This window comes from Mixophyes fleayi, chromosome 6 (assembly GCF_038048845.1).
Source record: "Mixophyes fleayi isolate aMixFle1 chromosome 6, aMixFle1.hap1, whole genome shotgun sequence".
Classification (NCBI taxonomy): domain Eukaryota; kingdom Metazoa; phylum Chordata; class Amphibia; order Anura; family Limnodynastidae; genus Mixophyes; species Mixophyes fleayi.
Genome location: NC_134407.1, coordinates 49,412,373 through 49,556,551, shown reverse-complemented (window position 1 = coordinate 49,556,551; position 144,179 = coordinate 49,412,373). Strand labels below are relative to the sequence as shown.

The 144,179-nt window shown below is 39.1% G+C and overlaps 3 protein-coding genes across 5 annotated transcripts in view; 1 reads left to right on the top strand and 2 right to left on the bottom strand.

Annotated features, from left to right (window-relative positions):
* PLCE1 (phospholipase C epsilon 1) overlaps nt 1–3,720 on the top strand; it is a 238,935-nt gene extending 235,215 nt beyond the window's left edge. For both annotated transcript variants that reach the window (XM_075216434.1, XM_075216435.1), the window contains one exon: nt 99–3,720. In XM_075216434.1, coding sequence (XP_075072535.1) covers nt 99–250 — 152 coding nt within the window. In that variant the 3' untranslated portion in view covers nt 251–3,720. The remainder of the gene's footprint in view (nt 1–98) is intronic.
* A 61-nt stretch (nt 3,721–3,781) lies between these two features.
* NOC3L (NOC3 like DNA replication regulator) lies at nt 3,782–44,670 on the bottom strand. Its single transcript, XM_075216433.1, has 21 exons — nt 44,571–44,670; nt 42,882–43,089; nt 42,143–42,266; nt 41,518–41,675; nt 41,357–41,413; nt 39,228–39,358; nt 38,194–38,355; nt 34,598–34,691; nt 32,689–32,864; nt 27,498–27,626; nt 26,431–26,562; nt 24,312–24,392; nt 23,889–23,989; nt 21,683–21,755; nt 19,010–19,073; nt 17,292–17,363; nt 11,329–11,510; nt 10,415–10,543; nt 7,977–8,074; nt 4,532–4,616; nt 3,782–4,058 (listed from the first exon to the last, which is right to left on the bottom strand). Exons 1-21 carry the CDS (start codon nt 44,577–44,579, stop codon nt 3,939–3,941), a joined length of 2,385 nt encoding a protein of 794 aa, XP_075072534.1. The 5' UTR covers nt 44,580–44,670; the 3' UTR covers nt 3,782–3,938.
* A 10,184-nt stretch (nt 44,671–54,854) lies between these two features.
* TBC1D12 (TBC1 domain family member 12) lies at nt 54,855–134,505 on the bottom strand. 2 transcript variants are annotated; one of them, XM_075216431.1, is made up of 14 exons: nt 133,755–134,505; nt 110,821–110,944; nt 101,092–101,148; nt 80,662–80,777; nt 79,382–79,464; nt 70,718–70,835; nt 70,112–70,218; nt 69,926–70,006; nt 67,680–67,774; nt 66,020–66,091; nt 64,023–64,151; nt 62,469–62,578; nt 61,728–61,986; nt 54,855–58,240 (listed from the first exon to the last, which is right to left on the bottom strand). In XM_075216431.1, the coding sequence occupies exons 1-14, from the start codon at nt 134,327–134,329 to the stop codon at nt 58,175–58,177; spliced, it is 1,992 nt and encodes a 663-aa protein (XP_075072532.1). In that variant the 5' UTR covers nt 134,330–134,505; the 3' UTR covers nt 54,855–58,174. The 2 variants fall into 2 exon arrangements, with proteins under 2 accessions (XP_075072532.1, XP_075072533.1); XM_075216432.1 differs by lacking the exon at nt 101,092–101,148.
* Between the last annotated feature and the right edge of the window lie 9,674 nt (nt 134,506–144,179).

Genomic DNA, 144,179 nt, shown 5'->3' with positions numbered 1-144,179 from the left:
GTATTTTAATCTTTTTGTTTAGTGGAATGTACAAAGAATTGTGAAACAGTGCTAAAATGTAAAGGGGAAAACTGATTATTTCTGATATTCTATTACAGGTGGCTGTATATGCTCGGACATGGTGGAAAGCAAAGCAAAAGTAAAGTCTTCGGCGGATAACAGACATGTAATCGTGCATCCCTCCTGCTGTAAGAGGATAACTGCAGCCTGGTACTTTCACTTACTCAAAAATTGGAAACTGCCAAAATGATCCTAGTGATACAATTCTACTAGAATTCACATGAAGATATTGCCTCTATCGGTGATCACAATGGATTTCCTGTGGCACTCAACGAGGAGCAGCTGCTTTTTTGTTGAACCTGTGTAAAGGTTCATAAACCATAAATCAGGGGGCTTGGTAGCCTGAATCTGAAGCATGGTGGAAGAGAAAGACGAGAAGCTTATAGACTATGTCAGAGAAACGAGGAGAGATCTAATGTCAGGGATGGGCATTGCAAAAGAGAATAGTTTTGGGGACTTGCATTAACCCCAGTGTATAACCCCACGACATATTGCGGAGAAGCTTAGTAGGTGACCCATAGTCTTATATGTATGCACAGTAGGACAATTACAAGGTATAAAGTACCATTAAGTCATGGTGAGGTTTTATAGTGAATCCTACAGTTCTTATACCCATATGGTAGATTTGGGTTCTTTGAAGGAGTTCTCTGGTGGATTATTATTTGCTTGTTATATATAATTTCAGAACTATTGACACTCTAAAATGTATTTTTTCTGGCTTTGTTTGACTTATGATTTTAGCGTTTTTACACATTTAAGGGCTTGTTCATCCTTAAAATTGGGATAAATGGCTTCTTATGGATTCCCACCATTGCTCTCTAAAATTGTAATGCTGTGTTTAAAGTTTTATATAGTGGCACTGCCTACTCGTGTGTCTTAACGTGCTACCGGTACAATAGGTTGTACTGGTAAAAGCACAGCACATGGAAGTATGCATGCATCTAAAGTACGTTTTATACTTCTGCCCAGCACGTGTGAGAGAACAGGTTCTTAGTGTGATTTCAGACAGTGCAGGTTAGTGCATATTTTTGTATTTAAAATTGTTAATTTGTGATGAAATGTATCTTAACTTTCATCTTTTCTATTTAAGTAGCACCTTATGAATTTAGTACTTGGCAGTGTCAAACACTATGTTTTTGTTTTGTTTTTAAGATGCACCATTTATACTTTTTGTTTACATAGAATTTATTTTTAATTGTTTTTTTTGCTTCAAAAATTAGACAATATCTGTTGCTGCATATGGCATGTTCTTACCTGAAAGGGCGTAATGTGCAGAAAACCACTTACATAGTACACTCAACAATGGCTGTATTGTCCTCAAACCCTGCTTGTTCCCCTATATTAAGCCATACCATGCAGACCAGCCTCTTTTTATCTACTAACTGCGCACACAGTACTAAGATAGAAGTCACCAAATAACTTATTTATACAGAATATCCCCCATTGGATACTGGATATTTTAAGGAAGGAAGACAATGTATGAGTATTTCACTGAATGAAATCTGTCTCCCCAAATCACAGACCATAGAACAGTCTAAGTGACCATTTATCTTTAGCACATTTGAATCTCACCAGAAAACAGACTCAAATCACTGCTTTCATGCTGACTTTTAATCACTTAATTCTTTTGTATAGTTTTATTTAAGCCATATTGCTGGGAGAGACAAGTCATGTGTGTATATTTTGTTTTGTTATATGGTTGTTAAAGGGAAATTATGTCTATGCAGTAAGTACAAGTCTAAATTATTTTTCTTTGCTTATTTACCTCATAATATCATTATTTGTAATCGTACCCGAAGTAAGGTAGCTGTGATCATAACTCGGTCCTTGCAAAGATGCAATTTTATAGACCAGCAGCATCACTTCCAGACTGTTTTCAGCAACGACAATACTTGAAAAGTTTGACTGGGGTTAAATTACACACACAGAACTACACTGGGCAAGGTTAGAGAAATGCTAAACACAATTCAGCTTGTGCTGGATATATTCTAAATCAATTAACATTTTAAAGAGAAGCAAGAGTGGCTGAGGACGATCGCTGCACTTACTAGAATTATATGAGGCAAAGCTATATATAAATGAAGGCTGTTATTTTAAAAAACTAATACAATGCTTGTATACATTTTAGCGGTCAGCAAGTTTTAGAATTTTTTTTTTATTTTTTTTTAATATATAGGTCATAAAATAGGGTATATCTGCCTCCAATATAACTAAACACTTCAAGCAATGTTATACAGTATGCCATGTGATACACTATGTGTAGAGCTGAATGTTACAATTGAAGTGGATACTACTTTAGCTGGACTGCCCTGCACCTAATTTCTTTCGCTCAGTAGCCAGGAAGTGAAAGTGATTGGGCAGAGCAGGCACATTAGTGGGGAAGTTGTATTTTATCATGGACTATGAGAGGACGTGCTATCACATCTTGACATGTAAAATGTTTTGCCTAATGATTATATAATGAGTATAATAATTAAATATTGCATATTCAGAACTGTGGACTGAAACTGTTACAGGGATTGCAGAAGTAATTGTATTTACAATTGTTGTGGGAAGCTGGCGTGTGGCACTAGTACCAATTACTGGGCAGACAATGTACTATAGTTTCAGGTTTAAGCAGAATTAACTTAATTGCCGATTTCTGCCGTTGCCTTGTTACTTTTAAAGTCACCCAAGAAAACGTGCTCATTTTAAGAGGTGGGCAGGGATAAAAAAAAATTAATTTAAGACTGAGGTCACAGGACTAAATTCACTAACAAGTGATGCACCTTAAATCCGACAGCTCTTTGGTATATCATATGACACCAGGGCAGGATGTTTAGGCTTTCACTTTTGTGGTTGTAGTCTTTTCATTTGATTACATTTATTATGTTAAAAATGTTCACATTGTAGAAAACAGATGTTGTGGTAATTATTAGGTTGAAAAAAAACTAAATAAGTTTTTGAGCTTGATCATAAAAACAGGAAAACTTGTGTACTGTAGATGTTTTCCAGTAAAGGTGGATACACAGAAGAGGCGCACTACAATTTACATTTTTGTGTTGGGATATTAATCGATGTTGAACAATTGTTTTGTTTTTTTTCCTTTTTAACCCGATACATCAGGTCAGTGTGCCATTCTGATATTGGGACAGCCAGGGTCCCACAGCTCTTAAATAAACCTTTTAATTGGCCTTGCATCTTCCAGTTACTCCCTCGTCACATTTCCTTCCCAGCATCTTCCTCTTTGCCCCAAGTGAAAGTGTTATTACGTGGAGCTGATGGACAGGAGTAGCCACTGGTGTACTGAACATTATCAGTAATTGTAACGTGCCGAGTTCTGCAGAAGCTTTAGTGACTTTGGGTTGACTGGTGGCCCAGTGCCCACAACTTATAATATTAGCCCAATGGGGCAACTAAATATCCACATGAGCACTGTTTAAACACAAAATGAAGTCTTTTAATGTTAATAGTAATTGTGCTTTTCTGGGATCTTGTCTTGATTGTGCCTAATTTATGCATGTCATGAAGTATTTGACAGTATCTTGACTTTTTGTGCCAGTTTCAAAATGTGTTGGTTTTGTAAAATTACTTTTCCATCTGGACTACTTAATAATATATACAGACTTGAAACACTGCTGTATTTGTATATGTTGAAAATAAAGATGGTTTGCTTCATGAGCATGTGTGAAATCTCTTGATGGCGCAGTACAGACAAAACAACCATGTGTGAGGTTTTTAGTTTATTTATTTTTTTAAGAACAAATCATTTAATACAAGTTTGCTTCGATATTTCATACTTATGTACAAAGGCCAGTACAGCAAAACCTGACAGTAGGCAACAAGTCCTTAAGATGCTAATTATGAATCATCCTTTATCCTTTGTATTTCCACCAACATCAGGTGCTCCAAGCTTTCACTTGTGATGTAAAGTCCAGTTCTGCTGACTGTACCTTGTTGAGATGTTTCTCAGTTATCTCCTGTAAGTCCTCACTAAGCGCATACATTCTGCCTTTACCCTGCAACATAAAACCACAGAAATTAGACATTTCCTTCCCCTCAACAACGATGAGCATTTCTCAGCAGTTAGCTCATAGCTAATTCAAACAAGTTTCCATCGCTCAAGGCACTCATAAAAAATAAGCAGCGGTGAGTTCCATTAAGGACATCTGCAGATCCATCCAATGATTTACTCTAGAAAACTGGATTTCTTGTAATGTTTTAGAAAGGGTAATATGTGCCCTTACAGTTTCATCGCCAAGGAAAAAGCAATTCTGTGATCTTTAAAACAGTAAAGACTGCAAACAACAAAGTAAGATGACTGAATATTGTGCAGTGATGTATTTTATCACAGAAAGTTTAATTTACTATCATCTAGCCAAATGTTGCTAAACTACAAATACCAGCATGTGTTACCATGGACAGCCAGTGGCTGTTTGACATGTTTTTTTTTATTCAATCCAGTTCAAACTCACTGTGCTTGGTACAATACCTTAATCTTGGGAACAATTTCAGAAACTGGTGGGTTAAAGGTCATTCCATTTATAGAGTAATCACTAAATAATTCCACGGGGGACCTGCAAAATATAAAATATAACAAATGGTCATTATAGAGCTTTTATAAAGCATCAGCCTATCTATATATAAACTAACAATAACTGTGAAATGTGTACATTTGTTATCTTAGGCAAATCATTGAAGGGCTTAATAGGATTGGATGGTTTATTCCTACACATGGAGAAAATATTTGACCTATCATTGTCTTATCCCGGCATTTCCACTTTAGGAAATGCACCCTTATCGACCTATTAGAAGGGGAACCCTCTTCATTTGTGCAGGGAAGGACCCATTAAGAAAAAGTGCACCGCACACAAAGCGTTCCGCTGCCGCTTTAAATTTAAGCTGTCATCTCGCCGATTTCCGGCGACTTGTACAACCCGCACTATGATACATTTACCCCCTGGTCTTGGAGACAAGCGCCATGCTGGGCCCTCTTCTATGCTTAAAATGTTTTGTGCTCAAAGACCTCCTGGACCAGTCCAGCTCTACCAGAATCACCCTCTTATTTTACCCTTTTAAGCATCCGCAGAAGCATACGATCAGAGGGAAAAGTTAGATCAGATGGAAACTCCAATGACACAACATGGTGTCAACCAGAGATGCCTGTATATCCCTTGTCCTGGAGCACTCCACTTAGTGGTTCAACAAAGATGTCATGTCAATATCTGTTCATCCCCACCTGTCTAAAATCTGCTGTGAACCTTCTGCATAAAAGGACCAGTCCTTGCGGTGAAAGGTCTGTCTACTGAGAAAATCTGCTTTTCAGTTTTGAACCCCCAGGATGAAAACTGTTTTGATGGGCAGAACGTTTTGCCCTGTCCATCGCATACTCCTGTTGGTTTCTCTAATGGCCTGAGCACTCTTGGTGACCCCCTGTTTATTTAGGTAAGCCACCGCCATGGCATTGTCCAACTGGGTCTTGATGGCCTTTCCTCTGACTAAAGCTTTGAGAACCTCTCTGGGCTCCAGCATATTTATTGGAATCTTAGACTCTCTTCGGGGTCCAAAAGACCCTGGATCTGGTACTGAAGCATGGAGACCCCTCATCCTCGAAGGCTGGTATCCGCTGTCACCATAGTCTAGGCGTAGAATGGACAACGTCTGGCGAAGTTGTCTCTCTCAGGGGATATTGGCACTTCATTAAAGACAGGCTGACGGTCTGATTGGTCAAATGATGGTGAGACTTGTTCCATTTTCAAAAAAAGTTTTAATTGGAACACAATTGAATAGAACTGTGCAAATTGCACCACCTCAAAGGTGGAAACAATCATTCCAAGGATTTTCATGCATAGGTGAACAAACACCTGTCTGTGAGCTAACAGGGACTTTACAAGTCCCTGTAGTAAAAGAATGTTGTCCTCTGGTATGAACAGCTTCTGCTGATGGGTGTTGAACAGAAGTCCCATGAAAATCATCCACTGGGAAGGCGTCCGGTTGGATTTCTTGTAACTAATAAAGTCCGGCTTCCAAAATCTAGGCAGTCTTTAGAACATGAGCTTGAAGCAAGACCAGGGAGTATGCCTTGATCAGCAGCATGTCCAGATAAGGGATAACCAAGTACACAACCTTGAGGTCAACGGACACCATGAAGACGTCCCGTTCCATGTTGTGTACGCCAAAACTGAAATCTCTAGCCCCATATCAAATGATGGCTGCCCCCAGATATTCATAGGCCTTATGGATATGCTTCACCAGATTAAGCATATCAAACTTCTATCTGTGCTATCCTGTAAGTTTGCAATGTTCAGAAATTGGCTTGGTGGCTGTCTTATGACAGCATTCACCTTAATTCAGCAGGGATTCTTTGTCATATTCTCGTTAGGGAGAGGATAAAGCGACTGTAATCTGCTATGAGGCTTAGTCCATGCTAAGCAGATCCTCCTACTGAGCAGAAGAGGTGAAAGAAACAGTTTGTGTTTCTGTTGAACAGCAAACTGTCCTGAATCTCCGGTTTCTTGGTGGGCTTACCTCTAGTGTATGCTCCTTAACGTTTCTGTAAAATGTCTTCTAGCAACCTCACCATCCTCTTGGAAAGAAAACTCAGAATCAGACCCTTCAGTCTAGAGAATCACTAGAAGTTGATGCTCCTGTTTTGTCAGAATCCTCTAAGGCAGGGGTAGGCAACCTGCGGCTCTCCAGGTGTTGTGAAACTACAAGTCCCAGCATGCTTTGCCAGTAGATAACCAGCAGATAGTTGACAAGGCATGCTGGGATTTGTAGTTCCACAACACATGGAGAGCCGCAGGTTGCCTACCCCTGCTCTAAGGAAAAGGATACCTTTTCCTTAGAGAGCTAGGCCCTGAGCCATGCTGCAGAGAAAAAAACGAAAGGGTTTACGGTGTAGAGGCTATGGGGAAGACATGACATTCCACATGGCCACCGTGCGAAAGGCAGAGGAGGGAGGATTGTGTGATCTCCGCAATAGCCTAGTCATAGACCTAGCCGAACCAGGCCACTGGTGCTCTGCCTCACATGCTGCGCATAAGGCAACTGAGTGACATCTGGAACAGGGAAAAACTTTTGCCAATGTCCCTCCTCAAGGACTGGCCTTTCCCAGACATAGAAAAGACATCTGCAGTTACACGATCAGGGATCATGTGGAGCTGGAGAAGAAAAAGACTAGAAAAAAGGAAGAACCCTAAAAACTCTGCACCCCAATACGACTATTTTCCTGCAAATGAGGGCAGTCAAGGAGGAGGAGAAGCAGCTGCTGCTGCTGGTTGCTCCCAAGATGCCCACTGTGTCCCTGCTGGTGGGCTTGCCTAACTGGGACGCCAAACTAGGTAGGAAGTGCTGAAGGGACGTCGGCACTCCCCCCAGCGCCCACCATGGAGGGATGGCTGCCGAGCCCTTAGCCTCCCTGTGCCTAGTGGGAGGCTGCTTAGACATACACATACACTTTTGCAGTTCATAAATTATATGTATTTGCAATAATAATCAATACAGGTATAGTATCAGAATGAACCCCCCGGCCCCGATGAAAACTACATATGATAAAACTGAGTGGTGCAAACTTCTCATATCATATCCTATTAATGCTGGGTACATGGAGAGAGCTGTCCTATGCTCAATAGTGTACAGCGCTTCCAATAACTAGCACGGTGGGTAAGAGCAGCCAATAGTTCAATCAAACCAAAATGTAGCTAATACAATCCTCCTATGATCAGTACACTTTTCCCTTAAAGTTTACCTGCTGCCTCCACAAAGTTGACAAAGCCGTTTTATAGGTTTAAACAAATCTATGAGTTCACTAGCAATACAACTGAAACTTGAAGACTTCCTAATACTTTAAGCTTTACTCCTGATTTGAAAAGCTATATCATCGATACAGTAATTTCCTATGGTAAAGTGGCAAGTTCTCCATGTAACAGCCATACCTTCTGCTTAACGACGCCCGGAGAGCGGCTGAGCCTTCAGACGGTGCCCCAACACAGAGGTGAGTAGCAAAAATCCGCACTACAGGATGGTAATGTCTCTGAAACAAGAAAAACATATATCTGTTTATTAAGGCGGACTTGTCACGTACACATTTTACTGCATACATAAGAGCAGCATAGTGCCTTCTCTAGTCAACTTTCTACAAACAAGAATAAATTTATGAATATTTATACTAGGATAACCAAGTAGTGACAATGGGAACATCCCCTGTACTGGCAGTAGCTGCTCACTGTGCTTCTGACAATCTTTCTAGCTTTCAAGACAGGCTCCTGATTGGCACTGAGAGCTCACATGGCTCTAGTACCCACAATGACATTATCACAGGAGGTAACAGGCAGACATGTAGGGCACAGTGTTATAGTTTATTTTATCAAGAAAGCAATATGTATAAATAACTTTACATTGTACTATTAGTTTTATTTTTATTTAACTGCACACAGGCCTACTTTAATTCATTGTAAAGTATATCTGTCCAATTTGATAATGTACTGTTCAGTTATATAGAAAGCTGCTGGATCTGGTTAAGCACATCCCATTCCCAGATTGTAAAGTCTTGTTATCTGGGTGTTTTATCAAAATACATTTGCAACTTAATATGAACTGGTGTACAAGAGATACAAACGGACTTCATAGTAATTACTTTACAGATCTCCAAAATTAATCTTTACAGGATCATAATTTTCACACAACAGTGACAGCTCCATATACTATTCTCATTTTACTTACTGATCAGCCACAACATTAAAACCACGGACAAGTGAAGGGAATAACATTGATTATCTCGTTACAATGGTACCTGTCAAATACACTGGGCAGTAAGCGAAAAGTCAGTTCTTGAAGTTGATGTGTTGGAAGCAGGAAATATGGGCATGTACAAGGATCGGAGCGACTTTGCAAGGCCCAATTTGTGATGGCTAGAGGACTGGGTAAAAGCATCTCAGAAAGGGCAGGTCTAGTGGGGTGTTCAGTGGTTAGTATCTACCAAAAGTTGTCCAAGGAAGGACAAACTGGCTACAGGGTCACTGATTAGCATGGGAAGCACAGACTAGCCATTCCCACAGAAGAGCTACTGGAGCACAAATTGCTGAAACAATTAAATGCTGTGGCTAATTGGTGTATACTTAAATTAGTTTTGTTAAGCAAAACATGTGCACTTTATTGGGAGCATGCACACTAGCAGAGGAAGCTAAACATATACATTGTACAGCATTTTAATATAATAACAATTCTATACACTGTACATCAAAATTAATCAGCACATTATATAAAACATATGTCCATAAATATTATATACCAGGTTGTGTTGCACACATATATTACATGGACAAAAGTATGTGGACGTCCCTTCTAATTAGTGTGCTTGGACATTTCTATGAAACGTCTGGGGGGCAACAATAGCTCTGAATGGGACTTCCGCATGCTAAAGTGTGTAGCACTTAAAAATCATCTGTCCTCGGTTTCAACTCACTAAAGAGTTCCGAACTGACTTTGGAAGAAACGTCAGCATAAGAACTGTTTGTCGGGAGCTTCATGGATTAAGTTTCCATGGCAAAGCAGCATCACACAAGTCTCAGATCACCATGCGCAATCCCAAATGTCGACTAGTGGTGTAAATTAACATGCCACATTTGACTCTGGGGTGTGAAAATGCGTTTTCAGGAGTGACAAATCATGATCGCCCACTTCACTCATCCCAAAATGCCCTTGTATTCTCCAATATTACATAACATACCACTAAGACCTCCTGCATGCTCCAAAATAGCCCCACTTGACACACAGTCCCCCACAGCATGCATCCTGCCCCACCATGACATGTATCCTGTGGCGGAAGGAAGAGGAGAACACAGCACTCTATCCTCAGATGACCACGTGACCTCCCACGTGTAGTGGAGCTCACGATTCAGTCTTATTATATAGATTTATAACAAAGCAGAACGTAAATTAGATTGGAAGCAGCTGCTTCGGCCCATAGGTGACTCCTTGCCTGGCTGTCTATAGACCACTGGCTTAATTGCTTTCTTTGGATAAAAAGAGGCTAAACCTGTTAGCTGTCAAGAGCAACAATAGTGGCAGTTGCAGCTTATTTAAAAAAATAAAATAAAAAACAAAACCTATCCAATATACTAGTACCTTTGTTACAAAATATTGTACATTTTATCTATTTTAATCAAGTAAACGAAAAAATATATTAACTTTACATATAGAAAAAAAATATATAATAGCATTTTGATAATTTTTATCTATCTATAATACACTGGAGGCAACCATCGTGTAGGTGGAATGAATATTCATGGGGATGTAGCTAGCAGTGAGGCACAACTCCAAATGAGAAAGCAATCGGTGCTAATCTAACACTGCATAGAATACAGACAATTACCTGTAACGAGTGCAGCTCCCACAGCGCAGTGTTCTGTGCGTTGCAGTATTCCGGCTCATCGAGTTCTGGGAGATAGAGCCCACTGCCTTGAGATTCATTGTCCAGTAGAATGTCAGTCTTTGGGAATGTCTGAAACCAAATGAAGACCATATAAAAGGACAAGAAAGGCTGAAATAATTATTCTAGTGGAATACTTGTGTACACATACCCGGAATAGACCAATTGGTATACTGAATATCAGCAGAGCAAGTCTACAAGCTCGTCACACAAGTATGAGCATAAACTTTTTCTCTACAGGGAGTGGGACGGCGAAAAACCCACGAAGACTCCCCTAAATCTCACTCATTCAATACAACAGACATTGACTGGCAAACAGTCTGATGAAGTGTCAGAGTACAGATATCATTTTTGAAAATGTTGATGCTTAGTGGCCTTAAAGTCTAAATGTTGTTTGTCCGCACAACATACATAAAACACACACGTTACGTTCTCTTGCTTTGCAAATAAGTCACATGCTTAACAATCTTCTATGGAGTAGATTAAATTAAGCATTTGCACTGCTCATCACACAATACTGTGCTTAGATGAAATAACAATCACTAACACTTGCAATATACAGGCCAATTCCAGGCAGGTAACATATCTACTGCTTAAGCATGTCTGCAGGTAACTCTGCCTGAAGGTTGGAAATAATGTGGGAAATCTCTGGAACAATGGCATAATTTACAGTCTCTCATTCATGAAAGAACATAATGTACTGTGCTACTTTAGCTGTAGTTAAACAAAATCTGAAGATTTACAGGTTGTCAAGATCCACTGTAAAACTAGACCAGCAAAGTCCTTCTCTACTCCTGTGCATATCGGGAAGCTAATGACCTGGGAATAACATTCTCTCCCTGCTCAGATTTCCTTACCTGCAGGAGTCCTCGGTTGGTGGACAGGATACCAATGCATGAATTGGGGAGGACATGCAGTGCCAGAGTAGAAAGTCGCTTTATAAATGCCAGAGCTCTCTGTGGGGAGACTTGTTTCCTACGCTTGGTGAGCATCAGTTCCAGACATTGAAGAGCGATCAGTGTATCGTCATTTGTAGAGCCTGTAAACATACACCATCAATTCACCCAGAGGAATACACAACTTAAAGTCAAAATTAGTTTTTTCAATGGAAGTTTGTACCCACAGCCAGTTAGGTAAGATGGTGGTCTATGCTCTAACACACCTACAATCTGAATATGTCTTTCCTGGAGCTCCTGTTAGTACATAGCTGGCCTGATGGCTGCCATTATTGGACATTCATACAGACTTGTAAAATGTGATGAAAGTTAGGCCTGATCCAACAGTTACTTACATAGGGTACAGTGTTAGTGCATTCGTAAGGGTCCCCCCAACACCTGTAAAGCACCCTGCAACGGCTGTCACTGCAGTTGTCGATGGAAAACATGCTGAGGGTTTATGGGGAGACCAACATCAGTATTCTTGCCAACCTGGTATTTTCTTCATACTAGCAGACCAAGAACAATATGCTGCCCGTGGGAGATGGAGCAGAGTAGTGCCAGACGTTTGGGTGCCCACTGGAACGCATGAACGCTGGACCCCACATATGTAGAGGTCGGGGGGGTAAATGTATGAACCTCCGATTTTTTTCAACTCGACGGAAATTGGCGACTTTGCAGTGAAAATTTAAAGTGGAGATGGCTTGTTAAGGCAAACTTGCCTTTACAAGCCATCACCGCTTTAAATTTTACCTGCAAAGTCGCCAATTTCCGGCAAGTTGAAAAAAATCGGAGGTTCATACATTTACCCCCTGGTATAAAATAGGATAATCCATCCAATACTGAACTTTCAGTTTTAAATGGGTACAAGCAACAGGTTTACTTTAAGGGAGATCAAAACTAATAAATATCAAGCTGTCAATTAGAATACATTTTGTCATATTAAAAGAAACTAAATAGCTTTCTAGAAATACAATTCTCAAAGTGAAAATATACCCAAGAAATAAAGACTTTTTTCTCCATGTCAGAGGCTCCGGGTATATTTAGAAGTCGGCAGTTCTACAATCTCAACTTGTACAGATCTCTCTCAAAGTAGGTGGAACTGTGCTGTGTATGCCGATAGCAAAGCCAAACTAACGTGTATTGTACCATATATTGCTGTTACCGGGGATGTTTAGTCCCTGACAATAATCAACAGACATTTGTCAGGAAAGTGGCACCATGCAGTGAGCAGCAGCAAGTTCAGCTTCCAAGGGAAGGAAACCTGTTACTCTCCTCTCCCTTTATACTACTTGCTGGGGTTGTCTTTCCCTTCAAGGCGAGTTCTCTAAACTTCCTATGTATGTTGTAACCTTAAGATATAGTGAGTGGAGCTGGCATTATAATATACATCCCTGAATGTCATTTATAGGAATCTCTGCAGAGGTTTTACAGCCTGTGTCACACAAACCTGATTTATAGCTGTTCTTCCCTAACTGGAAGTGATCAGCAGCAGATCCTAATCCTTTGTCGCTATATGGTGGGTGGTATTTCCAGCAACCGATGGCATAATCTTTATTTACGTACAGTCCAGGTAAGGACTTATAACAATACAATCCATTCTACACATTTAAAATAAAGATTCCCATCTTCCCAAACTTTAAAGCGACTCAATTATGTCACAAAACAAGACGTAGTCATCAGTGCCACAAAGCACCATAATCTAGCTCTTTCCTATGAATATTCATAATAACTTACATCTATATAGAACACTTATAGAAAAAATATCAGAAATAAAAACTGCATGTTAATGTTTTTTTTATATATATCAGAATTTTTGTATAATCCTTGAGGGTCCCTAGCGCTCATCTAGCAGAAAGCTGCTACCCAATAAGTGAACAGAAGTGCTGCACTTTTAATAAATCTATTCTTAAAACTGTTTGGATGGTGTATTAATATAGTACAACTGCAAACAGATAAAAAAGCACAATGAAAAAATGAAATACTAAGTTTAGACAACATACAAGAAAATAAACCAAAAATAAAAGTCAGTTTGCTCAGACTTTCCCTTCAACTAACATTAATCAGAGAAGTTTTGCTACTTAGTTTCACAGAAGTTCCATAATGTTATGTATTCTGTGTCTCGTGTATGTAAACACAGAGCGCATTCTGTTCTGGAGGATTACGACAAGCAGTGTTTTCTTGGGCACACTATTATACAACTTTTACAATTCACAAAAACCAGTGAGGGATGGAAATGTTCATGTACACGTCCCTCCTCCTTTACAGTCTCTTATCGCCGTGCAGTCATGTAACGTACACAATACTCTGGGGCACCAGGACTAGTTTCACAGCATTAATTGTGTGACCTGCAGGCAAGAAGAAAGTATGGAGAAGGATATAGCAATGACTTGTGGGATCTTGCTGAAGTGAAAGGTCATGAGAAATGGCTCGGGTTTATTCCTCTGGCGTCCAAGGGATCTTGAGTTGAAGTAACCAGACTGAGCAAATGGGAAATCCCAGATAAATTTGCCAAGAAATTGTGTGTAGTGGAGGAAATCAGTCCAGAAGGATGGGATAGTGCTCTAGAAAACATCCTATGCACAATACATGAGGTTTGTGTGTTTAAGGAACTATATTAACAAGGCATTAAAGAGCCACAAAACCTTAAATAAAAGTAGTTGCAAAGTGTCTGAGAAAACAAAACAATGAAACACACAAACATCCATAGAGTTCACTCCTCTAACAATCTGTAGGTTACAATTAGCTCTGTACTTTCTGTTTTGTTACAAAGACACCCGATCGTTTTTCACTCTACAATGTCTGTAAACACCAGTTCTCCTGAGAGTACAAACCACAATTCCACTGCTCTTTATGAAAAGAACCCTTTCACAGCTCTGGCTTACTGTCAAGACTTGATACTAAACACGTTGCCAGCAAGTTTTCACATTTGAGCCGTAAACAGGGTTTCCGAAAAGGAAAGGAGAGAGTAGAAAAGGTACCCAGGTCCCAGCATGTGATGGAGGCCCACAGTAGTGGCGGATTATATACTACAGCCCAGAAAAGTAGGAGGGGTCCCCACAGTAGTGGCGGATTATATACTACAGCCCAGAAAAGTAGGAGGGGTCCCCACAGTAGTGGCGGATTATATACTACAGCCCAGAAAAGTAGGAGGGGTCCCCACAGTAGTGGCGGATTATATACTGCAGCCCAGAAAAGTAGGAGGGGTCCAGGCTCTGGCCCCACCCACCCCACATAGATCAGGGTCTAACAAAAAGGAGGCAAGTGACTGTACAGACCAATATGGGAGCTTACTGCTTCCTAACGGTCACACTACCCTCGGTTGTGCAAGTATCTAGCTGGGCGAGGGGGGTGAAAGGTGGCAGCTACACCAAGGCCAATGCTCCCTCTTGGTGGCCCTGGTCATAAATGCATTTAAACAAAACTACCATTTTATTATATGAAAGAGCCAGCAATAAAATTTACAGGGCAGCCGACATGCTATCACTGTCATTGTGCACAGCGATTGTAGCAGTAAAACACAACACTTGTTATCCATTGGATAATTCATTAACAGCAACAAATATCAGCATTCAAACTAAACAGTATCATTCCACAGGAGGCCAGACATTATGGCATCTTTTAAAATAAAGCTAATACTTACCATCTTGTATTGTAAAATATATATATTTAAGCCTAAGAGATCTAAATGGAAAAAGTGCATCTGAAAGTGAAAGTCATTTAAGAGACTAAATACTTGTGGACAACCCTGGAATCTCAACAACTCAGATGTATTTGATTTTTAATTAAAATAATTTATGAGCTATTAACAATGCTGCCTTTACATGTCGTAAAATGAAGCAGAAACCTACAATAACTTTCTTTCTTTCTTGTCCATGTCTGGCTGCTTGATGACATATTAATTAAGCTACTGCATTTTTTCAGATATAAAATATTACAGACTGTTGCTAACATATTAACCGCAGTAAAAGTAGGCTTGGAAATTCCACAGGTCTAGCTTTGCAATTTGTTCTCTAAGGCAAATGGCAAAACAACTCTAGTCATATTCTTACCATCAGGACAGTTTATATAAATAATACACCATATCTAAATTAACTGTATCATAGAAATCACTGCCTTTGTATGCAATGGCAATTATATATAAGCACATTCTGGCCCATCCTGCAGACCTCTGTAATCAGCTGTGGTATAGAGGGGCTGTGGAAAGAGATTAATGAAATACTACAGGCTCAGACACCCATAACCTGATTGCTAAATCATTCTCTAATACATAGCGCAGCTACAACTCTCACATTGCATAACCCGCCTACTAGGTGCTATGGCTTCTTTTTTCTTAATTAATCCTAAATAAAAAAATTAAAGAGAGAGCAATAATTGATTACAGAAATATTTGCCCACCTTGATTTAATACTTGGGGAAATTGTCTATAGCGGTAATTACACCCGAGAGTCTTTTTGGATGAGTCTCTACGAGTTTTGTAATTCTGAACACTGAGGTGAAGGGGAAATTCAGTTACCCGCGATAAACAGCCAGCCATCACGCATGTCTGCCTGCCCGGGGAGCAAGGAGAAATTTATAATGTCACATGGCACAACTCGTGGAAATTAATCCCCCCCCCCCAAACTTCACCCTTCTTCTTTGCAGTAACTCTTGAGTTCCATCAGGTTGGATAGTGGCAGTTTGTGAACATAGATTTTCAAGTCCTTCTGCAAAGTCTAAATGGGACGACTGTCTGGTCTAACAGACTGGAACATGATTTTCTCCAACATTTGTAACTATCTTGCCGCATTCATTCTACTGTCTATTTTGACAAATTTTCCTGGCCCTGAAGAAAACCCCACCATGCTTCACAGCAATGATCGTGTTCTTGGGATGATGAATGTGCGATGCTTGCATAATTCATAGAACCTAATGTTAGAGCCAAAATGGTTAATCTTCGTCTCACCAGACCATGGAATCTCTCTCCGCTTGGTATACTGGTCTTCCTCGTGCTTACTAGTAAACTCTAGGTAAGATTCCAGGTGACATTACTTTTTGACACCCTCCCATGAAGTGCATATTTGTGAAGTGGATGGGCCATTGTCTGGATCTCTGCTCGGAAGACTAACGGTCAGATGCAAAGTGTCCTACTAGCAAGGATACCTTGTTTAGGAGAACGGCCAGTTCTAGACAATACAACGTTCTGCGAAGTTCTCTGTACGTCATATTGTTGGACTACACAGTGCTCTAGGGGAAATATTCCTCCTTTCCCTGACTGGTGCTTTTCAATAAACGTTTCTAGGATTTGCTGTAATGTTCTTTGATAGTCATCTTAAGAGGCCCTATGTTTGGTTAGTACATTGCCAGATAGTGGTATTTGTTTTAAAATAAAATACTAATTGTACACAGGTAGAAACTAATCAATGAATTGTGTGACCTGTGGATACAACGGATTGTCACAGGGTTTTATTTTGGTTTATCTCTTACAAAAGGAATGAATTCATATGTACAGATAATCAATTATTGTCTTTTTTATTTGTCATTCAGAAAAACGTTTGTTTTTCTGTTTCTTTTTTTTATACCATTTAGTACTGTTATTATAGGCTTACTATATTACACTATTTTGTGACGATCAGTGGTAAAGAGATCATGAATAAAAATCAATTTTTATACGATAATATAAAAAAATAAAATGTGAAGGAAAGGGGATTAGTAGTGAAAATATGAGAATATCACAAAATCACAAACTCTACCCGGCTTCATAAAAGATTTTCACAATTGATACTTTCCCTCTTTATTATGTTTTAAATAGTATAATAACGAAGGCTGTAAGACCTCTGAAAAACAAGCATTTTTTTTTTCTTACAAAACTGAAGAAAATACTTAAATAAAACAACCCTGGTTACCTGCATTGAGTCCATATAAGGTCTTGTAAAGGTGAGTATAGAATTTCAAAGGGTCGATATTGAGGACATCACCTGTTAAGAAGAAATGCTTAGAATACTGGTACATGAGGGACTTGGCTTTACCCAAGTGATGGAGAAGAGCAATCAGGACAAATAAACATCCAATCATAGTAACACTATTCACATTATCTCACACAGGATAAACCAGACAAGACTGGGTCAGCAGGTTTGTTAAAGGTAAAGGATATGTAAAGACTCTCTATAAAGGTATGACATGTCATCAGCAATGCAGGCATTAAACATTACCTTATATAGAACACTAACGAGCTCACTACATTACCCACCTACTACTTGTGACAGCTATTAGTTGCAAAGAACAAACCTCCTCTCTAACCGGCCACTTATAGCCGTCAACAGCAGCATTGGGAAGCTGTACTTCAGTGTACTTATGTCTGCAGACACATTGTTTACTAGGAAGTTACCAGACTGGCAGCATAGGAATAAACATTGGTCTAGCCTGTAAATTGGCTGCGTCCACTATGTGTAGGGTCTAGGTGCACTTCTAAGGATAACCACCCCAGACTTAACTCCATTACTTTGTACATATTCCATCTAAAGTGACACTAATTTTAAAACATTACTCATTTTAAAAGCAATTGCTACAACCATATACGAGACATCACATTTAACAAAGTCATTACTAGGTAACGTAAAGAAGGATTGATTATATATATATATATATATATATATATATATATATATATATATATATATATATATATATATATATATATATATAATATATTTTTTTTATTAAATGACATAGATCCGGAGATCACAGCCTCAGGCTTGCTGCTCAGTTCAGTTCTCCTAAGCCCCAGCCATATGACCTGCTGCATTGTCCTGTGAGAGCAGGACGACAATGGGTGAAAGAACAGTGCAATAGTAAGGACCAGTGGGGTCTAGGCCTCCTGACAACTTGACAGATACCATGGTCTACCCTCTGGCCACTAGTCTAGGCCTAATGCCTACATGAAGAACTGTGGCTCTCCAGTCAGTTCCTATTAATTTATGAATTGGGTCATCAGCTAGGTGAACGATACTAGCAAGAAGGGCTTTCGGACATCACTCCCTTTGTATGGGATCGCATGGACTGCCACTTCCGCTCTTCCTGGCTGGGAACTACACTGGAACGTTCTACTCTGTGTCTCTTTCCATATATGCACAGGATATATTTCCCTCTAACAAAGAGAATATTGACTAAGTTTACGTAAAAACAGAAATAATATGTCATACTGCAAGTTTATCCCCAATATGTAGCCTTGTATAAACCGCTGTTTAGCTTAAGTATTACTCTACTTTGGTCCACATTTGAAGCTGCAACACCACCTGTAGAAATGATCTTACCCCCCCCCCCCCCCCCCTTTTCCCTAGCCGAGGCCCCTGGGCTGCTACATGCAGCTGCTTTTACGGGGTTCCCCTGTTCTGGTCACAGTCCTGGGCAACAACCAGGGTGGGCCAAGAGACCGAGTCTTGTTATTGGTGTTCCCCAATCAAACAGTCCCCACGGAATTGATTTGCCAGCTCTTTACTTTAGCTCCGGCTAGAAGGGGCAGTAAGTTGGTGTAATCTTTCCACAGCTGATAACGCAGCATTAAGAAGAACTCTATACATTTTTAACATTGTGTGTTTTTGGAGTGTGATAAAAGAAATCTTACCTTGCCCAGAAAGTATATTGAATGCTGTCTGAACACAGTGCAGGCTCTCTCTGTAGCTGAGATCCTGAAGGAAAGCCACAGACAATTCATTATAGTAAGCCCCAGTAAGTCATAGGGCGTGCTGAACTGTACACTGCATGCGTTTTAGGATGTGCTCAGCATTGTATCGTTGGCAGAGCTGTAAAACTCAAGTTGTACTTTGTAATTGTGAAAGCTGTTTTCCTACTGCTGAACAATGAGGCATTTGCCAAAGTCTACTCTGACCCGGTCACAACAATCTGATTTATTCATGTTCTGACCTCTGGTTATATAATCAATTTAACAATCTTAAATACATCTCAGCCTTCATAAAGTGTCTCATTAGGAATCTTCTCACTGCCATCCGGTGGGTTAATACAAAACCCTGGAAGTACAATGACATCTTCCCTGTTAAAGAATAGATATTGGAAATATGTTCTATCATTCACATGAAGGGTTAATTGTCTTCACATGACAAACTTACTAACTACATGACCTATTTATATGGATCATTCTGCCACTTCCTGGCAATTCAAAGCAACATCACTTCATGAAATATGTGTTGGGCAACATGTTGCGCGTTAGACCAGTGATGGGATACAGCCAGCTGGGCCTTCACCTGCCATCATCAGCTCCCTCCATAACTCCAATCAGCGTTGACTCATTCTGTGCTTTATGCGCCTTCACCTGGCTAACCACCGCATCACATGACCTCCGACGCACAAGGCAGGGAGGTCACAGCACAACTAAGGTCAAAGGATTCCCATTCATCCGCTTCATTCCTTCATCAATGCCAAAGTAACTTTTGAATGTTTGTAAACCCAGGGCGAATTAGTTATCAGATTAGTAGTGTATGGTGACTGGTACTCCCCAGTGTGGGGTGAGTGGGGGCATTTGGGGTTTAGTCACATGTGGGGCTATTAAGGCACGATTAAATGTATTGTTTTAAGTTATTGCTGGTGTTAAGGGTCTATTGAAGGTTAGATGAATGCACATGCAGCCCTTGAAGTGTATCAGGCTGCCCATCATTTCGTTAATGTCAGAGAGTAATGAGGACGCACTTCCTTTATAGATCATTGACACCAGATATTGAGGATCAACATTTTTAAGTGTGCACACCTACAAGCACTGAAGACTTTATGGGCTCGACTGATTTTCCTGATAATGTGACACACAGACTCAGAGTGAATGACTGCCTTCATGAGATCACTAGTTCCTATTGGATCTATGGATAGTTCAATATTGGTTCAGGACACAAAACAGTTGCTTCCACTGTGCATTAGTTATGCAGGTTATAAACTCACCTGCTCAGCATTAGAGAATAATCAGTATATTGACAAAACAATCCAGTCAAATACAATTTTGAACTGGAAAAATACAAACGTCCTAAATATTACATTCTATGCACATATGGAAATCACCAATAAAACAGAATTTATTCTCATAGTAAACCCCTATACCATGCATAGGAAACCTGAAGAATGTGGGGGAACCCCAGGCTTTAATACAGTGGCGCTATATAAATAAATGTTGATGATGAATACAGACTTGGATTAAATGTGAACAGTCCCTCTGATAGAGACAAACAAAAAATAAAGGAGTGTGACACCAAACTGCTATCACCACCCAGCAAGTACCATAAAAGGCAGACATCATCTGGCTGTATGTGCTCCCTTGGGTGATTAATCATATTAACAGTCTGCATCTCACACCAGGACCAGAAATGAAACAAATACTCCTGAACGTAAACATAAAATATAAAATATGTTGGGTAATAAACTCAATGAAGCAATAGAGCACTACTCAATGGAAATTCAATTGTAACAGATAAGCAGTAAATTCACATGGGAAATAGGAGCTCAATATAAATTAATGGAGCACTATGCTACAAATAGGATCTAATTACTTTTATAGAACTGTAAAAGCAGAATTTATGTGCACTCATGATCTTTAGTGAAAACACCGTATCTGCTTCTTTCCTCAGACCAGCCACGCTATAGATGAAGTACCATACACAAGGATTTATGATGCACACAATTGGGTCTAATTCCACATGTCAACGTATTCCATTATAACAAAGTAGTTTTACTAAGTTTGAGATGATGCCCCTACACCTTACTATAAGCTGGACATGGGGGGAATGCTCTATGTGGATGGCAATTAGAAGGTGCTGCACACAGTTGAGGCAGACGTTTTATGGACAGAACCAATTAAGTTGACTTAATCTGTCTTATACAAAAAAACCTATGTGTAACATGCACAAATGCACAATCAAAGATATCCAAGGTAAACTCATATTATAGGGCAATATTTAAGAATGCACATTAGATATCCAGTTTCTAACCTTATCATTGTATGTATATTTATTGATGATTCCAATTAAAAGCTACCCAGCAGAAGATTGCGAACGCATGAATACCAGAAATAATAATTATGAGTCTAAAAGAAGTTGTAGACATATCTGTAGTTAATGCTGCCCATTGGTTCTTTTTAAAAGGACGGCTAAGGAAAGTCCTTGGTAACTCAGAACCGGGACCACAGAGAACACTTTACTGGAGAAATCACTGAAGGAAATCATTTTAGAAAGTCGAACAGCTCTTTATTGGGAAGCTACCTATGAGTAATGTAACCTGTACATACAGCTGTGATACGTACCCCAGAATCAATGAGTTTATGAAGCACCACAAGGAGGTCATCGAAAAATTCCACATTTATAAGATGAGCAAACCTGAAGACAATGGGTAAAAAGAAGAAGCAAGACAAGTTATTTACATGCATTAATAAAGCTCCAGCAAACCGTGCAGCGTATGGAAACAAGACTGTGCATTAACAGACAAATAGCTTAGAGGACCTTGCTTACAATCTGGTGGGGTTATGAAAGCAAATACACAATTTAGATATACAGATTTAGTAATGAAATAAAAACTAGAGATGCTCACTGACCCCCATGAACTGGTTTTGGATCTGGATTAGCTTTGTGTTTTGGTTTTGGCAAAACTACCCTCGTGTGTTTAAAATATGCTAAAATCACATAATTTTGCTCCTTTTTTGTTCCTACATTATTATTAACTACAATAACACGAATTTCAAGTAATTTGCAATCAATTTAGACCACCTCACAGGTCACAATATTATTTTCATACACTTTCGGACAAATACTGCAGCGACCTGGTTGGATGGTAAGCGACAGAGCAATGACACAAACACACGGCAGTTCATAGCACATCTAGGACACATTGGCAAACAGCAGTGGCAGAAAAGAAAAAAGGGGGGCCGCAACCTCCCTCCCACCCCCCCTGATGTTGGATCTTAAAATGGAATTCAAAACTCGCGAGATCCGACGACGTCACAATGCCTCGTTTTCAATTCCGAGGACGGGCGACAGTACAGAGTCGGTACTCGGATCCCCTAAGTTCAGTTGTGTTCGGTTCTCGAGGAACCGAGCCTGAGCATCTCTAATAAAAACTTATTTTACTGCAAGAGCATCTAGCAGACAGCCAGAAACAAACAGTGAATGAATGTAAGTCTGCTTGGTCTAAAAATGGAGATCTGTCTAATAACCCAATAGTCACTGAAACGGGACCATTACTGGTCTGTTAGGACAGATGGTTCAGTCATTATCCTTCACCAACCTGTCAAACACAGATCAAAGGGAGAATCTTCATATAATTTACACACTTTAGAAGTAATGAAGAAAGAAGAAAAATGGAGGCAGCACCTGCAAGTGCTAAACACCATGACCCCATCATCATAAAGGTCTGTGACCCATAGCATAGTGTATGTCCAGTAACAAATGTCACCTTATCAGAGACCTTGTCCTTATTGGGGATTATTAGAGAATGGAGCTGTCTACGCATTGGCTAATCAAGAAGTCAAATTGTATTGTAATTAAAGGCTGGTTTCAGTAAAGTACAGATTTCTAAAGAGCATATCGGTCACATTTCAATAAACAGAGATTAACCAACATCCTGGGGCATTAGAAATAAAATTATGTATTTTATATGCAACCATGCCAAGCAAACCAATATTATTTTAGGTCTTGAATATGGTTTGGTAAAAAGTTAGTAGTTGTCAATTTCACAATAACTTATCCTCTAGATGGCCCCGTTTCATGGTGCTGTACAGATTACATTCAATTCTACCATTAGAGCACATAGCGGACATCTATACCTAAAAATGCAAATACACATGAAAGAGGCCTCTCACTCATAATGCTTGCAGACTATCAGAAGAATAAATAAATGAAAAGCCAACTACTAAAATAAACAAACAAAAACATATATTTATGTTTCTAGGATACAATCAACAATGCGTACTATTAAGATACAGTTTTCAGACTTGCAACTGATCTATTTTTAAAAAACAATAACAAAAGTTATTTTCCTAAAACCACAGAATTCACTTTAAAACACAAATGTTCTACTGTAACATTTAAATAATAACAACCTTCTACTACTGTACTTGTAGTAGCAAAACCATCCACATAACCTTGGAGGGAGCATTACCCTTTTCACGTGTCAGAGAACACAATATCTAGCAGGCTGGAGTTATTTGTAATATGTGGTATAAACAAATAATACTCTGCCTTATGCCTGTTTACACACCAATAACAAGAGGCCTCTTACGTCTGTTTACACAACAATATACACAATCATGAAAACAAAATTGTTTACACAAAAAACAAAAAAGATCAGTAACAGGCAGTAAAAGCACACATCAGCCACTCGTACATTATGCCCCTATTGGCACTTTGAAGCTAGAATATTTTTAGTTTGGGGTTTTTATGCCTATTGAAGTCCTTAAAAATGGCATTTCTCCTGCTCATATCCCATTGGACCCTCCACAAAATACACACACTCACTTCGCTAGGCCTTCCAAGACAGCAGGAAGGAGCTCAGATTTCTGCACTCTTTTCAGTATTCTGAAGTAGGTTAAAAAAACAATGTTCAGTATTTCCATGTGCTGTGGGAAAAGAGGAGAAAAAAACAGTCAATTATTTTAAGGTCCGGCGGCCTTTATCTTGCAACAGGGAGATTAACTCCCTCATAGCCAACGCTGGCAGCAAGTAGCCAACTAAACCCAAATCCTCTCACTCATGTTTCCAGAATAATTCAGATCACTGGTGTAAGAAACAAAAAACCAGAGGCGCACACTGAGGGCTAAAGTATGCAATAGAAATCTTGAATAGACATTTTAGGAAATATAAACAAATATTGCATAGTGGTGTATATATTATTATATGCAAGTAAGGGAATGCCAATCAAGCAGTTGATCATGGTCTCACCAGTTTTAACTTCTTCTCTTTGCTCTCAGAGGCTTCAGTTTCCAGGAGTTCTCTCTCCAATTTCTCCTCAGCTTTCTTCCACTGCAAGCACAATGATCAGCAATCATGAGTATGGAGACAGATATAACAACAAACAGATAACTTTGAGGACTATGGGGGTGTCAAAGAGCTGCATTCTCTCAAAGTGTTTTCCACGGCTTATGATTTGGCCACAAGGGGCACTGTGGCACTACTAACCAGCAGCCCTTCTATATTACCTCAGCAGTCACTTGCAATCAAAGCCGATTGTTTCAGGAATTTTTATCACTGAGGATTCTTTTTATGTAGCTTCAAATATAAAAATGGATTGCATAAGTATTCATATCCATCCAACAAACAAATAAATACACCTGTCTGTGAGTGGTCACATAGTTGGCTAGTGCATTTTTAAGCAACAGCTTTATCATAGGACATCAATTCAAAGCAAATCTGATAAATGGTTATTGAAAAGCAACCAGGGGAAGAACATTTGGAGATCGTCAAGAAATGCAGATAATATGGTGTAACTGGGTAAGTTTATGCATTATAAAAACAGAGTCTTAGCTGTCCTTACCCATGGAGCACTGATTGAGGCTCTTGATAACTCCATTCCTACATCTACCATCTACAGACCCCGAGTGCTACACTGCTCCGTTTACCCAGATCATCAATGAAGGCCTCCATGGCTACAGACAGCTAGCTAGTCTTCCATCACAGAGATGGACAAAAGCCGAGGAACTTGGCTTTATCATAGGGTGGCTTAAAATAAGGAAAACACATTGTTGAAGTAAACTTATGAAATATCTCCTAGTTTGCCAGCCAACAGCTGGGAATCCCATACCAAGCGGAGGAAGCTGCATCCTCCCAAGGACGCTATGGAAGCTATTCAATTAGCCACAAGGCATTCTAGTAGTGTTGCACCCTATTTTTCTGTGCTAATTATGCCAATTAAGTTAAAGATAAGATCCCCTATGAGGTGTGAGCAAAAAATTAGCAATGAGCATTGCCTAGACATCAATCAGAAACATATCATGTTGGGCTAATATGGAACTTGGCGGCTAATGGAATCTCCTTATAGAACTATAATGAAGCATGGTGGTATTAACATAACGCTACTGGGAGGCTTCAGGGATGGGAAAACTTTTCAAAATAAGAGCAAAATGGAAGAACCAAGATATAGGTAAAGGAAAACCTGCTGCAGTCTACAAGAAACCTAAGATTTGTCAGAAGAGTCATATTTCAGCAGGACAAAGACCCAACATAATGTAAAAGCCATATTAGAGCGGTTCAAATATAAAATAATATACAAAGCGGCCATCCCAAAGGCCAGATCATCAAAAATCCAAGGAATGATCTGAAAGTCTCACTAAGAGATCCCAACCAGTCCACTGGAAGCTCAGCCATACTGCAAAGAACAGGTGAACACTGCAAGGTCCAGATGTGCAAAGCTGATAACAAACCTACCCATATAATAAAACAAGGGGCGGGGGTTATTATGTTATCAATTATTAGCGGTTTATGTGCAATTAATTAAAAAACACCGTTACAATTCTTTTTCTATGAAATATTGGGCAATTTGCGTTTGTCAGGGGTACGCATTAACAAATAATATCATGATACATCATGAAATCAAAATATTTAAGAAAGAAAAGCTCAGTGTATAATCATTTATATAGCCCCATTAGTTCCGCAGCGCAGTACAGAGAACTCACTCACACCTGCCCCATTGGAGCTTATAGTCTAAAATGTGTACACACACACACACACACAACGGTCAATTTAATAGCCGCCAATTAACCTACCAGTAGGTTTTTTTGGGAGTGTGGGAGGAGACCGGAGTACCCGGAGGAAACCCACGCAAAACAGGGAGAACATACAAACTACGCACAGATAAGGCCATGGTCGGGAATCTAACTCATGACCCAAATTTAAGCCACTGTGCTGCCCAGTGTATTTATTAAGTCATAATGTTCTCTTGCACTAGCTATTTAGTGGTGTTATCCCTTCTAGTGCTACCGAGACTGGAGAGGTATTACTATAACCAAAATGTCACAAAGTCAGTAAATGGAGGCTCATTTCCCTCCAGAGACACAGCCTTTACCTTTCTCTGCATCCTAGACAGATTCTTCCTCTTATCTTTGTAGGACATTAACTTTTGCTTAGGAGCAATGTCTTCTACGTCTCTCTTCACATCTACCTCTTTAATTCTTAGATGGAGCAAGATGTTCAGCACCTGGAATAAAGATGAATGATGTATAGCAGCATAGTGGGACACATACACAGCCCTCAAGATACAGCGCACACTGAACAACATAGCAGGATCAATACCAGTCCCTCGGTCATATCGCACCGAGATCCAGTATACTTCTCAACAAGTCTCAACAATAGCCCTGACTGCATGGAAGCAATACTGCCTGTGACCAACAATTACAGAACTTACTTCATGCAGAAAAGTTTTAACCACATGTAATGGTTTTCATCTTAATATTCTGGGGGGGATGAAATGACAGTGTAGAAATTAATACATAAATGCACCTCTTGCCAAAATTCTATTTAAAGTTGCAGCCCCATTTAAGTAACATGCCCCCTCCCACTAACAAGAGCCCCAGGAAAAACAGGATGGGGGAGAAGAGATGGCATTAGTAAAATGTTTTCCTAACTAGTAGTTCAGATTTAATTGGACGGATTTTTGTTGATTAGTGTGGAGACTTAAAGATTGATGCAAGTGCATTTCCTCTGCGTAGATATGCGTCTCACTTACAATTTATGGCACTGAGCATGCACACAACTTGCGCCGATATTTTGAATTTCGCATATTTGCCACTTGCGGCCTATTACCGTTTGCAGAAGAAAATCAGGGGTGTTCCCATGTAAAAGCAGTAAAGGAAGGGAGTGCATAAAATATTCACACCCGAGGTATCTCATTTTGGGATATACGTACATTGAAATGCGTTCTTTGCCAAGAACAAATTTTGCTCCTACACAGGATGGGTGCAGTTTTGAGGATGATAATGGCCACATATTTGCTCCAGATGCATTGATACACTAAATTAAGGTTACACGTATCCACGCAAATGGGAAATTTTAATGTTCAACTCTAAATCACACCTTAAATGTTTAGTGCTGGGAGAAGACATAGTGAGGAGATAATAAGGAGTGGTAGATTACCTCTGTACGGACGTTGTAATTTCTGCTCTTCACCAATCCGGAGATTACCTTTACGGCTGCCAGAGAGGCCTGGCCAAGCTTATCCTGCCTGAAAAGCTTCTTCACTGCCTCTGTGGACATTTCAGCAATCTGTGTAATGAGTATACGGAAATAATTACTAGAAGAGTGTAATGTAGAGCTACTGAATGCTAACAAAAAAAAAAAAAAAAAGTTTTGTATTATCCTTATGTTATTTATTAAGAGAATTCCAATGAACAATTCAACATCGCCCAGAACTCCCTTGGAGGGGTCTCCGAGTACAAAATAAAAAAAAACCAAAGTATGAATATGTTTAAGTGTTATTTGAGGAATACATTTATTTTGTCAGAATAAATATGCAAATTGTGTAATTCACTATACAAGTGATTTCCAATACTGCTTCTTAACCTGTAGATGGTGCTATACCTATATGGCATCTAAGAGGAGTCTACAGGCAGAAAAAGAAAAAATACATAGCACCACCCAGAGGCTATCATAAGCATTACACCTGTATGCTACTACACAAAATAAAAATAAAGGTGTACCTTCCAATCATGTGATGCGACATGCGGACATTGGCTGAGGTGATTATAGCAGATCCTGAGCAGGAGATGATATGAGGGTAATTAAGCATTACTATCTGGTGGTTTATTACGGAGGTCATCATGTAACACTACTACTAACAACATATTCTAAGAATATAAATGTTGATATACACATTTATTTTCATCTTATTTTTTCAATAAAACATTTTTCCCCTGAGCCACTGAAGCATCCTGTACACAAGTGAACACAGAGCGCCATCCTTCTGTCTGTCTCATAAACCCCCGATCATCTACTACAGTCCAGCTATCAGGATTAACCACATATAAGATTCTCTAAATGCAACATATCAGGAGAATGACTTAAGGTGAAACTAATGACAGAGCAGACAAAGTGGTGGAAGAGTCAGCACGTAGTTTCTCCTCAATTCTCTACACTAAGTGTTGTAGAACAAGCACATGAGAAGACGGTTTATTACTTGTTTGTACAAGGAAGGACATCTCTCTCTTGCATAGGGAAGTACCCGGCTTCACCAACCTAGTGTGAGTGTTTGCATTGGTGGATCGAGCACTTCCTACTTATAAGCCCACTTAGATGAGTAGATGTTCTCCTGTTAAACGCTTTCAGGTCTGGGACCCCTGGAATAGTTTGCTCATATTCTGCACAGATCATTATGATCTCTATAGAGTCTGATGGCAAGATCTCCTGGTTTTATCCAACTCCGAGCACTCTGATCAATGTGCAGCTTACTGGTTGCTAAGAAACTGTACAAATGCATCACACAGTGTGTCATTACAAATGAGCAAATCACACATAATCACATCCACAAGTACTGAAACTACTTCATAACAGAGGCCATTAGGTTGTTTACTGGTTGCCAAGCAGCCAGGCGTACATGTCATCATAGCTTACCAATGTGCAATTTAAACAGGTCACAGCAAAATACAGTCATTTTAACAGAATTTCTTCATGAGCAGCTCCAATGTGTGTTTCTGACCCCGAGTACACAAAGGAAGTTGGCAAAACATGACCTAAATAGTCACAAATACAGATTTTGTGGCCCGTTCTGTCTAAAACAGCCTATTTGGCCATAACTGTGTTATGTAGGGTTACCAAAAAATCTGTTCCATTTATGGAAACATGTCACAGCAAGTTGGCATAATGAAGTATTATAAAGACAACTGTATAATGTGATGTGCTAATATCTGCAGATACTTCTTCCATCTATACACAAGCTAGCAGTATCCTCCTTTATAGTAGATATTTTTAAATGCTGCACTACCCCCCTTGATCCACTTTAAATGGAATGAACGAGAGCCCCCAGGTACATGTTTCTCTCACGGCACTACACACCAGTAGGCCACAATCTGAGTCCAATGTAAACTCTGCCCCTGGTCTGGTCATTGTGCCGCATCAGGAATATGAGGTTTGAGATGACAAAACGAATGTCACCTGCTTGGACTGGTGGCAACAGGGGTGCAGGGCTGAACTTGGGCTTGGTTTGCTGCCTATTCGTAGATCAAACCCTCCATTCTGGAGAACCTGATAGTAGATTTGCAACAATTTTCGAAAACAGAGCTTGCTGGAACATATTTTATGGTCCTATTTTGTCAGTACCAAACAGCTGTAACAAAAATATTTGCAATAATTTGTGGAGCAAAATAATTATAATATGTTCTATACATTATAGTAGAGAATAAACTGCACTATCCACATTTCCCTAGATGACAGAAAAGCTTTGTTCATGGAACTTTATAGTTGTGTCACATGAATAATGTATTCCAGAAAAAGTTCCTCTTGCGTCTTAAGTCACTGACCTTGGTGAATAACTATCCCTATTAGCAGCAATGTTGGAGAGGGAGTAGTATAGCTACAAATGTATCTAGGTCTTTGAGGTTTTTATACCAGTGATGGACAATATGATTTGTGAAGGAGAGAGGAGCAGCCGATAGGGAAGGTTCTAGTCTTATATTAACCCAAGATTACATTATAACAATAGTGTAATTCATTTATAAAATGATAAAACCTTCAGTTTCACATATCAATGGGAAATAATTACCTACATTTTGGATATTGATCGCCGTTACCTCTATGTAAATGATTCATCTCTTGAACCTGTCCCTATTCCTAGATTGCTCAGATCACTGTTTCACCACCTTGCCACAGTAAACATGTTCAAAACCAGGTTTGCTGTTCCACATACCCTGTGTATATGCATCTATTGGATGCCTGGATACTAGGGTCGAGGGTCACAGTGTTTGGTGGGGGTGGGAGGGGATGCTGTTTGGGCCAAAAGTTACGTTGGACATTTACTTGAACTGTATGTTGCTTATATGCTCAACATTTTATATGCATTTTTTGTGCAGGACACAACAGAAATGGAACTGTGTGCCAAGTTATTTTGTACGGTCTGAAAATCTGAATAAAAATATTTGATTTTAAAAAAACACATGTGCAAAATTACTATAGGGCATGTCAGTGCATAGAGCTCTGAGTGGGTATTTGGTAATGGACGTTCAATACAAGCTTACCTACCTTTAATAAGGTATCACCCATTAGTGGTTCAGAGACAAAAATAAAGACTTATTTCTAAATGACTAGGCTCGAAGTCTTTAAATATTGTGATACTGCAAGTTACTCGTTTTAACAGGGAAACTATCTGAGTGATGTGTAGCAAAACAAAAATAATGCATTTAACCCTCAGCTTCTGAAAAGTGACTATCACTAGGAAGTCCATGTCCGTCTGAGAGACCACATTCCTGATCAGTGTCGTACATATGTTTCTTCTCAAGAGCTAATCCTCTCACAGCCATCTCCCACACTGAGCGAGAAGGCTGGAGCTCTGACTCCCTCTAGCAGTCAACAACATGAAATACATGTACCGACACAAAACACACTAATGGGCAGATTCAATTCGGCCACGTTAGTCTAGGATTAACGTGGTGTTAGTAATTTTACCTTTAATACGGTAATTATAACCCGGATTTTTACTCGCGGCCCCAAGAGGTGCAAGCAAAAATCAGCGTTAAAATTACTGTACTACGGTAACACTGCGCACTTGTACTGTACTAACAGTAATAGTGTGCAGGCCGAATTGAATTGACCCAAGTCTGTTTCTGACCAGAAAACCTGGCATGGCAGCCTTATGTCTGTGTACCAATCATTTTTAGACAAATGACAGACTTTTATACATCTAAACTATATAAAATATATGGTCCAGAAATATTCAGCATATCCATACTGCGGCATTACAGGAAACCACCCATTCAAACAGTATTTTACGATACACAATAAAAGCTAGTAAAACTAGACATTTATAGGTGAAATATTAATGCACAAGTTACAGTGTCCAGCGTCCCGTCCTACTGGATGTGGGTACAGAATACAATAGTGAACATTATATATATTTGCATTGTGTGTATTGTAATTGACTTGGGATGCTCCAATGCATTCAGGTCGAGTTTACTGTGTATTGTAAAACCTGATACTACAGGTGTGTACAATATAACCTCAGAAATTACATGAAGTGACTCTTAGGGGTAAATGAATATAACATTAAGTGATCACATAAAAATAAAATACATATCTATGAATTTACCTATGGACAGTCTTCGTTCTGTAACAGGAAATATTTAACAAACTGCTGCCAAGGAATTGGACAGATCTGAACCAAATGATTGTTGTATCAATCCATCACAACTAATGTTGTATATGGTACACAAACAGCGTATGGTCCTTTTTTTTTTGTGAGAGACTGGATACATTTCAGTTTTCAGTTATTAATCCTATAAACAGAGCACTAGAACTGTATGGTTCTAGTGCTAACTGTAATGCTACACTGACTGGAGGAGGGAGGGAATAGATTGAACTCAGGCTGGGACTGATAGAAATCTTACAGCACTACAGATTGCATAATATGAACCCTGTACACCCAAAGAAGACAAAACTCTTTTTTCAGAGTAATTACCTTTCCAAAAAATAGAAAATACATCTAAATACACTCGTCAATTAAATAGATATCAGAGCATACAACATATAACTAAACCTGTTACTTTCACTGTGTTACAGCTGCAGCATGTCTTCTACATTCACCGTGTTATATGTCTGCATGAATACTCACAGGTGTTGAACAGTTAACAGCCCATGTACTGGCAGGAGCACGCTCAGTGTGCTCCCTAAGGAACATCCTTGGACATAAAGCTGCCAGCTTTCAGCTGATAGGCTCTAAATGACCACATGCGATCAGTACCACACCGAGAGCTGCCTAAGGCAGAAAGGGCACAGTTTTATAGCTGAAAACTGGATGCATTAATATCTTTACAGTGTAATTAGGATTTTACCCAGGGTGTATTATTAGGGAAGATGTATATTGCCACATGTGTTGCTGTTAATTCGATCACATCATCGGCCATGTTGGTAAATGCACTATAGAACAATGTGCACCAGGAGAGATCTGGTCACTTGGCCTACACTCTGAATGGCTAGATCTTGACCAACTTGGTGTGTGACCACATTAGACACTGATCCCATCCTCAGGATAAGTGCATCAGGCTGTGTGTCCGGCATTACTCATAAACCACTTGAAGATCAGAATATAAAAGCTCATTAGCTCGGAGAAGTGACTGCTGACCTTTTTGCACTGGTCATTGACGAGTGGTACCACAAGGACGATGATGTTGTTGTGGAAGTTGAAGTGGGAGAGCGAGACCATGAGCTCACACAAGCACATCACTGACACCTCGGCCAGCCCTTTGTACGCCTTCAGCGACACCACCTCACTCTTCTTGCTCTTCATTTGTTTCCAATCTGTGTGCAATATACATTGTGAGACAGAGTTTATAGGAGGATTAAATGACCAAAATAAAATTGATAGACATTAATAAATATTTTGTAGATTTCCCCTGCACCAGTCACACCTATGTAGTCAGAACCAGCTGCTTGGGATCCAGGTGCCACTGCCAGCAGCTGGACAGATGATATATTTGGCTTACAAGCTGATGGGTGAACAGCTGGGATCTACAAATGACTACACTTTGTTACTACTATTTATTAAAAAAAGATAACAAAACACACAATATGTTTTATATACAGGGTCCACCAATATATATGTATATTCATAAAAATATAAGCAAAAATATATTGAAGGTTTGATCATGGGGAGATATAGGTTACTAAGCCAGGCCAGTGAAGAGTACAATAGGTTTTCACAGTGAATAGAATTGGTGGCTTCGCAGAGATGAATAACTCTGCAGATCATGTAGGATGGAGATCACCAGGGTCACCCTGCAGAGAGCTACTCAATGTACAGAAAACACCACAGGGAACTTACTTTCAGCTCTAACTGGAGTGGATACTTCAGCTCCACTTAGAACAAACAGGTGGCATAAAAATGAAACCATATGAGTAGTCCCCCCCTTTCTGGCCTGCTGGGGGATATAGCAATAAAGTACTACAGATCTTACATTTGTTTTTTTCATTATTTCAGATCTGAAATAACCAACAAACCCTCACTTCTGAATCCTTTGACCTTTCCTACATTTGAGAACACTACACATTAGATATTAAAATAAAAGCAAGAAACGCAGTAATGGAATACATATAAAGGTTACATTTTTGGGGGATCACTAGTTGATTGAAAATAACGTGCACTTGTCCACATGATGAGGACGATACATGGGACCCTGTTACCTCATTCTAGGGCTGAGTAGTCTATTGCCTGAGCTCACAAACATGCACTGCAATCACACTGTGATATTCAGCTCTCTTTAGCCCTTGTCCGACATGTTTTAATGAAACTGGCTGCTCATGCAACCGGTTGAAATCTGCAGTTGCTCGTTTAGGTTTCAAATAAATGCTTAGTGTACGTTCCTGCCTACTGTTCCCCTTTGCTGATATTTCCCCCTCTGAGCTCCATGCAGACATCCCCTTACATACCACTGCTTGTGAGACATTGGCAAGTTAAGCTGTATTTGTCATTGAAGCTTCTGTCAAATGCACCCGAACAACCACCTCTCTTTCAAACTCACTGAGGTCCCTCCTCTTGCAGCCATGTTACATTATGTACAGGCAACAAAGACAGCTTTATGCATGACCCTGATAATACTATATGCTTAATTAGCATATGAGACACAGGTGTGTGGAAGCATATATATATATATATATATATATATATATATATATATATATATGGTTGGCACTTCTACCTCACAGCACTGGGGTCGTGGGTTCGATTCCCAACCATGGCCTTATCTGTGAGGAGTTTGTATGTTCTCCCCGTGTTTGCGTGGGTTTCCTCCAGGTGCTCCGGTTTCCTCCCACACTCCAAAAACATAATGGTGTGTGTGTGTGGGTCTGATGTGAGTGTGTTCTCTGTACAGCGCTGCGGAATTAGTGGCGCTATATAAATGGTAATAATATTATACACACACATATATAATTTGCCAACTTAAAAAACAAAACTATATTATACACGCATCATAACTGTTTAAGATTAGCAAAGATTTTGACACATTATATACATGTTACACATATGACATTACCCTTTATTGATTGCTCCAGATTTTCCAGGTAAAACTTGTATTGACTGACTAGACCTTCTTCAAATTCTCTCACTCTCTGAGTTTCTTTCTTGACCTGTTTTCCAAAATAAAATTAGAGGTATCAATAATAGCACGGAAAATATGTCTGAATGGTGTGCCAGTAAAATATACAGCTACATAATCCACGTGTCCATGTATGGGGTCAGCTACAAGAAGTCATCTGGTGCACGTGTGTTGCTTGCTGTGCACGAAGGGTCACACACACCCCTCCCCCCACACGCACAGGAAAAGGTCTGCTGTATTTTCAATAGATTGCATTTTGCCCTTAGGAGAACTAATACATTTCTAGGCACTTTATCCAATTTTAAAGAAACCTTCAAACACACAAAAGTTCCCCATGTAATTACCAGTCCCAATGTCCCCGCAAGATTAAATTATGCAGTCAGTGTAGCTAAACCGAACGCAGCCGCCTCTCCAGATTTTCCCATGTCTCTGTACACCTAGGCACACTAGTCTGCGGAGGGGGCTCCTGAGAGAGGACAGGGAGCACCAATCTTCATGAGAATCCAGTCTAGGAACTCACCAGTGAAATAAGTAACACATTGCTTCCCGCTAAAGTGACAGTCTCTATTTCATGAATATCTGGGGCTACCATAATTATTAGATACAAAAACCGGAATACTCATGTGACTGGATGTCTGCTTAGGACATTGAATCCATCCCTTATTTCCTACTGGAACCCAATTAAGGTAAAACAGTTATAGGAACGTATTATCTCCAGGTTAATTTGGGTGCAGTCTAACTAATTTGAAAGCAATCATGGCGCTTTAAGACGATAGTGAAAATAGGCCACTGACCGTCCAGGAAAACCCAGGATACATGGGAGGCCTGTGAATATTGGTTCAGGTCACACCATGGCTGCCTCTATTGTGTGTGAATGGCAGGGACACTTTCAATCAGGCCTGGCCAACCTGTGGCTCTCCAGGCTGGCTATCTGCTGGCCAAGTATGCTGGGACTTGTAGTTTCACAGCACTTGGAAAGCCACAGGTTGGCCAGGCCTGCTCTAAATTATCCCTCAGACCAAAAAATAGTATTGGTGTTTAGGAGAGGCCATTTGGTTTTGCGCTGATTACTTACTGGCTAGTGGGTAAGTGGTTTATAGTATTGTTTATATTTATTTCCACTTAAAGGGGGTTTTTCACTTTTATATATAGCAACCGGCTTTTATCTTCCACTGCTCTGGTTTTCTCCGGCTTTGGAGCTGCATGAATGTAGATGAGCGGACCAGCAGAGGTCTAAGCCATAAGTACTGTAACCCTGCTCGATACAAAGAGGGACCCCCACCAAATATAAGGGGGAATGAGGATATATCAAGAATATTTTATATCTTGTTGGTTTTCCTCTCTTAGCTCCATTTGTTTATTTCCCCCCTTCCTTGTGGTCACACCATTCTGTCTTCCTGTAGTTTTCCAACTATGTGCCCCACCTGTGGTTTTTCCCACTCAATGAACATCCAATTTCAACAGCAGCTTGACGTTAGAAACAGTCAATGCATAGTTAATATAATGAATATGCAGCAGCTGGTTTTATATTTTGTGTGCTCAGATGATAGATGCACAGAGATGGCACTTCCATACATCAAGCACAAAATCACAGCGGCATGTTGAGGTTACAATTAGCCACTGAACAGTTAGATGCTGAAGTGGATTCTACGCTATTCCTGAGAAGCCTTATCCGAGAACAGATCGCAAGTTACTTTCTGCTATGATCAGAAAAAATATATTATATAAAACTGGAAAACCATTTTAACTAATTCCAAAATGACAGCTCGCACAATACCTGTATACATATGTATAATAAAACACAGTGCTGTTGTAAGCTGCCCAGTCTAATTGTCACTGAAGCCGGGAGATGAGAAGCCATGACTCCTTTGTGTCTATATAGGGTGGGGACGTTCCCACCATCCCTGGTCGCTGCACTATAGCCCTGCATAAAACTCTCTACAGTGATGTTTAATATAACGGAAATACAATTATGTATTCATTCCAAATGATGGATTCGGCAACCTAAAGCCATCTTTCAATAGGGAACAAATAGTTCATGGAATATTCTATGAGCAGCACGGTGGCTCAGTGGTTAGCACGTCTGCCTCACAGCACTGGGGTCATGAGTTCAATTCCCAACCATGGCCTTATCTGTGAGGAGTTTGTATGTTCTCCCTGTGTTTGCGCGAGTTTCCTCCGGGTACTCTGGTTTCCTCCCACACTCCAAAAACATACTGGTAGGTTAATTGGCTTCTAACAAATTGACCCGTGTGCGTGTGTGTTAGGGAATTTAGACTGTAAGCTCCAATGGGGCAGGGACTGATGTGAGCAAGTTCTCTGTACAGCGCTGCAGAAATAGTGGCGCTATATAAATAATGGTGATGATGATAATATTCTGAGGGAAAGAGCTATATACTATCTACATACAGCAATATGTTACAGCCCCAAGTCCTGAAGATGATTCACACAAATATTTAAATCAAGCAAATAATTTTGGCCCGAGAAGTGAAAGTTATACATGAGTAGATTGTTCTCTAAATGCAGCTGATAAGCGTTATCTGGGAAGGCTCCACAGTTGCCACAACCCATTTATCCACACACCCCCCCCCCCCCCCACCCAATACCAGAACATAACTAACATTCCATCCCACACACATCTTTCTCATAGAATTCAATACAGTCTTAGTCACCAAACAACACTTTAAATCACTGCTATGAGACTACCCAGAGCATAGAGCCCCATCTTCGTTCCACTCGCAGAGGAAAAGAAAATCTATAATTTTGGCTCCAGTGGCCGCACAATGAAAACCTATATCATTGTATGGAAGCACACTGTACATAATGGTTAGCAGATAGCTGCTCAGCAGAAGTGTAATGTTCTGCCAGCTGACGAGGACTCATCAGAGAGCGTACGGCCGCTGCACACTACTCCCCCAGAGATAACATTACAAATATGCAGTGAGGCATTGTTTAAAAAGTACATGAAGTAATGTCCTTGGCCTGTTACTGGAACAGAAGGGCATAGACTTCCCAAACCTGCCCAGCCCTCCAGGACAAAAAAGAAAGCATATAAAACATGTAGTTTTGCTTGGTTATAGTTTTTTCATGTCACCCTGATTGTATTAGCTCTCTACAAGGGGAAACTTATCTGTTACCCACAAAAAGAAAAGACAATGAATACAAAGTAAGATTTTAAAAAAAAAAAGTACATGCAGTCTGGTACGGTCATGTGAAAAAGGAAGTACAGCCTCTTTTGAACCTGTGTTTTTATATATTTATATATTGACCACTACTCGATCATGGGGTGTACTTCTCAGACATGGCTTTATCGTGTTGGCTTATTTTGTGTTAAATAATGACAAATTAATATCTGTTATATGTTATTGGTCACATGAAATTACATTTATCACATTTTAGGACTAGATGATTTTAAATTGTGTCCGGTTATGTAAAATCCCCCTTTTGAGAAAGGGAATACGTTCTTTTTCACATCATTGCATAGTCACAGCCATACAGAGGGTTAAATAGACAGAAACTCAAACTCGTCTCACCCTAGAATTCTTTTCTTCATCTGTAAGTGGCCGAATTTTAAAGGAAGGAGCAATGTCCTTGAATATTTCCATCAGTGAAATTAACACCAGCTTCCGGACTGTCACCGCCACCGTAGAGTCCTGTTCCATCAACATAGCGCGCAGCTCCTTCAGCTTTCTAATCTGTTCAGGCAAAGATACCATACAACAGGAAAAAAAATGTTATTATGGAATACAAATAGACCTATAAATACTGTTAGTTCTTAATACTAATTAGTAATAACTATATGAGACTGGAGTCATGGTCTATGTATTAAAAAAATTAATTAAATAAACTATAAACTTCCACAGTTAATGCTTTAGCTGTCTGGTTTCGTTTCCCCCCCATTCCCCAATAAGAATGAGACATTTCTCTGTATGGATATAACAGACAGAAAGGGGTTTCTCTTGGTAGCAAATCACAATAAGTTGCTCATTTTATTTTGAGCTGGGATGCATGATTATCACCTCCGCTGCCATCAGTGTTAGATCACTTGTAACAGTGATATAATTGTCATGAGAGACATGATTCCAGTCTCCCCGACCATAAGGAGGAAGATTCAGTGATGTAACTGTGATGTCACCATGTTTCCTTGGCAACCCCAATGCAGAACCATTGCTTCTACACTGGGAATGAAAGCGTTCAGTCGGATTACTGTGTTTTAGTGATCAGATGCCCAGAAACTGAAGCAAGAGGGATAGCCTGGTTAAAGCCAGAATGGTTCATGATCTGAGCTACACCCTGCCAAAATAGTGGCTTAAGATAGAGGTTCAATCGTAAAAGGAGATCTTGTAACATACAAAGGCTTGAAAGCTAATTTTTAAAGAAGGCTTAAAGAAAAATAATAAAAGAGAAAATATATAATGCACATATTGCCTTGCCCTAGTCTTTGTTGTCAGAACATGGAGAGGAATGTATAATCCTCTGTTCCTGTTCATAATAAACCAGAAGAGAAAAACCAGAGAAAAGCAGCAAATCAAAGCTTTCAATCGACTAAGATATACAAACCACACACACTGTTCTCTGGATCTGCAAGTATAGCTGAGGCCAAGGCTGCAATGTGTACTTTCTTCTCCTCCAGCTTGGCTGTCCTATGCTGTATCAGCTCCTCTGTGCTAAGGACACACAGTGGCTCTTCCGGCACAACTGGGGGGGGAAAATGTAAATAAAGGTTTTTAAAAATGGACTATTAATACCCAACATCAGCATTTTACACATCCTAGTTGAGCTACGGAATTACCCGGGCACTTTGGATCTGAAAGCGAGACAGAACTTCATTTTTACATGATGGCGGAATTTTGTGAACTTTGCCATTGCCTGTTTATATTGTCGAAGTTGTATAATTGGATGAACGAAAGCATATTGGTTAATATTGTTTTATCGTGCGATTGCACTCAGTATGCCACGCTACACGTGGCATTGCGCGATCACGCGGTAAAATACGCACGCACACACTCGCACTACAACATTTAGTTATTTATAAATTTCATATTTATATTGATTCCAATCCACAGTGATTTGTGAGCAGATAGTATTTAGTTTATTATTTGTTTATATATTATGATTATATGTACACTTTAGTAAATGTTTTGCTGAATTACAAACCAACAGCCCGGTTTTGTACTGGAAATGCTTTCAAATTCAGACTGCATTTTATGTTCTTGTTTCTCGTCCATTGAGCTGAGGGATCACCTTTTCTTTGTATTACCAAGTGAGAAGGAATTTGAGGGCCTTCAGGTTGCCCTTTTGGCTGCAACTAGGACAGAATTTACAACACAGTATGGGGTAAGGGCCAATTCAAGATTGTTACCCTTTTTCTTTATTATTAAACCAAATATAGGGTCCGGTACTCATTTGCAATACATATAGATTACAGATTTCAGTTGACATGTATCATCAATTGAGTTTGTCGCCCTCCCTACATTCCCTATTCTTTGCAATAAAACATGACAGGGAAAAATAAGTTAAAACAAAGCCAACGTGCTGCAGAGACACTGACAATTTTACATCTTGTTTTCAGCCACAAAGGTTTGTACAAACAGATATTTAATAACAAACAAAACCTTATACTTTTGTCCTCACTTATATTATCAGCAGAGGGCTCTCAAAGTTTCCCTGCAGCATAGTGCACAATGTACTTGTGACCATTCCCATAGAACTCCATTGTACTGTAATGAGCATTCACACTTTTTTAATATATATATATATATAGTGATCAGGTGGGGACGGATTGTGGGCAGGGCAGAGTGCTGCACAAACCAATCACTGTCTATTGGTCTGTGAGATCACAACACAAGCATTGCAGAACCTGTGGCTAGGACTGTTGAAACAGACACCAAATAGAACACATACCTCCCAAATGTGCCGATTTTGATGGGACATCTCGATTTGTGCCTTGCAAAAGAGGTGTGACTTAAAAGTGGGTAGAGTCTTAACCAAAGTCACCCGATTGTGGGCAGAGTTTTCATTTTGTCCCGATTTCGTGACTCTAAATGTCGATAGGTGTACAGGTCCAGTTGATGAAATTGACGCCCTTATGTCCAAAGCCAAAGGCAGCAGGAAAATGTACCAAATTTTGGCTGATAATGCATTTTAAGTTGCAAGTTTTGGCTCTTAATGTAGAGTGGAACGTTTAACCTGCACTCTTCCAGTCAAACATAAAAGCACCTTCTGTTATGACCCTCAAGGCTAGATAGTAACTTGTAATTGATGGCACCAAAGTCACAGCACCGAGCATATATAATTTAACTAATTCTCAACTAAAATACATCTAGTAAGGTTCTTTATGTTTTCAATAGACCTGTAAATCTGTAATTAATTTGTTTCACTAGATAAAGTGTAATTGCCCAGAAAGAGGTTTACCTAGCCACTACATCTGTGCAGGACCTCTGTAGGACTGGGGGAGGGAGGTGGAATTTAAAACAAGTGGCATCTGCAAGCGGTAGACGGAGGAAATAGGCTAAAAATATTTGTTGAGATTTACATACTGAATGTTGTCTGAGAACTATACAAATAAATGGTAACTTACTTTAATATACATTTTAACTCTATCAATTTCAGATAAATAGAAAACACCACTAATGTGACAAATATGCAGCCTAAGTGGATTACATACAAGACAACCATGATGAAGTCTATAGTTACCTCCAGTGTCTTCCACGTCCATTTCCTCTTCCATGTCCTGTTCCTCAGTAGGGGCAACTGCAGAAGACAACAGGGTGCATTAGATTGGGTGATAACAGAACCCACCAATCCACGGTCTCATACAATGCTAGACATAAAAGCTCTAGGTGTAACTGTATTACCTGGCTTTTCCATGCTCTGGGGAATAATGCCACGTTTGTCTTTGATGGGCAGTAGATGAATGACCTCTTTCTGTGGTTCCACTTTCATACGTCTTGGTATTTTCTCATATGCCTCAACCACATTGTCCTGCTTCCTTTTTGTGGCATGAACCGGTTCACTGAAAGGAGGAGAGTTGGACTTACAAGTTACATTATGAGATGCTAGGGATCAATGACCATTCCCTCAGGATAAGCTCTCCAATTTCATTTTGTATAGAAAATATTGATACGCCTTCAAAACAACAGTGCTCAGAAATATTACACATACTTTGTTTTGAAAGCCATGATATGTACACAAATACCATTATATATTGTTACTAATCCTGTTCATCAGCAGTTTACTTTAAGGGACAATATACATTGTAAGTTACATATTCCCAGTGGTGAAAACCAGGATATGTAAAACAACATCCGTGATGCATGCTGCAAGACTTCAATAACTACATCTAAGGGAACTGCTGAAATACTCTAAAGTTTTGGCAATAGTATTCCTTCAGTATGAAAGCTTAACCTTTAGTTCTATGTTATAGTATGTATTGTAATGTCACAATGAATTGGACACCGTCACAGAACCCTTTGTCCATACCTGGAGGAGAGGTCCCTGGTTAGGAAGGAGGCTCTCTGAGCCATTTCTCGCATAAGTTGCAGATCATCCTCATCTATCATGTCCAGTGGAAGGAATTCCTCTTCCAGCTCATGTTCTTCATTAACTGCAGTAAGGAAGATATTTTTTTTTTAAATAATGTGTATTTAACACACCAATCATCCCGGATCAGACTGCCAGAAGACCTCCATAACTGTTCTACGCTACTGAGGAACCCACTAGTTATGGGTAATGTCATATTGCACACCAAGTAGAAAAGAGCAGTCACATTGAAGAGGAAAAGCTTCTCCTGTCACTGCCTGAGACACCAAAATAGGAAAAGCAGATTGTTCTAGCATTGATATGTCTGGTTTACCACTTATTGCCCTAACCAAATCATTATACTGCCCATCACATGCAGCCCTCCTCTCACTTACAGAATCACACAAGGAATAGGTCACTGCCTTTCCCAAGGTAAGTACATTAAATAACCAGTGCTATTGTGTAAATACGGATTTAGTTAGATTGATAGTTTAGCTGAACTCATCAGTTGTTGAAGACCAACAAAAAAATGTTTCTCTGACCATAATAGCAAACAAAGGTTAGATTTTACTGACCTGTGTGCGCTAGAAAACTGACAGCTTTGATCTGATTGGCTGCTATGAGTTACAGTACATTTGTGAACATTGCACAATGTTATTGAAATATGACTTTCATTCACTGAACATAGTACTGACTGTACCTGGCTGTTTCTTCTGGACTCTCTCCAGGGGTATTGGGGCTCTGGACCCAACATCACGCACAGCTTCCCGGAGCTGCTTCTGCTCTTTTCTGTGCTTTTTTGCAGAGCTCTCCTGCTTATATTGCTTGTTCCTTAACTTGTTATCAAGTTTTATCTTGCTAGTCTTCAACAGCTTGCGGAAGCTGGGAGCTTGCTTGCGATTTCTTTTCTGGATAGACAAAAATCAACAAGTTACAAGAGGAGATCAATATATTGAAGAGCGGATAATACAGACAATAACCAGCACCCTACCCACCCTATCAACTGCATTACGGGAACATTAGCCACAAATAGGCAAACCCTTTATATGATGGCACACCATCTACAACACAAGACATTATAATTAAATGAGGACATGCAAAGAAAATAAACCAGGAAGCTCCAGAAACTTAGATCCCTCCAAGTTCAACACCATGTGGACTGGACGAGTATCCATGAGAATGCAGTCTATAAACTTCATTATGTTTTAGTCACATAAGATTTTGTCATGGGACTTTGTGTAACACACTCACAATATCAGTAAAATGAGGTGCATGAATAAAGAGGGTTCTCTTATTCTCAGTCACTTTTCATTACCAACAAACTACAGAAACTGCACGTGTCAGCATACAGATTATACATCAGGGCATGAAATTATTTCTACTCCCAGTTATGTCAGGCAGATTTACATTTTTGGCCTTACAAAATGTAAACTTCATAATTTCGCTCCATCTACCAATCCACCCATGTGTGACAATACACCGAGGCTAATGTCAGAAGTGCAACTATTGTTGATATTAGACTGATAATGTCAGCTTTAGACAACTTCTGGCATTAGCCATAACATTAATATGTACTGTACATTTCTCTTCACCGCCCTGCACTCATCCTTCTCACCTAAACTCTTATACAAGTGGTGGGCATAGAAAACTTCCCTCAGTGTTATGTATCAGTTATTTCCCAAACATCTTAAGCTATAAACTCATCGTTACCTTCTGTTTCATTATATGTATTTTATTTCCATTAAGAATCCCTCAATGCATAACATTGCATAATTTGTTGGTGCATTATAAAGGATAACACAATGAAAGGATAACACAATGAACAGCACATGGTAATCATGGTAAGAAAGCATCACAAAAATGCATCAAGCTTTCATGTGTTTTTGCTCATTTTCCAAGCACTTCTGTATGAACAAAACATAAGGGTTCATATGCACCTATCCACTTTTAAATGAGCTTTTTGCACATTAATAATTTGTGCAAAAAGTGCAAGAAAAATAGGACAAAATAAAAATAAGAGTCAATGGTGGCGTTCCTAACATTGCATTCTAAAATGTTAATGCTGCTGTTAAAATTTTAGAACATGTCTCAGACGTAATCAGCAGATAACATTTAGGTAATCATACATTTGCAAACCTATGGGGAGTGAGAACAGACAATATAAATCAGTATATATATATATATATATATATATATGGAATACTGATTTATATTGTATAAACACACACGTTAGTGTCTTCATCAGTATTGGAATGAAATATATCCCACACAGTCCAGTAATCTGCAGAATCACATTAAATGTAACTGACAGCTCGGTGGGATAGTATTAACCACTACAGCCCCAGACATATGGTTATAACAACAGAATGTCAGACAACTAGCTACTCACTGGCTTCATGTTATACTCCGGAGGATGGGCAGCTCAGCCACACACGTGTGCATACAGGAAGTGCCCGTCCTACTGATAGACGCTGAACACAGACTAGAGCGACCCGGCAAACTACAACATGAGGCGCCTGAAAGTGCGCCATCTGCCGGCGACATAAGGGTTATACTTTCAATATGTTGCACGGTGCGCGAGTTGTATAATCATAAAAGTCGGGATATAATGGGTCTTCATGAAAATGTTTAAAGTACCTTCATAAAGCCTAAGGCGAAACGCGCGTTGGCATATTTGCTGTAAACATTTACACATGGCCATCAATGTTAATGTTTTAGCAATTGGTCACATTCATTTGGAAACGCATTAGAAATGAGTGAATATAGATAGAAGCCGCTTATTGTAGCAGGGGAGATAAAAATAGGTGTAACTATCGTTGTGTAGACTGTTGTAGTTCTGCCAAATAAGACACTAGCGAAAGCAGCCTCAATTTCTCTTGTATAATGTGTGACTCGTCAACATCAAAATTTATTTATTAACCATTTACTTGTCAAGCATTTAAAATTTCAAGGAAAACATTTTTGCTGCATTATATTTATACACAATCTATTGGAACTTCTGAACAACTAACTACTATAAATACACTTAGATGTTGCTTGAGAGCACCTCTGCCAAACAAAGGATAACAATTTAAACGTTATTACATAAAAATAATGCAAAATGAATGTTTTTTGTGAGCAACATTTCCAAATAAAGGTTTAAATAATGCCAGTATATTCTGTAATGTTTTACAACTGGGAACAAACACAGTAATAAAACAATACAGGGTAATACAGACATAAAGAGGTAAGAGGGCCCTGCTCATACGCTTACAATCTACAGTGCAAGTATTGATACATGAGGTTAAATGCTACATGTTGCATATTGGTCCAGCCAGATTGCACAGGTAGAGTGTGCTTAGTGGGCTATATGATCCTGTCACACAACAATGTTGGTCTGGGGGTCACACAGTGGCGGATCCAAGGGGGGCGATCGGGTCGATCACCCCCCCCTAGCAGACACTTGCTGCCGACGGCTGCACAGTATGTGCAGGTCCGTCCAGCCGTGACAGGCAGGAACAGTGTTCTGCCCGGCTGCTCTGATTACACAATCAGAGCAGCCGGACAGCACACTGTCCCTGCCTGTCACGGCTGGACGGACCTGTACATACTGTGCAGCCGTCGGCAGCCTAAACTGTTAGAAAGGGGCGGGGCCTAAATTGCCCCCCCTAAACCGCCCCGGGTACAGTCGTTTTCTAGATCCGCCCCTGGGGTCACAGGATTGGTGTCTTATGTGAAATGTGTAAAGGGTGGTAGTAGGCTACCATAAGAAGGTTGAGAGGGTGGTTGAGGAACTTTAAAATTATAAGAAGGTTGTTGAGAGGGTGGTTGAGGAACTTTAAAATTCTAGAATAAAGGATAATTAGCTTATTTAGGTGAATAGGATTTTTTTTCACTATAGACACATTGGATGACATAATGTGGCCAGTATATAACGAATTAGAATGTGAAACAAGTGTAAATATCCTTAAAATTAATAAGACCATAGTAGTTAGTAGTATGCATGGGGGAAAAGCAATTTAAGAACAATATCATTCACTTTACCATACATGGATTTTATATATATATATATATATATATATATATACACACACACACACACATACGACATTTGAATATCTTCATAATAACCAAGCACATAAGTTTTGTTTATCGTTATTATTGAATAAAGGAGGCATCTGAATTATAAATGTATTAAATAGAAACAGCAATATACAAAAATCTAAAAATAGATACAAAGCTTGTCCATCATATATTTTAATACACTCGATTATTTTTCATAGAACTGATCTATTTCTGATTTTGCTGTTTTCAATATTAATCATGCAGGAATCAATAGATTTTTGATCCAATGCGCACTATAATTTACAAACCTCTTGTTTTCTTGTCCCTTACCTGAAATCTGCCTCTGGATGTGTGTAGCCAATTTGCCCTTAACTTCCATGAACATGTTCTTTAGACAAAAAATTTAATTTTCGTTATTGTTAGATCTACCAGCAAACAAGACACTTATAATTAACTTTTACATCAAGAAACTGGTCTTTTTTAAATTAAAAAAAATTATACATTATCCACATTATACACACAGGTGTTTGACCTTCCTGTCAATTACAGATTGGAATAACCAGCTAGATATTGTGCCACAGAGTACACAACCATCATAAAATCATTTCCTACCTCTATAAAACTATCCACATTCCTTAGGTACTAAAAATCTGGCATTTCCCAATGGCAGCTACCCTATTTCCACACCTTCATGAGGCTACAATTATATCGGCATTGTCATACACAATTAAACCCTAGCAACTAGTATATCTAGAGAAAGACATTACAGGATATTTTATATAAATAAATTCTGCTCATGCTTGATAACAATTGTATAGTATATGCCTTTTTATTGTGATTTATAGATTGTATAAGTAATTGTAACTTTGCAATTTATTCACTAATTGATCAAACAAACCATTTTTTTAAATTAATAAATTGCCTTAATTTTGCCCAGCACTTACTGCTTACCACAGATGTGCGAGGTTGGGTTCCCACGTGTCCAGTTTTGAACCAGGCAGTCTGAATTTCCGCTGTCCTCTGGTTTTCAAAGCAATGTTTGAGTTTCAGCAGAGCTGAGGACTGGACAGGGCCACATTAGACAAAAGCGTCATTCATTTTTTTTAACTCCCCACTAGTGTTCGGAAAAACAGTCTGTACTAGATGCAGCCAGAGGCTTATTAAGTGACAGCTGGTCTAGTCCACAACCTCTTGTGATGTCTTTTCATCTCCTTCTCTTCTGTATCGCCAGTCCAGCTGGCATTGGAGTAGAACTGTACTGTCTGACCCGGTGCTGATGTAAAGGAGATGAGAAGTTTAAACAACAAGTTTCCTAAGCACACCATATGTGAATGAATGGTAATTATGGTTGAGCGCTCACCTTCAAGCAGCCTGGAGTAACAGTAACATCAACATAGGAAAGACAAGAGGCTCCATAGCTTCACATCGGGTTATTCACCACTTTATTTCACAAAATCAGGGTGTCAACCAACATATGAAGGAATGAAACATTGTGTGATAGGGACACCCTGGTACTGCTTGTTAAATAAAGGGGCGACTATCCCATTGTGCAGCCACGGAGCCTTCTGCTTATCCACTCTTGTTAGAAGATGATGACATTGGAGCCACGCTGATGTAATAAGGGATATTTAATTACCAAGTCACACTTTAACCTCTGTCTGGCGTCTATGTCAGTTGTAAAAGAAAAATATGAATAAAGCAGGACACCATGCCCCTTTACCTGCACTGTACATCACCTCCTTCTCAAAGCCCCATTACCACCAGCCTCTCCTCCAGGACTGCAATCTCTGGGACCTCACACCATCAGTAATATTCAGCAGAGTGAGTCATAGTGCCTGATATGCAAATATGTGGGCAACTCTGCTGGCTGGTATGTAATCATATGTCCTCTTCTAGCTGGTATATATTTATATGGGCTCCTCTGCTGGCTGTTGATGGTCATCATGTGTGCGAGCACTCGTATTATAAATGTATGTTGCATTGCCGTTAGAGTTATAAACAGGGCACTGTTGGGATAGTAGGTCATTGCCCTAATACTGCTACCCTGGGTGCTATGTGCCATTTATATATTGACTCTCAGTAGAAAGCAGCCATGTAGTGTTAGGCATTAAACTCACATTAAGATACTAATTCTATTTCTGATCTTTATTTATAAATATATGGAATACTATTATTTAGGATATAGTATGCTAGTTATATTGTCACATGGCAAAGCAAATAGCAAACAAGGGACACTTAGGACCAGGAGAAGAACAGTGCATTTCTGGGCCCCATAGCAAAATTTGGGTAGAGACCCGGAAGTACAGTCCTCGTCTCCTGGGCACCCCTCAATAGAGCAGAACAGGGGGCCTCTTCCAAGCATGCCTGATCCAGTACATGTGTGGACTGACACATGATCAGAAGAGGCCTCTGAGCAGGGGTATCAGCTGGGGTGTCTGGAAGGAATGGGGCGACCCAGCATTGTAGGCCCCTCCTCATTTCTGTGCCCCATAGTCATTGCACCCCCTGCACCCAGAAGTTACTCCCCTTTTGAGGAATGTAGACCTCAGAACATCTATATACTGTACATACAATATTGCCACTGCTCTGTATACATTACTGACAGTAATGAAACAGTTCCATATACATTACAAGCACAGGAAGCACTTTACACATACAGTAGTGCATATGTACCTTTCCCTTCTCAAACTAAATCAATAGTCAATTCAAAATTACAGCTTATTGTAGGAGTAAACAATCATGTTAAGAAAAAACAAAGCAGATGTGTAATTCAGTAAACATATACAGGGGCACTTACCATAAATGCACTTGTTAATAGGAGGTAACCATTATGGTCATACCATCAGATGCCACCCTAATGTATACATGTCCATCAAACATATTTCTCTTGGCCATGGTCCTGGTGAGAATCCCAGCGACAGGTACGAGGTAAGAGTAGAATGACCATAGCTGGACTTCCCCTTTAACATTGCAGTTATGTGACCAATATAAAAAGCATTGGACCTGTGGCCATGTGCCTTCTAATAGGCTTATAATGTACAGTAGCAAGTGCATTAGTCCCATTGTATATCCCTGCACAGATGAAAATTTGGAGGCCAAATTGTAAAGTCCCCAGTGCCTGGGCTGAGCTGCAATATCGGCTCATGTATGGCCGGCTTTACTGATGGCTGACAACCATGACATTTGCCAGAAACAAATAAGTGCATAAAAGAGCAAACACATCACTCAGCATCACACAGCACAAGAGATCAGATCCTTCTTATTTGATGACATGATGTGAGGAGCAATGATGTAATACAACCCATCGAAACCCAGTAGCTTTCAGCAGTCCAGTGGTTTTTTTTTATGAATACCTCTAGAGCAGTGTTTCCTAACTCCAGTCCACAAGCAGCTCCAACAGGTCATGTTTTCAGGATTTATTTTATCATTCCACAGACAGAATTCTTAAAAACATGAGCTGTGGGGTTTTGTGAGGACCAGAGAAACACTGGTCTAGAGCAGTGATGGCTAACCTGTGACACTCCAGGTCTTGTGAAACTACAAGTCCCAGCATGCTCTGCCAGCTATCAGCTAGTTATCTACTGGCAAAGCATGCTGGGGCTTGTAGCTTACCAACACATGGAGTGTCACAGGTTAGCCATCACTGCTCTAGAGCACACCACTTTCCATACCTTGTATAGAGAAGGTATAAATAGTAGAGGTGGACGCAGTTTGATGATGCCATTCGCAATATTAAGTGGGTGGGGAGTTAGGTGTATTGTTTACTACATTAACACATGCTGCTACTCCCTTAGTGTTCACCAAGGTTGTTGGTGCGTGATGAAGTGATTTACATCCTCATGGTATGTCCGTGCTTACTTGCAGACTGGTAAACGCCCCTGCGGTAGATTTAACTGTGCTTTCAGAAGTTCACCCCCTTAATTTTAGTTTCCCTGATAAACTGGGAGAAAGAGCAATTATGATCTAGAGAATTCCATATGGATAGTTGCTGTATAATTTCTGAAGCCCACAGTTCATTTATTAAGTTATATAAATCTAAAAATGACAGAGATTAAATACATTTTTTATTAAAAGTATATCTCACACCGTGCAAAGCAAATCTTTATACCGGCTGGATATGTGGAAATTAAAGTCTTCCTTCTCTTTCCTGAACAGAAGAGGATAAGGACTATTAAGCACAAAATTATTACAGATGCAGAGAGTTTGCAGCCACAATGCAATTTGCATATGCAACACATAATTGGCTTCTTTGCAAACCAAAGGGAGTTCATTAAGAGATCCCTGTGGCTTATTTTAATTAGCAAGTGTGTGTAATGGCTGACTGCTGAGACATTAAATGTATTTTAAGAACAGAAGTAGCGACTTCACATCTTTGCAATAAAAACTGCAGGTATGTAGAAATATACCACTCAAATCCGTGCAAGAGTGGTAAAAAAAAGAAAAGAAAAATACACACAAAGAACGTAGAGCAGCAGGAATTAAATGTAGCTCACAAAGTTCATTATTGGTGGTTCTACACTCCTGACAAAATCGATTTGTGGGAGGGAATGTGGCCAGAGAGAGGGGCACATTTTACCACATTTGGTGGTCATGCCAAGAAATGGCAGCCTTTTGGGACAAAAGATGGTACCTCCTCATCTCACTCCTGACCTGTCATTTAAGACCCCTGGACCTGTCTACTTTGCTTTATGCTACAAAGCAGAAACAAGCACTCTGCCAAACTTTCCTCCCAGGTCCTGGCGGAAACCATTTGCCAATTCTGCCCCTCAATCCTACATTTGGTTGATCACGCGCATGGGAAAAAATCAATCACATATTATCTACACAACAAAGAGAATGTCATCACTTGGGTCTAAGCTCCGTGGCTATTCCTACAATGCCATTCAATCCATCATCTCGCACCAATGTACACCAGACAGGTCTCCCTAAACTGGATACACTTTAGGCTTGCGTCATGTAAACCCTCATAGATTCTGCTTGAATACTTGCATCTTGTAATTAAATATTGCATGCAAATCCCGTTACGTAAAATTCTAAAATAAAATAGGGCCAATGCTGCTGCTGTCCTGAAATCATTGTTAATCTGAACAAACGTGTGGTCACATGAACAGTATATTATAAGGGGGACATCTTTCGCAGGTGCACATGTGCTTATGGGCGAGGAGACACATAGCCAGGCATGGCTATGACTTGTCGCTGCTTTGCCATCACCACCTCGCTAGCCAGTAATAAAAGCAACACAACCGCTAAAGTGTACTGCCTAGACAGTTTCCCTCCAATCACTGGCTCATTGTGCAGGAGTGGCCAGGAGCAGGATGACTTCACCAGTATGGTGACCTACCCGCCACTTTCTTGGTTCTTCTTGATGGTAGAGAGGAGCATTACACTTGCACACATGCCCTTTGCATTCATAAACCACCCCCGCATGGAGTATGGGTACTCGCAATTACACAGCTTCTCAGGAATCAACAGTCACTCTAAACTTTTCCATACTGCAATATTTTATTTGCATACAATCACAACATGTGCTCTACATGTGCACTGAGCCACCACATTGCATTCAATTTGTTCTTCTAAAATTTTTGTTGGGAAACTGAATACTGATCAGTGGCCGGCTCTGCCTGTGTATGGCCATCATGATTTTCACAAAGAACGGTTTAATATCAACACTGGTAAATGTTTATTTTAAGGCCAGGAAAGTGAATTTGGAAATGAGTGTGTAGAGCAATATGTAAGATGATGTTTTACAAAGCCACCTACACCACTATCTGCAGCATGCTGTAAACTGAAGGTTAAAATGCTTGCAAATATTCTAGTACTTTGTTTGGTCATAGGTTGGACTCGCCATGTCTGCATCAAGTTAATTTACACTGAAAAAAAAAAGTGTAGAACGGTTTAAAAATCAAACAAATGGTTGATTAAAGTGTTCTTAAATGTTATATTACAGAGGGCTTGCAATACACTGCGTTATGTGTAGTCCAGAAAACAAAAAGGTGAACTGCATTTTATAAAGATCAAATAAATATCTTTTTGTACATTAAAAGTATGTGTATTACTGAAATAATATACATGATATAACTGGATTGCTTACATTTAAATAAATATGTCTTTTCAGTCTTCTGCAGCAGGTCGAAGGTGTTTCCCGAACACAGAATTAATGACAGTTTATCAGATTTGCTTTGCAGAAATGCACTGTGTGTATTGGGATATTAATGATGCGGGTAAGAGCATCAGCTGTGTGATCGAGCCAGGAACCTGTTAAACAGAGCAGCAGTGGATTGTCAGGTTAACACTGAACAATGTATTTTATCTTTAAGATTCAAATCTGTAAAGTTTGCAGTCTACTGGTCCAAAATAAACGCAGTAGTAATTGAATCTTCAGTATAGATACTCCCCGAACGCAAATCCTTCTAAAGCACAAGTGAGCAATTACTAAACAAAATCAACAAATAAGTTGAGTGGGGTTTTAAGCAAGTTTAATATATTAATATATCAGATATTGTATAACTCGGAAGCATCTGCACTGATCTTCTGCATCTCTTCCTGTTGGATAAAGCTTGCGTTATCATTTTTCATTCTGTTTGGCCACTGGGCGGCACTGCGCCACAGTAGAGGAATCGCTTTCAAATCTCTCACGTTAATAAATGCAGAGTAGATGCACTTCTACATTTCATAGAACATTGAAAAATATGTTTTACTTAGCAATTCCCTCTACCTTTACCCGAAATGAGCCAACAGAACCTTGCTTTGTCATCGGTGTGTGTTGGGGGTGGTTTTGATGCCTGAATGTCTGTTCTTTAGCACTTTTAAAAGCTGGCAGCTGTGCATTAAATTCTAAAGGCCCATTAAACTAAAACGACATTTCCAGTATTCTATTGATATTGTGTCAGTAGGAAGACAATACGCTGCAAATTGGGAGCTAGCCCCAAGCGTGTAAATAAGGAGTCCCACTCGGTTTAAAAGACATAGGGTCAGCAGTTTTGATACCACAGCAGTAAACTATTACGACTATAGCACATTACACAAACCCACTTATACAAGGAAAGAATGTCTGGTTTAGGAAACCATTCAAGTAGTGGCTGGGATAATACAAAAAAAAAAAAAAGAAGAGGGAAGAACATTTTGTCCATATAAAATACAGCTGGTGATAAATTTATGAATGACTGCACTTGTGTATAACGTTTGAGATTTAGGGAAGAGTTACAAGGGGGATCTGTGAGACACTAGTAATAATCGGTTACTTTTTTGACCTGCAATTCTATAGGATACTTGGCTTTTTCGCTTGTTACCAGATCTGCCTTTTCCGTTCTCTTAAGACATTTACCATAAGTAATATTGTTGCTCAATGTTAAATCTTAAGTTCAGAAGGTCAGTTCCTACATCAATCTAGTATCATATGAGGCACATTAGAATGCAGGCACTCTCCTGGGGGAATGGGTGGGGAGAATACACTTTATTTAAAAAAAAATTAAATCATAAGTTAAAAACCATAACATTTTCATTAAATATAATCCCCTCTTGGTGTGGTAAGGAAATAAAAAACCAAAACACTCTTTAAAGTTTTAGCTTCCAAGTTTATTTACATAGGAATTGTTCATCTAGTGGTTTCAAATGAAGGCTAAGTCCCTTCTATGTACATGTTCTATATACATGTTTATACTTGAAAAGTAAGAAAACTGTACAATCGCCACAAAAAATTAGAAATACTTTGAAAGACAAAAGAAATACATAAATTATATGTAACATTCGAGTGTACACATTTGTATTTTAGAAGTATCTGAGAGCAGCAACAAAAACAGGGGAAGAATGAGCCAGCTTAGTGTAGGGTCTCCACGGTTTCATTGCTGTCCAGGCTTGGTAATACATTAAACATTTTACATTTGCGTCCTTGTTTCACAATAAAAAAAAAATAAAGAAAAAAAAAATTGGAGCACTAAAAACCCACGAGTAAACAATGTACTCACTCAAAATACTATAGAACAGGTGGTTATTTTAGATTATGAGAACTGGAAACAGCAAGTTTTAGGACTGAAAAAAAAAGTGGCTTCTGTAAGAAATCTTATTTTGTAAATGAACCTCTGGTAAAGGCTTCTACACATTGAGAAATGCTAATAACGGAAACGATCACCTGTTTGGCCTCAATAGGAGGAAGGCAGCTGTCATTTACTCTGACTTATGCTACAGAACATGTTCTTGTTGCATCTCTCACTGCAGAATACACTACAGTGCACGACCAGGATGCAAAACATTGCAAACTGAAGATGGCCTCCATGTTGCCAAAAATAAAAAAGTACATTTATGGTTACAAATCAGAAAGGGAAAACATGGATGCTAAAAACTAAAATTAATTGAGTCAGTGACACCAACAAGCTATAGAAACACAATAGTACAGTTGAACAGGTAGGTACATTGCTTTTAAACAAGTTACCAAACAATGAGTGTGTGTATGGAAGGGGGTGTACTTGGGTATAGAAAGGATTACAACATATTGAATGTGTCTATTGAAAATCAATTTCTTTATAAAAACAAAAAACCCCTCTATGCTTATGCTACGGTCCTAGGCAACTGTTCCTGTTGTCAACATGGTTCATAGACTTGTTTTCTCAGCGTCTACTGTACAAATTCCCAAGTCATGTGATCTGGGACAAAATATGAAGCACATGAAATAAAGCCGGCATCCCTGGTTTGAAGAACTCTACCTAGACCATCTAGATTGAAGTCCTCTGACAACTTCTCATACAGTTTTCAAATCCGAGCACCTCAACTCCACACTTTAATGATGTCCTAACAGAGTTGGACAGTGTGGAAGATTATTGCCGTATAGTGACATTATGTTTTGTTCGGAGATGCCGAAGAGAACACTAGAAGATAAATAGCCATTTGTACTTTACCATTAGCTATCTATAATAAAACACATTGCTGTTCTCTACACTTTGAATTTTGCTTTAGTGCTGTATTTCAGCAAACATTGCAGAACACCCCATCACACCAAAAAGGTAACGTTGTTCAGAAGACAGTATAGATAGAAAAAAAAAAAAAGTTGCCTGGAGATACAGTATTGCACATCATAAAACCACTGTTCAGATTTCTTCCCCTCAAATATATTGTGTTATGAGATTGTTATAGGTACATGAATTGAGAATATATTTTTTCAAAATTGCGAGGGGTTATTTAAAAGCAGACATATAAAAGGAGAGGTTTGGTTAGTGTTATTAAGCAAGGTTTAAATTGATTATAATTGTTGTCAGGATAAAAGCAATATGGAATGCTGGATTTCACATTTACTGTTCACCGCTGCCATGACACCATGGCAAACTTGACTTCACATTGTCCTCAGCCAATCACCAGTAAGAATGTTAATGTCTGCTAGCAAGGATTTCCCTGTTATCAGAACTGGACAAGAGCAGCATTTTATGGTCTCTGAATGACACATTTCCTCATATGCTTAAATGCACAATTTACCTCACAGTATGGAGCATAACTTTGTCTCAATATGTTGGTTATGTGAGGCAGCCTCTAAGATAAGATGATATTTAGGAAGCAGCAATTTTAGTACCGGTCTATACATAATGTTACCCATCTATGAACATAACACATACACCTTATTGTGTACATATTACAAGCACTCTGCACTCTAAATTATTTCTAGATTCCCTCCTGCAACATTTATTATATGCATTGCTTTATTGTTCTGGCACAGTATGTGTTATTACCAAAGCCTTTATATCAATCAGAGTAGTTTATTTCTGCTGCCCACGAGCCGCAATAATACCCAATGAGTAGAACTGAGCTGTGCTTAGCCTACGGCAACCAAACTAAACTAACCTGCACAGATGATATACCGGTACTGGGGGAAACCAGACTAAAACACGCTTATAGTAAATGTTGCAGATAAGAATTCACAATCTAATACAGTAAAACCATATAAAGGCAGAAAAATCCTATACACTGACCATTATATTCTTCATTACGGACAGGCAATAATAAAATGTAACAGAACCGATCTCTCCAAGGGAAACATGTTGTATCAATGTTACAGAGTCAGCTTACGCAAACGGATAATACCTGCACAATACAGCGCTCACTATGACAAACAAAACAATGACAGTTGGCGTTCAATCCAAAATCAATGGGCCTTATTCAAAAACACTAGCGTTATTGCAGACACTTAGGTTATTATTAACACCATAATGGTCTAAAGTGGCAAAGAAATCTTAAACTCTTTCTCCAACCAAAAATATATTTAATATTTTAATTGCTTTAACACTACACAGCTGCATAATGGTGCACTTATCCTATAGCACAGCAGCCAGCTGTTTTTACAGCATTTGACACCCAGTTTATTATAATATCCTATACTAATAGGACATTATAGTATAATACACACTTGGGGTCCCCTAATATATCAGACTTGTAATTGTGGTACACCGTACTGTATCACATTATACTATAGCACAATATAAGTGTGCAGGATTTGTGCTGAAATCAGAAGATTTCTCAAATTAGCTAAGTAATTAAACTAAAGGTAAATAAAATTGTTTATTATGATGGAGGCAGGGGGTAAGTGGAATGAGTAAATAGTTTGGATGTAATTATGATAAGAGTTAATATTCAATGTAATACTTAAACTAAATATGACAGTAAAGAGATCAATCTAAATTTTTAATGCCAAAATATTAGCATACATTTTTTTCACACCTAACTGGCAAACACCATCTGCAGCATTTGTGAATTTGACATTTAGCTGCTGAATTCTAACACTATTACAGCTGTAACACCATGTTTGTGAATAAGGCTCAGTGTATTGGAAAATAAAATTAAGACCTTATCTGTCTAAACAAATATCACTTAAACTGCATGTAACCATCACACTGTGTAAATCTAACAGAATGTCATATACAAGACAAAAAACAAACAAACCGCACACAGCAAAAATGAAACAAAAACACTTTTGATGTGACACAACTAAGATGTATTACAGCCTTGGGGGTATATTTATTAAACGTCGGGCTTGAAAAATTAGAGATGTTGCCTATAGCAACCATCCAGATTCTAGATACCATTTATTAAGTACATTCTACAAAATCACAGCTAGAATCTTATTGGTTGCTATAGGCAACATCTCCACTTGGTGTTTATTGGCTGTATATGACACAGATTAGTACATGAAAATGTGCCTGTCACATAAAACTAAACAAACAATACAGAAATGCTACTAATACTTTGGAAACTCATGGTTGTCAATGCAGCCAATCATGAGAACGGTGCTAGGAGCGACTGTTTGGCCACAGAGAAAAGGGCACACACACATCCTAGAGACTAGGCTGCTTTCACTGTGGTAACTTGTCCTTCCTTCCTCTTGTAGCTGGCCGCAGTTACATAAACTGCTCTGATTAGTCTAGCAGATGGGATTGCACCTTGGAAATGCTGCCTTCATTCCCACAGATGTTAAACCATCCCACGCAAAAAATTCCCAGACATGCATTTGGTCCTCTGTAGATTTGAACCCACATGTGTCTAGCTTTTACTGGTACCAATAAGCTCAGTCCAGACGACAGCTAAATGTATGCCTTGTAGAAGCATTTGCACTTTTACCAATCAAAAGGGAAAATAAAAAGTGCATCTATCATTTTTAAAAACATATTTGAAAACTTAAAGTGTACCAAGTAAAAGTTCTGTTACAAAGGTTTATTGCATTAAACTTTTTGTTATATTAAATATGACCCAACAACTCAGATTCAGTGTCCTCCAGAAACCAAATGCACAGATCGGTTTTCATTTTAATACTGACAAGAGAAACGCTGGTCTGTGTGTTCCACGGCATAGAAGTCAATGTGCAGTTCCCTGGGGTTCCTTAGGTCATACTTGTAGTGGTTTTCAATCTTAGGACACACAATGTGCACTTGTGTTTGTTAGAGTGGTTTAACGGCAAGAAGATCTAATTCATTTTTAAGTTTTTGATGCAGGACTGTTTTTGTCCCCATCTTTGTAATCCTTCATTAGTGACGTGAATACCTGAAATAGAAAAACAGAGGAAGAGTTAAGACAGGAACACACACATAAATTCCCTTTATCATATGACAATCTGCAGCTACACCTAGAACAGAGATGTTGTGTTTACATAATGGCTTTGTTACCCCACTGATGTTAGGTCAGATTTTGGTTATATGCCACACTAACTGGTGACAGCAATTTTTGGTTCTATACTGTTTCAGTATATTACATGACTGGTTTCGGACTAATAAAAAGCATGCTTTGCAAAAACAATTTACAAATTAACAAAAAATGTTCAGCACTGGCAAGATTGATACCTCTGTCAATAGAAGGCAGCAAACAGGAGAAAAATGGAGGCAGTACATTAATTACAAACAGTCTAGCAAAGAACATGTTTCATATATATCTGAACAATAAAAACAAGCTACAATATTGGCCATTTGAAGGTGCAATGGGTCTGAGCATCTTATTGTAATAAGCCTTCAAAACCACACACATCCCAAGTGAGCAAGAGATGAAGTGGAGACAGATCGACTTGTAGCCAATCAGATCATTGGAACGTGCAAAGCAGCAGCACATGCGTGCACCAGCATTGTGTGTGGCAGTTCTCTGTCCACCAGTTATGGTAGTGAGGACATGGCTGTAAGTGATCGGGACACTTATGATGATAGGAGGGGATGCAGCCAAGCAGGAAGATACTGGAAAGCAGCACAGAGTAATGAGGCTTCTATTAAACCTAGTGCAGAAAAACTGGTGTCAGATGAACCTCTATATGATCCAAAGTTCATTCATTCAACTAGTTCCATTGGTTATATTGTATCTGTGTGGAACTTTCTTGTAAATGGAAATGACAGCTGCATTTTATTGAAAAAAAATAACTAAAACTTCCCTTACTCTTTGATAATGTGAATTTAGACACTTGTCTTTGGAAAGATCATTTCTATGGCAGGTAGTCAAGGAGAAGAATCAGTGACTGAGCCAGCTAAACTCAGACAAATATATTGGTAAGTGAACTAACGTAAATGGAGCCAGGAATAGCGAATAACGATACCACTGTAAAGGTGGTAATGAATTGAGATGTTTAACCTGTGATCCCCATTAACCCCTTTTCTCAAAACTACAGTGCACTCATAATGATAAAATAAATATATTGTACCAGCGCCAAATTTACTAAGGCTAGGGGCACACAGGTATTTTTAGCACCAGAATATTTCAGCTTCTTGAAACCCAATCTGTTGTTTGCCTGCACACTATTACTGAGGCACGTTTATAGCATGTATCAATGCTGATGTATTGTGCCTGCTACGTGCGAACATAGTGAGATACATTTATAAAAGCGATTTGTAAGACAGATATGATACAATTTATAAGGATATTTAATTGTATCTAAATATGATTCATAGAAAATCCTAAATGAGGGACAGACGAATCTGTCTCCGGAGTGACAATTACCACATGAAGTGCTGCTTTTGACCAGAGGAACATTTTTTTGTCTTAAAAAGTAGTGGCATATCTGTGTTTGCAGTGTGATTGCCGTAATTGTGTGTCATACGCCTATTACGTCAGCATTTCAGCTTGATCCAGTGGGCAGATCAACTGGCCATGTGTCTCCAACAATACAACTGAATTTTAGTAGTAAAAATAATATATTTAATAAATTGTGTTTCAAGGTTATTGGTTTTTATGATAAAGTAACTAAGTGAGACTGGGTGTCAGATTTCATTAAGTATTTGTGGAAATATCACCAACTAGGCTGTGCAGACCCGGGCTGAAGTAAAGCAAAACAGGCAGTCAACACACATTGGATACTGAAGGAATACGCAAATAACAGTTATAAATATCAAAGAGACTATGATAAAAAAAAAAGATCATCATTTACTACTACACAGATTACTTGCTGTACTTTAAATGATTACACCTGCTTCTGTTTCAGTACATGGTAGCTGCATGATGTCAGGTCTGTGTTCCAGACTGTGGGCACCTTTTAGCCTGGCCTTACTTTATGCCAAGGTGCCAAAGCATAGCACATGCAGAATTGACTTTTACAAAGTCCACATGTACACTGCTTTACTGAGCTAGTTGAATTTGCAAATTGAAGTAACTGCTTAATAAGGTGACAGCGATTAATAAAGTGCATTCAGTTCAGGGAATATTAATAGGTTCATCTCAATCAGAAGCCTACCTCTACATTACCAGAATGCCACTGATCTCACTTTCCCTGGCTGATTGCGGTCAAAGTCATTGATCCGCTTAACACATGGGTAAAGGTTCTTTAGAGATTTAGGGTTCTATGTATCATTACTGTGCATGCCCTCACTCTGCGCAAACCAATCCTCTGCTCAGCCAGCCAAAACACACAACCAATCCAAGGGGGGGTTGGGTGGCCAAGCAACGGTAAAAGTGTAAGAAAAAAAGATTGGGAAAGAGCCACTCTTTTTTCTGTACTTGATACATAGATCCCCGAGTTCTCTTGTGTAACAGGTAAGGAGTATTTCTCTGTAGTCTGTCACTATGGAAGTGGTTCAGCGCTTATGCATACTGCTCTTTTCTACATGCCATAATGATGGGCGCAAGCCTTAGATCTACAGCTCCGTTTATTGAACACCACTTGAGAACATATAACATAACTTGGCTGTCTGGTATCTAAGAATATTTTATTATCTCTTTTAGAAACAGTGAAACAATATATGTTTGAGAAAAAGAAAGCAGAGGCTTCCTAGAAATATTAGCACAAAAGTGCACAAGCACAGAAATATACCCCAACACCTACTAAGTGGTATCTTCATTTATTCCGATATTAAATAAGTGTAATTTATTGAACTAGGAATAAACATAGATCAGAAGTGTGTTTTTCCTGAACTTAAAATTTGTCTAATATTCAGTTTTACTTCAGCTTGATCAACATTGGGTTAAAAGAATATCAAATAAATGTAACTACTGTAACATGTGTCCATGGTGATAATGGCACCAATGGGGACTCCCCCAAGTCCGGACCTGTACGCTGCTTGCACAAGATCCTATTACAAATTTGGTGGCCAGGAACCCCAAGGGTTTTGTTCATAGATCCCCTAGGGTTCTGTATGCACATAAGAAACTTAAAAGCCTAGTATAAATTATATATACTACAATGGCAAATACTTTAAAGAAGATCAATCCGTTTCCAATGTATGTGTTGGGCATGAATAAAGAACACCAGTCACCCAAACACAGTGAGCTAAACCAGTGTTCATGAGACTGCAGCCTATGAATGCACCAGAATAAACTGCGAGATGAGGTGCATGAGTGATGTCATGTGTTACTAAAGAACGGTCACTCGTGTGAATGAATCATAAAATGACTGACTGACTGTGTAGGCGAAAGGGGCTCCAAGTTATCCACCTTCTCTAACATTTTGTGCTATGTTTTACATAAAGGATGCACCTTAAAACCATTATTTCCAGACGGCAAAGACTGAAATAAAAATAATTTAAAAGGGGTAAGAAAAAACAAAACCGTAATTTTCACTAACCTGGGTCCATTTTTTATTACTGTTTTGCATCTGAATAGCTGCTATGCAGCTGAAGAGCTTCTCAGATATAATGTCTTCAGGCAATTTTGTCAGGAACTGTGCTATGTGAATAAAGTCCATCTGCAAAAGGATATCCTCATAGAGCCGCAGGATTCCTAGAGCAGTCCTAAACAGAAACTCTTCTCCGTCCCTACAGAACACGTCCCAGACTCGACAGGCAAGATCAAGTGGCAGTGATTTGCTGTAAAGGGTGAATATCCTGTATGCAAGAAATTGAAGCAAATATATTAACATAAACAAACCCCTACTATATATGTTTTATTTAAATGCATCTAAACGGGACGCAGACGACTGCAGACAAGAGGGAGCTGTATCAATCAGGAGACAGTCCTATCTTGAGCATTATAGAGCTGTTATTAAATCTGCATAGGGGAAACGTGAGAGGCTGCAATGCTAATCACTGTGCTTCCCAAAGTAACGGATTCCTCCTTGTAATATGCACACACAAACGTATGCTGCACAGTCATGTTACATTCATGGCACTTCAGTTATGATACATCACATGTACCTTAATATAGACCATATACAACTATCCTGCACCAAAACGGTTATGCTATTGGCTAGTGTGAGAATATACATAATCAGTACAATGCGGCTGCCAACACGGTGTACTGATAAAATAATTAGTAGTTCTAATCCCAGGGATATGGAGGGGGTGGTTTTGTTCTACATAAAACATACCAGTCAATCAGGTAGAGGTCTGGTGTAAGACTATAGGAATTGAAGTGCAGGAAAAGCTTTGGGAGATTCTCTTCAAAGAATACTTCAAAAGCTGCAAAATATTTCAGCATCTAGAAAGGAAAGAGATTCATGAGAAGGAATATACACTGGAGACAGCCAACTGCTGGAAACACTGATGGACACAGTGTCATCCACAAAGGCAGGAATTCACATTTCTAACAGCTATCATTTATATCAATTTATGGGGGGGATTTCAATTGGCCGCATTACTCTCGAAAGTAACGCGGCCTGCGCACTAATGCCGTTCATACGGTAATTTTAACCCGAATTTCTGCTCGCAGATCCCGAGCAAAAATCAGCATTAAAAATTACCGTAGTAACGGTAATAATGCGCACTATTACCATAGTAATGGTAAGAATGCGCAGGACACGTTACTTTCGAGTGTAATGCGGCCAATTGAATTCCCCCTATGTCTTCAACTTTAATTCCCTTTTAAATGTGGCCAATGTTACTGAGCAAATCTATATACACCAATGAAGCTATGAAAAGCACACATTGCTGTTATTCCTCGTATCTTACATCAAACAGTCTGCTCCCCCTGCTTAATGGGCCAACGTTTTCTACGCTCTCAATTAGTGTCTAATTTAATTACACTGTAATAACCTAATCCTATAGTAATTATTACCCTGTATTTTGTATTCGGTAACATCAGAAAGTCGATGCTTCTGATGGCCTTGTAAAATTATAATATAAATATATGTACTGTGAAGGAAAACATATCCCATTCAGTTATCAGATCACAGTTTAATATTTATATTAACCATAAAGCTGCAGACTGTCCAATAGGAGCTGTAAGAATGTTTCTAATTCTGAAGACACTACCCATGACTTCATAACACAACAACGTGTTCACTTCTATCCTATATGATTCCCAGTAGACTATGGAAGTATAAAGTTATAGTACATAACTAAAAGGCTGAGCGTAATGGATAATGTATTCATAACACACGAGGTAGTCTTTAAAATGGAATTTGTACAAAAAACCCCCCCAAAAAAACAAAGTGGCCTCAAAACGTAGTTCACTGTACACCATATACCATGCTGAAAATGACACACTGACACCTCATTGTCTATAACTTTTGTGAAAAAAAGGTGGTGGTCTTAGAAACCCCACGAAAATACAACTTTTTGAAAAAAATTGTTGCAACTGTGTTAAGTGCTGGATAAATTGAATGACATTATATGTATTTACATAGATGTATAGAATATTGTGAAGACCAACTGTATAAACACTATATAATTCTAATTTGGGGTGAAAATAGATCAACATTTGTCTGGTCTGTTATTACAATTCACAATAAAGATATATTAGCAGTCAGAGTATATTCCGCTCCATGTCAGATGATGGTAAACTGCAGAGAGGATGGCTTAATCCAGCAAAGTCCACATAAAAAGCTCTTTATTGACACTGCCAAGTCAGGAAGCCAAAGAGGAGCACTATGAAGAATGGCTTTGAGTCCGTATCACAACGCGGAGATATGGGTATGGCGTACCATGCTGTGATCTACCCGGAAGAAGGCCAGCTGGCAAGGCTTGTTCAGAAGATTTGCAAACGCTATGAATGCATCAGCTTCTTCTAAGTTGAGGATGAGCACTGCCGCGATGAAGGACATTCCTTGGACCTGCACAGGGAACAGAAGTGGTTTATTTAGGAGAGTAATGTGTCACTAGCTTCCTCTGCATGCACAGGGTTACAGCAGATGAGTGACTATATAACAGCTGACATATACTATGGCTAGCCTCTATAAACTGAGTGCATGTCATATGATACATCCTTCCAAATCCATAGTCACACAAAAAGCAATAAATCGCTTAATGTACTCCTGCATGCAACCTGTAAATGCAAACAAGTCGCCATCAAAATACAGTGACATCTGTGCAGTGAATAAATTACCATTTTATCTGTGACAGAGCATTAATATGAAAAAAGCAGAGGCCTTTATGGGACACAGATGCTGCCCTTACACTTACAGAACTCATAGCTACATACATGGAAACAAAATGAATTGCAGGCTACAGTGCCGGGTCTGAGGCATGAAATTAAAGGAAAATTTATTTTTAAAGTTGCTGTTCTATGCAAAGGTAATCAGAAAAATGATCAGTACATATTTCAAGAGAAAATGAGCTGCTCCAGGCACATAGAATAATTGTATTTTCCCCAGAACAACAAGTATATGGATCAGCTAACAGTAGTGTAATTTCATTAAGGATTTAAAATCCAGAGGTGTCTGTTAAACAGTGACCTATGGAAACCATGTTTAAACAGAGGGGGGTAAAAGAGTCTTCAGATATATTCTAATGGAGTGAATCTAACAATTAATGTAAAGTAGGAAATTCTATAATATACATAATCCTTATGGTCTAAGCTTTTTTAAAAGATCCCGTTATCACCGAGGCACAGATTATTTAATTAACAAGACAGAAGTAATGAAAATAAACCCCCCTCCTCTGCCTGGGAGAGTGCTTGGTAACAAATATGTCCTGCTAATAACCCTCCCCCAGCTCTACATCAATACGCCTCGCTGGGGGTGGGTGGGGGGCGAAGGCATTTCTTTTACATTAGTCTCTCTAATTTCTCATTAATTATATGTGGGCAATTCATGATGGGTTTTATAATGGAGGTCAAAAAAACCCAAACATTGGTTGCATAGGTAATCTGATCAAATAAGGTAGAGGAGCAATGTACACATGTGGTCTTCGATACAGAAAACAGGACTAGCAATATTACGGATTTAAAAGCCCCAAACATTAATTTCACATGTTTAATGATACTCAACCTTGTGGATTTTTTTTAAACTCAATATATTTTTATAAAATAATGATCACAGTATAACAAACAATAAGGAAGGAAATAAAAACAAAAACAACTAAGAAATAAACAACCTTTATGTTTTAAACAGCAAACAGGTAACTGAAAACATACCTCATATCCCATATTTAGCATTCACTTTCATGCAGTAACTAGTATCAACTAGTAAATAAGGAAGTAATGCTATAGCAATATTTATACACTGCAATAAAAGTAAATATATTGCATTTCGAAAAACTGAAATCATATTTTGTGTATGCACTTTACTTGTGTGTGTGTGTATATGTGTATATATATATATATATATATATATATATATATATATATATATATATATATATATATATATATATATACACATACACACACACACACATACACACTCTCATGACACATATTTGAAGTGTTTATGGATTTAAAATTTGCAGAGGAAAACTAAAGAAAATGAAGGTGTGCAAACTTGATCTCCTAGTAAAACAAAGCCAGTCTAATTGTGTAGCATTGGCATACAAAGCATGGCAATTCAATTGCTGTTATAAGGGTTATTATGAATTGCACAAGGAGGACAGATGACATAACAAAGACTTATGCTGCCAAGATAACCAAACAACAGACCCTGGATAATAAAATTAATATGCAATAATATGAAGACACAGCACAATTGCAGACTGTTCAACTTACGTAGCCAACATCTGGCCTGTAGCATGTGTACGCCCCCAGCACACTGTGCAGCAAGTCATGATAGGGTCCCCCCTGCAACCGAAAAACAGCACTTTGTCAACCTGATTTCTTACAATGAAACTTAAACGTGACCTTTGCACAGGTAAATTCTTCTATAAGAAAGAAACCCGACCAGGCTTTATATTTAAATGTAAGATCATTCTGAACACAAACATGTGTTATATTTTCCGCTCAGGATGGGTGTGTATGTGTAAGCAGAATACTCTATGCCTAAATACAGCTAGTCAGACTTGCTGACAGTGTATGGCAATAAAACATGAACAGATCAGCGATCACTGAAGCAGCAGGCGGCCGGACATTGCAGCTAAGCTGATACAGTGCCAAGCTGTGCTTTTATTGCCCTATATATAAGATATGTAGTAATATGATTAAAATACAATGGAAAGCTGAATTATTAACAAGCTCTAAATAATGTTAGTATTTCAGTAGTGCCAATTTTAAAAGACAAAATAATCCACATGAAAATGCTTTTTTGTCACTGTCCTGTGTGCAACACTTTCCTGGTTCTATATAGTTAGCTGTATAGTAAGGATGGATGGCCAGGAGGAGAAGACACAGGCCCATCAAGCTCAACCTATCATACGTTATGTTGATCCAGAGGAAGGCAACACAAAACTCCAGCCAGGTAGTTGTCAAATGAGTCTTTGCAGTGGGGAAAAAAAATAACACTTACATGGCAATCTGATTAATTCCTTGGATAAGATATCCCCATGATGCCATATAATAGTTATGGATACAGTTTCTTATAGTAACAAGGTATCTAATCCTCTTCTACCGCAGTTAGTGAAGAGGCCAGAGATGGACAGGATTATTTAGCATACTTACAAACTTGACAAAGTTGGTTTCCGGGAGAGGTGAGCGTGATGGGGGCGGGGCTCCAAAATACGCGTCATTTTGGGCCCGCCCCCCGTCACGTAATGACGCAAACGCGTCATTTGACAGCTGGGGGCGGGGCCAAATGCCGCGATTCACCGGGAATCGCGACGTTTAGGAGCCAATTCTGCCCACTTCACTAGGAAGTTAGGAAGTGGGCACTTCCTAGTGAAGTGGGCAGATCCGGGATATTGCCACACTCTCCCGGGAGTCCGCGAGACTCTCGCAAAATGCGGGAGTCTTCCGGACATTCCGGGAGAGTTGGCAAGTATGTTATTTAGTAAATACTGTACACACAGAAGAATAATCAGGCAAACACATTACATGGACACGTGGACTCGGTCAATTTCCATCTGAAAAGACTTGAAGCACGATTCTATCCAAAATGTGTCCTACTTAGAAACAGAATGCAATACCTTTCATAAAGAGAAAGATAATTTAATTGTCCCTTTAAAAAATCACTACTAATCATATTTTCAGAAAATACTACAGCAGAACTAGAGAACAAGAGTCTGAAACAGCAGAGCAGTAAAAGAAAAGTCATCCTAAATGTGAAAGGATTATTACAATGTAACTGGTAGTTTAAACTAAACAACTGTACGTAGGACATGGCATGTAATAAAACTGACAGATTTTAGTTTTACAGCTGAAAATATATACAAAGATGCAGCTCCTATAGTTAACCAAATATAAACAAAAATCTTTTGCAAGTAAAGATTTGTTTTACCTTCTGAAAAATATATAATGATGGGAATGTTCGAGATATGTCTAGTTTAATTAGCTCTAGACTGGCTTCTCTGTCTGCGACCGACACCCCTGCATCTAAACAAACACAGAAAGATATGCAACTCAAGTTAATCTAAATGAGTAATCTGTGCAGAATATTAAACGTTAAGTAAATCAATTCCTACAGTATTTCATACATCAATAAAGCTGCTAAGCAAATAAATATTTCCATCATCATTCACATACTGAATTATTAGTAAGGAAACTATTTCATGTTACAAATTTTCTCGCAAGATGATTTAATACTACATATTATCATCGTAGATTTGTAAGGCGCCACAGTGCATTATCGTAGGGAAAGCCGTACATGCATAAAACAGGGACATACAAGACAGACAAAGTAAATGCAGACATGAAAACAAAGGGTATGGAGGACCATGCTCATTAGAGAGCATACATTCTAAGTGGAAGAGAACACAGGTGAAACAAAAAGAGTGAGTGTGGCTCAGAGTGGAGATTGGGACGGTAGTTAGGGCGCATGAGTGTGAACAGTATCATCAGGGATAAGGTAAACGCTAAGACAGATGGGTTTTCAGAGAGGGAATTCCATAAGTGGGGAGCAGCACAGAAGAAGTCTTGTAGTCACGAGTGAGAGGTGGTTACCAGAGATGAGACAAGGCGCAGGTCAGAGGTAGATGTAAGAGGGCGGGAGGGAGAGAATTTTCATATGAGATTAGAGATGTATGAAGGTTTGGTGTTGTTGAGGGCTTTGTACATAGCTAGTTGTGTAAATTTTTGGCAACCTTTGCAGCACCAATCTAAATCAGGATGATTTTTCAATCAATTCACCTAATGAGATATCTGCAAACAATGCTTATTTTTGTGGAATTTGTACATTGTTCAGCTTGACATGGTGCCTATACTTCAGCACTAAGGAATGCCCATGTTCTTTCCATTCACTATACAGTGACAGAACATAAGAGACACACTGCAGTCCTTTTTGTAAATTATGATTTTTGTCAGTTTATAAATCAATAAAGAATAACTTGCTGGTGAATATCCTATGCAGACATTTGCTCACCTCACATAACTAGCAAGAGGGAAACATAGGAACAGTAACAGAATAGATAGAAGCAGAAGAGAGTGAGGGAGGGAGTGCGAGGCGCAGGAGGTAAGGGACAGCTACTGGAGATGGAGAGATGGTGTTACCGGGGATGAAGTTAGGGGCACATGGGAAGTGTGGACAGACATATGAAATGGGAGAGGGAGAGAGACACATACTGTGTGCATAATTTTATATAGTCACAACTTACTAATAACATTGGAACATAAAAGACCATATAATAACAAGAATTTATAATAGCAAACTTCACAAACAAATATCACTTAAATTCTCAATCAGATGGATGATGGTAAAACAGCTAATTAGTACTCAACTTTTAAATGAATATTCAGACATCCATGTAACTAAAGAGACAAAGTCCTGAACTGGTCTTACTGGTCAGCTGTCAGTTAATTAATAAAAGCAAATTCAAGTAAAGAATATAGGGCCTGATTCATTAAGGAGAGTTAAGCAAAAAAATGAATACGTTTTCTGGACAAAACCATCTTGCAATGTACGGGGTGCAAATGAGTTTATTATTTTGCACATAATACTGGCTTTTATTCATGTATCCACAAATACTTAATAGCTTATTTGTACACTGAAATTTAAAGTTGATCTAGGACATGCCCTGCCCCAAATATAAATCTGCCATCATATTTTAAAATTTATCTCCCCCTCCATGCAACATGGTTTTGCCTTACTTTTGCTTAACTTTCCTTAATGAATCAGGCCCATAATCTCTTACAACTGATTAGTCAGCGTATGACTTCGTAATTGGCATGAGTATAAAGGAATATGCAAATCTCAGAAAGAGCAAGTATGGAAAGAGCACACGGAAGCCAGATTTTTGTAGAAATATATATATTTTTTTTTAATAATTATTATTACATTTGAAACTGAAATACCAAGTCCAGGCTTCCAGTTCCAGTGTGCCAGTCAGCTCACACATGCGCAGGCTGACCCCAGACTGGCCTGGCAAGCAGCAAGTCTCCTCTTACCAATACAAGCCCGTATCGCCGGGCCCCTGGGACATTTTTATTATTAACTATTGCAGCCAAAAGCGCCTCCTCTACATAATCACCAACTTCTACATTAACTTGTGTATTAGCTTACATAAGAAAAATACAAAATAAAAGGTCTACCTTCGGTCTCATTTTCTGAGCCTGTCTCGCTGAAACTTTTCCAACGCTCCTTAGCTCTAGATAGGAAGATTTCATAAAGCTCTGTAAATGTAAAATGGGTATCAGTGCAAGGAGGAATAATGGCTAATGTACGCCAACATTCGCACTCTCCAGAACACAGATATCATTAAAATCATTCCTGCTCACCAGGTGTGATATTCAGTTCATTCCCTATAGCCAGGCTCCACACTTTGCCACGTACACTGGGTGGTAAACCTTGCCACCAGAGGTCACGCACTCTTCTTGTACTTCGCCTGGGTAAAAGAAAAAAAAAAAAGAAAAACACAGTGAATACGCAATGTACTTGAAACTGAATTCCATTAGACCAGGGGTAGGCAACCTGCGGCTCTCCAGGTGTTGTGAAACTACAAATCCCAGCATGCCTTGCCACCTATCTGCTGGTTATCTACTGGCAAAGCATGCTGGGACTTGTAGTTTCACAAAACACCGGGAGAGCCGCAGGTTGCCTACCCCTGCATTAGACAATGAAGGTAAAGTAGATTGCATAAAAGTGTGAACATATAAGTCACCTCCATTAATTGTAAGTCACACCATAGCTAGCATTATTGCTATAAGTCACATGTATTACAATACTTTAGAATTAAATACATTATATTAGAATAAACACACACATACATATACACACACATACATATACACACACACACACGTAAGAACATGGCACAGAATTACATTGAGCCTAAACCAACTGATTAAAATCTCTAACCTGCACTCCCCTGCTGCAATACTTACATGGCATCCCAGTTCGGCAAGATTTCAGTGTTCCAGACCACCATGGCGCTTGCAATATTTTCCTCTTGTTTGAATCTCTCCTTCATTAGTTTTTTCCGCCTCTGGGCCTCTTTTACCTCTGTAGAAAATGCACAGTGTAAATTTTTCTGTGGAATCAACAATTTCTCTTATGTACAATACCGATATTAATTTCTGTAAAGCTCGCAAGGAAAGATTGCACCAGACACTTTATATCTACCATTGGTGATCAAGAGATCACTACAAGGAGTGCAAAGTCATTATTCACTTTACTTTTTTCTGGAGCTGCTTTCAGGGTCTCCCAGGCTTTTGGAGCAAGTACACTGACTGTAGTACAAGAAAAATGGAGCGCTGTAGTGCAATACCTCAAGGTCACTAAATGAATAAAGCTTAGAACTGTATAGTTATTAGTGTCAGGGCCATCTTTTCCATTGGGCACGATGGGCAGCTGCCCGGGGGCCCCATGGGCAAGGGGGCCCCATAGACACAGCTCTTAATGAGAATAAATAATCCTGCAAAAGAAAAAAACCTGCAACAAAAACCTTCAAGGGTCACTGAGCAAGTACATCTACCTATCTCTATATCTATATACATCTATATCTATATCTAGGGGCCCCGGTGCACTGCTTTGCCCGGGGGCCCATAATGTTGCTAAGATGGCCCTGATTAGTGTTAGTGACCTAGAGGTGTTATTGCAATAAAACATGTGACAGGCCTTGGTAAAAGTATTCTTTGTACAGCCTACCAGGTTCCTAGTGCTGCAGGGTTTGAGAAGATGCATCCTGCAGCCCTGCTGCCACTAGGCAGAACTAACGCTTTATTTTGGTACACTTACACTGAACTTGTATGTCCATCATAACTGAACTACTTTGGACTTGAATTAATTTTTGTAACATTTGAATATATTGTACTGAACACTCATATTGATCTTCTACTTTTATTAATTGCATGAGGAAATGAATTATTTTTTATACAAATGCCTCTTTTCACATAGGTCTATCTTGAGGCTATATTTACACTATTTGTTTTTATAATATGTTCATTTATATCTGTATAATATTCATCCATGTGTCAATACTATCAACATTCCTCTTCAATCTACAAGAGGTTTTCCTCTCTTTATATTAATCCATGCGAGCCTAGCGCCATAGAGGTCTATTATTGATCTGTTTATTTTGCTACTCCTCCTTATTTTAGTTTATGAATGAACATTAAGACACAGACAGTGTGTAGCTCATTGTGACCAATTGATTCCTATTTTGATGTCTCCAAAAGCTGCGGTCACCGTTCAGGAAAAGAAAAGTGGTTAAAAGAGGAGAAAAAGTGAGTTAACTTTTTTGAAAATACATTTATAGAGTTATTGCCTTTATTTTATGCTAGTAAATAAAAAACAAACATTGAAACGTAACAACTGAGATCAGCACTGATTTGCTTTGTTTCCTCAGAGAAGTGATAACATTCTATAAAGCAAATATCAACTTGATCAAGTAAAATATAACTCTATACTCAAACCCTATCTTATATACATGATTTTCAACAGAACTCTGCTTTCACTTCTTCCCTCACTACCACACACTGACAGAAAACACAGGAGCAGGATAGACCAGACAAGGACAGATAGACTCAGACGTGAGCTTTCTGCAAATGACATTATTTCCTATAACTAGGCAGCCCAGTGACAGCTCAGTGAATGAAGACTTTGGTTACTGTGTGTGGGCAGGTCATCCTCACATGGGAGATAAAAAGACTTTTAATCAGAATAAGTATCTTAGTTAAGTAACTGCACCTTCGAGAGATACAAAACATAGAAAGGTCAGTGAATATATACAGATGATGATTTATTCCCCTCTTCACTGTTCCCCATCATTACTTATTTAATATGAACTCAGTCTACCAGATGCACTACTGCTGGGTAAGGATGATAAACTATATTGAGTAACAAATCGCTCCCAGCAGTGATTCTCTATGAAATATCCACATGGGGTTTAAGGGATTTATATCCGTTCCAATGTAATCATCATCTGTGTGATGTAAACAGTCTTCTAACCAATAAATCTTTACTGATTGCAATTTGTAATTCCACCTATTGTTTTTCTCTTAATTCTTCCTTTTTTTTCACTTTAATGTCTCATTTTATGTTGGTGCCATGGTGTTTAGAAATCCATCTCTGTAAAAGGGCCATGCCTTGACGGTATAGCAGAGAGTCGGCTGCTGGAACAAAGAAGTACATTAGTTATATTGTGAACCATTGTTAAATAATGGTGCACTGACCTCGTCCTTGCAGAGATTAAACAATGTGTTTGGAACATGCTAAAGGACATTTACATACGTGTCCCCAAAGCAAGGCATTCTTTTTAATGCCCTGCACCTCTGTCAGCAAATACAACCATTTTTAAGATGGCAGCAAAAACCTTTCCATCTTCTCATGCAGGCCTGGCCACCATGTGGCTCTCTTGGTCCCAGCATGCCCTGCCAGCCTTAGGCTGGCTGTCTACCGGCAATGCACGCTGTGACTTGTAGTTTCACAAAACCTGGAGAGCCACAGATAGAAGATGGGTGAACCAGGGCACTCCTAGCAAAATGCTGGCTGGGCACTCACACACCTGGAATTACACCTACATGCAAAAATGAGATATTGTTTTATAGGGCAAGATATTTAAATGAGATTCAAAGGCTTGAGAGACCATGCTTATTGGCGGAGATGCATACATTTGTACCTTTGGAATTATGCGTTGAAGACACTGACCTGAGAGACTATATGTGTGAATTGTTTTATTATTGTTTATGAAAGTTTCTCCTAGTCAGGCTAATGGCCCAATGAATACGGGCCCCCAGAACATTCAGCCCAAGAGACTGTGAGCTTCAAAAGGTATCTGCATAGCTGCCCCTGGTTTAAATCTTCAAGTTATTAAGTTATCAATGAGTTGGATGTAACTGTCAATCTTTAAAAATAATTAGCAGCTCTTCCAACACACTTATGAGGTGACTGCGCAGTGTCCATTTTGTTTTTATATTAAATGCCATCCAAATCCATCCAGTGGAAGGCCCAGAACAGGCTCCCTAGGTCAAAGTTCTGCCCAGTGTTCACCAAGGGGAGGCCCAACCCTAATCCCCCCTAAAACCTGACCAGGATCCAACTGGACCACTACGTGTGGGTTTAATCCCAATCAGTGCAGGGGGTGTCAGAATGCATAACCGGATAGACCAAAAGATTTTTATATAAAAGATTATTATATAAGCACTACCACTATATTATCTCATATTAATCAATCAATCATTTTAATAAAAGGATTTTTTCCCATTTTCCCAATCAGGCATATTTGATGTGGGTACATATAATAAAGACAGTGAGAATGTCCCATCACTCTCAGGGTTTATTTAAAACATAAGTGAGATTTTTATTTTTTTTAATATATCCTTTATTTAATACATTGAACAAACAATTGAAAACAGAAAAGCACATTAATTCAGATACACTGGGATACACCGAGATCCAGGGTAATTTTTGGTTGCAAAAAGAAAAAAATAACTGAAGGAATAAAAAACAAATGGATCAGTAAACAGTATCTAAACACCAAGAAACGTAATTAAAATAACACGAAAATAAAGAGGGAAAAAAAAAAAGAGAGGTAAAGGGAGGAGGGAAGAAGAGCAAGAGCTGATCCAGGCCATCTGGGGAATAAGTCCACATCCTAGCAAAAGTTGAGATGGACTACAACAGCAAACAGGAAGAGTGCTTGTGGGTGTTGAGTAGGGAACAGTAAGCATCAGATTATTTTAATGCCACTCAATTTAGCCAGATAGCTGTGAACACTTGGGTCCGGTCTGAGGCGGACAGGATGTTGTTGTCCATAAACATAAGAGTCTATTCATCTAAACCATTTTAACATGGAAGGCAGGGAGGGGATCTCCAATGTATAGGGATCAACGCTTAAGCTGCATTATTGAGATGTTTTAGGAAGTATTTTCTGTAAATCAATAAGAGCCAGAAACCAGGGACATCAGACACCATTGATCCCATAATAATTTTGGTAAGGCGTATAATCTCATTCCAATAAGAAGTAAAATTTGGGCAAGTCCACAGATATGAAGTGGGGAACCAATTTCAGAATTACATCTCAAACAGAGAGGGGGCACCCATGGAGAGATCTTATTTAATATCTCAGGACATTAATACCACCTGGTTAGGATCTTTTATTGTGATTCAACCATTGAAGTGTTAATGGAGCATGCATGAGTAGCTTAAAAAACTTTAATCAAGTGGATTAGACCGAATGTATTGAGCAGGTCCTTTTCCCAAGCCTCAGCAAAGTGAGTTTTGTGAGTAAATCTGTCCTCTATAAGGAGCTTATAGATAGTAGACGTACAATGTTTAGGCAGGGTGGAGAGGGTACAAATGGATTCAAAAAAGTCGTAATCTGTCTATTGATCTAAGCCTGTATATTCCTCCTGTAGTGTAGAGAAAGCGTAGATCTGGGAGCCATGGACTAGCCTAACATATCTGTGAATGCCTAACCTGGTCCACTCTGGGAAAGAGTTAGGCCGGAGTCCAGGAGGGAACCCTGGGTTGTACAAGACAGGTGTCAGCAGTGAAATGAGAGAGGAAACACTCTTACTCTCCCTGATTCGCCTTCAACATTCCAACATGGGTCCACCTGTCGGGTGATTTATTTTAGGTAGATTGGGAAGCCATAGCAGCAGATTTATTGGAATACCTAGCTCGTTACCCTCCACAGACACCCACTGTCTACCCTCCTGTATCCTGGTCCACTCCAGGAGGCTGTTGAAAACGGATGCTTGGTAATCGCACCACAACAAAGGAAGATGCACCCAGACCACTGCTTTATGTATTTTCTTGTGCTCATGGCCCATACAGTGTTCCCTAAGATTTTTCTAAATAGGGATCAATAATCACTATTCAAAGTAATGTGAAAGTGGACCTGTTACTTGCACAGAACTGCATATTAACCAAATCTGAGCAGACAACATATAACTAAACATGTGTAAAACTAACTTGTAATCTTACTTATAGATACTTCTATATTTTCATTATAAAATTAGAAATTAAGGTTGTAAATTATTTAAGGAAAAGTACACAATCTACCCTGGGGACCCTTCTATAGAAGTCCAAAGCCTTTATTGGAATCTCAATCCCTTCCGTAAGGAGGTACCACACAGCCTGCACTCTGGATCCAGTTCATCATTGGGCTTCCTCAAAATCATATTAAAAAATGGTCCTAATGAAAGATGTTGTGTGGGGAAGTAGGGAGGCAAATTAAACCACTTGTTATGGACTCCAAAATAAAATACTGTCCATATTTCCTGACTCTACCTTAGTACCCAATATGTTTCTCAAGCATGAGTCCACCATGTTTTGCCACACGATTTATACATTAGTACAAAGTCATTTAGGAGTCCACTAAGTTTATTAAACCTGCTGTTTTAAGTGGGGGGCTGATATGTGTTCTCTAATACCTGGCATGCTCAGCCTCACACTGCACACACCATATTAAAAGGTTTCTTAAAATTGTTCTTCTGCTGGAATTTAGATTTAGGATTATATTTACTAAACTGCAGGTTTGCCTATAACAACCAGAAAGCTAGCTGTCATTTTGTAGAATGTACTAAATAAACTTTAACCAAGATCTGATTGGTTGCTATAGGCAACATCTCTACTTTTTCAAACCTAGAATTTAGTAAATATACCCCTTAGAATGCACATAATCTCTCCTATTTGTTGCAGACTCCATGGGGAGAGGGCCATTCTGTATCTGTATCTTTTTGGCCTTGTTGAAAAGGTTTAATTTCTCTTGCACAACAGATGTCACTGCTTTCTAGATCTATTGGTTTTCCTGTCTCCACACTTGCTCTCCTACAGAACTTTTCCCCTCACTGGCTTAAAGACTTGATGTGTGTAGTACAATACCTTTTTATGGCAACTACAACAGCTCTGGCTTAAGCTTGGGAATCAGAAAAAAGTCCTCACTCTGATGAAAATGGTTAATAGGGTTAAATTCTGTCTACTGAAACTATGTTCTTTGAACCAAACTATCCTCTGACCATATACCCTACGGAAAGGAATGAGAACATGTGACTCTTATAATATACTCAGTTTATATCACATTGTTAAACTGCATTCTCCTCTCCTATTGTACCACTGGGGCAGGTCTACTATTAGTGATGGCACGGTTCTCTTTTTGTTATCCATTGTTTTAGTGCCTATGGCTTGTGTAGGCAACCTGCACCTTCCTTATACATACCCATTTGTGCACATTAGTATTATTACTCTTGTAACATAGCTCATTTTTTGAAAAATCGTTTTATTGAGGGTTTTTTTTTTTTTAAACATAGAAGATAAGAGTGGGAAGGGGGACCAATAAGGCAAAAGGAATAAGGACAGAGCTGAGACTGCAAATATCTTGTACAGTACAGATAAGAACATGTCATATATACAATCGTATCTAAACAATCAAGTAGAGACAGGTATGCCAGAAAAACAAGACAAATTTTATGAGATCGGTGTTGCTGATCTTATTCACAAAATGACTCACTTACAAGTTCCATTTAAACTCTCCTACTGCCTCCTCCCAGACATCCATAGAGAGATCTGGAAACTCCCTAGTCACATCCTCACTGCTGCTAGATGTTTAATAGGCAAAAACTGGAAGTAGGTGGAGGGTCCCACTATACCAGCGTTAATCCAGAGAGTTTGGCAAATCTACAACTTTGGGCAATCAGCATCTTAACGACAGACCCAACCTGGCATTCCTGGCAAGACTATTTTGCTTCTTGATATCCCTCTTCTAAAAATGTGACATGTCCCGACTGTTTAGAGAACACTTTATTTTTTATTTGATCCAGCTATTCCTTACTTTATCTATTCTCCCCCTTATTTCCCCTATACTAACACTACCCTTTCCTACTCCTGGTCCCTTTTCCTCTGTCTTTCGACATCATATTTGCCGATCTCGCATACCTCATACTTTTATCTTGTTCACCTCCCTACCATTTTCACTTTAATGCTTTCACCTTCAAAATCTAACAAGTCCATTATAAAAACAAAATTACAAAAAAGTAATTAATTCTCTAATCAATAACTAACCCCTACTTTCCACAGACTTGTATATACAGCTCTAGTTCTGAATTTGCTGTATTACAACAAAAAGTATCAGCACAGAAACCTATTTATCCACCAGCAACAGACCACTTAGCTGAAACAACTCCACCGTGAAATGAGTGTAATTATCTAGTTTGTCCGTATATCTGCTTTTTCACTTTGCTGCACTTACTGGAAGGCCTTTGGTCTTGGAAAGCTTAGAACGTTAGTTTCAGTATAATGCATGTCTGACGAGTCTTGTCAAAGGGGTTGGAGCCCAGAGCTTTGATTTAATTAAATACATGACACCTAACCGTACACAAAACATTTATTACAAACTGACCTAGTGACCCCATATCAGGCTTGTTAGAAATGTTTATCGATTCTGGAAACACTGCTCAGGGTAGCGGGTGCAGATACAAGATCAGAGGCTTTATAATTGTATAACATGGATGATAATAAAGCTATTTATATGACAGCAGCCTTACAAATACATTATGTAATCAAAAAATGGCAGGCAATTTTCTTTAGACAACAGTCACATAATAAAAGAAACACCAATAAAATACAAGTGCATAGTGAATTGCAGTGAAGACTTTTATTTTATTATTCTCCAGTGACCCTGCAGGAAAATTGAATTGTTGGGGAGATATGAGGGTATTAAACAAGGCCAGTAATAATGTGTACATTACATTTTATTACTAATGCAGTTATACTACTTGAATATAAAGCTGGTCTGCCCCAGTCTATTATGCTTTAGTGTCAGTGGTTTAACTAACGCATACCCGCTTCATGTGCTGTGATGAACCAGAATGGTAAGTATCAAACGCGCACTTATCTAATTGAATAAGTGCTAAACAAATAGAGGAAAAATATGGTTAGAATTACTTTTTAATTTGTACTCCAAGACCTACAGTGATCTGAAAAAAAAAAAATCTCCCTTCCCCCTCCTTTGCATACAATGGGCGACATTTATGAAACTAAAGCACAGGAAAACTGGTTCTGCCCAAAGCAACCAAAATCAGCTGCTTGCTTTTATTTTTCAACAATGACAATGCAGTTACAGTCTAACTGGTTCTGAAGAGCGACACGGTCTTCCTGTGCATTCATTTTCTTTATTGTCCCAATATCATAGTCATAAAGGTGGGGCTTTCACAAAATGCACTCATAACCAACAGGCAGCCATTTTGTGGATTCATGACAGAAAGTAACTGGGACTAGTGACATCAATTGGTCACAGTGATGTCTCGAGTTCCCCGTGAATTAATAGACTGTCTTCAAAGGAGTATTGGGTCAGACCACAAAATGTCTTTTTGAAATGTCTGTAGGCGATATTAAAAAAACAAAAACCTTACAAGGTATTTAAGTATTTTTGAATCAGTGATGTTAATTCATAGTGACAGGTTATGAAGGAAAAGTCATAAAACACTAAGAAATGTTGTTCAGAAAAGTTTTTTGAAAACGATATAACATTTAACGCCCAAAGTCCATAGAAAATCGCAAATTTATAGAATAGAAACAATGGTTTAATTTGTTATTTTAATACCCACCTCGCTTCTTTGCCTCCGCTACCATCTCATCGTATTCCTGTCTGTGGCGCAAGGTTTCATGGACGGACTTAGCAGGTAGGTTTCTATAAAGACACATACATCGTATGGATACGGTCAGATACTGCATGTTTTACAGGTTAGCACACATACAAAGAAAGTTATTCTGCAAATTCAAATAGTCACTCACTAAATAGCAGAATAAAGTGCTAACTCCATCTATTCAGCAGAGAGCGGTCTTCTAATCTGCACATGGAAACACTGCCTCACTGCAAGGTACTAAATAAAGTCTGGTGCATTTTCACAAATGGAAAAATAAATGATGTAGACATGAGGGGCAACAAGTCAGCTTCTGGATGTATGTAGCTCATCCTGTTTATGAGATCAGGGGTGCATGATAGAAATTATGTTCAATTAACTTTGTTTTGCCTTACTTTCTACATATACAAAGGGAAATGTCTTCGGCAATAAGGTGTTTAGATTTTAAAGCAATATTATGTATAATAGTAGCTGGAATGTAAGGTGTGCAATGCAATTATAAAAATACAAACTTATTGGAATAAAAAAAAAAAAAAAAAAAGCTATAAGTCAACACTGCAGTAGGAGAACCCCCAGATGTGCTGCAGAGAGTTCTAAATCCGTATTCCATGTTAACGTAACCTAAAAATAACAGTTTAACGTATCTGTAAAAAATGATAAGACCAAACAAATTAGATATATTAGGCGTTTAAAACTGCTAAACACAGCACAAAGAGGGGGCGATAATTTTTTAATCGTTTCCAGGCACCAGACAGACACCGGGTTCTGCTAGTTGTGAAAGGGAGAGTTGCATTTTTTTTCCTCACTGAATGAAGTGCATCTGTAGAAAAATGTTCTATAACCCCACCCCCAATTTTTCCTTTAGTCAATGGGAAATGACAGTTCACATAATGTCTATGCACAATTTTTCCCAGATTTGTAAAGTAAAGAGTGTAACCACTTTGTGCAAAAATAATGGCTATAAAAAGCAACAAAATAGCTGCCATTTTAAGGGGAACATTCAATTACCGGCAAAGTCATATAGAAGCCTTGCAAAAACTTCCTTGACGGTATGTCCAGGGTTAAAATACTTGCTTATTTAAGCTTGCACCTTATAATGGAGCAAGCCAAAATAAGCAAAGATTTCTGTACCGTAATTGCCGGTACAACGTGCATTAAAACGTCAAATCAATCCCTAAGATTTATATTCTAAAAAGAAAAACTAAAGTGCTATTAAAGGTAAAAATGTCTATAAATATTCTTACGCAGGCCGGTCTTCTAAAATAAGTGCTGTCGTAGAGAGTGGCTCAAATTCAAATTTTTTACGTCTTGTGGATTGTGTTGGAATTTTACACGTCCTCCCTGTACGCGCTTCATATTCCTAAAAGAAAAGGAAAAGGTCTTTTAAAAAACAAAAACAAAACTAACATTATTTTGCCAACATTGCAGCAAAACAAAAACACAGAATTTGACAGCAGATAAGAACCGCTTGGCCCATCTAGTCTGCCCATTTTTTAACCTATGATAACCTCAAACACTATATGATCCTTTAATCTTTGGAAGGATATCCTTATATCTATCCCAAGCATGTTTCAATTACTCTACTGTATTAGCCTCAACCACCTCTGATGGGAGGCTATTCTACTTATCCACTACCGTTTCTGGGAAGTAGTTTTTCCTCAACTTTACTATAAACTTCTTTCCAGTTTCAGTGCATGGCCTCGTGTTCTAATATTTCTCTTCCTTTGAAGCATTTTTTCCACCTGTACCTTGTTAAAACCCTATAATTGAAAGTTATGTCCCCCCATTCCCTTCTCTGCTCCAAACTATACATATTAAGATCTTTTAGTCTTTCCGTGTAAGTTTTGTGCTGTAGACCTGCTGTAGACATGCACCATTTTAGTTGTACTTCTTTGAACAGTCTTTAATGTAATGTATTTATATCCTTCTGGAAATATGGCCTCACAGTATTCTAGATGAGGCCGTACAGTGAGATTACTTGTTTCTTTCTGCTACCGATTCCTCTCCCTATGCAACAAAGCGTCTGACTTGCCTTTCTAATTGCTTTGTTACATTGTTTACCTGCCTTTAATCACCTGAAATCTGACCTTTTTCTGATCTCTAGATCTTTCCTCCTCAGTATATTCCATTATAGTGCCATTTACACTAAAGGCTTTGGGTTTTTGACATTCAAGTGCATCATTTTGCATTTTTTTGGCATTAATCTGTAGTTGCCACTATCTTGGCTATTCCTCCAGTCTACCTTGATCATCAATCATTTATTTTACTCCTCCTGGTGTGTCTACCCTGTTGCATATCTTTGTGTCATCTGCAACACTGCATACTTTCCCTTCAATACCATTTGCAATGTCACCAATAAAGCTATTAAAAAGCACTGGTCCAAGTACAGATCCTTGGCAACCTTTCCCTCCTATGAATGCACTCCATTTACTACAACTCTGTTTTCTATCCTGCAACAAAGACCTTATCCATTCAACCATCTTATAATGCAACTCAAAGCTTTTCAGTTTGAGTGTCTGCGATGTGGGACAGTGTCAAATTCCTTACTGAAATCTAGATAGGCTACATCTAAAAAGTCATTAAGATTTGTTTGACATGATCTCTCCAAAGTAAATCCATGCTGTTTGGGACCTTGCAAGTTACTGGTATGAAGATACTCCACAACTCTATCTTTTAAGAGTGTTTCCATCAATTTCCCTGCTACTGATGTAAGGCTACCAGGCAGAAGAATAAATGATCACACATAAACACCTATAGGCAACAGTGTCATTTTTAAGTATTATAAAATGAAAACCATATTTATTGCCAGTAGTAATTTGTTATATTTTCCAACTATAGTAGCCAAATATAATCGCATGGCTTCTGACCATAAGAAATCTACATGTTAAATAGTAAACAACTTAAAATTGTAATATTTTGCATGACATCACACACTGAAATTGTGTTTAAAGATTTTTCCCTATTGTCAATGTTCATTTCAAATCAAGCAGTGCGATACTTGGCCAAATGTGAAAAGTAAAAAGACACATGGAAGATAAGAAAAAGAAATCATGCATGAAACAATTCCAGTTGTAATATTTTGGTGAATATGTAATTTAATAAACTGCTATAAAAGAAAACAAAGAAATAGAAATGTTATAATATTGAAGCTCTGGAAAACACACACATACACCCCTCCCAAAAGCTTGGACACAAATATCCATTCAGGACAAAAAGGAAATCAAATAGGATAATCCATTTCCCTACTATAAATTATAGGCATATAAGAAGCCACAAGGACTTTGCGACCAAATGAAAAACACAAGTATGTAGGCAGAGTGCTTTTATATAGACTACAGAAATGCATAGACTCTTCTAATATTCATGATAATTTACAGTAGGGAGTGCATTATTACTTATAATACACAACTAGTCCAATAATCGTTAAAGTGATCGCATCAGAATGCATATAGATATGTGAGGGGAATGCCAGATAGGAGGAGGTTACAGAAGTCAATGTGGGAGATGATATGAGAATGAATAAGAGTTTTATTTGCACCTTGGGTAAGAAAAAAAGCATTTGGTTTCTCTAGGATTGGCAAAACAAGTGCGCATTCAAAGTAAGAATATGTGCCAGTGGAGAAGAACATGTTAAAAAGGTGAGCTGGAGGTTGGCTTGCAATGGGGGAGAGGTAGCAGAGAAGTTTGGAGGGAATAGGGTCGAAGGAACAGGTTTGATGGTGAGAAGATGAGGGGAGTGTCGATATGTCATTGTTTACTGGGTAGAATAAAAATAGATTGGGGAATGTGGGATCTGGCATAAGGAAATATTTTGTTGAATGGTGTTAATGTTATCTTTGAAGCAGGTAGCAAAATCAAGTGCTATGAAGGAGGCAAGTGAGCAGAGACGTGAATATGGAAAAAAAGGCATAAGGGGTTAGAATGGATCACTGGAGACTGTACGTGTGTGGCTGGAGCTCCATTTTTTAGGGCTGAAGTGTTAGGAATGGGTAGGAGATGAAATCCAGATGGCAGAGAATAAAGGAAGAAACAAGTTTTGTGGCAGCAGAGACAGCGGGGGTGTCAATAGGAATGTTGAAATCTCCTAGTGGAAAAGAGTAGGTAGGTAGTTCAAAGTATAGTAAATAAAGGATTGTAAATAAGTGAGACAGGCAGCAAGTCATCTAGGAGATGCAGAACTGGGGCGACAAATGACAGCAACATAAAGGTGGAGGGGAGAATAGACGGATAGTGTGGACGTCATTGGAAGAAATAGTGAGGTAGAGTTCGGGAGGTATGACTTGGAACATGTAGCAGAAGAGAAACTAGGATGCTTACTTTGTCTATTTCTGGGTCTGGGAGTGTTGCTGAGAGTGAGGAGTCCTCCATAGGAGATCATGGATAGCCAATTTTTTGGAATAGAACAGTGAGCGGTAGCAGTTTGTAGGGACTGCATAGGCTCCAGGGTTGAGCGAGATGTAGCCAGCATCCATGAGAAGAAGCAGAGAGAAAGAAGATAAGCAAGAATGATTTGTGGGAGTAAGATTTGTGTCTGCTTATATAGGCTGGTGAGTGAGGTGGGTGCAGGAGACAAAAAACGTTCATGTGTGCAGACTAGAAGAAAAGTAGCGACAGGGAAATAATGATGGGGAAGGAGAAATAGGATACTGGAGTGAGGTGAAAGTGAGTAGGAGAAAGAGCAAGTAAACTTAGGTGCATTGATAGGCTGACATAAAGGCTGCCTTCACTGTATGTAAGCCACAGGCATGCATTAAATGCTTTTCTGTCTACATAAAATGAATTACTACTTCTTTAAAGGAAGGAAAGTATGGTCTTTGATTACATCATACTTCAACAGTTTCATTTCTTACCTAATTAAAATGAGCAACCTATTTCGATAAGAAAATGTAATGAATTTCAATGACTCACATCAAAGCGATATTAATCTACTTTGCAGTTTGAAAAACTTGAATGTATTCTCTTTCAAGGATACAAAGTGTTCCCATTCCTGTACATGCAATTTGCATGAATAAAAAATGGAATATGGATGTAATGTTTGAAGATTACTGTGAAACTTGGTTGCACTGTGCCACAGTAATGACAGTTACAAATGTATCAAAAGGAAATCCCCAAGAAAATAAAAAGGAGCAATTCCATGGGAGTAACCACTATTGTAATTAGGGATATTACAAAGTTGAGTGTCACAATTAGGTTTATTCTCTTGCAGCTATATCCTTTTATTAGCTAAGCTGCTTAATTATGTTTTATTTGACATTACAATGTTCATTTTATCCATCCCTTATTTTTGCTTTTTTTGACCTCAGACAAGATATAAGAATGATTAAGATAAAACAAATAAAGCACTATTAAGTGTAGCAAAGTGTCTACCAAACAGAAGGTTTCAACCAGTGCTGTCCACAGCTGCATTTCCCAGCTACCTTCAAACCACAAAGGAGTGTGCTAAGGGGGCTTCATGATTTAATTTTGAAACACCAGCGTAGGTACTATCACAAACATATTGCACAACATTGTTTTGTTCATACAAAAACCTTTACATTTTCCTAGTTTCCACATCTATGTCATGAATAAAAACAATTTAAATTTGGTTTTAAGAATTTCCAGCTAGTCATATCAAATATGGAAATACCACTGCAAAGTTTTGAGATGTGTAAACGCAGGCTCTAACATCTAACAAATATCACACAATTATGATGGCTAGAATATGGAAGCAACACAGTATATGGAACAGAGCTGTAAAGAGCTCCTTGGGGTTTCAGGTGTGTGGCTAAATTTCCTGGAAACAGGATTGTGGCTGCAGAGGCCAATTAACAACAACATTTATATATTAACAACAGATTATCAGAGCTGTACTGAGAATGTTTTATCAGCAATATTAGTCTCTGCTCCAGTGGAGCTTAAAGTCTAAAAAATTCTCTATAACAGACGCGCACACAGGTTAATATCAGAAGCTAGTTAACAGACTAGTATGCTTTGGACTCTGGGGGGACACCAGAGTACCCAAAAGGAAACCCATGCAAACACGGGCCAAACTTACAAACTCCTCACAGCCATGGCCAGGAGAAAACATATTGCCCCAGAGCCATAAGGCAGCAGTGTTAACAACTGTGCTACATTCAATTTAACACTCTGCAAGTAAAAGCTAATGAGTTGCATTGAGTAATAATTGTTTATCCAGGAGTGATGACACTGCTCCGCTCAAATTTACAGTGACACCAGCTGTTTTCTTTATCCATTTCTGTATATATGCCAACCTATCATGTAGTGCTGTATATTGAGAAAATCATGATACATGGCCAAAACACCCAAAGAAGCAAGCCAGAAAGAGTTGCATTACTGCATACAAGCCAATAAAGTAGAGTCATCTGAAGGAGGAATACCCCTGTGACATCTGAAGTATAAAGCTCACTTGCTACCTGTACCAGTTAGAACAAATTTACCATTATTTTTAAAATGTAAAATTGATTAGTATGCCATTGAAGGTCTATTTTGACCATGGTGAATGTAATAAGGAAATAAAAAGACTGAAAATTAAAAATACAAAGAAAAGTAGATAATACATATTTCTAAGCCTATAGGTTTCTAAAGACAATGGCAAAGTAGACATCAAACTGAAGCACTTAAAGGGTTGTCTTTTATATTCTTCCTTCTTTTCCATATAGTCTCTAAATAAATCATGTCTCTTTACTTGGACATGACAGTATCTTCATGCGATTGGTATCCAACTGCAATTCATATACTAACTTCCTGGGAATTCAAGTAATTGTTAAACATTTTTAAATGTTTAGTCTACTTTGTCTTAAGCAAAAATAAAAAAAACAAAAACATATTTTACTTTTCTAACAGAGGAAACCACCTGGAAGGAAAAAAAACGTGGTTTTGCAAGGGGTTTAAGGAGGTTCTGTAAGAAACATCTCTGTCCCTAACAAGATTTCAGACAAAGTATTATAGAAAGTCTAAAATAAAACAAGTGATTGTATTAACATATATAAACTCCTACAAATATAATTATATAATACATAAACAAGAGTATAATAAACCATATACAGTACTATGCCTATGAATTATTTGTGACATCACAACTTGCATTCATAAAATGTGCAACTTCCATACTCCTTTTGCCATATCAGCTAATTCCCCAATGACCATCATTGTGCATTCTTTAAAAACAGAGTACATAAAATACATTACTCACATCCCTACCTCACCTTCATTTTTTTATTATTTTATAGTTAAACTTATATTACATATCTGTATCCTTCCTACACACACGACAAGCAGTAGACACTTGTTTTTCACAGGGCTGAGGTCATGGGTCTGATTCCAACTAAAGCCCTATCTGTGTGTTCTTCCCGTGTCTGTGTGGGTTTGCATCAGGCCTCTTCCCACAGTCCAAAAGAGCTTGTAATAGCGTGAATGAATATATATTATATAAAGAATGTGTTTCATAATTTAGTTTCAAAACAGAAAACAAATGTTGCAACAAGTGGTCCTGCTAGAACAAAAAAAAAAACAAACAAACAAAAAAGTTCAATTTGTTCTCGACAAAATTAAAACTGTTTGCTTGTTTAACTTACATAACTTGTAGATGTAGGTAGGTAAACTGCTAAAAATTTTAAAAAAGTCAATGAAAATTAAACATAAAAGTTGGTAAAAAACAAAACTCCATTAGCAGTAAATTATAAAATAATTTACTATGTTTTTAATTTTGCAAAGCATTTATAAAAGTACTCAGCTGAAGTGATCTATACTTGAACAGTCTAGTTATTCTTATATAAACCATGGTTCCATTCCTCTCTCTGCTGCTGGCAACACAAATATGTCCCCAGTTTATTAGAATGATGCTATTAGGAAATCAGCTAAAGGTTCACAAGGTCAAGTGGTCTTCCCCTTTGATATTTTCAAGCTGGGATGAGGTCATTCTTGCTGTATCCCCAGTGTACTACAATAGGATTCATAGTTAGTGCTCTCCAGGCCCAGATTAATGAGTCAAGCCCCAGCTGTAACTAAAGTTTTCTGGAAGCAAATTAACAAGCAGAATAATCCAGCTGGTGTTCTACGATAATTTACTCTTTAACTTCTTCAATTCCGAAGATGGTTTACACCTAAACAACTACGACTTTTTATGGTTATGCGCTACGTTGGTTTAGCCGGGAGTTATTTTATTTCAACCTAAATTTTCATGTATATGATATTCTGACTTTTAATTTCATAGTGCCAACAGCCCTTGACAGATCAGGTTTAATCATTCACGGAACAGAAAGCTTTTTACTACATCAGGTAGGGAAAAAGCACACAAGATTCACAACAAAACAGATGTTTTTTCAAACGATTTTTCCATAATTTTACCATGGTTATTTTACATATTCAGACCAAACCTGTAGAATTTCCCAAACTATTATGAAATGTCTAATTCAGTACAGTGATACCAAATATTGTTAATTAACACTTGTTACATTGGAGCGCACAAGACGGAGAATGAAACTTTTCTCCCAGCTGTTTGAAAGTGTGTATACCTGCCTTTTTATGCTCCTTACAGAGGAACTTTATCTGACTGCTCAACCATCATAAACGCCAGGTGTCACGAGAGGGGCTAGACTCTAGGAAACACACTTTTCTTTTTCATTGACCCAAGTACTTTTATCGCTGGTAATTTTGGTAAACTATAAGATTTCCAAGAATTCCTAGATTAGTATAAAAGTATAGAGAGTGTACTGGTCACACACTCAGGTTTATATTCAACTTAAATTATTTGTACATTTATTATAGAGCCTTACAATCTGTATTTTATGATTGGTCGTTTGTTATTAGACATGCAAAGTATTAACGTGGAATGTGATGTTTCTAATATTCACTATTGACGGGATTTATGCTACTATAATCCTTATATGATCTGTGTATTTTATTTTTATTTTTAAATTGATTATAAATAAAATTTACAATGTATTTTAGAAGTAGCCATCCATCTCTCTTTTTATTTATCAAATATTTGGTCTTCTTGGTGCACCTAATCATTTACATATTGTTCCATTTTTAAAAGGGGTGGCGCCCTTGGTCAGGATTGCGACAAGAGACTACTCTGTTGGGTTTAAAGCGCTCAAGATTTGTATTAGTTTGTTATACTTCCTTAAGTGCCAAGCTTGTATACATTCAAAGGCTACTGAATTAGGTACACTTCTAGCACTGGGTATCACCACCCCACTGAACTCATTGTCATGTTCATGGAACCAGCTTGAGATGACATGATATGGCATTAGAAGATGGGTGAACTGTGGCCATAATGGAAAGCAAATGGTCAGCAAAAATCCTGTAGGCTGTGGCATTTAAATGATGCTCAATTGGTATTAAGGTGTCTGTGTGCCAAGAAAATATCTGTGCTCGTTGGCAGAAGGGAGGGGGCGCAAGGAGTCTGGGTAGAAATGAGGTTGGAGGAGATGTTTTGGGGGGGAAAGGGGGGAGTTGCGATTGAGAGCCTTTGTAGGCTAGGAGGAGGAGTGTAAATTTAATTCTTTAGGTCATGGAGATGGATGATAAACTCAATATTTCCAAAACCAATTAGGAAAGCGCAGACATTAGGTTTGCTTTGACTGGAAGTTACTGATCTAGGAGGAGGTTTATCCTCTAGGTTGGTCATCTGCAAGACAGAGGTCTCCCTGGTCAATCCCTATATTAAAAATGTTGTCAACAAGTAGTTTGAACACTTGCTTTTACTAGAAGAACATACAGTCTTAGTTTGTGAATATGATTGGTGCTAGATTCTAGACTGGATAGATCTTAAACTTCTTCCCCTTTCAAACCTCTATGCTCAAAGAGGCACACCAACAAAGAGTTCAGGTCTTTCTGTCTCATAACCTGTTGGCTGTGTTGGGCGAACTTGATAGAGCCACTCGAGACTAACTTTCTTTTCAGTACACACAATAATAGTTTGTCATTAACAGATCATATTTTGCTCCTTAGAACTTTCCGCCAAACGTTAATAAAGTTTCTATTCCCATGACGCCTTGCTTAGCTAATTCTCTGGTATCCCTAATCTCTTCTGATCTTATTTCATGGTTCACTACATTTATGTGGTCTCTAAATGGTCCTCTTGTCATCAGGAACTTATTTTAACAAATAGAATCAGTAGTGTGAGATTATTTTGAGGTGAAAGCAAACTATTAACGCTCTTATTCCTCCTTGGATGGCCCATAAGCATGTCATAAAGGGCTATATAACTTGCATAGCTTCTTATCAGAAAGGAGATAAGAATGATGAGAAATGGCAAAACTGCAGAACCTGGAAAGGAACTTTAAAAAACTCCAACGGAGGGGCATGATTTCTTCCCTATATAAACTTACTCCTAAACGATATTCTGATACCTGGGAATATACATGAGAGGGAGTGGGAGAGGAATTTAGGCCCACTCCCAGAGGATGACTGCTGGGAGATCATCAGATTAAGTGTGGCCTCTAGCTCCATCTTGACTTTGATTAAAGAAAACAACGTACAAGGTCTACTATAGATGGTATCTTACACCTGATAGACTCACTAAAATGTATCCTACTGCCTCCCCTGTTGCTGGCAGGTCTGCAGCCATAGGGGTAGCTTCCTCCATATCTGGTGGTCTTGCTCAGTCATCTCCTCCTTCTGGGATAACATTAATTGTCTCCTGTCCTTCCTCCTCCAATGTCCTATCTGGAAAGACCTGTGGTCTTACTTCTCCGCTATCCCATCCAAGACGCCGATCAACATTCCGCAAAAATTACCCATCACATCTTGGCCACAGCTAGATATCCGATTGCCAAGATCTGGAGATGTGCTGTACCTCCCAGCTTCTCTTCTTACATTTGGTTTATTGCCAACATGAAGAAAATGACCTCCCATCTACTAGATAAAGAGGACAAGTTCCAACAAGTCTGGGCTCCCAGGTTATATACATAATGTTCATGTACGCAGATTTAGACGTTTTTTCTTTTGCACTTATATGGGTGTCATTTAATTGGTAATCTTGGGATACCACTCCCACACACCCCATAGGATAGTGGGGTTATTGGTGATATTGCCCTCACTAAGAATACTACAGAGCTATACTATGTTTGCTTTTTCCGCATTTTTGTACTGATCGGTGGAGATCTGGAAGACTACAAGTACAGCAAAGACTACTCCACTATCTCCTAAAAGACTCATCGTTGTTTACCTCACGGTACGCATGTTATTGCTCTATTCCACGTTGTATATTTGATATATCACTGAGAGGCGCCCTGCTTGTTCTTCTGTTGCAGTAATCCATTCCGTCCGGATTGACCATCTGGCGTCAGGCTATCGAGGCTGCCACTCTTATAAGAGTCAAGTGTTTTTTATGTATTGTGGATACGGGACTTAATTGTTATATATTATATATATACATATTCCATCTTATTAATTTGAAGTGGTCATGCTGTGGTGATCAGCGCCAGATATATCTTTTATTTGTATATATATATATATATATATATATATATAGATAGATATAGACACCTGTCTGCTGAATATAACACATAGATTAGACTATATATAGTGATATTGATAGCTCAGTTAACACAGACTGCCTATGTCATCAGAGATTGAGCGCTAAAATCCTCCCCCTTTTTGTATTAGAGACTGATTATCTCTGGAATAGCAGCTCTCTTTTATTCTACATATATATGTATGAGTGCTCCGTATACTGAAAAAAGTTGTATATGTAATGTTCTCCATGCATTCCCCCCCAGTTGACTCTTGCCTGACAGCCCTGTTCATCGCACATTTCCGAGGCTCACTCGGTCATTCTTTGCCCTACTTCCCAGAGCAGACGAGCACTCCCCATCCCCCATCAATTCGTTATCCTCATATACATTTAAATAGCTTTGTTCACTTACTGTTTCTGTCACTCTGATTTGTTTTACGCACAGCATTTTGTTATATGTAATGTTACATTGTTTGAATTTTCCTTACTAGTTGCCTTTTTTTCAGCTCTGTCACGCCTGCTCGTGTAATACAATTTTGAGTTTAACACTCTTCCCCCCCCCCCCCAAAAAAACCCCGCAAAACAACCAAAAACAAACCATAATAGAGCTTAGCAAGAGGACAATGGTGTTCATCTAGAGCTTAGCATGTACTGTACTCAAAAATTAAGCTGAAAAACAGTCTCCACTGAGCTCAAACATTTTACCAAAAAGCCAAGTAACTACTACCACACAAAAGATAGTAAATGAATTCAGTAACTACTACTCAACTCTATGAAAGGTTAGACCATTTGCTAGTATTAAAGTGGACTACCTCTAAGTCTATACACCTTCTGAACCTTCTGGAGAGATTTAAAGGGTTGATAGAGGATAAAGTAGGATACAGCATTTTAAACATGCACAGTCATTCTTCTTAGCTTTCCTCCCACAAAATCTAAGTCCACTTAGAAATGTGCATTGATGTGGAAAGCCCTTCAAACTGTAAATACCATGTTGCAGCAATAATATATAAATGTAAATAGTGGATGAGATTTCCTCCTTTGAGTAAGTAGCCATCTTACTCCAAGAGCTACTTTCATCTACTTGAGACTGAAGCACTGGCTTCCCGAGCCCCATGTATGCACCTGTGCTGCTGACGGTAAGCGTGCGGATGTCCATCAGGGTGGAACATTCATTCAGAGTGAGCAGGAAAAATCTGTTCGGATCACTAGATTAGAATTACCTCATTTTGCAAGACTAAGAGCACAGCTGCCTGTAATCTGCTGCTTGTCGCTTAATACTTACTGCCGGCACTCCCCTCTTTATGAGTAAGGGCAGCTGAGCACTCACAGCAACCCACTCAAAACCCTGCTGCCCAACCACTGTGGAAAAAAAGTGAAAATCATAAATGGAATAAAAACAACGCCTTCTTCCAACTTGAATCCCCAACAATTTTCTTAAAAAAAACAAAAAAAAAACCCCAACCAATTTTCTTAATACCTTTTTTGCATTGCCTATACTTCTTTCCATTTTATTTTTTCTTCTCCACTTCCTCCTATAAATTGAGTCACTCTCCGTTCCACCTTTCTCTACCCCTGGCTTACTTGCATATCAGTCAGCTTCACTAGTCCAATTCATTTGATTTTATCTACTGTTACACCAATTCCTCCAAATCTACAAGCATTTATTTTCTCATGCCCTAAATCACCTCCCAGATGACAAAAAACTGCATGTTCCAGTGTAACACTACAACTCACATCAATACACGGGATATCAAGAGACTCTATACATCGGTCCACAGCTAGGAACATGTAAGCAACACAATATTGACCATGACAACCAAGCGTTTGTCATGAAGACTTATCATTGGATCTGTGCATGCTCTGTATTACTGCTACTCCCACACGACGACTTGTAAAAGCACCCACCATGGAAGCCACATACTTGTGGCAAAACATTTTGAAAAATTCCACTACAAACAAAAGTTTGCTTAATTCTTTAATATCTTCTCTTACTTCTGTTTGTTATGGCTTTGAACGCTGCATTACAGGCACATAAAATACACAATTTCAGGATATTTTGACAGGAGTCATCGTAACACATATAGGGGGAAATTCAATTCTAAACAAACATGCGCTAGGTGTCTCTGGAACATTACGGCTAATTGAATCTCCCCCTAAGAAGGAAACATGAAACCTGCAAGGACCACATTCTGAACATGCAGAAACGGTTTGAGCTCAAAGACAGGTTACTTAAGCCTATTGCAATTGACTGCCAAAATCAGCAAACACTACAATGTGAACAGCAAAACTGGCGCAATGTACTTGTAAAGCTTATTGCTATCATACGTTAGGCAACCCTGGTTTCTCATGGACCAGTAGATATGCTTTACACAATGGAATAATTTTGGGAGCTGACTGCATCAGAAAATTTTACAGTGTTATATAAAAATCATGTATTAAATAAATGTATGTATAAAAAGAAGTCACTGAACTGGCAAAATGTGTTAAAGATGTGATAGTACAAAGTGTACAACAAGCCAGTTATTATCCAGTAATGCTAGACTGCCCATGAGAAATAAGCCACATTGAGCAAATGACTGATTTTACGTTTTGTGAAGAACACTGACAGGACCGAAGAACACATTTTAGGCCTTTACTAGTTGAAATCACAACTGGTGAAAGATTGTTGAGACATGATCTTCAAAACAGGATACTTCTGAAAAGCCCCCATGCTTTCTGCAGACCTTACGGTTCCCAGACTTGGGATTTGCTTTTGAGTGATGCATCCTCTACATGCTCTTTTCTTTAGCACTTATTTACACAAATCTTCTGGCACGTGTACATCATGTTTACTGCTTAAGCTGATCAAATTATACCCACACTCTACAATGTTTCAGGATCGTTTAAGTAGTCTGGCTATTTTGTCTGTGGAAATTCATACAGCTAAAAAAAACTATCACTCCAAACAGATTGAAGAATTCAAGTCCAAGAAACCATTTTTAAAAGAACATGTTGCCTCTTAAAAGAGCACTACCAAATAGACAGTACAAATGAACGGAGCTGCTCCTATCGCATAGTGGAGCCCCAGGAACAGCATGCTTGAACGCGTGCTACCGTGCCGACTACACAGTCTGTGGAATGGAGGCGGCACAGACCAATAGTTTCTCTGCTTGCAGCTTCCTTTTGGCTCACAGGGTAACATCACTTTCTGGCAGACTTATTCTGCTGATTAACATAAAAACCTTACGCCACTAAGAGGCTGCTAATAATAAATATGCCCCCAATTGTCAAAGGGAAAATAAACCAGTCATCTTGCTTGTGAACCAGGAAGAGGTTTGAATACAAACTTCTGCCCCTTTGCCCCTCTGGGACCTGGCAGATAACTCCCGCATTAATAAGAGAAGTCATTAACTATGACATAGCCAATCTCTTTACTTTGTCTCGTGGAGAGGTGGAAAAGAAACAGTGAGGTGGCTGATTATGGACGTCTATCATGTAGCTACGTTGCATGAATTCCGTAATCCACTGATCCTGAGCAGAAACCACCCATTGGTTCAGGAACAAAAAGAGACATCCACCGACAACAGCCGCAAGGTGAAGAAGAATCCCGGCAGGTTGCAGGCTTTTCAGGGTTCCTAGACCCTGGACACTTGTTGGAATAGGACAGTCTGCCCCTCTGTGACTGGTCCCTGGACGTGATTGGCTTACCTCTGTAAGACTGCCCCACAGTTTAAAAAGCCACCTTGATATGGTAGACGAAAGGAATCGAAACAAGGTCCTCGTGGCATCTGGACATTAATAGGGAGGAAGAAACTTTTTCCTCCTGTAGCCTGACTTATGATGTTGTATAGCTCTGCTCCTAAAATAACAGAGCTGACATAAGGAAGAGATTCCAAGGACTTTTTGGATTTGTTATCTGCATTCCATGAACACAATCACAGAATTTTTCAATCTGTAACTAATGATGCGGAGATGGAAGAAGACACTAAGGTTGCATTCCGAGCTGCCTCAGATATCCTGAGGCTTCGTTCAGATGTAATGCCAGAGGGAGCAAATCAGAATTCTGTAGACCATCAAAAAGCTAATCTGCCCAGGTCTCTATCTCTCTAGCCACTTGTGTGGAAGAAAGCATGGTCTTCAAAAGAACTTTCTATTTTACGGTGAGTGCTATTTTTACAAGTAGCCGAGCCAGGTACAGAAAGAGTGGTAAGGCATGCAAAGCGTTATAGGTGCATCCACCTTATGGTACCTGTTCCCACTGGGCCACCTCACCTAGCCGAAGTGAAAAGAGGCAAGGTAACCTACGCGGTACAATCAATTTTCTGTCTAGCCATTTCCATGCTGACTAAATGAGATCCGTCAGCTCTTCAGAAGGAGGAAGACAGACTACACACCTCTTCAGCCTCTTTTCCACTTTGGTCTGAATCAGAGACCACTAAAAGGATGAGCAGACTTATGCCTTTTACAGGAAGTCTGAGTTTTCGTGGACTCAAGAAATGTATTTAATTTTCTCTGTACCAATGAAGTAGACCAAGAAACTACCACCTGGATTTGACCCTGGGAATCAAGGAGAGTTGATAGGACAGACTTCCCCTGCAACCTTTGAAGATGTCGTAAGGACAGCTGTCTTAGAAGCCTACACTGATACATTTTGAAGCAGAGTGATAATTGCATCCACTGCAAGTATCTCTGCACAATGGGCACGCAACTGAAATAGCGTTGCCACTGACTGTCCCAATGCAGTTGCCTATGCTGGATCCCCATCTGAGGGATGCCCTTGTGAGCACCCGTCTTAGCCACCTGCATCACAGTCCACACAACCTGACTCAAGATCCTACTATCCTACTATCCTACTATCCACTGGGTTAGTTTGGTTTTACATTTTGCAGAGGTAAAATATTCCACTTAGTTTGTTTTACTTTTGTCAGACATGTTTTTGCAATATTTATGATGCAACAGAAATAAGTAACCTGCAACTCTATATCAATAGTCCCAGTTACACTACACTTATTTAGAAATATATATATATATATATATATATATATTGTACTCCCCAACACAGTAGAAAGAATCTCAACAGTAAGACTATGTGAATGAATTAGTAAACGTATGTAAATATTGTACAGATATCTATTTGTACAGATATGTGCAAGATAAAACTGATGTAAGTTCTCAATCCCTCCAGAACCAGGTCTAGGGCAGAGGTTTGTTTTTTTTGTTTAAACAGAGTCTGAGGTAAAACTGCTCAGGAGTTTGTTTAACTGTCTCCAAAGGTCACTTCTCCTGCACTGGACCCAATGGAGCATACCAATGTGTGTAGGGGGAGCAGTCCTATATGAACATGACATGCTCCTCCTCAGGTTTTAACCACTATATGTAATAGTACTTGTATCTGTCAAGTAGCATATATGTGTCATTATTTAAAACGAAAACAGACAGGCCATAAACAATCACACCACAGAGATAATAGATGATAGAACCACTTTTGTTTTGAGCCTGGCTAATGCCTCAAAACAGTATGGAAATTAATATCTGGTTAATAAAATGAACGTGTCAGAATAATTTAACTGAACACTCATGTAAAATACTGTCAGCATTAACTTTAGAGCCTTCTATAATAAAATTCTAAACTGTAGATAGGTAGGTAAAGATATATATATATATATATATATATATATATATATATATATATATATATATAGATATATATATATATAGATATATATATATATAGAGATATATATATATATATAGAGATATATATATATATATAGAGATATATATATATATATATAGAGATATATATATATATATAGAGATATATATATATATATAGAGATATATATATATATATATAGAGATATATATATATATATAGAGATATATATATATATATAGAGATATATATATATATATAGAGATATATATATATATATATATATAGAGATATATATATATATATAGAGATATATATATATATAGATATATATATATATATATATATATATATATATATATATATTCCCCGGTGGGGTACTTAGCTGCTGAGGACCCAAGTTCTGTATGAGGATAAAGAGGGAGTAATTTAATAGCTGATGTCCCCGTCTTCTGTGAGGGGAGCAGTAAACTGTGCACCTCTCATTTAGGTGTTATGGGGGAGCCTCTCTGCTCTCACTCCCCGCATTGTTTGCTCTCTCATTTTTCTGGCCAGTGAGATCCAAGTTCCCCCCTCCGCCTCAGCGGGGGACATGGTATCTCCCTGTAGTGGCTGGTCACTGATCAGGGCACAACGCTCTATGCCTGAGGCAGCGCGGACCTGTCAGGAGAAATCAGTGTCAGGCTCGTCAACGCTCGGCTGTCGCTGCCTCTTACTGAAGAAATCTTCCAGCGTAACTGAAATGGACGGAGCGATGCTCCATTTAGTTCTATGGGTGTAAGTGCTGTAAAAAAAAATTAAAGCAAAGAAAGGAACAAGTTAGAGACAGATGGAGTTACATATTGCATTTAGGTAGGCCAATTCCAGAGGTCCATCTCTACACATTTGTTCTTTTCATATATTGGCCATTATCCGTACCATCTTGTCTGATCTACTTATTAGGTGCAATTTCTTAGTGTGAAGACATGAACATGGTAAATTCAAAGTGGAATTATGCACTATATTAATCTGATGATATTGTAATATAAATTAAGAACACTATACTAGCAGTTATCCCCATCAGTTTTCTGTGTATTTGATAGTGTATCATACAGTGCAAGTCAAATGATAAAGCTCCACAATCAGCCTTTATGCTTCCTAGAGAGCTAGTACTATGTCCGCCAAAAGAACTTCAGGATGTGAAACCGGATTTGAATTTAAAAGACTATTTAAACACAATAAACAAAAGGGGTAGTCATTGGTCTCATAATATGAGCTAGTTGCAGACATCCTTAAGAGAATCAATCAATATAGAAGCCTGAATGTAAAGTACACGCAACCAATGATAACATACAGATAGTCTCACCTAGGGAGATTTCCTATTAATGCTTCCTCTAAGCAATATATTAAACAAACCATAATAATGTGTAGGAATCCCAGGAGATTGAGGCATTAATGTATACTTCTGCCATCAAAAGCAGTGCTATCTGGCTTGGGTTTACAGCAAGATATAAAAGACAAAAAGTAGGTTGACAACTAGGACATCTAGAGATGTGAACAGAACAGTCAGACGTTGACAAGGTCCCCTCGGAAGTAAAGATTTGTTATCAGCAGGTAGTAAAATGTGAAAAAGCGTAGAGTTAAAGAGCTCATCTGACAGCATTCAACACAATTTCCTCAGGCTCCAAAGAACATTTTCCCTTTCTGCTTACTGCTCACTTCTCAAACCTCATCTTCAAATGTAGGTCAATCTCTGACCAGTGCCTCACCTCCTCTTCATCCCTCCTGTGGCGCTACCCACCGATGGAACCTCCATTGCGTCTACATGAACATATTTACCTGTATCTATGCTGCATTCATTTTTCAAGGGTGAACAGAAATCAAAGAGAGCAGCAAAAGTGGACTAATGTGGAATAGATGGTTCATCTTACTTCCTAATGAAATTGCTTTAGTTTTTACCCATCACGTTATAGCTATCACTTACCTATCAAACTGTACAAACAGGATAAAACAAACAGTGTAAGAACCCAAAAATAAGACTACCTACAGCTCTGAAACATTCATGTAACCCTCAACTGTCACAAGTTTTACTTGGCAGAGATGTGATAACGTACAGATACACTGTCCAGTACTTATTAGGCGCACAGGTAGCCATTCAGATTAAGTGCTCTAAAAAAAGCAAAACATTAATTTAAAGTATGCCATTTCACTACTGCAATTTAGAGAAAACTTCTGTTTGGTTGCTATGTGTTGCAGAATAAGTCTTCATACAGGTGTTCATTTAAGCATAGGCTTAAACCAGACAATTTGAGTCTGCAATTCTGCAATGTAAAATAACAGTGCTTTCACATCCAACACAAATTAAAAAATAAAAATCGTCAAGTACACAGAATACGTCCTGCATTTCTTTCCTACATCTTTGCCCTGTATGCATTATATTTTGGTTTATACAAATTATACATTTTACTATAGTATGTGAGAATTCTTACACATCTGAATCCTTGTCCTCTAGTCATTAGCCAATGTATTATGAGTGTGGAAGATTCATGACTAACAACATAAATGTGCAGTGCTAAGCACCATCCTTAATGCAATGTATTGAAATACTCAACCTCAGTAATCCTCCCAACTACTGTAAAACCAGAGCCTGCCTAAAAAACCAGACATGAGGTGTTTAAATACAAGGTGTGCAACTTGGGACCACACACAGTGATAGAGCTGCTTATATTTCCTAGTTCTTAAAAATTACAAACACTGTTATTAGAGAGAGTTGTACAAAATTATTGTACGGCTGTGATTTCCCACCCTCCCATATCTGTGATTCCCATCACTACCAATAATAATCAGGATATAGTACACACACACACACACACACACACACACACACACACACCTGTCTTATGACTGCTCCTTATGGAAACAAACCATAGGTATTCTGCTATTCAATCGATTTTAGAACACGACTGATAAAGGAACAGTAGGAGATGGATGTACAAAGTGAAATATTTAATATGTGGATAGACGTGAAGGAAAACAACTCATTTCACAAGGCTATTACCATGGTCAAAAGCCCAGTAATCATTTATTATGAGAATAAGAGTGATAGAATTATTATTTTTTTAAAAAACATTTTACCTACATATTTCAATTTCATTCAAAAGACATTTCAATGATAACATGGATTCATTAAACAAATTGATAAAGGGACCTGCACTTGGCTGGGTTGAAAACATATCTACATCTCCTCAATAAAGACATGGAAATAATGTTATGTGCATTAATGTCTACGCCAATTACAATTGTTTTGTCGTTGTTGCCCATCTCTGCTATTTTGGACTTCATTAGCGAGCCACATGTCTGAGATTTCAGTACTCTATATATTTACACTTACCATTTCTACTATTCGTTAAATACATGACAGTTCTAAGGGCTCATAGAAGATTTGACGCATTTTAGAGAAACCCTTTAATAAAGTGAAAATAAATTACAATACATACATCTGAGTTTGAGTTTTAGTATTAAACATATGAATAGATGGGAGTTTTAAATAAATGTTTTGCCACAAATGTTGATCTGATTTCAGCTGCCTAAAGGCTGCCATGATAAATTTACTCAAAGTACTGAATATATTGTAGTTGGTAACACAAATAGTGATCCTAATAAAAATCTTATGAGGAATGAGTCATTTCTAGTCACCATAGTGTAAGCGATGGCTATAAGGCAGATATGTCTGTACAATGACCCGCATATGCTCTGCAGACTGCAGGTAACTGCAAGCTTAGATACTATGCTGTATGCTTCCTGATCCTGAAGTGTGGACTGGATAGAGCTTGCATGGACAATGCTCATCTAGCTCAGTGAGGCTGCTGTGCTTAGATAATAAGTGATCTTACTGCTAGGAAGCATCAACAGGTGGTGCAGTGAACCCAATCTGTGTACAGTATATCAGCTGACTCTGCTAGCAGTGACATATCTAGTACGAGAACTCCATGTTTAATATATCCTTACCACACACACATACCTCTCCCATATAACCCTTAATATTTTGTTGTCCCTAGGATTCAAGGAGTTTAGAAAACTCAGAAAGTGCATACATTTTATATATACTAATATATATCTTTTAATTGCCACACACTTAAAAAGTGGCTGCACACTTCACAGATTAAACAATTACAATCTATCGGCTCACACCTAATATAGTTCATAACTCCTTCAAGAAAGAGAAAATAGAACAAGGTCTTTAAAAACAATTTATGTTCATTTTACATAAATACATATAGATATAAATAATAGGCGAGGCATTTGCCTGTGAAGAAGATCAGTATTGACAATGGACAGGTTAACATACTGGAAGCCTATTCATACTGGAATCAGTTTCAGCACATTGAACACTTAGCAGAAAGAAACAAGGTCTCGGTTAGCTAGACTAACTAGGTGGAAGCATAATGCATGTGTGTTAATCAAGAGAATGGCTTTGATGAGGTGTTGGCTGAACAAACATGCTGAACATTCCATGCAGATTTGAGAGTTCTATGACTGTCAGACAGCCCATGCATGGAGCAAAGAGTGACTAGGAAACAAATATATTAAATTCCATACCCCTGCGTTTAATAGATTTGGCGTGGAGACTGATGATAGACTGCCAGAGCTGTCATCCTAATGAGAAAAACAGAATTCAAGCCTTAGTGACGCATATAAAAACACATGTGAAACACTAAACAGAAATGGAATGAAAATTAAATATTCAATATAATGAATAAATTCAAAAATCAAACATTTTAGTCATACTTACCCAATAATACAATTATATAATGTAAGGAATATTTTTAAAATACAGACCTTAAAACTACATCTACAGTCATGACCAAAAGTTTTGAGAATGACACAGGTATTGCTTTTCACAAAGTTTGCTGCTTGCATGTTTTCAGATCTTTTTGTCAGATGTTGCTATGGTATACTGAAGTAAAATTACAAGCATTTCATAAGTGTCAAAGGCTGTTTTTGACAATTACATTAAGGTTAATCAAAGAGTCAATATTTGCAGTGTTGACACTTGTTTTTGAAGACCTCTGCAATTCGTGGTGATATACTGTTAATCAATCTGGGCCACATGACTGACTGATGGCCGCCCATTCTTGTCTAATCAATGCTTAGAGTTTGTCAGAATTTGTGGGTTTTTGTTTGTCCACCCACCTCATGAGGATTGACCACAAGTTCTCAATGGTATTTGAGTCTGCAATTCTGCAATGTAAAATAATAGTGCTTTCACATCCAACACAAATAAAATAAAAAAATAAAAATAAAAATGGTATTAAGGTCTGGGAAGTTTCCTAGCTATGGACCCAAAATTTCAATGTTTTGATCCCCAAGCCACTTCGTTATCACTTTTGCCTTATGGCAAGGTGCTCCATCATGCTGGGAAAGGCATTGTTCGTCACCAAACTGTTCTTGGATGGTTGGGAGAAGTTACTCTTGGAGGATGTTTTGGTACCATTCTTTATTCCTGACTGTGTTCTTAGGCAAAATTCTGAGTGAGCCCACTCCCTTGGCTAAGAAGCAACCCCACACATGAATGGTCGCAGAATACTTTACTGTTGGCATGACACAGGACTGATGGTAGCGCTTACTTTTCCAGATCTCCCAAAAGTCTTTGCATCACTGTGCGTGCAGATGCACTCACAACTGCCTGCTGCCATTCCTGAGCAAGCTCTCCACTGGTGGTGCTCTGATCCCCCAGCTGAATGAACTTTAGGAGATGGTCCTGGCGCTTGCTGAACGTTCTTGGGTGCCCTGAAGCCTTCCTCACAACTATTGAACCTCTTCCCTTGAAGTTCTTGATGATCCGAAAAAGGGTTGATTTAGGTGCAATCTTACTAACAGCAATATCCTTGCCTGTGAAGTCCTTTTTGTGCACAACAATGATGACTCCACGTGTTTCCTTGCAGATAATCATGGTTAACAGAGGAAGAGCAATGATTCCAAGCACCACTGTCCTTTTAAATTTTCCAGTCTATTATTCTAATTCAATCAGCATGACTGAGTGATCTCCAACCTCGTACTCGTCTCGCCTGCGTTAACGAGAAAATCACTGACCTAATGTCAGTTGGTCCTTTTGTGGCAGGGCTGAAAATGCAGTGGAAATGTTTTTGGGATAAAGTTCATTGTCATGGCAAAAAGGGACTTTGAAATTAATTGCAATTCATCTGGTCACTCTTCATGACATTCTAGAGGATATGCAAATTGCCATCATAAAAATTGAGGCAGTAGACTGTGAAAAATAATATTTGTATCATTCTCAAAACGTTTGGCCATGACTGTACATATCTGACATGAGATTAAATGTGCAGACCTTTGTTATGCAATACCTCTATCAAATAAGGTCTGTCCAACGGATTTCTTCTGGACAACATGAGGCCCTCCAAAACTTACTTGGCCCTTTTGTTTCTTGACAACAGTCTTGTCTGTATGTAATATAAACATATTATTGAGTCTACAACCCCTTAGTGATAACATCATTGTTTTATGAAGATGCATGTATAGCACTGTCCCTGACCATAAAATAGGTGATCACTGAAAGCAGACTTATTTCCTACACCCAATCATGTTCAGTAGAGTCACCTGTCATGGTGCCAAAACTGGATACAAACTGGTAGAATGGGTATTCTCTTGCAGTAGCTGAAAATTACCTCTACATAAGTAGAACATTGGTAAGATCCCATCTATAGCAAGTTTGCAGGTTGTAAGAATTTGTAATAAGTTTAAAGAGTACTTTGCTGAAGGTCCATCCCCGGGACTCCCAACAAAACTTAGCAGGGTCGCAGTATGCACATATAACTGGAACCTCGGCTGAACCTCGTAAGGACTGCTCGTCTCCCTCAGTAGCAGGAGAGATCTAACACAGCAGTTTTACATCAAAGCCTCTGTGTCAGATGTGTCTGGCGAGAGTCAAGCCGTGCTGAATGTGGTCAGCACAGGTTCCCGACTATATGCAAGCACTGGGGCTCTGCTGAAGAACAGCAAGGGTCCTAGGGAAGAGATCCCAAAGTTCAATTTCTGGGACAGGTGCGGAGCAATTAAAATGGGAAATCACTTTAAGGGACAAGACACAACAGAGGCCTAATTTAACATGCCCCAATGGTGCTTGTTCAGTGAACGGTAACTAAACCTAATATATGGTTCATTGATCCCTGCAGCAAAGCGACTGTGAATTAAGGTATCTTTAATAAAATTGATACAAATGGGAGTGGGGGGTATATTAAGGAGGTATTAATCCCTATTACATGATTATATGGCTCACTTGACAAAGGTACTGTGCAAATATCAGCATATGCAGTTCATAGGTGATGAAAGAAGCAGGACATTCTTTATGCCGCCATATACTTAGCAGTGCTGGGGTAGACATTCACCGAAATGTTGTGCTTCTATCAAGTGCTAGGTACAAGTTGTATATTCTGGCTGCAGTATGGTGCACATCAAGTCAAAGCATGTTACACAAATTTTAGGAATGACCTTTTGGGCATAAATTTGCCCAGATAGGTACAAAATCGAATTACTAAACTCAGGTCCTTAAGTAAGGTCACGTTACAAGATTTCCTGACATGTTGTTATCCATCACCTCACAGCTATGATTGCGATGTGTACAATTATCCCCTGCTATGCAGGTGCTCTAAATGCATCAATTTATCAAGCAACTTCTGCAACATGGCCCCATCCAGTTATTACACAATTTATAAACAATAAGAAACCAGTGTATATTTACATCAATTCTGATATTTTCCATTAAACTTAGCCTGTCATTTTCTTATAATACTATTACAGAGAGGGAAGGACAGCAAACAGGGTTAGCGTAGTCAGAGAGCCTATCAACAGCAGAACGCAATATATTCAAACGCTTATGTTTTTGGCTGTTACTTTTTTTTTTACCTAAACAGGTTAATCCATCATTCGCAATTATCTGAAGACAAACATATATAGACTTCTATTGGTGGGACTGAATAAGCCAATATTTACAATTCATTCTTGAAAACGGGTTGGGTACGTTTTCATGATGCTGACAAATCCGACAGCCTTAAGTCCTACAAAAGAAAAACGATTTTTGAAAAACACGACTGCAATCTAAGCAGACTTACCTGAACACCGAACATGCAGCTTTCCGAAGGAACCGCCATGCCCACAGCCAAGGATTCCGAACACACAGAATTTCGGCACTTCAGTTTAACGTCGGTGTGACTGACATCAATGTTCATTTAAAGTGGCAATGTGTGGACCCGGTCCATTTTAAATGAACATTGATGTCAGTCACACCAACTGAAGTGCCGGAGTCCTGTGTGTTCGAAATCCCTGGGTGTCAGCATGGCGGTTCCTTTGGAAAGCTGCACGTTCGGTGTTCAGGGAAGACTGTTTAGACTGCAATTGTTTTTTTCTCAAATCGTTTTTCTTTTTAATTTAAGGACCACAACACTTTAAATGTAGATGCCTTGTGTAGAAGCACTACACATAACACACATTCATTGGAAAAGGTATTTGAAAGGCTTAGATATTTTTATTCAGAGCCCCAAATGGCCTGTAACAAAACAGTTTATACTGAACTACATCGTTAGGCCAGATACAATGTCAAACCATTCAGATTGCATCACAGACTTACAATTAAACCTTTGTGAATGCAAAAGTTTTATCCTTTCAAATTAGATCAAGCTGTAGTTTTAGCAGGATGGCCTGATGATCTTCATTACATACAGTTATTATATTGACTCCACTGCAAAATATTAACAAACAGTCAATGGTCAATGTATTCACTGAGGTGTAATATAAAATGGTGATACAGTAATAGACATATTTCACTGAAGTGTTGCCGATGTGAAAGTCAAGGCTAGAACAGGTAAAATCTTTAATCTCTCCACAAACGTGTTCTATCTATCCTTCAGGAAGTCTATGTGGGACCAAACTTGGAATTTGAGATTTCTCATACTCGTCAACAGAGCATTGACAAACTGTCTGCACTTAATACACTTCTGCGCCAGACTGCAAAAGGCACTTAAATTACAACTGAAAGGACATGCTGCTTAGCAGAGTCAGATCAACAAGCCTTCAAAACTTCATAGCCTCCATTATATGTCAAGAAATAGTATGATGTTGACATTACAACTAAGGTGCCTAATGTTGTACAGCATTTAGAAATACTTAGAAACTCTAACTTTGTTTTACTTGCTCCCCTTTCAGCATTTATTACAAAGAGAAAATTAGCTGAGCAACTACTACCAACATTACCCAGATCATATGATTATCTGCCATTTAAAAAAAAAAAACAAAAAAAAAAACAGGCAATCTTTAGTAATCCTGATCCATATTGGATTATTAAGCCATATGACTATGGCATGACTGAACACAACTACTGGTCCAAGAACTGCAGGAATCAAGGAAGGTTGGCTAAATTATTGCTGGTTGCATAAAATGGACATTTATAGCTAAGACAATCTTATTTTTTCCTCTGTGCACCTGACCATACGGCAGTTTCTCTTCTCGCTATTCATACTTCGGCTTTAGTTTTTCTGCGTCTTGTAGCTGGGGAAAGCAGTATGGGGAGCGTGTAGTCACATGAACACAAGTATGCTGTCCGAGGTGAACACTTTTCTGACATAACCATTTTAAGATAAATCCTGTTGATTAAGCAGTTAAAGAAAAAGCATCCACACACAAAGTAAATCACACACCTACTAAATAAATTAAGGAAACAAAATAATCCCCAACCCCATAAGAAAGTACAAAGCAATATAAATAACTATATATACACACACACACACAGACTCAACACTCAATAATATTTATAGAAAAAAAAAGTGTCAAGAAAGAGGGTCATTAGTTTAAAACTCCAAGTTCATATCAATTTAAGTATATAGCACCACCTAACTTACCTTCTATCATTTTGCAGATGCGCTCCTCCCTGTAAATACAGTCTGGCTCTTCCATGGTTTCCTCTTGCTCCCAGGAGAGCCCCAACCAATAACATTGTTACAATGTAAATAATGTTTACATTGTAACAATGTTTGCTACAAAGTTACAATGTTTGCTGCTCCGTTCTCCATCCTCCACGTCCTCTGGTTCTGACGACGCCTACCACTCTGGTCTCCAGCCTCTACATCGCCGACACTTACTGCCTGGAGTCCTGCTGATCCTCCACAGCCCGCTGCTCCGGTCCTGACGCTGTCTCCAGCTGTTCCACGCCCCGACGGAAGCTGCTCTCCATGCTGTTGCCTTCTCTCCGCTGCTTTGTGGCCCTTCTGCTCCTGCCTGCTGTCTCTGCGTCCGGCTGCGGCCTCGTCCTGCTCTTCTCTCCAGAACTCTCCCCGCCTGCTGCCCACTACCAGCCTTATTTCGGTCTGTACGCCTGCCAGCCTCCCTGGATGCCTCTGTGCCCTTCTCCCAGGAGGCCACTGGGTCTCCACTGGTCACTATATCCTGGCCTCCTTACTAGGGTACCTCTGGTTGCCTCATCCCTCCTACCTGTCCCTCCCCCCCAGCCTTTGTCTCATCTCCCCCTGTCCACATACTCTGCCTTGCCACCCCCACACTTCGGGCCCCTACCGATTCCTATTGGACCCACCGGATCTCTGTATCCTCCTGATCACTGGTCCCACCTCTCTTGCGTCTACCTGTGATCTGTCTGGACTCACCTGTTCCCGTGTTCTCCTTCCTCCGTGCCTGGTACCGGCTCTCTGTAGCCCTCCTTTACTGCTATTACCATGTGTTTCATTTTGATTTACCATAAATCTATCCTAACCTTTATTTTAATTTTTACTTCACCTTATATTGTTTTCTGTTTTACTCTGTTCCATAGTCCTAATTTACTGTTTTTACTCTGCTCTGTTAGTCCTAAATTTGCTCTGGTCCATTATGGTCTGCCTTTTGCTGCCCTCATCTCTGTGTTACTCCCTTACCCCTCCTCCTGCCTCCTCTGCCCATTTCTCTCGCTCCCCGTCAACCTGTCTCACCATGCCGCCCCGCTCCTTTTCTATACTCATCCTCTCTCCCCTAGCCCATCTCTCACCGTCCCCCTCGCTCCATCAACATCTCCCCACTTCCCTCCCTCCCCTTCTCATGTGCCCTCTGGAACTCCAGGTACATCCTTAACAAACTGTCCTCCATCCATGACCTCTTCCTCTCCAACTCTCTGAACCTTCCTGCCATCACTGAAACCTTGCTTACTTCTTCTGATACCGCCTCACCTGCCGCTCTCTCCTATGGGGACCTCTCCTTCACCCACTCCACCAGACCGGATGAGTGTCCGGGAGGTGGAGTGGGCCTCCTCCTATCCCCTAGCAGCACTTTTCTGGTCATTCCCACTGTACCTTCCTTCTTTCTCCTCCTTTGAAGTACACTCCATCCATCTCTTCTCCCCCATCCACCACATGTGTCTGTCATCCACCTTCCCCCTGGCCCCACCTCCCTTTTCTTTGACAACTTTGCTGCCTGGCTCCCCCACTACCTTTCCTCTGACCTTCCCTCCATCATACTTGGCGACTTTAACATCCCTTGACATTAACAACTGCTCTGACCCTGTCACCATCAAACTTCTCGCACTTTCCACCTCCCTAGGCCTCACTCAGTGGACCGTTTCCCCCACCCACTGTCTAGGTCACTCCCTTGACCTTGTCTTCTCTCATCTCTGCCATCTCTCAGACTTCTCCAACTCTCAATACCTACTCTCTTACCACCATCTCCTCTCCTTCACTCAGGCCTCCTCCCCTGCTCCCACCTCGCCTAAAGCTACCCTCACTAGGCGCAATCTTTATGCTATTGACCCTACCGCTTTCTCCTCCTCTATCGAAACCCTCCTATTACCTCTCCCTGGCCTGCCCTGACCAGGCATCCTCGCTCTACATCTACTCCCTCACTATTGCCCTGGACGCTGTCGTCCGGCCTCTTCTATCTGCCGGCGCAGCCTCATTCCCCAAGCCTGCAAATCCAAACTCACCCGCTTCCTCCAAAAGTCCTCTCGCACTGCTGAACGCCTCTGGAGGAAATCTCGTTCCCTGGCTGACTTCCTTCGATTTAAATTTATCCTCTCCTCATTCTGCTCTGCCCTCTCTAAACAATCCTTCTTTAAGTCCCTCATTTCTTCTCAATCCTCCAATCCCTGCTGCCTCTTTGCCACCTTCAACTCCCGCCCCCCCCCCCCGCTTTCCCTCTCCGCTTCTGACTCCGTCACCTTTTTCATAAATTGAGGCCATCAGACCGAACATCTCCTCCTGCCATCCTTCTCCCGCCACCCTCATCGCTTCACCTCCCTCCAACAACCAACTCTGGTGCTCTTTCTGCCCTACATCGGGTGAAAAAGTTTGCTCCTTATTCTTTCCTCTCCACCCTCTACCTGTCCTCTCGATCCCATCCCCTCCTACCTCCTTCGCTCTCTCTCCCCCACTGCCTGCTCTTACCTTGCACACCTTTTCAACCTATCACTCTCCTCTGACGTAGTCCCCTCCGCTTATTTTAACAGGCTCTTATCTCTCCTATCCTAAAAAAAAAATCAATCTGAACCCCACCTCTCTTGCAGATTATGGCCCTCTCTCACTTCTCCCCTATGCCTCCAAATTACTTGAGCGGATTGTCTGCAGCCGCCTCACCAGACACCTCCCTCCTCGACCCTCTCCAATCTGATTACTGCCCCCTCCACTTCACCGAAACTGCCATGGCCAAAGTTACTAATGATCTCCTATCAGCCAAATCCAGGGGTCAATTCTCCCTACTCATCCTCCTCGACCTCTCCACGGCCTTCAACACCATGGACCACCCCCTCCTGCTGCAAACTCTTCTCTCTCTCTGGATCTGTCCACGCCTGGTTCACCTCATACCCCGCTCCTTCTCTGTATCCACCTCTGGTTCTTCCTCCACCCCCTCTCCTCTCCCTGTAGGAGTCCCTCAGGGCTCTGTTCCCTGCCCTCAACTCTTTTCGCTCTATACTTCCTCCCTTGGTGCTCTCATCTCCTCCTTCGGTCTTCAGTATCACCTTTATGCTGACGACATTCAACTCTACATCTCTTCTCCTGATCTTTCCTCCACCCTCCTCCCTTGTGTATCAGACTGCCCCTCTGCCATCTCCTCCTGGATGTCCTTGCACTCTCAAAATTAACATCTCTAAAACTGAACTCGTTGTCTTGTCTCCTTCTAGACCCCCCCCCCCACCATGACCTATCATTTTTAACAACACCACCACCTCCTCTGTCACCCAACTCTGCTGCATGGGAGTCACCCTCGACTCCTCCATCTCTTTTGCCATCCATTGCCTGCATCCAGCCCTTCCTCTCTCAGGATGCCACCAAAACCATCATCCACGCACTCATCTCCCGTCTCGATTATGGCAACCTCCTCCTTACCGGCCTCCCCCACTCCCATCTTGCCCCCCTCCGCTCTATACGCAATGCGGCTGCAAGACTCACCTTCCTTTCACGCCACTGCTCCTCTGCCTCCCCTCTCTGCCTTGCATTACACTGGCTCTCCTTCCCCTACAGAATCCTTTTCAAACTCCTTACCATCACTTACAAAGCTCTCTCACAGTCTACTGCCCCCTATATCTCTAACCTCCTCTCCATTCACACTCCTGCCCTCGGCCAATGACAGTCGCCTCTCCTCCACTCTGATCACCTCTTCCCACTCCAGAATCCAAGACTTCTCCCGTGCGGCCCCCCTTCATTGGAACGACCTCCCTCGATCTATCCGTCTCTCTCCTAATCTGTGCTCCTTCAAGTGCGCACTTAAAACTCACCTGTTCCTCAAAGCCTACCAACCATCCACTTAACCCCCTCATCTCCTCCACTCACTCTCCCCTCTCTGCCCCCCTTTTCTCTCCCCCATGCTTCAACTGGCTCCCCTTTGTGCCTGAGTTTGTTTACCCTCCCTTAGGATGTAGGCTCATATGAGCAGGGCCCTCTTCCCTCCTGTCTCCATACTTGTTCTTCTGATCTGTCTTTACTGCATTAGCCTGCCTGGAGTTTCTGAAATATTGATATTTTTTTTGTTTATTGTTCAGTACTGTTTCACCATGTATAGTCTACTGTTTGTACTGTGTACGGCGCTGCGGCAATCCTGTGCACCTATCAAATAAAAGGATAATAATAATGTCTCACTCACCACTTCAATGACTAGTCTCACCTTGCATCCTAGGCAGCAACCTCTTCTGTCTAACCCTAGGCTTACTGGTGCTATTAACTAAAGATATCTGGTTCTTCATCTAGTTGGATAAAAATATTTCCTAGTTTGATCAGTGGTACAGAATAACATATACATGAATTAGTGTTATTGAATGTGAACTTTCCTGGGGAAAGGTCTGCTCACCTGCTGAATAATTTTACAGTCTTTCTGTGAATTCTCTCTAGGAGGGACTTTACCGAACAGCTTCCAGCCCGGAGCACTCAGTGATGGCGATTTGAGGTCCTTTGATCTTTTAGAGAAGAAGTTCCTGGTAAGAGAGAAACATAAAACATCTATTTAAAATACAGGTTTTAGTCTGTTAACTCCGAGAGATGATGCGACTATTCTGTCAGTGTGTCAGATCACAAGATATTAGTTACCAGAGGCAAATTATACAGAACTGTGCGCTATCCCCATTTCTACCAAATGGGATAACAGCTTTCACACACATGCCAGTGCAAAGGAATATACAGAAATAAAATGCACGGCAGTCCGTCTCATACATACATAATCCAGAACATAAAAGGCAAGTAGTTTTATTTTGCTGCCTATGGTGACACGGAGTTAGTGAATGTCTTTCAACAGTCATCTATTATATAAGGATCATCATATTATCATTTAGAGCCGGGGGTTATATGAAACAGAAGAGCTTCATCCCCTTTTCAAAACCAGCCTACATTCATATATCTTTAAATGAATAAAGTAATATGTCTGGGCTGATCAACAGGTGGCGCACCAAGTCATTTTTTAGCCCCAGTCTCTAACAACCTTCATATACTCTCAAATATTCAGCCTGTGAGCGCATATTTATACCACGTGTCTCACTTCTTGGAAATACTTGAACAACACTGTTCTAGGTAAAATTCCAACAATGTACACTAATGGGTACATTAGGTGCATTATAAAGAGATAATCTAACTTTTATGTAGGGCCATAAAAATTTGCATTATAGACCTAAAAAGAAAAAAAGAAAAAAAAAGATGCATTATTAGTTGTTAATTACTATGCAAACATTCAGAAGTGATGTCCTATTGGAAATTGAAGAAAGAAGTGTTTCAATAATAAATTCTGGGTGATAGATAGATATTCAAAAACAAAGAAACACCCAGTGAAGAAAGAATTTAGGAAAATAACATTTCGACTTCTTCCAAGATCCCTGTGATCTACCACAGCCATTTCCTTATTTCTTCCTTCTCTTCTGAGTGAAAACATGTGTCAAAACATTACCATCCCATGAACTTCTGCATAAACCATGCAGCACTGGATAGAACACAAGCTGTTCCACAAATGTCCTATTGACTGTCTTCCAACCTTTACTTAGTCAATGAAAGCACTTTTTGCTAACCATAATTCATTTCAGTTCATATACTTGTTTTAGAATTTGAAGAGAGAAAGAGAAGTCAGATGTATGACGTTCGTCTATCAAGCATAAATCCCTAAACAGATTTGACAGTAAGCAATTTTCAAAGGAAAGTGCTAGTGTAATACATATAGGAGGTGCGTTTTACACAGTAATCTTCCCACATTAGTGTGACACGAGCCTGACATCATCTGTGCTGTTGGCCAAGTTTGTTCCTTTAATACAAAGTCTGAGGCTTCCTGCTTTCCTCCGTTGCCCTCCCATATCACACTGCTCCTGTCACATTAAGCCCTACCTTATCGGAGACAATAACAGATGGACAGGTCATTGCCTCCCACAAGATTTTCAGAGGATGAGACTAAAACCCTGGATCTGTCTACAGAATTTTTGTATATAGTGGAAATTGTGCATTTTGTCACAAAGCTTCATTGGCTTCCCTCACTGGACCACCTGGGTAACAAACCCTTACTAGAAAATGTTGTTTTTTTTACAAAAAAGAGAAAAAAAAAAAAAAAAGGGAGGGATAGCCAAGTTCCATAATTAAATGGAAACGGAAATTATGATTTGTTTTATGTATCTATAGATCCCAAATCTTTAGAACTAATTCTTTAATGTCAGAGAGCATAGCATGTAACTTCTCATAAGCCATCATAATATTCAATGCCACTGGACATAACCACCAAAAAGTGTTTAGTTGAGCCATTGGCTAGGAAGCCGGAAAAACATGCCAGGGATCTATATAGGAAAAGACTACGGGGTATATTTACTAAACGGCGGGTTTGTAGCTGTCATTTATTTAGTGCATTCTACAAAATGAAAGCTAGAATCTGATTGGTTGCTATAGGCAACATCTCCACTTCTTCAAACCCGCAGTTTAGTAAATCTAGCCCTATGTAACACCAAGAAAGCTTCATGTAAAACTCTCACGATATTCAATAGGCATACCCGTTATCTCCATTTGGAGATAGAGGTCCGGCTATAGTGTCACCTAGTATGGGATGGTGACCATCTCATTCTCAATTTTGAAAAAAAAAAAAAAAAAAAAAAAAAAAACGGAGAAAAGAGAAGAGAAAAAAAATAAAAAATTTTCATCTGGGGGTGGTTATACAAAAAAATAAATAATATTCTTTGATATGGACAGTTCACAAAAACTGAATGAATGAGGTTTGAGAGCAAGACAACAAGCCTCCAAATAGCAGAAAGTTGTGCAGCCTCTCTCAAATTACATTTTATTTTTACATTTTCATTTAGAGATGCACATATTGTTTTCTTCTACACTCTATGTTCAGTTGCTGAATACAGAATAGAAACTAAAGTCCCAGGAAGTAAATTAAACAGTTCCTGTCCCATTTCTCATGATTTCTGGCCCCAATACCGGTAATTAACAACCAATGATGCTGGAGCAGCTGGCTACATTTAAATTGAGGTTTATAATCAATTTCAAAAGAGGTCATATCATCAAATGTATAAAACATCACAACCGTAGAAATTTGCTATTTTTTTAAATGTTATTTAGGATTTATAGAATTAATCCAAATTCTATTTGAAATACCAATTTATTTTTATTAGGTGCATCAAGTCAAAATATAGAAATGTCCTGTAATCAGAGCCTTCTGGACCCGGGTGAGGAGATTTGCAACTGCAGATTTAGTTAATTATGTGCCACTCACTCCTGATTGGGCAATACTGGGCATTTTGCCTCCTGATATGCGAACCTTGGTAGGAGTAAGAAGGTTGCTTATGGCAATATCTGCAGCAGCTAGGAAATCGATCCTTTATATGTGGATCCAGAACTCTCCTCCAACACTCTATCAATTTAAAGAAAAAAAATGTACTTTCTCCTGAGAATGGACTGGCTGGAGGCTTCTCTCCAGAAAAGTACTCTAACTCGCAAATTCTTTGAGACTTGGGAAAGCTATATTAATCTCCTACCCTCCCAATTACGAAATCAACTTTACGAATGCTTTCACCAGACAATGTGGTATGAAACAAGGGTGCTTCTCCGAGACCCTCCAATTTTTGTACGGGATGATAGGGCAGGCCTGTCCTCTTCCTCTGGTCCCTCCGCACCCTGATGATGGGTCGGGGGAGGGGAAATTGTAATGTTGCGAACGCTCCTCTCATTGAGGGAGGGTGGTATATTTATTCTCATCACAAATGTTATCTTATTGTAGTATTGTCCTGCTCCATGTTACAGACCTATAATATATTAATATCAGATATATATATATCTTAGAATATATGTAGCGAGGTGTTGTCAAACCTCCTCAAGTAGAATCTATAAAAGATGTAACTATGTACATGTATATTGATTGTATTTACAATTGAATGTTTCTCTTTCTTTATGAAACTAATTGTATTGTATGATTGATGTTTGAATATCTTCAATAAAAATGTTTTGAAAAAAAAATAAAAATATAGAAATGATGATTCAGTTTCCAGATAAGAGACATTTGCAGAGAGATACAAAACAAAAGAAACATTTGGCATCAATTTTAGGAGTCAGCTTATTGGCCTCTCATTTTATAGCATCCGTGGTAAATTAGAAACTGGGAATAGACCGTCAAAGCTTTGGTCTTTATGACGGAAGAGTGTATAATATACATATGCATGCTGATCAAATACAATGAGAGTCTTGCCACTTTCAAAAACAAAACTACATTACAAAGCCTCTCTATATGAAACAAAGCTTTATGTACAGTTGATCACATGTTTATACAAATCTGCATGCAACACATTTGGCCGATTGACTTTACACGGATATCATCCTTAACTTATTTTTAGTGCCAGTAAAGCCATCTGCACAATTAAGAAAAAGGAGTTACCCAGTCCAGTAAAGATTCATATTAAAAAAAATGTTTCCATACAATTAGGCACACAGTGCAAGACTTAATTTTAGGATTAACATTTACTGAGCAAGTCACTGAATAGGCAGACAAGGAATTTAAGGCCACTATCCCCTTCAACCGCTCAACATGAAGCAGTAAAATGCTGCATCTCATCATCAGAGTATCACAACCAGCAAGATTGAGAACCATTAGTAAGAGTTATACAGCTGTCAGAACGGTCTTATTTAGTGCCTGCTAGTGATAAAGAGAACAGCATTGATTTCTCACCAATCATGTAAGGATCATGATGTTCACATATCTCACACACACAAAAAATAAACCTGCCAAAGCATAAAGAGGACTGGGCACTCTGCTTAGTGGCTTTGTGTCAGATGTTTCAAACATGAAACATCACCGAAGGCATGTCATTAGTTTCTAGTGGCTATGTAGGCTGCATTCTCGGCATGTTAGTAGATGCACAAATGGTTGTAAGAAAAAAAACTCCAACTATGCTATTAAATGCTTCAGTCAAGTTTTGAAGTGCCACATTATGCTTTAAGTCTAAATGGCCTCATTAAAACCCAGCATAATGTCCGCACGGCTTAAAAAAAAAAAAAAAAATGAGCCAGAGAGAATTGGAAAGATGTTTTTTGTTTTTTTTTAATATACTTTGTAGAATTAAATAAAAAAAAAACATAAAATGTAACCATTTTACAATGGTTATTTTTTTATGAAAAGGTTTGGTCACTGTAAATGATCATTCAAGTACAGTATTAACCTATACAAAGCTTTAGAAATGAACGCGTTCCTCCAGTACTCTATGTACACCAAAAACATATTCTTCATATACACCTAAGGTAGGATCCCTTAAATAAACAAATATCACTGCAATCATAGGAAGTAGAAAAGTACATTAGTAGCAGTAAGTGTGTATATAAGATATCATTTAAATAATTTTTAATGAGTGCTATAAAAGGTTTCAGAGTATTAACTGCCAGGGTTTACCTTATATTCAGAGTAGTCCCCTAAAACTGTCACAAGATGGCAAAGCAGGTGAAATGGCATCCTATAGGCCAATGATAGAACGAAAAAATATGAAGCATCTACTCTCTAATTAAAGTATAAAATGCTTAGCCCCCCTCAGACAGCTTCACTTCTAGATCCCATGACAAACATTCCACATTCTGTGTCATGCTCTAAAAACCCAGTGACTCACAGGGTTGCCATGTAATTAGAATTTTATATATACTCTTCTTTTGGCGAGGCTTATTTGCATATTTCTTAAGGGAGCACTGCCTTATCTGTGCTTCTTGTTATAATAATTGAGTGCAGAAATATTGGATCTCAAACAGTTCAGAGGAAAGTAAAAATAAATAACTTTTTTTTTTAAGAAGTTAGGATCGCATGGCCTTGCTTTAGATTAAGACAAGTGCCTCAAAGAGCTCAGATTAGCCCAATCTATTTTAACTCAAAGCATACTTAATATTAGGGGGATTTAATACACAATGCTCAGCTGTATTTTGTGACTTCCTAGGCCGCTCAAAGTTTTATATTATCGCTGCTCTCAATCAACTGCAGTCTACCCCCCACAGATCTAAGGGAGCACACTGAGCTCCTCATCATCCACATCTTCAGTGTTGGTAGTGTAAAGGGGTCAAGACGGGCAACTCTCGCTTACTACAAGGTTTCCCTACCCCATGCATATCGGAGCCTATTGCCATCTGGGGCCTACATTCAACTCCCAGTACATCCTCCCTTACCTTCAGTCAGAAGATTTGCATTTTATATTTCATTGCCTAGTTAACCTACTATTACTATGGTACATGTAGATTGTCTTTAGAGAAAAGCTGGTGTCCCCTAGATTAGAATGTCAAATCTTTGTTGGGAGATGTGCAACTTTGTTATCTCCATTTGAGTCCACTGTACAAAACATAAAAAAAAAAAAATTAATGAGCATGTGACTGGATAGTAGATCGAAAACAGCCAATTCAGCTGCTTTAAAAAGACGACGAAGACTACAAAAAAACTGAGGGATGGGAATTAGACAACTACATAGTCATATTTTAAAAAGGAACACTAAACCACAATATAATTTATTTTATTACATGACAACCATTTGGTGTTAACTTGGCATTCCACTGAAGCTCTGTTTTGTTTTAGCAAAGTATTACATTACCATCCAATTAAAGACCACTGAAGACCTAGCACCTCTTTAGGAGTATGTAATAATGTGATCTGGTACAGGCCAGAAAGCTGAGAATGCCATCATTAATTTCCTCTTAACATGCTGTAAATCAGCAAATTAATACATCCTGAATTACAAGGGGGCAAAATTTGCCAAATGACAGTGTCTGGGTGATTGGGAAATGTCCTCTCGATTGATAATGCCATTTAAGGAGTCTCACAACACACTTGTTATTTTATCAGAGGTGTATAAACTCCATGCCTAATGGTCACACCTACATTTATAGTGACCAATAGAAACACATCTCAATTATAAGGCTGTTGGTTAAGCCCTTAGCATACCTACATGTCCTAATAAACAGAAATTGTCCAACAGAATAAGGTTATTATTACAAATATATTATTCTTACAAATCATACAATTAAAACATTCAATTACATTGTAATAAAATGGAAGATATTATTGATTAAATCAATTTACATCACTAAAAATGCCTATAGTATCAAAACTGATAAATGTTCATATTAATCTGCAATAAAAGAAATAAAATATTTAAATGTAATTCCATTCCCAATGATCTAACTTATCTAACGAAATATTAACGAGAGTGTGCCATAGAGGATCAAACTAGATGTTAAGGTCTACAAGCTCATAGATGCCATCTTGATACAGCTTTCTTAACTAGAAAAATGTAAAACCCTTTGCGTTGACAACATTTTTTTTATTTTCTCCTCTAGCGGTTTATTTTATACTTTCTATTGCTATTAATTCAAGATCACTCCTATGTTTTAAATATGTTTGGTATAGTGTGTATTTCAACTTTCTTTAAATTATTACATTGGTGTACAAGAAACTTGCATTGTAATTTGAGCCCATATACTGTAGACTACAAACACATGCAACAAATAAATTACCTATTTGCTTTCGAGACTAATGAAACCCTTAATATTAATTTCTGCTCTGTCACTCGATAAAAAAAACTAGAGTTTCGTTCTATGTAAAGTTACAGGTTATGCACAAATTCCAACTACATATATGGTAGCCTAGGGGCTTTGGTACAAACTAGTTTGTTTTACCGTCCAATATTGAGTCAATATCGACATGGGTTATTGTTCATTGGACAGAAAAATAAAAAACTAGGAGTAAGAAATGTAGATTTTTTTTGTTGTAAAAAAAAAAAAAAAAAAAAAACAACTAAACAATAGCTGATCTGGGAAAATTTGTTCCAGTAACTTAACTTGTTTAAGAAATAAATATTTTTTATTAATAATTCTTTTAACTTTACATGAGAATTAAATTGTGAGATAAAAATACAAATGTTTCTGCAATTTATATAGTCTTTTGGCTTATCTTAAAAATAATTTATGGTCTAGCTTGCTAGTTTTATCCAAAGCATCTTTTAGCAATTCACTTGGATAACATCTTTTTTTAAAAAGAAAATAAAAAAATATATATTTTTTTGTAAAGGAAACAAATGTACAATAGTATAAAATACTAAACAATGAGGTAATGTGTCTCCTTGTACATTTATAACCCCTCTGTTTAAATTACTATCATTTATTTTTAAGTTCTCATTTAAAACCTCTAACTAAGTAAGAGGTTCTTTTTATCCTCATTATGGTCTTCAAGAATAATGCTGAATGTTAAAATGTAAACAACTACTCGTGGCAATTTCATCATCATTTATTTATATGGCGCCACTAATTCCGCAACGCTGTACAGAGAACTCGATCAAATCAGTCCCTGCCCCATTGGGGCTTACAGTCTAAATTCCCTAACATATACACACACACACACACACACACAGACTAAAATCAATTTCATAGCAGAAAATTAACATAATAGTATGCATATATATTATTTAGCTCAGTAATACAGTCTATGACATATGTATGTCAAATAGTGGTTTTACTTTCTCAACTAAAATGAACTAAGGGAACACATAGAAACCTCATCACAACATGCAGCGGTGGATTGCTAAAATATACACGTTTGCTTTATTACGTTGACACGTGTTGCTAAATATGGCGTTTATTGCCTAGCCAGTCATTCCTTTCATCTCCCAACTCTCAATTGAATGGACAGACATCCCATCCCTTAAACTGCTTACTCATGTGTTTAGTGGAATTAACTATGTTTATACAAAAGCTTATGGCTCTCCCCACAGGAGGCAACTGGAAAAAAAAAAAAGGGGTAAAATAAGAAAGCACAGCGTTACAGAATGGGGTCAAATGTACACTAACAACATTTTCCAGATGAGATTCACATTAAAAAAATGTTGCAAGATATCACATACAAGTCTGTAACCTTCGCTATTGTATGTTATACATATAAAGGGCTAACACATATTTTTCTAGGGTTTACATTTTTATTGCATGCCCAGTGAATGTAAATTGGACTGTTTAGCATTTTGGTGTAGCTACACTGAAGAGAAACATAATTATTTGCATAAACTCCACAAAGAAAACCTCATCTGCACAAAAGTTGCATTAAGAGCATAAAATGACTTAAATATCACCTCCGCAAATGTGAACAAGCAGAGTGAAAAACAGAAAACACAGGACAGGTATTTTCTACTTTCAGATACTGAAGTTAAATGCCATAACTCTATATTCTTGCTGATAGTTTGAGAAAGAGGTTTATAATTAGCAGCACATCCTGCGCAATACTTGAAGTGCCAATATCTCACAGCATCACTATATAGACTACCACATTTAAAATCAATGGCTTCCCTTCTTCTGGTATTAAAAGTGTTCAATATGCATTATATACTCATTTCAGCCATAAAAGTCACACTATAAGGGTGTCATTGAAAGTCCATGCAGCTCATCTTCTAATGACACTGCTCAAGCTACCAATACAGTTAAACAATATACATACATGTACATGCTAGGGAACGTTCATGCTGTTGTAACCACAAAGAAATTCAATGCCGAGGCAGAACGGTGAAAACAATGCAGCACGCTGTATATTTCCAGTGCAGTTTCACTTATCACAAGTTCAGTTGTAGTGGTGCTAGACATTATCGATTCTTCAATCTCTGGTCATTTCAACGTAACCAGACCTTTAAAAAACTGCATCATAAATAAAATAGGAAGTCAAGTTCTAATGTTCACAGTGCTGTACATAGGCGCCATTTGAAAAATATTTGATCTACATGTGTAATTAAAACTATACATCAATAAATCAACATAAAACGCTGTAGATCCAAGCAAAATCTTGAAAGAGACAAACACTGGAAGAAATGTTTCAATGTAAATAATTTAACAATGTAACTGAATTCCTTGGCTGGCTTTATCTCTTTGGGAACTCATATAGCTTATCCGTTTGATCTCTGAATGAGGCGGAGGCATGTCAATTACTTCCATCTAGATCCCTTTCCTGTAAGAAACAATAGGGGGAATTATACGAAATAACACACCCCGACAAAAATAGGGCTATATTTACAAATATTTGTATGCAAAAGATTAAAAAGTAAAACTAATGAGTAACACTCACAGCCAAATAAAACACACGCTCATTTATGAAAATACGTTGGGAGATAAAGGTTTTATAAAGCTGTGCCTATAAAAGCTGGGTGCACAGGCAATATTTATTCCTTGCACCTCTGTGCAAAAAGGGGACACAGCTCCTTAGCAATACCCACAGTGTAGAGTATAAAAATATCGCTAATAAGGAACTTGGCACAGGTCAAGAGTAATGTGCAATTGGATTTTTATAAATGTAGGGCATTTGTGCCTTTACATTTTCTGCCTCTAATCTTTCCACCTCCTATCACTGCTTCCGTTCCAACCGAAATTAGATGGTAGCACACTGTATAAGCCTTAGCACCACCTACTGTATTGAGGGGTACAAATCAACAGCAGTAGAAAGGTGGCAGAGAAGAGAGTCATAGCAGGAGTGTGAAATTGCCCCTGCCTAACTGTACCCTCACAGTGTATATACACAGTCACTGTTATATCATTATTAGGGCAGCACGGTGGCTAAGTGGTTAGCACTTCTGCCTTACAGCACTGGGGTCATGAGTTCAATTCCTGACCATGGCCTTATCTGTGTGGAGTTTGTATGTTCTCACCGTGTTTGCGTGGGTTTCCTCCCACATTCCAAAAACATACTAGTAGGTTAATTGGCTGCTATCAAATTGACCCTAGTCTGTCTGTCTGTGTGTGTGTGTTAGGGGATTTAGACTGTAAACCACAATGGGGCAGGCACTGATGTGAGTGAGTTCTCTGCACAGCGATGCAGAATCAGTGGCGCTATATAAATAAATGGTGATGATGATGATTATGATGATATCAGCATCCTACATATTCTCAGCCACGAGGCCTCCGTGCTACAATAACCAATGGAGGAGAGAATTACACAACAATTCTATGTATAGTCTATGAAAAAACACACAAAGCTCTAGAGACTTGCACAACCATGAGTAAAAATGTCACGTTACTTTATTAGGGCATTTTTTTTTACAGTGACACTACATGCAACAACACTTAAAATACAGTTAAAATGTTCGCCGTTAACCAGGATGCAGGGCAATAAAAAAGAAATACAGCAACATACAATTATATGGTATGTAAAGTCAAATGGCAATAACTAAGCAAAAAACTCCTTACTCCTTAAAATGTATTAAATAGTTCACAAAATTCTCAAAGATTACTAAAAGGTAAAGAATTAATGTCACAATAGTTACTAAATGTGCTGGGCAGAAATACAAGGACTGATGGAATAATTGTAAAAGCATAGTGAAAATGCATAAAAATAATTAAAGTGTAAGTGTGTGTGTGTGTGTGTGTGTGTGTGTGTGTGTGTGTGTGTGTGTGTGTGTGTGTGTGTGTGTGTGTGTGTGTGTGTGTGTAGGGGGCATCTGCTGTCTGCACTAAAGCCCTATTGATCTGGGGACTAAGGGTAAATAGAGGTATTAATTCCGGGACCTGTTAATGCAGTTCGTAGGGTAAATCCACAAACAAAACACAGGGTGATAGTGGTCATTTTCCGACAGCAAGTCATAACATGACCAATCATTGTCGGATTGATTTTGATAGAATGTTATTTGGTCACGTTCGTTTTGGGGCTGTGCATGTCAATTCTGCAATAAGTCTTCATGTATAGAGTTCTATTGAACACTAAAGAGGACTGAGAACGATTGAAATATGGACATATTTAAATAGTTTCAGAATAAAAATGCAGTCGGCTATGATCATTATTGCAATGTGTAGGATTATAGACTAATCAGGCTCATGGCTGTTTAGCCAGACTGCATAAAGATAGACTGTATTCTGCGTAGATCTAACCCACTGTGGTAAGCAATCTGCACTACTGAAATTTCCTATTTAATATGATTTTGATGATTGGGAGGTATACAATAAAAGCAGTATATACCATTTAATAATAGAGTTAAGATAGGATACTGTGATAAAAGCTAAACTTCAAAAATGCTGGAGTAGTTCATGTATACAGCAATATTAGAAGGGGTTGGCGATTTTTCTGTGGGGTACTGGTGTTGAGATGCACCTGACTAGTCTGTTTTTATGCATTCCAAGATGTTGGAGGGAGGAGGATGGGAAGATTTGGTTCTGTTGTATATAATATCATCCAAAGAAATAAGAAAAACCTGGATGGCATTCTTCCTCATGTTGTTCCTGTAAGCACAATGGGGGTTTTCAGTGCAATCTGCTACTTTTTAAATACACATGTTTATGATTAGAGAACATACAAAGTAGCTCATTTATCTTGTGTCAGGAACAATGCTGACTCAAACAACTTTGTTTTTGCAGTATGAGCATTAGATAAGACTAAAAAGTTAAAAGAAATTATTATACAATATTTTTATACTATTATTATTCTTTATTTAAGGGCCAACATATGACGCAGTGCTGTATATGGAAGGGGATTATGATACAGATAAACAACATATAATGTCATGAAACAGAAGGTTAATAGAGCACTGGCTTACAATATAAGAGGCGTGGGGAAAACAGATACATAAGGTAGCGGAATAACAATCGTAGCCAGTGGTGATGAAATTGGGTGTGGCTACTGCAAGCAGATGCATTATCAGCCACCAATATAAAAGCAGCCACTGGCGACTGGCATTACTATTTAGCTAGAGGCGGTATGGTTGAGATGGAATAAGGAGAGAATGAAATACAACCATATTATGACAAATTACTTATTGTAGTATCTACAAGACAATCAAAATCTCCTAAAAGCGCTCAAAGAAATAAATAAATGAGCCCGTTTGTCAGAGAGTGGCCTGAAGCTAGCAAATTTGTGCATGTATGTTGTTATTTAGTTATCATTCCAGTCACGCAAAGAGCTTCCACTGCAAAATGTACTTATAATTTTCAAAGCAAATATATTTTGTCCTATATATTATTGATTAGTCAGGTAAAATTTTTTAAACAAAACCACCCACAGCTTGTGTGGCCACAGACGATTTTTTTATTTAAAGAAATGCCTAAATTTTGATAAAACTAAATCCATATTCTATTGCCAAAACAAGTTATTTCCCCTATAATTTGATTTATAACTTCAGTAAAGGATAAGTGCATATATTTATGCTGGCAACACATGGGCAGATAGGATAGCCATATTTGATCAGCTTTCAGACATTTCTACATATAAGATCCTTGTGCCCATTTCACAATGTCATGACAATTATTCATATTTTCATAGGAATGGCTGCAAATGAGAACAATTCACTGAATGAGGTCCCTTGTGATCTGGTCATTTGACCCATTCACCAAACGGCTGAACAATCAGATCTGAAAACGTGTTCCCAGCTCTATTCTAAACAGGGTTCCTTATTTATCTACACGTTTCACCAATATAAACAGAAAATAGGAGTTACCCTATTATCTTAAACTCTAATATGATCTCAAAGGTACCAAAGGGGAGAGGTGGAAGGTCGGGGGGGACGACTAAAGACTGTCTTGCTGAAACTAGGCAGTAATTTTTGTATCAAATATAGGAGTGCACTTGTTTCGTGTTTTTTGCCTCGCTGAATAAAACATTTCCATAGACGACTATTATAAATTATTATCCATATTCCAAAGTGCTGTTAAAAAAAACCAAACTAAATAAAAACAAGACGCAAAATTTATTTAAGCACATCAGTCCCTGTCGCAGCAGAGTTGAAAACCTTAAACCTTGTTTCTCTTCCACAAACACAGCAAGGTAACAAAATAAAAAATATAAGCACCAGAATTCCATTGTTAAGGCACAAATATATGCCCTTTGTCTATATGCTCTAAAGAATAAACACTGGTCGCCAATAATCCCCCAATATTTAGGCACCTAAAGCCCACTAGTAGATCCTTCTTTTTCTGACCGATTTGTTTTTCCCACTTAGAGATGTTAAGGCTGCAAATGAGTACCCCTGATTTATATTGGTCACCTTCTATGCTAGTAGACTTAATTTCTACAGAATCATCTCCCTCTTCACCCAACACCACACAGGACTTAAGTTGTAGTGTGAGAAGTTATTCACGTAACTGTCTGCCTAGGTGTAAATCTCCTGGCAATCAGGGACAGTCATTTATTTACATGTAGACTGATAGCTCTGACAATAGGCCAAAACTTAAAGGCATCACTGATGAACTGCAACTGCACTTGAGAAATCCTGCCTCAATTCTTTCTGTGGCTTTCAGAAAAGTTACTGTTCCCATTTCAAGTTGATGACGCAACAGTACAATGGTAGATGACTTAAGCAGTCTTTCGTAATCAGCTGGTAAATTGAATGGAAGATGGGCAAATAAGAAAAATAATCAAATTCCACAGAATTTTCAAGATACCAAATGTTGGCTGTTTGGGCAATTTATTTTTTATGTTTTTTTTCCCCATTATTAGTGATCCTTTAAAACACACAGCTTCAAAGAATGAGGTTATGTGCATAAAGGAGATCTTTTTCTGACCTTTTTTTTTTTTAGATACATTTGTTCTTTGTGTTCTTTAAAGTACAATGTGTTTTACATTACTATCTAAATCCTTATTTTTCATGCTATGTGTAGATTTATTCCTATAACTCAGTGTTAAAATTAAAAGGAAGAAAATCTACATATTTAAAACTGAAATTAAAAAAAATAAAATAAAAAATGATTACATTAAAAACCCACAGGAAAACAGTGTCACTGCTTTTATCATAGGGTAACAAAATCTGCTTTTGGGGTTTGGGGGCATGAAAAGAGAAACAAAATGCTGTGTGCACAGGCATTAGGATGCTTCTGTGGCAGGAAGAATACACTTTAAAGCTTACATTCTCAAGTATTTCAGAAAATGTAAGGTGAGCAGAGCAAGCAAGGCTGGAAACTTCCAACACTGCAGTGTGAAAAACAAAACACAACTTTCTTTGGTCTGGTAAGCCTCAATGTTATTTTCCACCCTGCACAAGATATGGACGATTATTTATTTTCCAATGTCTGTCAACTACAAGGCAAATTTCATAGTCTTTGACGCAGACAAGAAAAAAAAACCTGGGAAAAAAAAAACAATCATTAATACGAAACCATAGTCTTCAACCATCATCCAAAAAGGGAAAAAATATATTTTATTTAAGAACTGGCCATAAATATTTTCGAACAGTCACCATTCATAAAAGTCTGCATAAGAAATTAGTTTGCACATTATACACTTGTCAAAGTAAGGGTACTATAAATCACAAAATACCATAATATTTACTTTAACTTGGGCTTAGTTACTGGTAAAGGTACTAGGCCTACCTAACAAAATACAAACACCATGATGTCATTATTCAGTGCTCAGATCTATAACAGTAGGAGGCAATACACTGAACTTGTCACCCACTCAGTGAGGACAGGCAATTTAAGGGCCAAACCGATATTTCTAAAAAATACCCTAAAACTTCACAAGCTGATACATGCCAAAATGGTTCACAGAAAAAAGAAAAATATTTTTATGTGCTTAAATACCTGAGCACATCTTCAAAGAGGCACTATGGTATATGTAGGCTTATAACTAGTCATACAATTACTTTCAATACATACACATCACCTGATTGCCCAAACAATAATGCTTGGCTATCAACAAGTTATTTACACGTAAACTTTTATTTTCTGACCAAACAAGGACTTATGCACCCAATACACCTAAATAGGTGCCCATGTACGCTGCTGACATTTTGAGTTTGACAAAACTGCCGTGCATGAGCTGACATTGAAGGGACAGAGATAAGTCAGGAAAGCAGTTTAGTACCAGTCATCATAGTTCTTATCACAGAGACCAACTCTGTTGGCAGCAAAAAGAGAAATTGTTAGAGGGTAATGGAAAGCAGTGTCTGGCACAGCTTGAAAAACAAAGCTACTGAATGTTACACAAAGATATAGAAACATGTCATAGGGAGCTTGCAAGACACTTCACATTTTTAAACGGATTTGTATAACCCCCTCTTTCCACATCAATGAACAGGTTACTTTTATACAAGTTACTCTTGTATAAAAAAATAAATAAATAAAATATATATATATATATATATATATATCTCTCAATTCACAAAAATAGCATAATAATTCATGCCTTCTGCATACACCTCAAAGAGTCTAGTGGGACTTGTAGTTCCTACAGCAGCTAGGGTGCCGTGGGTTGCAAACCTCTAGTCTAACCAAAGATCATGATTGTTTGCTACAGATTATGTCAAATTAGGCTTTTTGCATATCTGTTCTTGGCAATAATTATTATATATCTGGATGCTCATGTGTAAACTGGTTTGAAGTGAGCAGGGATAGAACCAACTTTACCATTAGACCAGTCCATAAACAAATTAACCAAAAAGCGTTAACATATAAAAAGGTACCTGAACACTGTTATACGTAATAATCATCTTACCATCTGCTAGTAAAATGCACAGATTAGGATATCCAAGATTCAGCTGAACCCTTAGGGCATTTTATTTTTCTAAGGTAAATTTTGGGTTCAGTCAGATCAGACAATTTTTTTTTTTTTTTTAAAGTAAAAAATCAGCCCTGGTGTGGACGTCTGATAGGGAAATGGCAGTATAACCTCCATCATAGCAGGGACTTAGGTGCCTATATAAATATCTGAATGCTGCTTAATGTGCTGGTGCTTCATTAAAGTAAAATAGAAAAAATGTAAAAATAAAATAAAAAACAACATTAGCAAAATAACTAACATGGATAAAACACATGAATTAAGCATTGTTCCAATCTCGCAGGAGGAGACATGGCTTACAGTTGCTAATGTTTCCACTGAATCTACTACAATCTGATAGGAAATATAAGTAGCACTCAGCATAGTAAAGCAACAAGTTTAAACATGTACAAAGTAGCATGCTTTTGGCTAATCAATTAGATCAAAATTACCAATCATTACACACCTTGCGGACTCCGGTTTAGATAAAGCTTTGGCAATTGTTTCAGATTCAACAGAAATTTTGTGATCTGGTTGTTTGATCGGTGTCTAAATAACAGAATTTGGTTAACCGTGTGTGATATTTCATCACTGAACTGGTCAAGCAGTTGCAGCAGGTCAGTAAAGATGTATGGATACCATAACAAAAGAAACCCCACAAAAATAAAGCTGCAAATTTTTAACGAAAAATTTGCTTTTATTTTTTAAATTTTTATTTTTTTAAGGCCCATGAAATGAGACCTTGCCCAATTCTCTAGTTCAATTAGGTGATCTACAAATGCAATTTTAAAAAAATGTTAAAAGCTAATTTTTCGTTATGTAATTGAAGCTTTAAAAGGCATACAACTTCAAAACCAGTGTACATACAGCCTAAGATTTGAGGGGTTTCTTTACACCCATGCCAGCATTTACTATACCAAATTTAACTGAAATTAGAGAATGTAAGGTAGAATTTTTTCTAAAAATCGTTTTGATGTGATGTGGAATGACCCAGAGGCAATGCTTCAGATATACAGACAGGCTGTCAAAAGTATGACACACATACACACACACTAGTGGAGATCAGCAGATGAGCACAAGCTGGATATTTGTAAGGTATGCTTCTTGATGAGTTTTATGTACCCTCTACCACGGACAGATTCTTTTAGTACATTTTCCCTTCAAGATAAAAAGCAAAAAGTGTAATGCTGGAGGAACTTGCCCAACGTGATTAAATAGTTTTGTAAGGAACGGTCAAATTCTGATTGGGGGCGTAAAAAGTAACTAATGTGACAGCAACAGACCGAAGGTGCCAAAAGTATCAGATAACATCCTTCTAGGTCAGTTAGTGTGGGGTGGAGAGAGGAACATTTCTGTGTATAAAAATCACTGCCTTTATTTTTTTTTTACAAACCGCGAGGTGTGTCTCCTGCAGGATGACTACGTCTGTTTTCTCTCTCTGTCCTACAGGTCCCTCAAGACAGCTCTTGCCAAGGATCCTCATCGACAAGACGTCAGTAAAACCTCTCTCCCCCACTGGTATCTTCCCCAACCTTCAAGCATGCTCCCCTCGACCTTCAAGCATACCCTCATCTACCCTATTCTCAAGAAACGCTCCCTAGACCCATCCTCTCTCTCCAACTATTGCCCTGTATCTCTGCTTCTCTTTGCTTCTAAAATTTTCAAAAAAACTTGTCTTCAATCGTCTGACTCACTTTCTCCCTTCCCATTCCCTTCTTGACCCTGTGCAGTCTGGCTTCCATCTCCTTCACTCAACTGAAACTGCCCTCACTAAAGTAATTAACAACTTAGGCTCAGGTCACTTCTCCCTTCTCAGACGCCTCAAACTCTTTGCTGCTTTTGACACAGTCGATCATTCTCTTCCCCTCACCAACCTTCACTTCCTAAATCTTCGCAGCTCTCTCCTGGTTTGCCTCCTACCTCTTTGGCCGCTCTTTTAGCGTAGCTGCTTTTGACTCTTCCTCCCCCCACCCTCTTCCTATAGGAGTCCCCCAAGGCTCTGTCCTTGGCCCTCTGCTCTCTCTCTACATCATCTCTCTTGATGAACTTATTCAATCATTTTGCCTTGATTACCTCCTCTAGGCTGATGACACACAAATCTCTCTCTTCTCCTGTCCTCTCTCCCGCCTTCATGACCCAGGTGTTTAGCTTCTCTCTGCTGTAACTACCTGTCACAGCACTTCCTGAAACTCAACATCTTCAAATCCCAGCTCATCATCTTTCCTTCTGCCAATGTTGCTATCCCCCCCCCCCCCCAATATCTCCCCCTTGGTAGACAACATCACACTTTCTCCTGTCACCCAAGCCCACTGCCTTGGACTCACCCCCACATCTCCAGTCCCTCACCAAACCCTGCCACTTCCTCCTCCGTAACATCACGAAAATCTGTCCCTTCCTCTCCCAGGAAGCAACCAAAATCCTGGTCCATTTATTCATCATTTCTCATCTTGACTATTGCAACCTCCTTCTCACTGGCCTTCCTGGCTCTCACTTTTCTGCCCTTCAATCTATACAGAATGCTGCGGCTAGGCTCATCTTCCTCTCCCATGGCACCTCTTCCGCTACTCCTCTGCGTAAATTCTTTCATTGGCTCCCTTATCAGTTTCAGAATTCAGTTCAAGCTCCTTACCCTCACTTACAAAGCCCTTAACAACACTTCTCCCCCTTACATCTCTGACCTTGTCTCGAGGTACATACCTACTCGCCAACTCCGCTTTGACTCTGACCTCTGTGTCAAATCACCTCATTACTTCCTCCCATGTGCGCCTCCAAGACTTTTGCCGTACTACCCCCAATCTTTGGAACTCCCTACCCTGTCTCACTCGTTTCTCCCCCAACCTTCAGTCCTTCAAACGCTCACTCAAAACTCACCTTTTCCAACTCGCCTATCCCACCACCTCTTCTTCCTTGCCTGCCATCTCCATTTTTTCCCAGTTGGTCCTACTGTTTCTGACCACCAATCCCTCTAGAATGTAAAGTGTCACAGGCATTGTCCTAACTATTAAATAATAATAATCCACCCGTCCCCAACCTGGATGTCAAAAAGCTGGGTGCAAATCCTCAAAAGACGACTCTTCCCAACTGAACATTACCTGAACGACCCAATCATTGCCCAGGCATCTCCTAGAATGTCATACTGGGGTTCATTAAACCCCACTCAGGACATCTTTATACATAATATACTTTAAGCTACACAGTAGAAGATTCTTACAATCTTTTTGATTTTTTAGTGTAAATGAGCACCAGATTTTTACTGCCCAATTGGAAACTGATCAAATAGTTGTAGCCCGACTTACAATTTCAGGTGGGTATGGAATGGGACACCAAGACAGTGCTACCCAAAGACTTGAAAATTGGACGTTCCATTTTTTAGCACACTTTACAACCTTTTACAGACCTTAGCACATTACAATTTTTGTTTAAATGTTTTTTCAGTTATTGACTACCCAACATTTCTTCATTGAGAACTCTCTTTTTCTTATTGTGCGCTCTTAAAAAGTGGACCCGTCACCGTCCAGACATCCATTTTATGGGCTGGCCTAAGAGTCACAAGACTAAACTCACTAGGAACCAGTGTATTTTAGTTAGGGTATGTCTTTGTGATGTCACTGGTTGCAGAACCAACCCAAACAGGAACACCAGTTGTGGAGAAACTGATCCCCATATCAGCTGGTCACAGTCAGTCATCTAGCCCAGTTTGAAGGAATACAAAACTAATGATGTGTCAATTACGTTGTGCCGTGACAGTTGTCCATTCAGTTTTATCTATAAGCTCTGTATTCATTCCTACTGACACCATGGAGAACTGCTTATTACAAATGCTGACACGAGTGAGCAAACATTTATAACATATCACATTTGTTTTTGTTTTTTTTAAATACAAACATATATAATAGTCCATAAAAATAACCTAGTTATTCCTTTAGGTTATACTTCTAAGAGTGCAATACAAAAACTAATACCTTACAACATCATCTATCCTTTTAACTTTTCATAAAATCTGGCGAGAATAGGGCAATGATAGGAGATTGCTTATCTGTGAACAGAAGTTGTGTTTTTTTTTATAAAAGTTTTCAATGTTTCCATACAGGATTTATCCATTGTTTCTTAAAAAAGGAAATTTCTACACCATACCAATGTTATAGACCAAAAGGGTTATATTTGGAAATTACACAGCCTATCTTAAGTTTGCAAAACACACCTTTTAGCAGTGTTTACCTAACATTATCTACAAAATAAAGATTTCCTCTACTCTAAGGCAGCTACGCATGTGCGCATACAAGCCCACCACCACTGCTGCCTCATGGAATCCACACAGACAAGTATATATTTATACTATTAAATTCAAAGCCACCGATGTGTGTGTGTGTGTGTGTAAAAGCAGGAAGTAAACACTTTTGTGCTCTAGTAACACACTTTTCCATATTTTTAAAGCAGATCTATTACCTTAGCGATAGGTCATTCAAGAACAAATTGCCTCACTAACCCCATTCCATTGGAGCTTGTGACGGATAATAAAAAATATTTCACACACGCTAAATAAAAAGAAGATACGTGCTGGGTTGCTCCACAGAGCAATGGATTTGCAAGCAAAGAATAGAGGCTATAGAATTAATTTTACAACTTCAAAGCACAATCCCAAACCCTGTTTAAGCTTTAGAGTTGTCTTTTTCTTCAAGGTCAACAATACTTGGCATAATAAGAGGATGGCCCATCAACTCCCCATGCCATGCAGACCACTGCGGCTGCAGAATACTTAAAACACATGTTATTTGGTTTTATGCACTAGTTGTAATGTTTTTTCCTGTCACAGCTGGTGCAGTTTTCACTTCTGTTTTCCCTCCAGGGTTTTTCCAGAAGGCTGTGTACAGAACCATCCATGCACAACATATTACATGTCTTGGGTAGCAACTTCTCAACTTGCAACTTAACAGGAATAATAAAGAGATCTGTGATGCCAGTTTTTAACCAAACTTCTACTAGATGTCAGTTTTGAACTTTACAGGATGCATCTCGGTGAATATAGTCAAAATCAAAGTTTAGGTGACAGGTAGGATCCAATGGCATAAAAAGTCTAATATGATGTTGTGTTACATCAAGGGACCATCTCAGAAACAAATACCTTCATTCTATATTATTTTCACGTACTTGCCCCTGTGGACCTTTTAATTTCTTACAAATTAAAGCAGACTATGGACTACTAGTCTATGCTTTTTCGACATTACAAAAGCAAATAACGCACATGATTAGATAATCCACAGTAGCACACGCACTTAAGGTTCATATTGAATTTTTTTTAATGTCCCAATAAGGATGTTTGTCAATTTCTGGGGTTTAAGGCCATTATAAATACATGTATGCCAATGGCTGGTCTAATGGCAGACCATTCATTAAAACTATCTGCAGTTGTAAAATTCTATGTTACAAGGTGCCAGTTTTTCCCCATTCTCATTTAATTCACCTGAAACAATACTTAAGCCAAGTATAAAAACAACTATACTTTGACTTTTTATACTTCGTTGCAGAGGATAAACTGTACTATATTTATACTTTTTTTCATCTCCATGCAACATATACAGAATGACACCAACCACTACGAGAAATCACTGCTGCTCCTAGTGGAAAATTTAAAAGGACATAACTGTACTACCTGCTGTGTGGAGGGATCAATAAACCCAAACATGATGTGTTTAGACCAATATCCATATCTTAAGCCAATTTGCCCACAGATGTGATTGGCCAAATTGGACAGATTTGAAATTCAGCTGTCAGACCAAACGATTGGATACCCTAGGCTTGTATAATGCAGTTGGCCAAAGCCCATGTACACACAAAGATAGCAGTCATTCAGGACCAAATTAAATCTGTAAGGCTTTGGGGCAAATATTCTAAATTGGCTGACAAAAATCACCACATATGGCAACTCTTTAAGCTATCCACATTAGGTCAAGATTTTGGTTGGTCAACTTAACTAAACGAACAAAATATAGTAGCGTATGGTCTCATCCTAAATCACCAACCAGACAGGATTTAATTCAGGAAGATGGGAAATTAAGTTAATATATGATCATTATTAGCACCTGTGTGAAGTAATTTGCCAACCATTAAATAGTATGAAAGCGTCTAGCTGTCAATTTCCAATGCATTGTATTAATATATTGACTTGCACTGCCTATTCCACAGGCTTCCAAGAGATGTTACATATTTTACAAGGAAACAGATACTTTAAGTGACCAAATTTAGTATTGGTAGTGCTGCCAATGACTGGAACACAGAATACCTACACTTACTGAAACAGATCAATCAACAGGTGATATGACACTATGAGATGATAACAACAAATTTGAAGCTGTTCTTTTAAGAGCCAGACTAGCACACATCTACAATAAATCAGTGTTGATGAATCAGTCCTAAAGAACAATACAACATAAAGTGATGTCTCACATGATGAGATCATGCACAAGATGGGCTGGGTGATAGATAATATGATGACTACCATGGCAGACCATTTGTCTATCAAGATAGTTTAGTAAGGCTTCCAGTTGCTGCAAAACCCACTGAGAGGAAAAATGTCAATTATTCTACCTAGTAAGAGGGTGTCATATCAAAAAGCATAAGAGCCTCAACAGTAACTGATGTTTGTGCCATAAGATATACTATAGATACTGTATTTTCTGGGCTGTGTATACAGATTGGTTTCATATTGTCTATTTAATACTAACTTGCAACATTTGCAAGAGGCTGCCAGACCTCCCCTTGCTGTCACACCCTGAGTGTCCCCTGTAACCATGGAGATGTCCCCCGCAGGGAGGAGAGTACCTCACCTTGTAAAGAAGTCAGCGATCCCCATCCTCCAGGGTCTGTCCTCGTCCTGATCCTGGGGCCCCGGGGGCCCCTCCTGAAGGCTCAGTCCGTCATCCAGATGGTCAGGGGCACTCTGCCGCCGGCTCACCTCGAATGTGTTGCGGGAGCTCAGGGTGACATCGAGGAAACGGAAGCGATCGGCCTCGGCAGACACGAAGTAACCGGCTACTGTGTGGGCGCTGACCGGGGAAGAATCAGAGCTGGACGAGCTGACGGGGGGAGAGCTCTGGGCCGCGGCGGGGGAGGTCTCCGAGGGCTCCCGCTTGTTGGAGCTGTCAGTGGAGCAGCACTGCCGGTGACAGGCACATCCCGGGCTCTCATTTACAATCCCATTGGGCAGCTTGAGATCGCGGCCGGGCTGGTAGCCCAGGTCGCCGTTGGTCAGTCTCATGCCCGGTCCGCTGTTGTACAGCTGGAGCATGTCTCTCCCGTCCTCGGCCTCCTCCTCCGCTTCTTCCCCTTCCTCTGTCAGGTCCTCTCCGCAGCGGTAGAAGACAGGACTCCCCTGGCCGCCGGCATCCTCCGGCCCAACCATTTGCTGCGCCCGGCCACCCTCAGCCTAATGGAGCTGCTGACAGGCCGGCCCCGAGAGCGGTGCAGGGGCCGCCGCCTGGTCCCGGTGATGTGCTCCGTGGTGGAGGGCGGCTACACACCGCTGCACAACTAGCTCCCCAGTCCGGGCTCTGAGAGAAACGTTCCTGCTGCGCAACGTCGTCACATGATGCGTAAATACGGAAGTACCGGCCCGGCTCTGGGGGGTTCTGGGAGATGTAGTTTCCCCCTCAGAGCAGGGTCTGATGTCCTTCTTCATGGCTGGAATACAGTCCTGGATACAGTCCTGAAGTAGGACATCAGATCTCAGATCTTTTCCAGCTAGTTGTCAATCTTTTGCAAGTCTGCACTGAAAAAAAAAAATCTAATTTGGCTACCAAAAAGGAGATATCTGAATGTAAGGTATCAAACTTGTCTGTTAAAAGTTATTATTTAACGCTCATCTTGGTAAAAGTGCAATGCCCAATGCGATAAAAGTGCACGTTTGTTTACTTTTTAAGCAACTTCCCTGCACATGTCTGTGAACTAGTGAAGTGGTTGATATTCGATGCTTGTATCTGTGTAAGGGGTATATTCATTAATTAACGGGCGATCACAAATAAGTTTTCGGCCCAATTTAATAAAAAAAAAAAATCATCACGGGACAGTACGTACGATAACAGTGGACCACAGCATATATCGGAAATATCTGCTGTGATCCTATAGTTATAAATAGCTTCCATACTTAATGCGGTTATCCAGATTTCGGGGGATTTTCAGCTCAAAGGACCTTATTTATTATAGTTTTTTTTTTCATTAAATTCCCCCGAAACCGCCCATTTTAGGGGGACCGACGCATATCTAGGTAATATGCAAATTTATTAACAGTTCATCACAGTAGATATCATAGATATCTGATGCTTTGCATTTTTTTCGAAATACAGACCAGTCCCCATAGGGACTGCTATGTACCGGGAACTAGGTGAACCAGACTCCCAGACAGCAGCAACCTCTACACAACAGACTATACCCGCACAACCAGCCCCTCTGTCCTAAGGTGAAAGCAGGGCTGCCGGGCTAAAGATCCAGCTGGTGGCCTTAGGGGACAATGCGACTGCAACTGAGTGGGCACAGATCTTCGAGGCTTGGCGCCAAGAGGTAAGGGCGCCAGCCAGGCAGCCTAGGGGGGAGGCGCCCCCTAGGGGATCAGGACTGTCATCCTTACCTTGCCCTAAATTTGAAGATTGTGTTGGGAATATTGATGAGCACCTACAGGTGTTTGAAAGGACCTGCAGGCTACATGCTGTACCCAGAGAGGAATGGGTTAAGCATCTGGTGTCCACACTGCAAGGACATGCAGTGGAGGCCTACCGTGTGGTGCCCTCAGAGGACTGTGCGGACTATGATATAGTGAAAAGGACACTCCTTAAATGGTACACTATTACCCCAGAGACCTATTGTCTGAAGTTCCAGGACCTTACTATGAACCTCCACGCCACCCATGAGGAGTTTGCCAACTTGCTACGGGAGTCTGCCAGGAAGTGGGTGCGCGGGACAGGTGCCCAGACAATGTAGGAGCTAATAGACTTAATGTGCCAAGAACAGTTTCACTGCCGGTGTGCACTGGAGGGGAAAGAATGGGTGCTGGACAGGAAGCCAGGCACCCTGGAAGCAGCTGCCCAGCTGGCGGATCATTTTTTGGCAGTGAGGCCACACTGGCTGAAGTGCCAGGTTAACAGCCAGCCCAAAGGACTGTACAATACTTACCCCCAAAATAAGTACCTAACCCTTCGGGTACCCTGCGCCAGCCATTGCCCCGCCCTGTCCCTGGGAGTTATCAAAGACCAATGGAGCCCAGGCTGGGGTAGAAGTGCCACAGCTGCGGGAAAACCGGTCATTTAAAGATGAACTGTCCCACAGCCCCAGCACCCCAGATTTGCACGCCTAATCCGAGTCCTGGGGCCCGGCTGACTTGCTTAACTGATGAAGGTGAGCCAATAGAGACTGTTTCCACCCCTGCCAGCCCAACTGAGTGTGGCATGTCTGAAGTTGACTCAGTGGAGAGAGTCACTTGTTTGTCCAAAAGACCACCCCAAAACATGTGGAGGAACCTGCAGCCGGTCCAAGTGGGTCTGACCATCAGAGCAGACATGTGTCAAATGGGGATGTCAGAGGTGCAGTACCTGGGTCATCGTGTGGGGGAAGGTAATGTCAAGCCAGAACCAATTAAGGTATAGACAGTCTGAGACTGGCGCCGGCCCACAACCCAAAGACAAGTACTGGCCTTCTTAGGGACTTCAGGGTACTACATACTTTTCATCCCAGACTTTAGTACTGTAGCAAAGCCCCTGACAGATCTTACTAAGAAGAAACTCCCCAAAGTAGATGACTGGAAACCCACTTGTGAGCTGGCAGTTTAGTCATTAAAGGAAGCCCTGATTCGTGCTTCAGTACTGTTGGCACCCAATTATGACAAGGACCTTATTGTGCAAACTGACGGGTCACAGTATGGACTGGGAGCAGTACTTAACCAGGTGGGGCCAGATGGGCATGAGCACCCTGTGGCCTATTTGAGCAGAAAACTGCAAAACCAGGAGGTGGGGTTTGCCACAATTGGCTATTGTTTGGGCAGTGAAAAAACTTCAACCTTATTTGTATGGATGACATTTTACTGTGGTGACTGATCATAATCCTTTAAAGTGGCTACAACACACCTCAGGGGAAAACAGCAGATTTTGGCGCTGGTGCCTTGCACTTCAAATTTATGACTTTCACATAATTCACAAGCAAGGAAAGGTTCACAGCAATGGGAATGGACTGTCTCGGCAGTTAGAGCCGGGTCTCCCTGGTAACCCCGAGAGACTGCGGACCAGGAGCCAAATTGTGGGGACATGGTACACTGGTTACCCGCATGGACAAGGGGGGAAGAAGTGTGACTGGATCACTTATAAATAACTTATGGTATAAATTTAAGATCCTCCTACTTCGGTTAGAGGGTTATTTGGGATAACGAAAGGGAACAGTGGCAAAGTAAGCCCAGCCGGTTCCCAGCAACACCAGGCAGGGTGACATAGGCGGTCCATCCTGTCACACAGACTGACCTTCATAATGACATAAGAACTACCCGTACTTCTGACAAGTCACAAACAGCAGTAATGATGGCAGGACGTTTTGATGTCATTTAAAAATGGCGATCAAGATATCAGCACTTTTAAAGCAGCAATGCCAGTTGTCATCTAAGGTAAGCGTTAGAGTTAGGGTTAGGATTAGGGTTACGTTTAGAGTTAATACTAATATAGCGGTCGCCATTTTAAATTACGTCAAAACACCTTCCCATCATTACTGATGTTTGTGATTTGTCAGAACACTGTTCTTTTGTCATTATGAAGGTTAATCTGCATTTATTAACTGTCCGGCAAGTCACTTTGGTAATTTTTTTGTCGCGGTAGTCACTGTTGGTGTTATCAGCACCGTTACATCATACCCGACCCATTCCATCACCCTCTGTACCTGTTGGTCTGCTTCCCTAGCCCTGTTTTCTTAAGCTTAGGCCCACTTCTCACTGATTACATGGGGCAGCACGGTGGCTAAGTGGTTAGCACTTCTGCCTCACAACGTTGGGGTCATGGGTTCAATTCCCGACCATGGCCTTATCTGTGTGGAGTTTGTATGTTCTCCCCATATTTGTGTGGGTTTCCTCCAGGTGCTCCGGTTTCCTCCCACACTCCAAAAACATACTAGTAGGTTAATTGGCTGCTATCAAATTTGACCATAGTATCTCTCTCTCTCTCTGTCTGTGTGTGTATGTGTAGACTGTAAGCTCCAATGGGGCAGGGACTGATGTGAGTGAGTTCTCTGTACAGCGCTGCAGAATCAGTGGCGCTATATAAATAAATGGTGATTATGATGATGATTACTACCATCACTCTCACTCACTGTCCCACAAATAATTTCATCTGCATTACCATGTTACCTGTATTTTTTTTTAAATTCATTCAGTATGTCTGGTCTTTATATTATGTTCTCCATGTATCATGTTGTGTCATGGATCACTGGTTTCTAAATGTATATATACATTTTTAGATATATGTCATGTACGGCGCTGCAGACCCTTTGTGGCACCTTATAAATAAAAGATAATAATAATAATATACTAGCTGGGGATGTTTTTATTTTCCTGTATCTTTCAAAGAGTAGAAGGGACTAACCCATTGTAATGGCTGCCATGGAGTATTTTGAGGAAAATAAACTATCAGTAAATATAATTTGCTTCTTTCACCATTTTTAAGATATCAGTCATAGTTGGCAGTAAAGGCATTGGCTTTAATACAAAAGCATGAGTATCATGTTCTTTATTTATAAAAGGAAGAGCAGAAAAAAATCACTTTCACATTTTGCAAATATTATACAAAAATACTATATCATTGCCGCTAATCACAAGTTTTCTGAGATTTCTGTCAACTTTCTCTACACTTATAACATATAAACATCAATTATGTTAGAATGATTAAAGGGAATGTATTACAAACTGCAAATCTGCTTCAATCTGTAAACACTTTGACACAAGGCCGGGCTAGTAAGTGGGACGGGAGGACAGCACTGTATGAGAGAAGAATTATAGTCCCATCAGTGTGAAAGGCAGTGTGCAGTCACAGTCTATAGCTCTCACATTCTTATATGGATTGTTATTTCCCCAAAAAGCATTAAGGAGGTAGGTATAGCAATTGTGATGCTGTAGGAGGACAAAGTGGCTGTTTAAAATGTGGCTTACTGCTTCAGAAGACGCATGTAGCCAGGTATTGTCAATAGTGACCAATGCGCTGCAGAATAAAAACATGGTGAACACTAACACACCCCTCAAAAGTCTTGAATAAATTAACAGATAACCCTTTGGTGGCAGAAATAGAAAGTTTTTGTTATGTGTTTATCCCATTCAGCAGGAGGTTTACATCTTCTCAAAATCATTTTTAACTGCTCTCTCGAGTGCTTTGTGGGACAACCCTCCTTTGTGGCTTCTGAATTTGCTCATTGTACCAGAGTCCATGTATTTACAATTACTGGGGATCACCGTTGAGCAGTTATCATCATCATCATTTATTTATATAGCGCCACTAATCCCACAGCGCTGTACGGAGAACTCACTCACATCAGTCCCTGCCCCATTGGAGCTTACAGTCTAAATTCCCTAATACACACACATACACACACAGACAGACAGACACACAGACTAGGGTCAATTTTTGATAGCAGCAATTAACCTACCAGTATGTTTTTGGAGTGTGGGAGGAAACCGGAGCACCCGGAGGAAACCCACACAAACACAAGGAGAACATACAAACTCCACACAGATAAGGCCATGGTCGGAAATTGAACTCATGACCCCAGTGGTGTGAGGCAGAAGTGCTAACCACTTAGCAACCGTGCAGTTATGTAACAATCAATGAGTGCTGGAAGACCTGACATATAGCTAGGCACGATGGCCCCTGATTGGATGGTTGTGGCACGCTTTCACTCGAGAGCCGGTTGCTATTTCTAGTCCTGTGTCGGGTCTCTCTCTGCTGGCGTTAAGACATCATTACAGATGCTAGCAGTGGTCTCCAATAATTGTTAGCACTTGAAATGATAAGTACTCGCTGAGTGTGGAGAAGGTTTAGGAGAAAGAAAACCTTCTTAAAACTGTACACTGTTGTACCATAGATCACTTACTTGCAATAGGCCCTCAGGCTTAACATTAGTAGCCCTCCCCTGATGCCCAAAATTTGTCCCAGGGCTTGTGGGTCTCACCACTGTTTTAAAGTGGTAATTAGTTAAAGATGTGTCCACTCTGCCCTTCAACCTTCTCTCACAATGTCTCCCTGCAGATGTGATGAATAGAGCGGTTTCGTAAATTTAGAGGGCGCCAACAAACCCCCTGGTTTTACTTGAAACCCTATCCATTCCACTGTTGGTTGTAAGCTTGGCTAGATACGATTTCCAGTGCATTACAAATAGTGTTTCTGTCTTTTATTCTGAGCAAAAAAGGAGACATGAGATTTGATACAGAACAACAAACTCAGCTGTATTCAGTGTATACAAGATAACTTATAACAGCAGAACTTGTCTGTAACACTTTCAAGCATCAGGCCCAATGTGTTCAGTATGTGAGTTCATTTTCTTTGCAACAACTTTATACCTCCATGATTGCCTTCCAGTATAGGGATTGGTTCATGTAAGTCCACCTCAAAGTCCATAAAAGTTGATGTAACTAGATTGGTTCTTGACAAGCTTGAGTTCCAGCAATATATTTAGCTTCAGTTGACAGAAGTGTTAATAATGATTGTTTTCTACTAGATCAGCAAGTAGGACCATTAAAATAAAACCTGTTTGTTGACTTGAGCTGTATTATATCCAATGATCAGTCTGCATCTATTTAACCGGTTAACTTTGTCATAGGCATTGCTGGTAATTTCAATATCTTACTGCTATCTCTTTCAGATATCATATGAGACGCCTCATAACATTACAATCATGCTGAACTGGAGCAGAAAGTTTTCTGCATATTATTCCAACTGTGATAGCAATGTCTGTTCTTGTTACTATTGTAGATATGAAATGTTCAGTATTAATGGTTGCTGGATAAACATCCTTTTGTGATATCACTCACCTACTTCTGATGAATTGCACTTAGTTTTGCGGAGCAATGCATGGATTTGCAGTCCAACATAAGGGCTATTGTGAAGGTGAAAATGTGTGTATTATTGTCAGCTCAGAAGAGTTGGGTTGATTGTTGGTGTTCCTTGCATGAGTACCAAATTATGCAACCACATGCAAAAATTAGACTTAATTTTGCAGGACATGATTATTTCAATCAGATAATCTGGTAGAGAGGGGGTATTTTCAGGGGTATTCTCTGCTCTGCACTACATTTTTCTCCCTTCATAAGGGTTTTAATTCCCCAGCCCTTATCAGGTTTTCATCATCATTTATTTATAAGGCGCCACAGATTCCATAGCACATGACAAATCTTACATACGTGACATACATCATACAGATATCAGATGCACGAATTTAATAAACGTAGATACATGAATACAATTAAGCATAATAACACTAGCATTGATACCAGTACGAACGCCAGCTTAAGACATACAATCAGGGCTGTACGATGTGGACAGACATGAGAGATTGGTCACTATACTGTTGTCATTATCCAACATACTTATAGATCAACTGTAATGTGCGACTTGCTCTGCTCTAACTTGATGTTGACTTTGATAAGTGTATTGCACAGTGATATTGCTAAATCAGAAGTACTATTGTTCTGCAGTTAATTACATCTAGAGGCTTGTGCCCAGACAACTATGCCATTTGTGACTGAACTTCTAATGAGGGGACAGAGTGGCTGCATTAGCTTAATTGTCTCCAATTTTGAGCTCCAACAAGTGCCTGTCTGCTGTTTCCCCAGCTATGATTTCTGTACTATGCTGAATTCAAACCTTGCCTTTGAAATGACCAGAAAGTACATTGTGTTTCCATTATCTGAGTCTGAAGGATTGCTTTCTTGCAGTGGTGGAATATGGCATCGCTGGCCCCAACAGAAAAATTTGGGTAAGGGCCCAAAAATGTCCCCATGAGGCCCCCGCTCGTGTGCAGGATACTCATAAGAGCAGAGTGGCTCTCCGGAGGGTGGACGGTCAATCTTGCCCCCCCCCCCCCCCTCACCTCTTGGCCCTATTGTAGCTCCACCCTTGCACTGCTTTCTGGTTTATCTGGTAGAACAATGGCCCTGTATTAGTTTACATTGCTCCATTAGTCATCTACATATTTATATTTCGTTCCCCTTTCTCTATAGATTATAACCACTTATAAACATTTTTATTTGTATCAATATTTTATGGGCCTAAACCCCAAATACTTTGGGCGCACATAGCTGAATAATATTTTGTGTTATATAAACAATAAATGCTAATAAAATGGGAAGTGTGTAATATTTGTGGCAAAAAGGGCAGTTTGCCATGGATTGTTAAAAGAGAGAGTGATAACACAGGTCTGCGATGAAAAAGCTTTTTTAACAAATTTATGTGATACTTTTTGGCTTCTGTACACGAAAATGACTCCCGATTTTGCATATCACATCACGTTTTTCTGCAAAACGTGCATAAGTCATTTTTTTCAAATTCTTTAAAATAATAAATGTATTCTGCCTATATTTATTATAAAACATTGTCTTAAATTAATTCAGTCGGTAGTATAGAACGTTGCAATTCAGTTCTCGTCATAAAACTTCCCCCGCCCCGTGCCAGATTAAGGTCCACATGGGCCTGGAGCTGAAAATTACAAAGGTCCTAAACCCCATAATGTCTAAAGGAACATTGCACACACACAACAACTACAACTACAAGATCAGCTGGCGAAGGGGGAGCCAAATACAATAGATGCAACACAGTTTTGCCCTGTGCCAGCTCATTTTAACCCCTGCCTACCACCACATACACACACACAGTACACACTACACACCCACAGTACATATACATTCATAGATTCTTCAAAAAGAAGTTTAAAAGTTGTTTTATTGCACAATGGCAACACAAACGCGTCAATACCATTAGCACATTCAGTGTGTCTTAAAAAACATATTAAAATTTGAAAACTGTTTTGAAACTGATTGGATATGCAAGACACAACTGGTTAATATGTTGAGATATTTTCTTATGTAATTAAGACAAAAACACATTATCTACACTTCTTCCTCTTCCACAATAACTATGTCAAGAACAATTAAACTTCTTGACATACCCTTAAAGGTAAATGTGATGTGGTAATTTTTTTTATATACTATTTCTTGATGTACACAGGAGTATAATTAATAATATAAAAGTATTATTAAAAAAAGCTTTCAATATGTTAAATTTCTCAGACCTGTGTAATCTTTCTGGGGGTCTGCAAGCTCATGCTGCAGACAGGATTAATCCTTTACACTCCTCATCACACAGAACACAGTTTGACAGTTGGAGGACATGGGTGTGATTAATTACTGGTTTAGTAGTTAGTGCTGGGGAGGAAGCATAAACAACTGGTTTTGTGGGTGGGACGACCAACGCTGAACTAGTTGACCGGTGACTAGTGAAGAGACTGAATATTTAGTCAGAAGCAGGGTCACAGGAAATTTCAAATACTTTTTATTGTTGATTTGCTGGAACTACACCTCTTGATGGTTTTTGCCATTCTGACATCCCTGAATAAAGTTCAGTAAAATGGTTCAGCAAAACTGTATGAGTATCATCTGAGTATCATCTGTTTGCTGTGCTTATCACATATTGTAGCAGAAACACATTTATGGGATTGCAGAAATATAATGAGATTGTGCAGTACTTTCACATTGTGAAACAATCCCTGGATTTTATTCTATAGCCTGCTGTTCATTTTTTTTCTTGCTGTGCATGGATGCCACCTACTGGAATATTAAAAAAACAGCAAGAATATCAAAGCAACATAAAAATGTGTCAGAAAATGTAAGCTTGCCAAAATAACCTTAATGGTAGCAAAACAATGACATGGAAATAGAAAAATAATTACCAACATACCACAATTCATGACACACTAAGACATGTTTATAAAACAAGATCCAGTAATATAAGCAAGTAAGCAATGTGGTACACTACATACAAGACATAGTTAAAATACACAATTTCTCTATTTTGCAACTTTTTATATATAACAGCATAAATAAAAAGTTCAAATAACAACAGTCAGAATCAGGCATTATATAAGCAGAGGAGATTTTAACAGCTCGAGCACTGTACATTCATAAAAGTTCTAAAAAGAAGGAGAAGTTCAGAACACTGCAACATCATGGGTATCATAGAAACATAAAT

Coding starts and splice junctions, on each gene's coding strand:
- NOC3L (XM_075216433.1), bottom strand. Junction 19,074..21,682: donor ATAAACTCATTGATTCTGGG/GTACGTATCACA, acceptor GCTTTCCTTCAG/GATCTCAGCTACAGAGAGAG. Junction 4,617..7,976: donor CGGGCGTCGTTAAGCAGAAG/GTATGGCTGTTA, acceptor TATATTTTGCAG/GTCCCCCGTGGAATTATTTA.
- TBC1D12 (XM_075216431.1), bottom strand. CDS start 134,329: ATGGTTGGGCCGGAGGATGCCGGCGGCCAGGGGAGTCCTGTCTTCTAC. Junction 70,219..70,717: donor TTGCCGAACTGGGATGCCAT/GTAAGTATTGCA, acceptor TCTTTTACCCAG/GCGAAGTACAAGAAGAGTGC. Junction 70,007..70,111: donor TGAACTGAATATCACACCTG/GTGAGCAGGAAT, acceptor TTACATTTACAG/AGCTTTATGAAATCTTCCTA.